Genomic DNA, 133,559 nt, shown 5'->3' on the forward strand with positions numbered 1-133,559 from the left:
GCAAAAGTGGCTCTGCCTGTATTCATAGCAAATCATTCCTTGCTTTTATTGGCAATGCTTCTGTTTTGGCAGCAACCTGTCAAGTTTAGAGCTGGCAACCACAGTTTTTTCGCATTCTCAGACGGAACGCAGGCAACATGTTTTCTATGAAAACACCCTTCCTTCTCTTCATTAGTGCTTCCAACATTATTGTTCTTGGTACAGAAAGCAAACATTAGTAGTTTCCCTCTCCCAAACACTGTAACTTGAATGGAACAGGGCTGAACTGACATGAAGTTTTTGACTGAGAAAAAAATGTTCAGTGAAGAAACAAAATCAAAGCCCTGCTTAGCAAGGCCAGAATGGCTGAGTCTGTTATGCAAGTGCATATCAAGCCTAAGAGTTGTAAGTTGCTTTGAATGAACTGCCAGGTCCACACTGTGCCACGCAGAGATACTCGATTCAGACTACTGGAAATGTTACAGTGTGTTAGCTTCACTGCACCATGTTCCATTCATCTCCCGTGCATCTCTTTCAGCTCCACAAACTCTTAGAAACATATTTCACAGGAAGCAAAGTCCAAAAAGTCGGGTTTCTTTTTCCACTTGGTATAAAAAACGTGGCACGCACCTGAAGCATCAACAAGATCAGGATATCAGGATACTCTTTGATTGAGAAATGAGCTTATCCCTATAGTCTTTGTTTAAAACCTATCTGGGTCCCTGTGCTTTTCACAAATTATTTAAAATCCAAATCCCTCTAGAGACTTTACTTTATTTTCCTAGATCTCTGTTGTCCTAATGTGTCTACCCTTACTGTGAGTTTTCTACCTTTGGTCCCCTCCTTGCAGGAGGGTTTCCAGCACAGTCTTTGCAAAAAGACCTGGGATAGTGGCAGTCCACTTCACAGATGTACCTGGAAAGATCTCATACATCTTCCAGCACTGCTGTTGGCTCCCTGTGCATCTCACAGAGCTTACAAAAATCAGCTTTGCTCATGGCCTCCATTTCCCTAAGACTACTAAAACTGACCTTTGAATTCTTGCTCCACTCTAGCCCTTAGGACATCTGGTAATTTAGGGTGGGATTCAGTTCCCCATACTCCTATGTGAGTATTAAAAAAATAAACTGGGAGGCCATGAGGAATTTAATCTCTGCTGAGAAGCTTGGAGCCCTTTCTCTTGCCCACCCTGGGGTTAGGATGGATATCCCAGCCCCAGTAAGAGTAACGCAGCTGTTCACACTTGTGCTTCCTTTATCCCTCCAAGTGGAGCCTTTGCCCCCTCGACACAATGCACTTCAGTGACTGCAATCATTAAAGGCGTTGGAAATAGGGTCTGAGACTTACGCAAACTCCTGCCTCAGGTGTCATAACCAACGAACCGATCAAAAATGGCAGTTCCTCTTAGAATGCCATCCCTGAATTCACACCCCATGGCAGATCTGTCACACCGTAGCCAAACATATTAATACAGCTGAAGCCTTTAGGTACACTTGTACCCTCAAAACTCAGTGGAGTTGCTGTCATTCTCCAACTGTTCAGTGGCCTAGATTAAATTAGTTAGAAGTCTAAATGCAGTTGCTAATAAAGACACTGTATTTCCACCTCAGAAAAAGCACCAGTTCCCTTTGCTACCAGATGTCCTCCTTGGCAGTTTGAGTCAATGAGGAGCTAAGTGATGGAGAATGAACCCGATCTCCAAGAGGATGCCTCTGGCCCTGAATGCCAATCGTGGAAACTGAAGAAGGGAAGTTCTCTATTGCTGCTCCCTACTGGGGCTTGGAGTTGATGTCAGTTCCTACTGATGTTGTTTGTCACCAGAATCTAATATAGTTACTTGTGTGAACTGTCCCCTGCTCAGGAAACTTCTTTCCTTAGCTCCACACAGGTCTCCTGGAGATCAGTCTGGGGGTGGATCTGCAGAGCAATCCCATCAAGAATTGCAGAGTCTGAGGCCAACTGACTAGTACAGCTTGTGGATAATCAGATTTTGGGGGAAAGAAATGCATATGCTACCTTCTCTGCCTGCTTGTTACTACCAGAAAGAATTAGACTGGGAGACCAAACTCAGCTGGATGGATGGTTCTTACAGTCCAGAGCTCCCACAGAAAGAGGAAATCAAGAAGGAACACTGCCTGCAACCTTTTCTGAGAAGTCTGTAGATATGAAGGCTCTGCATAGCTTGAATTCAGCACCACCGCCACCTTTGGCAGCAAAAGTGCTCTCCAGCTTTTACGTCATTTATATCAGCAATCCTAAATCAGATTGCTCCAAACCGCCAGCTCTGCACTGAAAGAAGTGCTTTGGGAGCTGGTTGCAGAAAATCACACATCTGAGAACCTTTTATGTACTTTCTTCCTGCATTTCCAGCTGAGGAGCTTTCCCAGCTAGTTCTTCCTCTGTGCACCATCCCAAAAGAACACCAGATGTAACAAAGCAGACAGTCTCAGAGAGTCGAGGCTGTTCAGCCGGGAGAGGAAAATGCTTTGGGGAGACCTTAGAACACCTCCCAGTACCTGATGAAGGGGGCCTAAAAGAGAGCTGGAGAGGGACTTTTCACAAGTGTATGTAGTGAAAAGCCAAGGGAGAATGGCTTTAGACTGAAAGAAGACAGATTTAGACTGGATATCAGGAAGAAATTCTTTACTCTCAGGGTGGTGAGGCACAGGAACAGCTTGCCCAGAGAAGTTGTGGAGGCCCCATCCCTGGAAGTTTTCATGGTCAGGTTGGTAGAAGCTCTGAGCACCCTGGTCTAGTGGAAGACCATGATGGGGGGGGTTGGAACTAAGTGATCTCTAAGGTTCTTTCCAACAGAAACGAGTCTATGATTCTGTGAAAGTTTACAGAACTACAAGTTACATGGAAGATGCAAAGTCTCCTCCAATTTCACCAAATGAAGAACAAGGCATTGCCAGGTGGCAGGGTAACAACAAGAGGTCCTCTTTCAAACAAGATTCAGTTGCACGGTGGAAATCCTTTCTACAAGACACAGTGAACAAAAGAATGGGCAGGACTTCCAAATGGGACCGGACAATGGAAGAGAACCTATCCAGACTGCTAGGCATGAAGGCATCAGCTGTGGATGAACCAGCCATGTATTGCAAGAAGACTGGGAAAGGGGCCTGGGAAATCTTCGGGTATACTTTCCACCTTCCCTTGATATCTGCAACTTGTTAGTGGTAGAGACAGGACTGATCTTTGTTGAGACACATTACAGCTACTTCTATATGAAGTGCATACTAATGATACTGGCAAGGGTCAATGGGAATTAGGTCTTAGACTGAGCTCATTTCAAAGTCAGACAGCCCACCCTGGCCAGCATAGATAGAGTGGGCTTTCCCTGTGGCCATAAGACTTAAAGGAACTCAAGTGCAGACATTCATGGCCTTTGACATTGGAGTGAGGAGGACTTCCAAACCCACCCCCACAGAGCTGTGTAACAACTTTTACTGAAATCCACCCAGGACAGCAACATGACATTTTGGAGAGGCATCCTCATTTCCAACAGACCTACAGAGTACAGAAGCTGTCCTGGAATGAATGCAGCAGAGTCACCAAGTTTGTTCAGGGAATCAGCCACAATTTTCCAGGATAGAAATACTAGTGGAAATAAGATCGCCCTTTCCTTTATCACACAAATCCAGAAAGACCAGAAATGTGGTTACCTGATGCTGAATGCATTTTGAATTCCTCTAGAGCACATTGATTCAGAAGATCATGTATTTTTACTGTGGAGAAATCCTACTCTACTTGGTGGATAAGGATGACTCAGATTTTAGCATCATCCAGATTTTCTAAAAAGTCTTTGAGTTTGCTGCATAAGACATGGATTCTACACTTCAGTTTTCTAAAAGGATTTCTCCCATCCAGCCTACAAAAACTCAAGACAAATTTGCTTCTGTGCATTAGCCCAGAGACTTAAAAATGTATAAAACCGACACACACATTTACCTCCAGAAATTCAGCTATGTGACTTTGTTGCAGTGTGTTTCTTGTTAATGGTATGTTCTGTTATCGCCCAAGTTAATGGTTTAGTCCAAAATTATACCCTCTCACCCACCTTGTCAATCAATCCTGAATTACCTGTCAATCCTGCTTTGTGCCAAACCCCTGCTTGGAATTCTCCTTTGGAAATCCCCTAAAACTCGACCTCTCAGTAGTCCCAGTTTTCCCCCCCACCTCCCTCACTGGATAATGCCTCTGTGAATCCTACCCTTTACCCCTCCTCAGAATTTCTCCAATTTGCTAATAAGTTGTACCTTCCCCTTAAATCTCCCCCATATTTAAGCTGTTGCACCTTCACCATTTTTGTCTTTTGCCCCCTGGATTCCCAAGAGTAATAAATCCTTTTTTTCCTATGCAAAAGACCTCCCCCTCCTCCTTGCCTCCTTCGAACACAATCTGACAGCCAAAAAGGCCATGGAGCCATAGCTCTAGCCACATCTAAGGCCTCCTGCTCCTGGGGTGGAACTCACTCTAGGCATGGGACTGTAGTGGCAAAGTAAGTGCAGCTCTGGCCGTTGCGTCATGACTTAGACTTGGGAAGGGTCTCATTCTGCCCTTCGCCTAGGTTTTGCCAACATAAATTTTGCAGCTACTCTGCACCTGTTATGGCATTCTAAAACACCCCAGCAGTCTGGGAAATGTGACTGTCATGGCCAAGAGACATTATATTGGTAAGACTGGTACTTACCACTGCCATTTTGAGGAAGTCAACCCTTTGTAGAACAGCTGCTGCTCTCACCTCTGGTAGAAAAATGTTCTCTGGCTTTTGTTGTGTATTACAGTTCCATGCTGGTAAAGTGTGATGTAGTGATGGGCACAGCGACTAATAGTCATAGCAATTAAGAACTAGATCTTTACAAGTCTGAATGGCAAATTTGCAAATCTTTTGCCAGAAACATCTGACGAGACTGTTTTCATATTCTGACAAAGATTAATCCAAGCTACAGCATCCAACCCCAGATTTCAGCCGTGCCTTATTTAAATAGCACATTTAAGCAGCAAGATGTGCAAGTTGCTGTCATGTCCTATGCTTCAGGAGACACGCTAAGAGGGCTGACGCCCCAGTGCCACCCTGCATAAGAGGCTTGCACGGAACTAATTAGCAGCGATCCAAAGCCCTGCTCTCGCCCCGCGCCCCTCCGCGGCCTTGCACGCGCGGCGGCGCTCGGCCGCCCCCTGCGGGCCCCCGCCGGCGCCGCGGCCGCCCTTTGTTCCCGGCGCGCAGGGAACCTCCGCCAGCTGTTCATCTATTGATGGGTTTTGTCCCGTCCTGAAAAGAGATGTAGGCATCTTCCTCGGCTCAAGCCTTCTGTTGGGTGGAAGGGTTCCACCCTCCCGTTTGTTTCACCAGCGTCGGGCCAGAGCTGGGGGCCTAGAGAGAGCCTCTGACCACAAAGGATCTGGCTTTTGCCTTCTTCCCACCCTGCTCTTTTTTCCTAAGTGCCAGTTGCTGAGGGTGCCAAGCAGAGACATGAGCAATGTGGCACCAAGGTAGGTTTAGATTGGATATTAGGAGAAATTTCTTTACTGAAAGGGTGGAACAGGCTGCCCAGAGACCTGGATGTGTTCAAAACCATCCAGAAGTGGCATTTGGCCTTGTGGTGAAGATGGTGGTGCTGGGCTAATGGTTGGACTCAATGATTTAGAGGTCTTTTCCAACCCTAACAATTCTATGATGCTACGAAACTGTGCCCCATGTTTCTTTTTTTTTTTTACTCACAAATGAACTGTGATGTCGGAACACAAGGATGATTTGAAACCCCCTTTTTCCTTGGGTAATGGTAAGCACCTGGGATTCTCTTTTTTCACTGCCCAGCTGCGTAAGTTTCAAACGTTCTTTGCCGTGAAACCCAGATCATGTCACTGTCCCTTCCTGGTATTATTGAGTGAGGGTCTTCCCTTGCAGACATCTTTTGTAGATGCTCTACAGGATAACTTTGAGAACTACAGTTCTTTGGAGAAACAAAGTCCACAAGACCTTTGTATCTTTGGAATTCTCCCAAGGTTTAAATCTGTTTGCTGAAGAATTGCCCTATTACCACCTATAAAAAAACCTCTTTGTGCAATTCTGGTTATTCACATAATGAGTATCCCCTATCTCCCATGCCTAGAGCTAAATATACAGAATCCCATCATCCATGGATGCTTCCTCTGTTTTGTGCATAAGCCTAAGGTAAATCTACACGGTTCCTCAGATCATGGTTTGGATAACCCTGAGCTGGTGCCAGCCAGAGACTGGCAGTCCATATAGCACAGTTTGTACCTGCCCACCAGGTCCAACAAGCAGGCCCTCATCAGACTTTCCATGGTGCTGCCACTAGTGCTCCTAGGTCTCCAAACTTGTGATAATATTGACTATGATTTTCTACCTTATACTCAACAGCACTTGCCTGATGTCTGGCTGTCTTTACACCTTCCTTTTTGAGAGGAGTTCCTAAATTATCACACTTCTTTTGCAAAAGCAGGACAGGAACAAAAGCCTTATTTTTCAGTTTGGAGTTGCTGTTGAAAGGTAAGTTACTCCTGTGATAACCTGCAGCAGTGGTGATTAAGAAATTTAATGGAGGGTCAAACATACTGAGCAGAATACCAGTACTGCACTACATGGCACACCTGGGATAGAAATAACTACTGAAATCCATGAGGTTATCCTTACTTTTTGCATTTTGAGGGAATTGTGAAAAGCTATCACTTGCTGAATGTCCTCTCTACCTCCAAATCCAGTGTGCTTGTGCCTTGGCCAGACAAACCACCTGTAAGTTCTTCTGCTTACTTCTGTAGGATCTTCATCAGTCTCCATAGAAAGAGACATGGTCCAAACAAGTCTTTTGCATGCTGGTGATATGGCAGATAATGAATGGTGTAAATGTCAAGATTATGAGGAGTATTGCAGCCAAATGATGACTGCTTGGAAAGAAAAGAGCCCACAGAGAACACATGGGTTCTCTCAAAGGCAGTATGGCTCAACTGTTCAAAAGAGCCATCTGGAAATACAAGCACACCTTTATGTTCCACATTGTTATTTCTGTTGCTGTCACTGCTGGAAGGCCACAGAGGCCAATCCTGCTTCTTAAGACTACCGTGTTTTTTTTTCTTTTTCATTAATGTCTAAGATCTTAGTATATTTAAGCACAGAGCTGTGCTTGATAAACTCCTTTGCTTAACCTGAAACCCCTCACAGTGTTTGTGATGAAAGCAGAGCTCCCATCCCAAGATAGACACTGCAGGCAATGTCTAAATGATGGGAAACTGAGCAGGATTGAGAGTTACAGTGGCTGCTGGCCAAGAAAGTGTTGGACACAGATGTACACTTTGGCGTGTGACCAGGGGAGACATCCTGAGAGCAACTATCCACTGCCAGAGATACATGATATATGAGCAAGCTCAGATTTCTCAGGAACCTGAACTGGATCTGCTTTGCAACAGACAACTGTCCATCTAGGAAGGGATAGGGAATCAGCTTTTAACATCATTCACAGTTCAGATAGAAATTCAGTATCCCCAAGCCTCATCTAAAATTAAAAAGTGCCTCCAAAGAATTGTTTGTTGCTTTGTTTGCAAAAAGTGCAAACAATACATCAGAGAAGCAAAAATGCCTTGGTGGATTGTTTGGCTGCACATTTAGGATATATTGTAATGAGCCATATGCTAGTTTTGCATAGTATTATGAGGTAAGACAGCTGCAATGAGCAGCTGATTAGTCTGACTGGAAAAAATCTTCATTTTCTATAACAGGGGCCAGCAAAGGCAAGAATTCTGGCAGATCCTGTCAACCCTCTGACTGCTCCTGTCATCATATTGTGTACCAGATAAAGCTAAGAGATAAAGAGAACTTTGCTTTATTTTCATCCTAAAGGAGGGACCCCTTCTTATCTCTGGGCTTGTTTAATAGTAACAGGTTTTAGGAACCACAAACCTTTTGTATTTTTGTGGAAGACATTTCCACCACTCTTCCCACAGCTGCCATTCTCATTGCCACAGTCGGACCTCAGTCTTTTGCCATTCAGTATTCAGCACTCAGTTCAGCTGATGAGGTGGAAATCTCCTGTGAGGTAAGGGAATGGAGGCTACGAGGGAATGGGAACCTTAATAAAGTGCAAGATCACAAAAGTGGCAACAGGATTGCAAATGTCCTTTCTGGCCCAAATGCCATCTCTTGCTGTGGCCAAAAGCTAAGGCCTACACAGGAATATCACAAGAGAGGGTAAATATTTCCTTCAGATATCAGCTTTGAACAATTTGTCTCCGGGGGACTTTTCCGAGTCAGAAGTGTTTCCTATTTTAGATAAACGTCAGAGGAATTTTGTACTTGTTAGCATTTGTTGATTCTTCACTTGAACCCACTTATCTTCTGTCATCTACAGCAGCTTGGCTACAGAGTTTCATATCTAACTCACAATAGCCACTCATGGATGACCTGAAACTTCCTCCATTAGGAACAGAACTTCTTTAGATCTCATCTGCACCAACTGCTGAATCAACAATTTGTGTGAATACCTTTGAATGGGTAAGAAATCCCCAGCCAGAATGTGGGAACATCAAAAGTTCTTTTAAGGTCTTTTTTAAAACTACTATTGCTTGTGTTTCCAAGGAAAAATTACCAGCTATTATCAGAATCTACTAGAAATGAATATAGCAAATCTCAAAACACAACATCAGTGAAGCAGAATGAGTTGGACGAGTTTTTAGCTCTAAAGGTCTAAGAGATCAAATTTCTTTATTTCTTTTTTTTTTTTTTTAACATAGCTTAGGGTTATCCTTTTGCATTTACATATATGTAGCACTTTGAATGCTCTAGGTCATCATTACATACAGACAGAAAGGGCAGAATGTATCTGGAACTATTATTTCAGAAAGGCTGAGTAAGAAGCCTGATTTGCTCTCATTAAAAGAAAAATTCCCCACAGATATGATTATTAAGAGTATTCTTATTTGACATGGTTATTAATGAGGAGGAGGACGGAGAAGATTGTACATTAATGAACTTCACAGACAATAATTCTCTGGGAAGATCTGAGGGCTCCAGCAAGGACAGATCATTGGCTAAGTGGAGTGTAGTGCTGTTGTTGACTGAAACCTCTAAACATTGCATCCAATTCTCTCCAAAACCACTGGCCTCAGGGGACAGTGGCCTTTTATTGCCAGTGAGTTTTTTTACCTTATTCCAATTGCCTCTTGTCCTGTTGGAAGGCAGCACTGAGAAGAGCCTGGGCTCCTCCTCTTCATTCCTTTCCATCAGGTTATTTCCACACATTGTGAAGTTCTTCCCTGAGTCTGCTTAGCTTTAGGCTAGACAGTTCCAGCTCTTAGCCCTTCCTCTCAGGACAGATGCTCCAGTCCCTTAATCACCTTCATGGTTCTCTGCTGGACTCAGTTTGGGAAGCAGCAGCATAAGAGGGGACAGCTCCCTGACAGCTGTTTTTCCCAGGCAAAGGGCGTTGTTGCACTGTGTTGATACGTGTAATGCCAATGCTGTAACTTCACTATGGTTGGGACTGGAAGTTGCGGGAGTCAGAGGTGTTATCCCAGCAGAGGCATGGTAGGAGCAGGGCAGAAGTATCATTTGGAAGGCAGCACTCCATGGAGGTGAGTACAGAAAGCTGACAGTTCTTCATTGCTGCCCATATAGCAGGCAGAGCCTGGAATAAGCAAGCAGGGAACATAGGGAGGAAAACCCTCCGGCAAGAGTGCTGGAGGTCCCAAGTGAGACAGAGATGAGAAGTGCCTGGGGAATGCAGGGTGCACACAGCAATTCAGGAGGCAGTACAATCCTGACAGGGAGCCATGTACCACCTCCTTCCCTAGGGTCTGTTCACCTTTGCTTAAGAGTCAAGGAGTAGCTGGGTATTGATGGTAAAGCTCCCTGTTGTTGGACAAGTTGGAATAAAGCTGTGGTTGTCACAGGGTGTGGCTGAACTGGCACAAGTGAAAGGGATGCAGGGGAGATGAGTGCAGAGCTCCCAAACACAAGGACATGTCCTCCACAACTTAGCCGAGCAATAAAATGAGACAAGTGCAGTTGGGTGAACAGCAGAAAGGTCCTGACATTTCAGATATCCTTTGCTGTTTTCCCGTCAATCAATCTGTACTGAGCCTCAAATATGAAAAGAAATGCTTAGGGCAAAGGTGAATTTCATTTAAGAGTAAATTGCTTTGATGATTGTCGATATGCCAAGATTTTTTCCGTTCAGAAATGGTATTATTTCCCAAGCTCCTGGCATGGTCCTAAAGGTCAGAGCTCACAACAACTCTCTTCCTTTTTATTGTTCATATAATAAAAGCTAAAAGCGTAAATATGTTCCTGCTGCTTGTGGGTACCACTAGATAAAAGGAGTCTCAACAATTTAAGCTGTTTCATGTTCCTGGAGCTTTATTGTAAAGGTGTCATGAAAATGTACCATGAAAAGCTCATTGCCATTTTGCAGGATGACTATTTTACCTGTATTTATCTCCCTTCCCTTCTCTATGCAGTAGAGTTCATGCTCCTTCCCAAACCAGTCCCATCACTTCTAAGTGAGAACTTCTACCCCATATTAACAATGAAGGCTCTCAAAATTCTTTTCATAAAATACAACTACAGTTTTGTGGAGACTGGTGTAATGGAGAGAGGCATGTCCTCACCAGGCATTAAATCAAGAACAGCAAGATATGTGTGGGTCCAGAACTGACCTCTAGTGGCACCTATGTAAAAGCCTTATGTCAGATTCGGTTTGGTTTTTTTTTTTTTTTTTTCCTACTGTCGGCAGGTAGGCTATAAAGTATTATTACAGAATATTCCACACTTGAGGTGCGTTAGCATTTTGGGGACCGCTGTGAGCTGACAGAACTTAAGCAGCGTGTGGGTACAGCTTCCCAGGCATAGAGCTAGCCCTATTCTGTAGGGTGCAAACCCGCTGAGCGCATAACACAGTGTGCTTTGCTGGATGAAACTGGGCGACGGGAGCCAGCTGATGCGCGGACAGTGCCATAAAGCCCGGAAGACTTCGCCAGAATGGACCCAGTGCAGCCTTCTCGCCCAGCCCGTAGGCCCAGCGTACTGCCCTGCTCTAACGGAGGGTCCAGAGGCAACACCTCTGTGCCCTTTCCCTTTCCCGAGAGCTGTCCTCAGGTGTGACCTCAGGAGGCACATCGCCCCTGCAGCCCGAGGCACCTCGGCACTGCCTCCCTGACAGTGCACCCACACAGCCCCTCAGCCCGCACCGCGCCCATCCCAATCCACGGAATCCCGGCCGTGCGCCTGCGCTGAGGCCGCGCGCGTTTCCGCTTCCCCCGGGAAGGAGGGCGGTGGCAGCATCCCGGCTTCTCTCCCCGGAGTCTGCGCCACATCGCGCTTCCCGCCCTTCTCCTTCAGCTTCGCGGGGGCCCGGCCGCTGCTCCGCCCCCCGGGGATGCGCTGCTCGGCGGCCGCTCGTCGGAGCTGCACGGCGGGCGGGGAGCGGGATGGAGGTGGAGGAGGCGTTCCCGCTGGTGGGGCAGATGGGCCCTTACCAGGTGTACCTGTGCATCCTGCTGGCTGTGCTCCTCCAGGTGAGAGGCCGCCCTTCCCGCCCGCTATTGTCCCGAGAGGGAAGCAGTGCCGGGAGGGGAGTGCTCTGGGTGCGGTGGACAGCTGTTCCCGAAGTGTTGGGTGCATGTCCCTTCGGTGAGTGCTGCCCGGTGCGAAGGCTGGTGTGGGAGGGCTTCTGCTGGGGGCTGCTGGTGGCACTAACAAGTCTTCCCCTCTGGGTGTTTCCTGTAGTCATGTGTTGCTGTCCTGGGGCACAGGTGACCTCTGCCCAAAGGCAGCGCTCAGTTCTGCAGAGTGAATATGGGACAAGCAGCTGATGCTCTCTGTGCCCTATTGCCTGAGCAGTTACACCTTGTGTCACTGGTGGAACACATTAGAAGCTGGTCAGGTGAAGGGCTGGCTGAGGTTAAACTGAGGTTTCTATGGCCTGGGCTGGAAGATGCGGACTTCTGTAAGAGGCTGTGCTGGAAATCCTGCACAACCTAGAGTTCATGAGTTAGGCTGGGAATATCTAGATTGCATGTGACTTGATTGTCACTTATAAAGCGACAAGTGGCCACTGATACCTCAGCGTGCAGCAGCTCTCATGTAACCAGCTGAATGGCGATGATTGCTTATGGTGCTTTGATTTCCCCTGACTTAACTCTTAAAATACGGGGCAGTGTCTCTCCATTAGGTATTTGGATGAGGCCCTGCATTTTGGTTGTCATTTGGGTTGTCAGGTTTGTGAGATACAAAGCTGAAACTCTCTTAAATTTTGTGATAGAACTGAAGTCAAAAATAACAGTAGGGTGCGAGAAGAGAACACCCTTCTAGTGCTCTGGAAGAGACAGACTCTGGAGAGTTTCAGAGACTGCATGAGCAAGTGATGTGCTCTGCAACCATGTTTTTCGCCTTTCAATGTTGCTTCATCTTTGTGCATATTCCTGTGAAGACAGGGAAGGAAGACAAGAATAATACGTGTATTGTCACAGTCAAGCGTAGGACTGAAGTATGGTTTGAATGTGACAGAAGTCTGGTTACCCCATGTTAGGATCAAAAACTTCTTTGTCATGAATTCAGCTAGGTTGGCAAGTGCTGGATTACTTCCACTGTGGAAATTTGATAATTGCAGGAAGAGACTCCCTCCTCTGCTGATCCATATTTTGTACTAAAAAACTTCCAGTAATGAGCTGCAAGACTGAAGATGTCTTCTCCTGGCAACCCCTGCTTCCTCTAGACCAGATGAAATATTAAGAAACTTTATGAGATGACCAAAGAAAATTCAGATGCCCAGTCCCATTGGATGGGAGCTCTACACTTGGTTGCAAAGTTATAATGATAAATAACAAAAGCCTTGTAGGTTTCTATTTCCTTGTACTTTTTTTTTTCTCTTTTTTTTTTTTTTTTTTTTTTTTTTTTTAATACTGATGTAGCTGTTTAATTCCTTAAAATTAGACATTGGTTGTTCTGCTGGTCAGCTGGCTAAAAAATGTATATGTTCACGGAAGATTAAGAATTAAGAAAGCAATAGTTAGTTCTCCTTCTAGTGCTGGTCATGTTCTGGAATGAACTGCAAACTATGACAAGTGCTCTATGTTTCCAGAGTTTTTTGTATGAGTCATCTGTTCTGTAACATTTGTATTCATTTGTTTTATTTTTAATGGATTGACTTGCATTTCTCATGAGAGAAGTAAACAGAGGGATCTTTACAAATCCTGGAACTAATTCAGAATAACTAAAGAAGAAACGACAGCTGGTTTGCAGGTCTACTTTTTTTCTTCTTGTGTTATCTTTAATTCTTGAACTTTACCAATGAGTATCATCCTCTGACTGGTACGTTTTCTTTACTTCAGATCATGTAGGCACAGGAGTCTGTAAGGAGTTTAGATGTGAACCTTTTTGTCTTTCAGTTTATGAGTAGATGTGGACTTATCTAACTGGTTCCTAATTGGGTGGCTGATTGCTTTTTGTGTGCCTTTATTGGTGCCAAGCTACCATAATGTGTCACTGGGATGTGTGAGAGACTGAAGGCAGGTTCCACGACTGGTGTTTAGTCTTTTGTCTGGTTTATCATCAACCTTTGGAGGATGGACCCAAAGGTAAGTAATGTATCTTGTGTGTGTGATGTAGATCTAGGTAATCATGGGCTTCTGTAGTGGATTAGATGGATCATATGGCAGCAGAATGAGAGCTCCTGGTAATCTGTATCACTGGCTGTGCCATGATTATTTCATTTTATTGCTAGTTTCCTTGTCCCTTTCCATGTGCTCCCTCACTTGGCCTATATTTTTATGTTGGCCTGTTGGTATAAAAAAATATTTATACATTCTTAAAGGGAATACCCAATGTGTGAAAAACATATTTCTTCTGTGTCAAGTCCCTTCAGCTTTGTTGCCAATATCTAGAGCTTAGACTCTGTGCTTTCCCTTCCTAATATGATTCCTAGGAGGTGCACTTGCTTTCCTTGTAGGCTTTTATATCTCTGCATGTTACTAATCTCTTTGAGTTTCTTACTTTATAAGTACTTTCCTTCATTTTAATGTTTTTTTTAAAGCATAAATTTCTACAGTAAGCTACTTCCACCATGCGGCCTTAATGATGCACCTGTGTATCTGGTCTCTGAATTCTAATTACAGATACAGTTTAGCTCACAGAACTTCTTTTAGTCAAGCTGTACCAAACACTTCTGTCTGTAGGGGTGAGACTTTCCACATGAGTCAGTTTTCAGTTGGGCTTGAGTGACCTGATACTTGATATGTAGAATTAGCTTACGGACATCCTGGCAAAAACCTCCAGGTTGCTTGTAATTAGAAAAATGTTTTTCTATGTTATCAGTGTAAAACCAGATTAAGTGTAAGTCTTGTGGGCTCCTTTCACCTTGTCTGATTTCTGTTATTCCTCTGCTGCCTGCTGCTGTTATTCATTAACCTGCTGAGCTGTTACTGTATCAAGGCATGCCTGGCTTATTCACTGCCAACTTAATAGGAATTTGGGAGATTTTTAGACCTATTCTGTAGCAATGGTTACTAACTTCATAATGGAATAACAACAGCTAATGTAGAGAAATGTTTTTTCCAAATGACATGGAATTACAGAAAGACCAGACTTACCTGAAGAATGTGAAGATTGACTAATGATGTGAAATTAAGACTGGATTAGTTTTGCATTTCTTTCTTTAAGAAAGTGAAGAAGAAACAAAGGGAGCTGATAACACTTAAAATACGTAGGACTTTATTTTGAGCTAAAAGTAAGTACTTGATACCTGTTGATTACTGGAAAGGTTGTTGCAACCTTTTGAAGAAATTATACAGAAGTATTATTAAAGAATAGTCTTCTGATGTTTGTTTAGTGTGTGTAGCAACATGAGACAAAATCCCACACCTTTATCAGATGCTTGAGAGCATACAAACATACTTAAGAAAGAAAAGTTTCTTTTTCTTTTATAGTTCAACATATAGTACATATCCGTGATGCAGAGAGCTCATTTCTAAGTGTAGTGCAAAGTGAGAACTACTGTGTGCTGTGCATGCTTTCTCCTTAGCGTTATGTACACTGCAGTGCTCGTCCCTATGCAGAGTTGAAAGAGTGCATTGTACGCTTACAAGGAGCAGGGCATTCTCGTATGGTACAGAGACTTTGACAGAAAAGTGCACACGCCAGGCGTGTTTTGTCAGTAGCAAAACCTACCAGCAGAGTGTTCTGTGTGAGCAGGAGACGACACTTCACCTCTGTTAGAGAGTGAATTTTTATTTTTTTATTATTTTATTTTTAGAGATCAATTAGATCAGTTTAGAATCAATTAGAGAGATTGAATGAATCTGACCTGTGCCAGTGACTCGGAGCTACAGGATTACCCAAACTGGGAATGAAAATGTGCTCTTACTGTATCTCTACTGAAAGGCTTTAAAGGACACATTAAAATTTAAAAAGGAGTTCTTTGCACAAATGAAAAGGGCTTTGCCTTAGGTTGAGTAATGTGAATTGCATGGTAATGTGGATAACTACTAAGGGTGGTTGTTCCCATCCATTTTAGGAGCTCTGTACTAACTGAGAGGAGGATGTAAAAATAGTTAAGGTAGTTACATCAAGTTGCTTGAGTTATACCTTTGCCTTAAACCATTTGTGATGCAGTGCAGTTGTAATGAGTGGTGTTGCAAACATCGCTTTACTGTGGACAACAATATCATGTATGACTTCTGTCATTACAATATCCCAGTGCAAAAAGATGGTCTTTAATCATCCCATCTGCACAAGTGTTTTGAGGGAAAGCATATTCTGGGACATGTGACTTAAGTAACACAGGCTCATTCCAAATCTCTAGAAATAATTCAGAAGAAATAGTGTCTATGTTCAGTCAGGATGCGGGTGTGATTCCCTATGTAGCCTTGCTTAACTGTTTTCTTGACATTTCTTATCGATGCCCTGCATATACTCTACCTCTTTTAATGGCATGAGACATCACTCTGTAGTTGCAATGACAGTAATGAAATACTTTGTCAGTGAATTTTCTTTTAATACTTACATTTGCTTGAATCTTTTAAACTTTTCTTTGAACCAGCCGGAATTGATCGTACAGTGAACAACTTATTCCCAGTCTTTTATGATGTGTACTATTGGGACTTTACGTGAATAGGAAGGGCAACACAAACTTGAAATGTAATGAACAATTTAAAATTAAGAAAGGAGACGGATATTTCACAAATTGCATTACAGCTCTGGTGTAGTGTGCTGCAGTTTTTCCAGGGGCATGATGACAGGTGTGAAGTTTACCCAAAGTTACTTGCACTGTAACTTAGACACAGTTCAAGTACAAGTGTCTGTAAGGTAAATGAGCAAGGTGGCAGATATAAAAAGGATTTTCAGAATTGCTGTGTAATCTTTTTGGAGTTTGATTACCTCAATGTTTGGGGTTTTTTTCCTGTATGTGAGAGAAATTTGAGCTTTAAGTCTCTCTGATTCTCAATAAAGCAGTGGCATAATGGGTGTCAGACATATGCAGCCACTTCCATGGAGGAGAGTTTTCAAATGTGGCGTGAATACAAACATAAAAAGTGAGGACCCAAATGTTTTTCTTGAGGAAAGCTTTCTATTCACACATCTTTTTGTGCATTGTATCTTACTCAGAACATGCTTATGCTGATGGATGGTGTTGCTTTCCGTGTAAATATGATGAAGGCTTTTAGAGTACTTGCATCACTGAACATAAATCCTTGTTCTGACATAGCATACTCCTGTTTGGGAGGACAAATAAATGAGGTGGGTATGTAAACTATTGATGCATAAAAATATGCTGCTGCTCATTTAGCTAAGAATAATTCCATCTGAAAGTTGATGGAACTTCTAAGTGAAGACAAATCCTACCATGTACTTCGATTGGGTGGGGGAAATCTTTCAAGAAAAAAAGATGGTTCTTTATTCACATGTAACATTTGATTTCAGTGGTGCTAACCAACAATCCTTGGTCTCTCCATCCTTCTTTTAGATCCATAACTAACTTCCTTAAGAGAGATAATCACCTGCCTTTAATGATATTACATTTATAACCTTAAAAACATGAATGCAGCTGATGCAGACATTGTGGTATTTTCTGCAGAAAACCTGAAATAACAGTGCTGGGCTGTGACATGCCTTATTAGCAGTGGGGTCTTTAACTCTCAGATATAGTGCAGAAGTCTGGATGCTAACAATTGCTTCCTTACTGATTAAAATAACATGCTTCTGTTTGTTTTTTCAAAAAGAATCCCTAGTGGAGGGAAGTTAGGAATAGGTAATCAGCTGTCTTCATCTTCATCTTCCCTTAAAGTTACGTTGTGTCTTAATCAAGACAGTGCATCATTCACATACATTTTTCTGCTTTACATTTATCTGCAAGAGTATGGTCAGAGCAAGCTTGAGGTAGAGAAGAAATGGGAGCTTTAATTTCAAGACCTTCCCTTCTTTACCTGTATCTGAACTGCAAACCACATGCAACTGAAGTCATATTTCAGTGTTTTTAAGTGCCATTTACAGTTGCTGGACTTTCTTGCTCTTCTAATGATCACAACATTCACTCTAAACCACACATTATGTGCATGTCTGTCTGTATAAACACCTCTACTCAGCTTCTGCAATTTAACTTTCAATGCTGCCGTCAGCTTCTGTGCACTTCAGTCCAAGAAGGTGCCTGTTCAATGTGCTATTGTAAAGACCTTAACAGAACTACTGCTGATAGCAAGAAGCAGGAGTTTGGGAGAGGCACAGAGCAGACATTCTGAAGGCTTACCAATAGAGGGAAGGTAGCAGAGTATTCTGCCTGTTAAAAAAAAAAAAAAAGTAGGCAACACCAAAAGCAAACTGAACCCAAACTTTTTAAAAAAAGAACAGAGAGGTAGCTACATGGTGTGTAGAGTGAAGTTGTCAGAAGGAGCTTGCTCTGGGGCTCTTTACTGGAGCTGTGACTGAATACCTTGATTTTTGCAAAGTCTTTTTAACAAGAAGGAATGGAAGGTGCTTGCAGGCACTGTCAATGGTGATTAATTGTCATCTTTGTATGGTCTGTGGGTAAAACATATGGGGAGATATTTTCAGATTATTAATAATAAAGTAGTTATTACATAGAATATTTGGTGCAGTGGGGTGGTATTTGGACTCAATGGGAGCTGAAGCAATCCCATCTTCTGCTATTTGCTTTTCAGCTTGGTAAACTGCAGTCCATCTAGCCAGTCTGTCCTCTGAGCATCCTTGCAAGAGCAGCCTGGGAGTTAACAGGCATAATTCTACCAGGTAGCAAACACTATGGGTTAAAAATATTTGTATTATGACACATTATCTCCCCTTCCTTCTTTCCTGCCCCTGTGTACACACAGTCTCTAACTTACCATGTTTTATAGGCAGTAAATTACCTGTGTTTTTCCACTAGCAATGTCAAGGCACTCCTCACTGACATTTCTCCATTTTAGAGACTCTAAATTCCTTTTCTCTTGGGTGAGAGAATTAGTAGGTAGGTAATTGAACTCAGAATAGTTGTTTCCCACTTGCATGAGATAGTTGCTCTTTGTTTCTGACATAGATAAAGTTTTGTGTTCTCAAATGTCTTTGTTATTTTAACTGGAGTAGTTAATATAAGTGCTTCTTTAAGACAGTGATTCTTACATATTGTTTGCATTAAGCAAAACCTGTTTGCTTTTTCCAAGTGTAAGCCAAATGGGACTGGAGTCCCTCTGGAGCAGTAACATTTGTTTTCTAGGTCTTGTCTGCTTACAGTACTATCTCTGACTAAGTTTTCAGTTTACCCTAGTTAAACATTGTGTTCACCTGATCATTTTCCTAGTCATGGTGGGCTCAAGGTGTAAGGGTGTTAAGAATTTGCCTTGGACGGCTCGATGAAATTTTGAGATCCTAGTATAAGGAAAGATGGAGAGACTTGTGTGTGTAGCTTATAAAACTTTGCAGTATGATGTTTAGTTACTGATGTCCTAAAAACATATAAATACCAGAGTTCTTTAGTATCTTTCAATTCTTAGGCCCCTGACAGACTTCCTCCTGAAGAGGTTATGCTCTTTTACAGTAAATTTAAGAGTGCTGAAACAGTTTTGTAATTCTTAATTATTTTTTGTGTACTTTTAAGAAATAATTCAGGGAATTCTGAGGCGTGTAGGCTGTAAGTTGAAAATCAGTGGTTTAGCAAGTTCCAGGATGAAACTGGAAATATTTTTTCAGTTCTGTAGCATCATGTTACTCTGAAGTATTAGTAGACAGAAGACATTTTTCAGTTAAAAAAACCCCATAAACAAAACACAAGTGGATCTAATTGCTTACCCTCAGACAAGTCCTTAAAATTAATAAATAAATGAAAGTAGCTTATACAAATGTCAGCATTGTCTTTTAGTCTGGATGCTTAAACAAAAACTTTTTAAGCAATCATTAAAATTATCAGGTTGAATGCTTTAGCCAAGAATATGCTTTTCTTATAGTCTTAGCAGAACTGCCTCTCTGAGACCAGGACACTTGGCAGTGTCTCAAAATGTCATGCAAAGATGAGGACTTTGATCTCTTAGAAAACTGCCTGTGACTCAGTTAAGTTTATAGCCAACACAGGCTGGAAAGTATGGAGAGAAAGAGAGGCAAACATGAAATGTAGACAAAAGAATAATCATGCTTGTGGAAGGAGGAGACTGCCTCATACTTGTCAGCCCACAGTTCTGCTTTTTTTTGCCAGCAGTTGCTGACTTTTTTCATGTTACTGTATAATACCGTTGGGATGGTCCACTCCTGGGCTGCTTTGCTTTATATTCATGAACTGGAATAGGAACTTACAGCACTTATTTGCTTTTTTCTTTTCTAAGTCCTTTTCCTCAGAAGAAGAGTGGAGTGGCACTTTGAATGTGATATGGGCGAAACTATGTAGCTGGTATTTGACTGAGGAGTTGTGGCACTTGATTGCACATTAATGTAGTTTGACTTCCTTGAATATTGCTGTTGAAGGAGAGGTAGTATAAATAGTGCTTTTTGTAATTTTAGTTCATGTATATTCCCTTGGTCTTTAACTTATCAGTCTGTGAGCTTTCTTTTTGCCTTGTGTTTTTAAAGGCAGAAAAAGAACACTTCCAACTTCATGTTCAGTGACCTGTGTGCTGTGAGTGACGGTACTGTGTTCTCATGGCTGTGTCAGACAAAGGTGTGTACACAGGAGTCTCTTGGACAGATGTTGCAGAAGGCTTGTACAGTGAAGGTATTTGCTTTTCAGATGCCAGTGTTTACCCGTGGAAAGTAAGGCAGCCCTTGTCTATGAATGGCAGCAGTCACCTGGCCCATGGGTGCCCAGGCTGAGCAGGAGCAACAAAGCCCTGCTGCTGCCACTGCCTACAAAATAACACTGAGCATGAAACAGAGGTGAGAGGTGTGTGTTTGGATATTTGGAACAGGAGGGGGAAGCTAGAGGGGTGTCTTCCACAAACCTGTAGGTGGCGAGGCTCTAAGAGTTGTGGACTGCTGTGCAGTGTTTGTCTTCAAACCTATGTAGATCTTAAAGATTTTCTAGAACGAAGTTATGTAAGGTTTTGGACACACTTTGGACATTTTTCTGGGTTCTGGAGGCCAGCAGTTTCAGGCTTAAAAACTCTTAAGCTGTGTAGGTTTTCTCTGTTTCTCTGCAGAAACCTTAAGTTCTTTCAAAATGTGTGTCTGCTCCGTAGTTGGTAAGTAACAGGCAATAACCAACAATGGTTACATTCTGCATGGGAAGTATTTCCTGTCTGGGTGGGTCTGAGCTTGGTAAGTAACTGAGATCTCATGTTCTTCTGCAGGTGGTAATTCTTGGCTTTGACTGCAACAGCTTTCCTTCTGTCTTATGGTATTCTCCCTCCTACCCTGCCACCGGGAAGGGAAGGATACTTTCATAGAGGAATATGTTGTCAGCAGTAAATAATAATTTTGCAGCAAATGACGTTCTAGGGCTTTTCTACATAGGAGTTATTGAGGAAAAAAAATAATGTGAATTTGAAGCCAAATCACCCTTTGGAGATGACTTGGAGCAGATGAGATCATCAGATTTTCAAAAATTAGGTTGCCCTCCAGCTTTTCAGCTGCTTGTCATGGGTTCAGAAGAAATTACTCTAATCCTGAACTGTGACCATCTCTTTATCAAAAGCTTCTACTACAGCAAGATCATTCATTGTTCTTCCTTAATTTCTGTCTTTCCTCAGGCTACAGTTTTAATGTTTCTGTATTCAAAAGATCAGAAGTTGCTGTCTTACTCATTATTTTGTTTTGCAGTGAATGCTTCAGCTGATACTTGTCTAGAATGACCAGACTAGTTGGGAATTGCTGATGAGATGACTAAAAAAGATTGAGAGCTCCTCTTCCTAGAATTGAAGTCTTGCTTTTGTTTTTACATTTGTGTTTCGTCATGGGTAAACTAAGAGGTCTGAAAGAGCTTCTTAAATTATTTTTGTGTTTATTTTCACTATACACAAATGAAACTTCAGATTCATTCTCCCACTTCCTTGCTAGTCTTATTGGAGATTCTACATCTTTCTTGGATGTAATTTATTATGAAAACAAACATCTGGAAAGCTGGTCAAGACATGGCAGGCACTTCTATTGATATTGTCTTGGTTTTAAGGACAGGTATCTGCCAATAAAGGCAGAAGCTTCTCTTTGAAATAGAGAATGTAAACCTTCTCCCTCCAAATTATAATAAATTTGAAATCAAGGGGCTCTCAGGTAAAGATATGGGAATTAGGAATAACAGTTTTTTACTGGGAAAATAGAAATACAGTATTACAAAAAAAAAACAATCCCAACCCTGACAGAGTCAGAATAGAACCTGACACCCCATCAGTTAGGGTGTTGGTAGCAGTCCGATCAAGTGGTGGCTACAGTCCCCCGGCAGTGGCAGGTGTGGTTCAGCTGAAGCAGTGCTCTTGTAGAAGGATGCAGCCTTCCTCCAGAAGTCCAGGTGGCCTTTGCTAAGTTTGTTTTTTAGTTCTTGAAGGTTCTCCCACTAAGTGCCTTCAGGGTAGCTTGAATAGGTTGTTGCACCATTCAGCTTTCCTGGCAGCTGATGCACGGTAAGGGATATGGTATATTCATTTAAAGCCATGTTCTCTGGCCCAGGCGCTGATAAAGCCGTTCTTGAAAAGAGTCCTGTTGTCTGACTAGATTTTCTCAGGGGTGCCATGCCTCCAGAGGACTTGCTTTTCCAGGCTCAGGATGGTGTTTCGAGCAGTGGCATGAGGCACAGGGTAGGTTGTCAACCATCCGGTGGTGGCTGCCACCATTGTTAACACGTAGCGCTTGCCTTGGCGGGTCTGAGGCAGTGTGATATAGTCAATCTGCCAGGCCTCTCCATACTTGTACTTGGCCCATCGCCCCCCATACCAGAGGGGCTTCACTCGCTTGGCTTGCTTGATGGCAGCACATGTTTCACAGTCATGGATAACCTGAGAGATATTGTTTATGATTAGATCCACTCTTTGGTCTTGTGCCCACTTATAGGTGGCGTTTTTGCCTTGATGACCTGAGGCACTGTGGGCCCATTGAGCCAAGAACAATTCTTCATTGTGTTCCTAATCTAAGTCTGTCTTTTGAACCTCTATCTGTTCAGCCTGATCTACCTGCTTGTTGTCTCGGTATTCTTTATTAGCCTGACTCTTGGGAACACGGGCATCCACATGACGGACTTTTACGGGTAGCTTCTCTACCCGAGTGGCAATGTCTTTTCACTCATCAGCAGCCCAGATTGGTTTTCCTCTACGTTGCCAGTTAGCCTTTTTCCACCTTTCCAGCCAGCCCTACAGAGTATTGGCTACCATCCATGAATCATTGTAAAGGTAGAGCTTTGGCCACTTCCCTCTTTCAGCAATATCCAAGACCAGCTGAACAGCTCTGAGTTCAGCAAGTTGGCTTGATCCACCTTCTCCTTCGGTAGCTTGTGCAACCTGTCATGTGGGGCTCCATACGGCTGCTTTCCACTTCTGGTTCATCCCCATGATGCGGCAGGAACCGTCAGTGAAAAGAGCGTAGCATTTTTCATCTGCTGGCAGTTGGTTGTATGGTGGAGCTTCTTTAGCCCAGGTCACTTGTTCCTGCTCCTCTTCATCGGTGAGGCCAAAATCTTCACCTTCTGGCCAGTTTGTAATTATCTCCAAAATCCCAGGGCGATTCCGCTTGCCAACATGAGCGCACTGTGTGATGAGGGCAATTTACTTGCTGTCAGTGGCATGATGGGTAGAGGAAACCTTTCCTTTGAACATCTACCCCAGCACTGGCAGTCGGGGTGCCAGGAGAAGCTGTGCTTTCGTGCCAATCACTTCTGAGGCAGCTTGAACTCTTTCATAGGCAGCCAAGATTTCCTTCTCTGTGGGAGTGTAATTGGCTTCAGACTTTCTGTAACTTCTGCTCCAGAATCCCAGAGGTCGGCCTTGGGTCTCATCAGGCACTTTCTGCCAAAGGCTCCAGGACAGACCATGGTTCTCGGCTGCAGAGCAGAGCACATTCTTTACCTCTGGTCCCGTCATGACTGGGCTAAGGGCTACTGCATGAGCGATCTCCTGTTTGATCTGGGTGAACGTTTGCTGTTGTTCAGGGCCCCAGTGGAAATCGTTCTTCTTGAGGGTGACCAGGTAGAGAGGGCTCACAATCTGGCTGTACTCAGGGATGTGCATTCTCCAAAAGCCCACGGCACCTATGAAATCTTGTGTTTCCTTCATTCTTATTGGTGGAGACATTGTTGTGATCTTATTGATGACCTCAGCTGGGATTTGGCACCATCCATCTTCTCACTTTACTCCCAGGAACTGGATCTCTCGGGCAGGTCCTTTGACTTTGTTCTTTTTAATGGCGAAGCCAGCTCCCAGCAAAATCTGGATGATCTTCTCTCCCTTCTCAAATACCTCCACTGCCGTGTTCCCCCACACAATGATGTCATCGATGTACTGCAAATGTTCTGGAGCCTCACCCTTTTCCAGTGCAGCCTGGATCAGTCCGTGGCAGATGGTGGGGCTGTGTTTCCACTCCTGAGGCAGTCGGTTCCAGGTGTACTGCACGTCCCTCCAGGTGAAAGCAAACTGAGGCCTTCACTCTGCTGCCAAAGGAATGGAGAAAAATGCATTGGCAATGTCAGTGGTAGCATACCACTTTGCTGCCTTGGACTCCAGCTCGTACTGGAGTTTTAGCATTTAGCGCTCAGCGGTGGAGTCACTTCATTCAAGGCACGATAGTCCACAGTCAATCTCCATTCTCCATCAGATTTTCGCACAGGTCAGATGGGGCTGTTGAAGGGTGAGTAGGTTTTGCTGACCACCCCTTGGCTCTCCAGCTCACGGATCATCTTGTGGATGGGGATCACAGCATCTCGATTTGTCCGGTACTGCCGGTGGTGCACTGTTACGGTGGCAATTGGTACCTGTTACTCTTTCACTTTCAGGAGTTTTACTGCAGGTGGATTTTTTGACAGTCCAGGCAAGGTATTTAACTGCTTAATGCTCTCTGATGCTACAGCAGCTATTCCAAAAGCCCTTTTCTGAACCCCCCCTGAACCCCTTTTCTGTCTTTGTAGTAGCCGTTCCTGAGGAAGTCTATGCCTAGCGTGCGCAGTGCCCCTGGGCCAGTTACAATTGGTGTTTCTGCCACTGCTTTCCTGTTAGGCTAACTTCAGTTTCTAGCAAAGTGAATTCCCGTGATCCCCCTGTCACCCCAACAATGGAAACAGGTTCTTTCTCCACATGTTCTGATGATATTAGTGTGCATTGTGAACCAATATCAACTAACAATCTATGTTTTTGTGGCTTTGATGTGCCGCACCATCGCACCCACAGTATCCAATCGATCCTGTTACCCCATGCCTCTCCCTGGCTAGAGGAAGGGACTCTCTAGCTCTGGTTATTATTCCCTTCCTGGGCATACATAGTAGAGGTTTCTTCAAGTGGATCTGACAGATTATTTTCTCTTTTGTAATATCCTGCACCTTGGTTATCGGAGGTCGAGGCTACCTTCACTTTAGTAGAACTTCTTTGGTTAATGCTTCCCTCCCTGAGTTGACGCACCCATGCTGCCAGGACAGAAGTGGGTTTTCCATCCCATTTTCCCATGTCTTCCCCATGGTCATGCAGAAAGAATCACAGGTCAGCTCATGGGGTGTACCCTCTCTCCCTAGCTGGGGGGCGTTGGGCTCTAACCCGGGGGCCTGTGACTCGCACTGGTGCTGCATTGAATTCCTTATTTTCTTCCTTACCTCCCTCATCTTTTCTTGGAGGCTCTTGACCACAGCAGAGACATGAGCCTGAATTGGGCCATTCATCATAGTCTCAAAATTTTTGAGCTTGTTAGCAACAGAACCCACTGTCTCTTGGTTGTTATCAGCAGTAATCATTGCAATAAAAGTGGTATATTGAGATGGCCCCAGGTTTGCCAGATTCCACAACATCTGCCCTGTGCATCTGACCTTGTCAGGGTCATTGTCATGCTGTCTGCCCCTCCTGAAGAGTACCTCTAATATCGCCACTTCTCTCAGCTGCTGGATCCCTTTCTCAAGGGTCTTCCAGCGCATTCTATGGTGGTGCTCCTGCATTCTCTCTCTGGGGACAAGCCTCTCTCTCACACTCATTAAAAGCCTTTCCCAGAGAGGAAACGGGCCTGGCTCCCTTACAAATACCTGATCCACACCAGAGTCCTGGGTCAAGGGTCCCAAATTCCTGGCCTCAGTACCATCCAGTTGTACACTTGTTCCTGTAAGGTCCCAGACCCAGAGTAACCAGATTGTAAAAGCCTCATGGCCCCGTCGTACAATGTCTTTTCATTATGGAGACTTTCGTACGAGAGGGACTCTGTGACAATCTCAACCTCTGGCTCACCTGCTGGTTGTGAGGGTCCTCCCTGCTGATCTTTATTATCTAGGTGCTTTGTTTTCATTTTAGATTTTCTAGTTTCCACAGGGGCATCTGCTGCTGGCTGTGACTGCCCCTGTGGTTCAGCTGGAACTTGGACAGTTGTAACATCTACGGGTTCCAGATGCAGCACCATCTGACTCTCCCTCTTTAGGGCAGGGGGAGGGAGTCTTACCAGCTATGGAAAAGTGCTTTTTCAACATTTGGCCCATGTCCCACATTTCTCTCAGAAGAACCCCCAGCTACTCTGGATGGTTCCTCTCTGCTGTGGGCTATGGGGCAGGATCAGGCTCTGGGGCCGCATTCCTAGTTCCTGGGGCAGGGGCAGGCTCTGGGGCAGCATTTCTAGTCTCTGAGGTAGGGTCAGGCTCTGGGGCAGCCCCTTTATTTACTGGGGTAGGTATCAGGGTTGTTATCCAAGCCAATATTCCCTTGTCTCTGAATGCTAAGTAGAACAGGCCTATTAGCAACACCAAAATCTGGCTTGGTTTTAAGGACAGGTATCTGCCAATAAAGGCAGAAGCTTCTCTTTGAAATAGAGAATGTAGACCTTCTCCATCCAAATTATAATAAATTTGAAATCAAGGGGCTCTCAGGTAAAGATATGGGAATTAGGAATAACAGTTTTTTACTGGGAAAATAGAAATACAGTATTACAAAAAAAAAACAATCCCAACCCTGACAGAGTCAGAATAGAACCTGACACCCCATCAGTTAGGGTGTTGGTAGCAGTCCGATCAAGTGGTGGCTACAGTCCCCCGGCAGTGGCAGGTGTGGTTCAGCTGAAGCAGTGCTCTTGTAGAAGGATGCAGCCTTCCTCCAGAAGTCCAGGTGTGGTGTAGAAAGGTCCGGCTTTTCCTCTGGAATCCAGTGGAAAAACGGATAACTTGCTGTTCAAAAGCTCTGTTTTTATCTAGGTAGGAAAGGCTTGCTTCCTCCCCCTGGCTGGAGCATCTCCCAATGGGATGATGTAATTTTATCCGTCATACAGTGGGACTTAATGGGCCATCAGAAGATGATATCTTCCTAGAGGGAGAATGAGTTGTCGAAAAGATAAATATAATTGCCCCATCTTGTCTCAAAGATTGCCCATTAGCAAACAATAGTGCCACTGAAATAAGAAATCACTGCCCCACCCGACTTTCAACAGATGGTGATAGAATACACATTTTTGGCCACATCAACCTAACACAGATATTAATTTCAAAATCTGTTAGTAAAATAGCTTTAACTGTCTAACTAAAATCCCTTCTACTTAACAGGGAGTGTGAAAGTTCACAGGTTTTTAAGGTGTTGCCTTCTAATAAATTTCCTTATATCACACGCTTCTAATTTAGACAGACTATAAAATTTTAGCCTAAAGACAATATTAACAAACAGGAGAAACCTCAGCTAACAGACCTCTGAGCATCTCATCATCAGTGACTAGGAGCTGGTTCCTTGTCCCCCTGTGCTTGGTATTCATCTTCATTAACACAGATCAGTGCAGGGAATTTGGTAGGGAACTGTTAATATGCAAATATTTTAGGAACAGGCACTATACCCTGATGACATATATTTGACTTCGGTTATAGACAAATGAAAAATGAAGGGCTTTGTTTGCAACAGTGCATGTAATGTAGCCATTTCATATTTTATATAGTTGTTTTATTACATTTCTCTTTGATATGTTGCTGTTTTATTGTTCACTAGTCTGCACAAGTGTGTTACTGTTAAGCGCAAGCATTTCGGATTCTTAAGGGAGGAATCTTCAGGTTCATTAACACAACTCTTACTTAAATGGAAACTTTATTTTGTAATCAAGTCTAGAGCTTTCTTCATGAAGTTTTTAAAATCACTTCTGGAAAATGTTTCTGACCTTCAGAATTGTCAGTGAATTTTAGGGGATGTTTTGTGGGCTTTTTGTTTCCACAATGAAATTAATGGTGTTTACTGTACCTCTTACCCAAAGTATGAGGCAGGTGCTCACTAAGAAGGAGAGTTTTGTGTCAGCAGTGACTCAGTGAACTTGAGTATGGAGCAACACTATTTGATAATATCAAAACACGTCTCCACCTTCATATGGTTTGCTGATTGCACAAATCAATTGAAAATGTTTGTATCTTTGTAATATGCATGGTTGCTGCACCCACTACGATGATGAAGGCTGATTGTTGGGGATTTTTTATTGAAAAAATCCTGTAGTGTTTCTCCATGCGCCTGCAATCGCATATTTTTCTATTCAGTTTTCTGTAGCTGATTTCACCTAGTGCAAAAATGAAAAGCCAAGTGCCTGGAGGATTTTGTTTTTGATCTACTTCAAAAATATGTCTATTTCACAAGGCAAAAGCAAGGATGTTATCACTTAGTGCTGACAGATAATTGTCTGAGTGAGTCAGAGTAGAGGGATGCACCACACATCGTAATTCACCTGCAGTTCTCATTTCTCAGTAATTTCAAGCTGTTCTCGAGAGTATTGTATCTACACATCCCTAGCAACATGGCCACTCAGCTTTTTAAAACCTCTTTTCCCATGTGATCTTAGTCATTGCCTTCTTTCCCAAATGAGTTCTTTTACTTTTCATTGTTGTTGATCTAGAAGTTCTTTAGCTAAAATAATAGCATTTAACTGTATTTTTCCAAATTTGTTCTAATATTTGATAATTTTAATGGAAAATAGAAGGAGAAGTATTTTTAAAAAGTATTTACCGCCTGCCACTAAAGTACAGTTTATCGTGTAGAATACAAAGAGGAGCTGATGGGAAAAATTGCTTTCAGTTCATAACTTGGGGCTCTGTTTTAGTTTAGTAATAATTCTTATTTAGATCTGGGTATAACTCCACCTGCTCAGCTGTTGTACAGAACAGAGAAGTATTATCTGGTTTTGCTTGCATCAGAATTCAGAGGTCCTCAGGCTGCTTTTTTTGTACCTTTGGTTCTCCCAGTTTTGTGAATTATTTGTCAAGTGGCCTTCCAAGAGAACTGGCTTCCTGTGGGTACATTCTTCCCAAGAACTTGGGGAGGAGATGCTGGGAGTAGAGCAAGGGCTGTTCAGGAGATGCCTAAGTAGGGTCCGAAGAATGGAGAGGCATGAACGAAAATTTTTTTATGGAGGAAGGGGTTGTTTTATTTTTTCAGGAACCACTGTGCCAAGTTACAGTTCCTCAGTGAAGGCTTGAGATGAAGCTGTTTTATTTGGAGACTGTAGGGTTGTAACTAGCAATGCCTTTTGTCTCTCTGAAGACTTTATGAGCCATCTTCTTCTGCAGGATTTGTGTCACTTCTATGTGTAAGAGTAAAACAGGTCCAACAGAAGGTAGAAAGCCAGCAAAGAATTAATTTTGTCAAAACTGGGAAAGATTAGATATGAAACTATGAGGAGGAAGTCTAGTCCAAATACCAGATTAGAGGCGTGAACAGCACGGGTGGAAGGAGAAGATAAAAGAGTAGTATATTTACATTAAAGAATAGGGGTTTTCTCCTCCTTAGTACATCTAATAACTCCTCCTCCATCCATCATCTGTGCCTGCTGTGGGTGTGAGTTTGGGGCCGTCTGACTGAGTGAAAGGTGTTAAGAGGGGAACTTCTTTTCTCTCAGATATCCGATGCATAAAAAGGGCAAGAACCCGTTCGTTAAAGCTGTGGTTCTTCTGTGTGTGCTGTTTAGTAGACAGGGGCTACCAAATGATAGTAGACATGTCGTGTAAACATCATATAGACATGACATCTCGTAGTGGTAGAAGGCAAATATAAAAATAGGGATATTTTTAATAGTGATTCGATCTGGCTGTGGAGGAGACATTGCTTGGATTCAAGCTGAGCATCTCTGATGTTTTTGTCTTTCATGTCAGCTCTATGTGGCCACTGAAGCCATCCTCATTGCATTGGTGGGTGCAATTCCTCCCTACCACTGGGATCTCCAAGGGCTCTCAGCTAATCAGAGCCATGGCAACCATTCAGTGAGCGAGCAGAGTGCTTTTGGGGAATGGCTTCTCACTGCCAATGGCAGCGAGGTGCATAAGCACATACACTTCAGCAGCAGCTTCACATCCATAGTCTCTGAGGTAAGTCTGAAATGTGTTTTGCAGCCTCATGTAACTAGTAAATCTTGCTGAGATGGTTTTGAGAGTCTCCTTGTACTGCTTTTTTTTGCATGCTAGTGTATGTTTTGATTAGTAAATAAATGCGCTGTCTTCAGTTACAGCACAGGTAATGTGCTCGTGTCTTTACTGAGCTAGCTTTATATTTCTGTGCAGATCTTGACCAATGTTCTGTTCTAGCCACCACTTCCATGTGGCGGTTACGTATTGCATCCTGCAGCCTGGTTCCACGTTTGAGCTGGAATCATGACATTCATTTTACTAACTTGCTCAAAATCCCTTATGGACTCTGAGCTGTTTCTAGCCATCCTATTGCTGAGTTTCAGTACATGTAGTGCATCCGTCATGCAATTAGCAAGCACTGGAGGAAGTGGCTCCTGTAGTCTTTGCAACTCCAGATACAAGAGTACGGACACTGGGGGGTCAGGTGGATAAAGCAGCTCCCTCACATTCTATTCCAAAACAAGCTTTGGCTTTGTTGGCATGGTTCTGTGTTTTTAATGTGATTTCTTTTGTGGTCTAGCCACAGTCCCTATAGGAATGATTCCAGATTCTGCACTGATGTGTGCAGCACCTGCCCTTCCTGGGCCTGTCAGTATCTGTTAGTGTCAAATTGTTCTTTACAAGAGCCCTGAGTGCATTGGTTACAAGACCTGAATGTAGAGCTGAACTGTGGAGTCAAGCGTAGTGGCACATTATAGTTCATGGCTATTGGCCAGAGGTATTAATGCTATCTAAATTACTCGTGTAAAGCAGTTTATTGGTTAGGAGCACATTAATAAAAATGGCCAGCTGTGGAGTAGTACCAAGCCATTATGTACAAAAGACATTACTTTTTATTCTAGCAATAAAGATACAAGTATTTCTGATATAATTTAAATTAAAATTTTAATGGATAGTGGATTTCTTAAGCATTATTTAAAACTCAGTATGGTTTCTGAATTTTCTCTGGGGTTTTTCTTTTTCTGTTTTTCTGGTTTTTTTTCGACTTGCCCAAAAATCTTTTACTCTCTTAAACTTGACGAGTCAGACATCCCTGTAGAGCCTAGCATATGACAGATTTTATACAGATCTTTATACATTTTGGTTTCATAAATCAGTAGTGCAGGTAAAAAACTAAACCTGCTTGAGCAGTAAAAACCATAAAAACACTCCCCAGCCAAAACAAACAAAAAAACCTAACCCCAAGGCAACTTGTGTATATTCTACTTTTTAATTCTTTAGCATATGTTTCAGTAGAGCCCCATTTTACCTCTTCTGTTTCCCTTTATTAAAATACAGTTTTTAAGAATTTGTTAGCTGAATATTTGGAGGTTATGTGCTAAGCACAAACATTTTGAGAGAGAACATACACATCTGGACAATATTTCACCACTAATTCATTATTAATCTAATTTCTTGATTGATGGTAAAGATATTTTTTCCTACATTTAAAGAGGCTGTGTCAGTGCTTAACTTTGTAGCATCACAGATAACATGACCATTACAAATTTACACTGAAAAATATTCTGATGTAAAAAGCTTGATTTGTGAATAAGTATATATGTAGCATGTTTTTATGTAGAAGATAAAAGCCTTGAGCTCTCTAAAGGGCTTAGACATTGAGATAAATTTTCAGAACAAATTTTGCTTTGCAGCCAAATTATCCCTTGATCACTGAATGATTCAGAAAGCATCTCATGTCAACAATTTTCATGCTGGCAGCTTTTAAAATTTCTATTCCAAAGGTTAGGGCATGATACTTGTAGTTATTATAAAACAAACTGACCATGTTATTTCAGGATAAAATTAATCTCATATTCAATTATTTTACAAATGTATTTTTCTGGGAATTGTTTTTAAAGTCTGCAAAAGCTTCAAAGCTGATTTATTTTATGGTCATGTGGTTAGTTTCAGTTGAGTTTTGTCAGTCTTGGCACTTTATGGGTGCACATCCTACTATTATCAGTAACCAGCTCCCTGTTAAAGTAACAATTCAAAATGAAGCAGATACAGAAAGTAAGCAAGTTATTTTCTTGGAGCTTATGAATGTTTTGTTAGCATCCTAATCTTTGTGAGGTTTAATTGCATGGCTCTATTATCATGCTAAGGTAGTTTATAACTGAGCTTTGAAATAATACAAGCTTTGCTAGAAAGGATATTTAATGAGATTTTGGTAGAGGAAGAGGAGATTATGAGTAGAAGATTAGAGAGTTATTGCAGGGATGATGACATAATCACTAGCTTACCAGCACAGGAAGAAAAGTTGGTTGTCACTAAAAGAAAACATTATCTCAAGGTACAAGAGGAATAGAAAAAGAAAAGAACAGAAGATGTGAAATGTTTAGAATACCAAAGGAAGTAACTTTTGAAGATTGAGAGTGTGGCATATTTTCATTCTTCTGCAGTTTTGTGGGGCAAAAATTTTGTCAAGTTCAACTTGAGACGTTAAGTCTCAAGTAAGAATCAAACATTTCAAGATGAGCTTTGTATTTGGAATTGAAAAGAAATGGAAATGACGAAGTACACTAAAAAAGATGTATGTGTGCAGAAAACCTTAATAACCTGTCTAATGCTACCGAAGTATTGCTCGGGGTCAAGACAGTTTATAAAGAGGAGCATGTGCAGGAGTATCTTCAGACATAAACCACAACTATTTTTTCACAATGTGTGTTCTACACACTGCAGTGGCACAAGTCAATAGGTAGAACTGAGTCTATTCAGGTTAACAGCTTCATGTGAAAGAAGGCAGAAAAAGGGAAAGTGGGAGAAAGCTGCAAAAATTAGAGTATTGTGGGGAATCTGTTTTTCATTTCAAAATCAAAGACTGCATTTTATTTGGGAGAACTGCAATTGTTTGTATCCTGCAGTGGGTTTGGGAGACAGCAGTGGGGACTGGTGACTTACTGAATATGATGCTGTGGAGATTTATAAAGAGTTTGTCTTTTTTAAAATATGTAACAACCCATCCAGCTATTAGGTGTTGACGAACTGTTTGGATTCTGATTAATTTACCTTTTTGCTGGTTTGTTGTTTCTGTTTTTGTCTTCGACCTCCATCCAGTGGTTTTTAATTGGCAATGCATCATACAAAGTCAGTGCTGCCAGTTCTTTCTACTTCAGTGGTGTGTTTGTTGGAGCCATCTCCTTTGGCCAGCTGTCCGATCGCTTTGGGAGGAAGAAGGTCTATCTCACAGGTAACCCCTCGACAAAATGAGTGATGTGAAGATGTCGTGTCCCTGAAGATCAGTGGCAACAGTCCAGTTTCTGCTGAGAACTTGATACACAGCTGTAAATCATGTGCTCTGCTTTTTTTTTGTTTGTTTTGGCATTCTAATACACTTGTGCTGTAGAAGTTGAGACAAGAAATTAGTATTTCACTGTTGAGTCGCCATTTAAATTTCTGCAAGGTGTTCTGAGTTTGTGAGTCATGCCATAAAGGCTTTCACTCGTGCAATGTTGTGCTCATGGGATCTCTGCAAATTGCAATTAGTATTTTTAGTAGTTTTGTAACAACGTTCTTACCTGTATAACCTGTTAGGAATTTGTGGCACCTTTTATCCTGTCTGCATGATTTAATTTTTATGTATTTGTGATCCTCATGCTGTTTTGAAGCTCGTAAGCTTTTTAACTGTCCCTGGATCCAAAAACATTTGAAATTGCATGTTTTGTGTATGTATAAAGTTGTGTGTCAATGGATGAGCATGTAGAGTTTAAAGAAATGTTTTATGCTTTTTGTTTTTCTTTTAAGGAACAGCACTTGTTGAAAGCACATAAAGGGGTTCTGCATGCAGACCCACCATATATTGTCCCCTGTGATGTTTCTCTTCTCTGGTTTCTATATACTGCTCTCTGAAAATGAGGAGAGATATTTGGTCATGTATTTAAACTGTGTCTCTGTAACAGGGATAAATGTAAAGCCATCTTTAACAGGAGTCAGACAATGATTCTGATTGTATAAAAAAAATTGTCTGCTATGAACTGAATTTAAAGGTTCAAACTACAAACTAAGTATCAAAAAACCACTCCTTCTGTGTTCCCTCCTTTTTGATACTGGCTCTAGGTATTTAAGTTTCTTTCCAAACTTTTGGTGGTGGTGTTGACTGTGATGGCTTAGGACAGATGCCAGTGGGCATCAAGTAAAGATACCAGTAAATGCTTCTTTTTCTTGAGGTACCCTTCTAAAATGAAACTTTTTGCCTTATTTTCCAGGTTTTGCACTTGACATCTTGTTTGCCATTGCAAATGGATTCTCACCCTCGTATGAAATCTTTGCCATTTCCCGATTCTTGGTAGGGATGATGAATGGTGGGATGTCACTGGTAGCCTTTGTTCTACTGAATGAGTGTGTGGGTACAGCCTACTGGGCATTAGCAGGTAAACTGCCTTTATTGCCAGAATTAATAGATTTCAATCTCACACACCACTTGAGACACACAAAGCAGTTGGAAATTTAACTCCACTTGAGCATATCTGTGATGACAGTGTTTGAACTGTGCTTGTTTAATATGGGCTTTAGAAAAGCAGGGTAGATTACTTGGGGGCATTCAGATCTCTGCATCACTCAAGTTGACAAAAATCCAGCTGAGACATCTCCCATGAATGTTACCTGCTAAATACTCATCCAAGGTTTGTCACAACTGAGCTTTATTAATCAGAATGTTCGACTCTGCTAAACAGAGCCAAGTGTTCAAATGCTAAATATAAATTCTTTTCTTCCTGGAAAGAAGGAAACTTCCTGGCAGTTCTTAAAAAGAAATCAAAAGTGTTTTTATATCATAGGAGGATTACAAAACTGCTGCTTATATGTTATTTAAAAAGTTGTCCCATGTAGTAATTATCCTTAGAATTGAGAAGATACAGACCCCCTTAACTCTCCTGATTGCTAGTGTTGGATCTGTCCTTCACAAATGTGTGTAAACTGTACTGCTATAGCTCCAGGGCCTGATTTACAAAGCCCAAGAAATGCTATACTGAGGTTATTTTAAAATAGAGTGTCTCACAAATCAATACATACAAATGAATACTACATATTCCTAAAACCAGTTTTTCAATGTTTTGTAGTATTTTTTTACACATGGAAAGGCGTGTACTTATGCTGCATATATACACATATCTGGAATTAGAAGACTTCATTGTTCACAAAGCTTTGTTGGGTGTAGAGAATGTAGAAGAGCGCTTTTGGGGCTTATATTGATCTTTGCAATTAGATGTAATATTTCTGCTCTGTATGAATGAAGGACAGGGTGTTCTTTGTTTGAAGAGTTGTGATTCTGTCTGAATTGCTGATTGAATTTTTGCTTATGAAAAGTTAGTTCTTGTCTTGATCCCATTTGTTGAGATTTACTAATGTTTCTTACAGAAGTTATAATGTTTTGTTATGTTTTTAATTGTATGTTAGGTTCTATTGGTGGCTTGTTCTTTGCTGTGGGAATTGCCCAGTTTGCTTTATTAGGGTATTTCATTCGTTCCTGGAGGACTCTGGCTGTTGTGGTTAATCTGGAAGGAGCAGTCGTCTTTCTCCTCTCTCTGTAAGTTGTTTTTCAAGCCAAGTTCCATAAAGACAAAAAAAAAAAAAAAAAAAAAAAAAAAAAAAAAAAAAAAATCAAACAAACCAAGTGCCAAACTACTAAGGCAAGTTGCCTTTTTAGGATGGCATGAAATGGTGTAAATAAGGTATTTCTCTCAACTTGTACACACCCTCCCCCCTTGATCTGTGGTTTCTTCACATAGGAGTGCTGCAATATTTGAGCCTGTAAGTAATACTGTACTGTGTGTGCAGTATTACTGTAGATGGGAACATCTCCAGATGTCTCTAGGGTGGTAGAGTGGTAGAGAAGCATATCCTGTTCTTTAGGTGTATGTAGATGATTTAACTGATCTGCTATGAGGCACTATAAATGCATGTTAAAAGATACAGGAATGGTTTTGTATTTATGTGCTATCATGATGCTTCTCTTATGTTTATGGAGAAAGAACAGCATCAAAATTGCTTGCCTGTCCAAAGTGACATGCAAAAGAAAAAATGGGCTCCTCTCTTGATTTTTTCAAATGTGATCTTTTTGGAGGTAATAGGGTCTTTGTGAATTTCAGCACTGAAAGTTCTGTGATGCAGTGTGGTCTTCTTTTCTTACATGTTTTCTGATATCTAAATCTCAGTAACTAAAAGAGCGAAATTACTTTAGCTGCTGTTTAAATTAGATGTCTTTTCCTTTCTAACCTCTATTTCACTTCAGTAACTCTATGAATAAAGCTTTTGCTCCTTGAAAAATCCACACACCCTTAGAAAGGAAGTATCAGAACGCAGGGAGGAGTTTTTGAGGCTATTCATGAGGTGAAAGGCAGAGATGACAACTTTGGGTATTTCAAAACCTTGTGGTGATAGGGAGCCTTGGAAAAAAAAGTTAACTTTCAGATTTTTAGGTAAAACTTTTTAAAGTGAGTTATGCTTGTGACTTCAGAGCTGTGCTCAGAAGGTTATCTTTCTTGTAAGAAAAGGGGTTTTTCTAAATTCCAAATTTAACACTGCTTCCCTGCCACATTGCTTAAAAATTACTCAATGTAGAAGATACTATCAGTTTTTTATCCTGGGGAAGAAAATATGTTCCTTTCTAAGCTCTTTTTTTGGTGAAAACAGAATCACATTCTTTTAAACTTAGAGGGAAAATACATATTTTAATCTGAGGCAAAAATCTTATAAAGCTTCTAGAAAAAGACTAAATTTTAAATTAGTTCTGGAAGCCTGAAAATAATAAAATATTTGTGTAGTAGACAATGTTGGAATTGCAGACCTGTCAAGTGAACAGTGCATGTGAGGACCAGGACCTTTGCACGGTTTCTGCCTTCTTGTCTACAGGAGAGAATTTGGCAAAAAGCTGAAAAATGGAAAGTGGAAGTTGGTCTTGTGGAAAATTAGAAATGGATCTAGTGGGCCATACAAAAGCATTCTGTGTTACTTGTGTGCTTCCTTAATTCTGAATTCTCCAAAGATGGGATCCTAATCATACTGTAACTTCTAATGTTCTTTCTGTATGTGTATATATGTATACACTCAGTGTTATTTCTTGGTATCTAAATTATGTATGGCTTACATTTCCTTTCAACATGCTTTGTTTCTGTCTCAGTAAGTGAATTTTCTCCTGAAGGGTTGTTTGAAAACTCCTTATTATACTGAAGTGCATTTCAGCCTTATTCCTTTAGAAAAGTCCAGCTTCATAGAGAAGAAAATCCCTAAAGGGGTGTGTGTGTATGTTTCAGATTCATTCCCGAGTCTCCCCGCTGGCTCTATTCCCAGGGCCGTCTGAACGAGGCAGAAGATGCTCTCTACGTCATTGCAAAGAGGAACCGCAAGCAGAAATGCACTTTTTCATTAAAACTCCCAGCCGAAAGGAGCTCCAGAGAGGCTGGCAGCTTTCTTGACCTGTTCCAATACAGGATTCTCCTGGGACGCACCTTGATCATGATGTTCACCTGGTACTGGAAATACTTTGTAGGCCCAGCTGTACTACTATGACCTTTTTAAGTCTTTCAGAGAATATGGTGCTGAGACTTGCCTCGTCCTACAGATTGTTAGGGACACTGTACCTAAAAAGGATCCTTTATGGTATTTAAGTATCTATTACAGTATTTCCTTAGTTCCTTTCTAGCAAAAAGTCATTTTTGCAGTCCAGTTCTGAAGTGTTTAATCTCTGCATTGCTGTCTTCTGTTTTGAGTCTCAAAACAGTTGAGAACTACCCCTTCGGTTCTGACCCACAAGGCTGCTGAGATTAGTCACAGTGTCCTCCTCTTAGGCCCAGAGCTGTCAGTATCTCTTCACATGGATTATTCCTTGTTTTTTGTTTCTGGAGCCCATTACCAGGTGGATGGCTTACCTTGTCTAATGAGTAGGCATTGTAGGCAACAGCTCTTAAGAGGAAGTTCTGGCTGTTGCTGTAGTGAGGAGCAGGAGCCTGTGATGCTCCACTAGCAGAAATTCAACTCCAAAAGTGCCTGTTTTTTTTCCAGATACCTCGCTAGTCCTGAGGTCTTTTTGCTGCTATTTAAAAAAACCTTATGTTGCACATGGTATGCAGGTCCTTGGGCATTACTGCTCATATAGTTGCTTTTATAATGTGCATATTTGGGAAATATGTATTAGTTAAGAAGAAAACAAATGTTTTTGTCAGCATACAGCATTGAGCTGTTTTTGTATTGCTTTTCCAAGTGCTTACTGCAGAGTGAATCGTTGTTTGTTCTGTTCTTAAATGAGAATTACTGATTTGCTGCAGAATGAGTTAGTGACCAGTTTCTTTCCTCTCTGTAAAGGTAATTCCCTTTGCAGGGGTTAACATAAGGTTACAAAAAAAAAGTTGAACAGAGTTGGAGAAAGAATGAATAAAACTGGACCAGGGTGTAGAAATTAAAAGCAGGTTGAAGTGTTGTTTGAACTGCTTGAGAAATTTGGTTTATATGCAATTGGAAAAACTGTGGATGAAAGTGTAACCTGCTAAAAACAAAAGGGACAAAGACATTTCTGAAGTTAAATACTATAGTCATGATGGTATTCTAATTTTATACTTTTATGCACAGTGTTTGTAAGTTTTAAGTTTTACTCAGTAGTAAGTCAGGAATTGGGTCTTTGCTGAGACAAAGTAATTCATTTGCCTAGAAGGCATCATATACTTACAGAGAAACATCTTAGACCTATCTGCTGAAATTCTGAGTATAGTTTATAGTGTATTGTGCTAGACCAGTGCTTCAATTTGGCAGGCAAAGTGTCAGCTCTGATACCGCTTTTTTTCCCCTCCTGTCTTTTGCAGGTTTGTGTGCAGCTTGGTTTACTACGGTCTTACCCTTAATGTGGGTGACTTAGGCGGAAGTATTTATGCTAATTTAGCCCTGTCAGGCTTGATAGAAATTCCAGCGTACCCAATCTGTATTTACTTGATTAACCGAAAATGGTAAGTATGGAATTTATTAACCTGTTCAGCATTTCCTTATACCTTTTGTCAAATATAGGTTTTCTGTCTATCACATCTCCTAACTTGTATCTGTTGTGTGGGACTTCCTACTTCAATGAGAAAGTGTCATTGATTTATCTCTATTTCAAATAGCAGTTTAGCTTGTTTTCAGTCACTCACCTAGTGGTGAGCCATCTCTCTGGCTTAGGTGGAGTGGATGTAGCTTGGAGGAACATGTGCTGCCTCCAGGCTAACACTAGATAGCATCCTTCCCACTGCTGCTCTGTGATCCCATCCTCGCTGCTGGGACAGAGCTAGCCTGGATCCACTCTGCTGGAGCTGTCGTGTGGTCTCCTGCAATAACAGTACCTGTGTGAGCAGAGCAGACATTCAGCCTTTGCCTGAACCATGATACTCCAGACAGAGTCTCTCAGTTCTTGTAGAATTTCCTCCTAGACTCTCCTCTGTGTCTCCTGAGGAGGTTAAAAATGTTACACTCAATGGGAAGCAACCCCAAATCCTGGAAATTGTCAGTCGTTGTATAAAGTTGGCACTCATTTTGTTAGGTGTGTAGCAGAAGCTTGTTTAAAAATGGTTTGAGAGGAAGTGTTGGTGTAAGATGGTATTCAGAATTCCCAACTGCAAATAAAGAGTGTGAATTCAGAGGATTCATTGCTTTGCAACCCACCAACCTAATGCAGAATATAAACCTTTGTTATCTTTGCATATCAGGTTTGGTCGGAAGCGAACGTTGAGTGCATTTCTGTTCCTGGGAGGATTGGCTTGTCTTACTGCCCTGTTTCTGCCTAAGAAGAGAGGTAAGTATTTTTTTGTTTTTGGAGTATATGGTAAGAATTGGTAAAAGCAGCATCTTACAGCGTAACAATTTAATGGCTGATGGAAGATTAGGCTCATACCATGTACGAGTCTCAATTTTTGAAGGCAGAGAAGCCAACTCAATAAAAGAATAAGTAGTAACCTCCCTAAGACCTTAGAGAAAACTTGTTAGTAAGGTTTGGATTTGAATTTTTGCCTTTGGGTTCTGTCCTTTACTTCTGTTCACATCAGTTGCTCCTTTCCAGTGTTTTGGACATAATCCCAATGAATGGTGTTTCTTGAGGAATCTCCAGTGCCTAGATCGTAGGTTAGTGTAAGTAGCACCCATGCAATTTCGATGTATCTCTCCAAGTAGAAGATCAGAATGTCAGAAGATCTAAAGAACTGATGTGATGGAGCAAATTTCCATCTTTCCCATACTACTTTGTAATGTTCAAGAGTAGTGTGGTTGTGATAATTGTAATGTGGCCACATTACTTACAGCTCAGAGAGCATTCTGATAAACTTCTGAACTGGAGGGTCTTAAAGAAATGTGAAATTAAACATATTTTGTGTAAAGATGCACTCACGTTAATTTTCAGATCACATAGCAATTTTTCTTTTTAAAACCAGGTAAATTAACCTTTACATTTTTAAAACCAGACAGATAAATTCACCTGGATGTATACTTTCTTTCATAAAGTGAGAGAACGTTTCAAATGCTTGAAGAGTGATTCAAGAAATTAAACATCTACGACACAGTACAGAATGTTCTGTAGATGACAATGGGTCTAATAGATAAAGCTTTTTTTAAAGGGGTGCAACTCAAGTTTTCAGAATTATTCCAAGTGCTAGAGCATGGACACTTGGAAATATTCTGGTTTGGCTGGTACCATTCATCAAGTATTTTTTGCGTATCATTCCAATTGTAAGATGTAAAAAGAGAGGACAGAACTGTGAGACCCAAGGAAATCAGCTATGTGCTGAACTGCCCAAGTCAGGCAAGGGTGAAGTGCCTTGAGAAGTGAAAGGGCTCACTGGCCAGAAGGAAGCACCTGTCTTCAATGCACATAAGCTCTGATTTGCCTGTTATAAGCAAATAAGCACTGGCTGTTCTGACAAACTAAGCTGGATGGGAAATTTGGTATGATTCTTTACAGTATCTTACTTTCAAAGTAATAATGTTGGAGAAATACTATTGTACTATAGGAATGACAATGAATAGGACTCTTGTTTAAAAAAAAAGTGCTCGCTTTTGGAAAATGTATCTGTTATACTCTTCTTCAACTTTCTGATAGAAACTAATTTAGTATTCAGTTATTGGTAGACTGAAAATACTGAGTTGTAGCTTCAACTTTTAGATTCTTTACTAGATTCCTTTTCACACCATACTATTGTGTGATTGAAATCATCAAAGGTGTATTGGAGTGCTCAAAAGCCTTACAAAGGTCACATTTTCTCTCTCAGATACCGGCGTGTTTGCAGTGGTGAATAGTCGCTCTCTGTCTTTGCTGGGAAAACTGGCAATCAGTGCTGCTTTTAACATTGTCTACATATACACATCAGAACTTTACCCCACGGTCATAAGGTAACACAAGTTAATTTTAAGTCTTCATTTTTCTTTTTCTCTTACATGATCATCTTTTATTTCTCCTAATTTTTTTCTATTCACTGTAGTTTTTAATTTGAGTTTTTCAGTTACACATAATGATTAGATGTAGTTTTACATCTGAAATTTCTTCCCTTATCATCTTCTTCCCTCTTCCATCAAATTTGCAGTGTTCTCTTCAGACTAACCATATTTTTATATAACAGTAAAATAGACCTTTAGCTACTTGGCCTGCTTTCAACTCCCCTTCTACTAATGAGGATAACTATAGCACTGCTGCTATTTCTTTTAATGAGTGCTTTATAAAACCAGACAACTCCATCATCATACATGCTTAACCAGGAACATTGAAGATGACTGATCAGTAATCTTTTTAAAAGTAGCTTGATGCTTCACAGGCTGTGTGTGAGCAACTGTAAGGTTTCACTCACTAGGGGCAAAAATACCCTCTGCTTGTGTTGACAGAGCAGAAGGAAGCTTCTGTCATGAGGGTACATATGATGGTCAGTCACCAGTGAAACTATACTGTGGTTTTTTTTCATAAGTGGGTAAATCTGATGATAAGTAGGATTTGAATAAATGAATTTGGCCAAAGTTGCAGACGGAGGCAAGATGCATGAACTGGAAACACACTTGTTTTGCCCATGTGTGTATGTAAAAATTCTGAATGTAAAGGGATTTTTGCTTCATTTTAATCACAAAGATATATTTCATTCCTGTCTTGGGATGCTTTTAGTTACATTTGACTTTTTTTTGCTAGTTAATGTACTCAGGGTCATGACTGATGGATGAGTCTTTTTTCTTGCTCAGTGACACTTTTCAAAAGAATTAATAATTTTTGGTTTTTTTCGTAGGAATGTTGGAATGGGTGCCTGCTCCATGTTTTCTCGTGTCGGTGGAATCATTGCACCTTTTGTCCCTTCATTGGTTTGTCTGAACTTCCGTTACATATATTTTTGTTTTGTGGCTCTGGTGTATCAGAGGCTTACAGAGATGGGAATGTTTGGTATAAATTTTTGGTATAAATTTCATATATAAATTAAAATACATAAATTGCCTATCTTAAGAGTATCATGGTAGGCCAAAGGCGTTGCAGTATCATCTGTGTGATTAGACAAAACCTCAGCATTATTTAATTTAGAAGGTATTTTAGCTCTGTAGGAATTTAGGGACCTAGTTAGTGGACCTTAAGATACAATAATTTCAAATCACCAAGATGGTGATACCAAATTTTAAACCATGCACAAGCAATAGCAAAAGATCTGTGTATTTAAAAGAATTACTGCATCAAAATTAAGCATATGGGTTCAATAACTCATTTTTGAGAAAAAGTTTGTTTTACTGTCAGTGCACTTCATTAAATATCCATGGGTTATAAATTTCAGCAAAGCAGTTCGTCTTTCAGTAAATGAAGGTGATGAGGAGATCTGATACACCAGCAAGGGAAGGCAAGATTCTGAAGAACAAAACATGGGGATGATACTGTTACTTTCTTGTGTTAGAGTGTTACCTGTGTGCAGGCAAAAAGTGTGCCAGTTTTTCCCAGCTGTTTGCTGAGGCCCAGTGTCAATTCCTTTAATGTGACATATTTCATCTCAGGTGATTTTCCTCTCTGCCATTTGCTATTTACATGTGATTCAGAAAATTAGCAACACAGCAGGTGAGCACAGGGAGCATTTTAATCTGCAGGATGCAGTGCTGGGCAGGTGAGAGCGTGAGCACCTCTGGGAAAAGCCAGCAAAGCCAAGACTGCTGCCAGTCAACCAGATGGATTTAATAGGCGGCTTTTATGTAGCTGTAGGGGCATCCATTGTATTGTGTCTGCCCGACATTTGATACTGCATAAGACACAAATCTTTGATCATAATGTTTGAAGGGGTTCCGTGGAAATGAAAGTAGTTCTGGTTAAATAACAAATGAACCCTGATTTAAGAAAACAATGAATTATTTTTTGTATTTCATAATTTCTGCCAGTATTACAATGCATTTTCAGTGTCTTTTGTCTGGAGATCTCATAATAGTAAAAATAAGAGTAGTTAACTGCTGAGATAAGAGATGAAATATTGGTCTTTTATTTGATCACACCCTGTTATTTTCCTCAATTTAGATTTGCTCTCTACAATGTGAGTTTTTGAAACAAACAGCTAAACTCTTTCCCATTTTTAAAATAAGCTTTCTTTACTGTGAAAACAGGGACAGGGATCAGAAGAGTATAAGCATTGCTGTCACAGGTGATGCCAGGAATGTCAAAGCTCAGTTGAAGTTAAAACTAGCAAGGAGCATAAACAGGGATTGTCAGCTAGAGGAAATTCAGTTAAAACACCTGTTGATGAATGTGATGGGCATCCCATTGGTGGGTAACATAGAATAAGCTGAAATACTTTTGCTTCAGTCTTGAGAGACAAAACTTGACTCCAATACTCTGTCTATCAGCACAGCTGATGAAGTGGAAGGCCAGCAAACAGTAGGAGGAGCAATAGGTTCAGGAACACTTAGAGCTGAAAGCTTTCCATTCTGTGGGGTAAGAGTCCATAAGAATGGTTGTGATAGTGAAGCAAGTGTTCATCATCTGTCATGAACTGCTATTGTAGTGAAGGATAACTGGTAGCTGAGGGAGGAAAAGACCTAATCCTGTGTATGTCTTCAGTATCAGAAAGTAGAACCTGGGTATTACAGGCTGAGCACCTCTAACTCGGTCTGTGGGAGGACTGAGACATGACTTCCCGGAGTCTGTTTATAAGCATGTGAAGGCAAGAAAGATAATTTGGATCAGTGAGCATGGATTTATTAAGGACAATTCCTTCTCAGCCAACTTGACTTGATGACTATCAAATTGATCACAATACCCATTGATCGCAGAAGGCAATATGGATGAGGAAAGCTAGGAGAGCAGGGAAGGCTTCTGTAAGGCTTTTGACACTATCCCACATTATTTTTATCACAAATTTTGGCTTGGGGGTTAGAAAATTTAGAAAGTAATGTTTTTGAGAGGCATAATGCAACCTGGAATAGTCTCCTTGGAGGGGATATTACCAACCTTTGATACTTGATTATGTGAAGCAGTGATTGATCTGGTCTAATTGAGGCTGTAATTATGCTTAGAGTAGGTGGTTGGCCTAGATGATCTCAAGAGATCTCCAAGCAGCAGGTCTGTGTTTCTGAGTTATCTTTTCCCTACTACAAAGGTATGTTGCCTTTGTTAAAAAGTACTTATGTTAGAGGCAAGAATGGAGTTCAAATTCAGCAAGTGTTTCTTTTAATGTTCATGACAAAGTCTGTGGGGTTCTAATAGTATTGACAAGATACAATTGACAATACTGGTAGAAAACCCAACTAACCAAACAAAAAAACCCACATCAGAAAGGTTTGTGACTTTTATACTAAATAGGAACACAAACACTGCCAGAGGGAAAGGTTGTAAAGGCTAGGTCCTTTAATATGTACCATGAAATACAAGGAACCAATCTCAATGTAACTCTGTTATTTTTTCCAGAAATCTGTACAGTGGTCTCTGCCTTACATTGTGTTTGGAGCAACTGGTCTGTTGTCTGGGCTCTTAAGCTTATTGTTGCCAGAGACCTTAAACAGCCCTTTATTAGAAACTATTTCAGACCTCCAGGTGTGCTCCTACTGGAGGCTGGGTGATGAAGCTATGGCACTGCAAGCCCTAGATGGCTCACAGGTATACTAATTTTTTTTCCTAGTACTTTTCTGTTGTGTTTATTTCAGCTGTCAGCTTGAATGTGCCACTATAAATAGATTAGGAGAATGATTCTTGGCCTGTGGAGGATAGACCCGAAGGAGAAGATAATGTAGCAACCCTACCATCATATCTGAAATGTTTTCTGGAAATGCAGGCTGAAATATAGCTGGATTAATTCATCCCTTCAAGGCCACAAGCTTAAAGCATTGCGCTTTGGGATGAAGTGATGTCTGTGCATATCTAATCTCCAAGACTGACTGCTGCAGTGTGCTTCAGCCAAAGCTGGACACTGAAGCTCGAGAAGCCTTAGATGTTAACAAAACCAGAAGCCTGTTTGTGAAGGGATGCTCTCAAAGGCAGCACATTGCTTCTGACACTGCTGTTCTGCAGTGCCAGTTACCAGGTCTGTCCTAGACAGGCCCTGAATGGGTTAACCAGACGAAACTCTGAGATCTCTCCCACTATGGACTCTGAGAAATCAGATTCATTGGAAACATTGGAACTACAAAACTCCCAGGTATAAGCATAAATAAATGTGGCAGCAGGATGTTTTTCAATGAGGTTTCCATGAATTGTGTTTTTCACATCCCTTTATTTTGTTAAACTCCTGGACACCTCTTTAGTTGTCTGTATCTTCCAGTCATGTGGAGGTTTTTTTGACATGGTTACTTCTTTGTGAATGAAGCGGTATTAGAAAGAAGTAGCTAGAGAGCTGGAAGTGGGTGTTTGAATTTGGATAAGTTTTAAAGTTTAAATCTGGTCCAAAACCTTTAAGTATCAAGGGTTTACAGAAATAGAATAACTGGTCCGAAGACTTGAAGGGAAACATGTAACAAAAAATGTTAGTTGCCCCATTAGGCTGAGAGAAGAGACAGGATCCTTTTAACACCTTTACTTTCATTTAATAGTAGTTGGTTGAGCACTCTGAGAATCGCAGGTAGTCATACCTGTTTTCACAGAAATCATGTACTTCTAGAATAGGGACATTTGCTTTCTAACAGAAGCTCCAATATGTTGCCTTGTTTACCAAGTTTAGCTGTAATAGTTCTTGATAGGACAGCACTGTTTAGTGACAAAAGCACCCTTGAAGAAAGGTTAAAAAAGGCAGCCCTGTAACTGTTAATTTTATACTTTAGCTAGTTTACACGCTTATTTTATAAACGTTTTCAACCATACTGGATAATGTGTTATGGCACCACATTCTTGCTGACTACACAAATCCATCATATACGTTTCCATCAGATGTTATTTTGGTAATTACATGATTATTACGTCTTAATTGTTCAGATGGTTTACCAACGAAAGCAGTTTTTGCAAGCAGTGCAGGTGTTACCGATTAGATGTGGGAAGTCACATTTTAATTTTCTTCTTTAACCAAGTAAACTACAGTCGATATTACCCTTTGAGATGACAAGTATTTTCTGTTAGTATTCCCACAAATTGATTCGCTTATGTCAGTCAGTCCTCTCAGGTTTAAATCTTTGTTTGTGCTTCTGTAGGCTCCTTAAAAATCCCAACCTGAACAGGACTCATGAAAGGGAATGTTGTTCCGAATGTTCTTCAGGAATGTTTTGCCCAGATGGATTAAAATTATGGAATCTGAATGAAAAAGTCATTGGTTCAGGTGTTAACGAGGCCATGACAGGTCTTATGAAGCTGTTGTAAAAAAGATTTAGAATTTATTTGGCATACCCTGAATTCCTCCTGTGGAATCCATTGTCCTTTTGTAAAATTTTCAAGATATCATGTTCTGATTGCCCAGAATAGATGTTTTGTTCCTGTTAACATAGATGAATGTGATATTCAAGTTGGACAGCATCCAGTGATAGCCTGACTTTCCTCAAATAGTTTTAGAAGTCTGGGGAAAAAAAAGCCTAACATGATTCCCTTTACATCTTCTGACAGGTCATAGTGCTCAAATTGCTTGAAATTCCTTTGCAGTTAACACACATTGCTGTAGCAAAGCTCCTCTGGAGAGAGATCTAAAACTACAGATTTTGCTTGCATGGTGCTGTCAGTCAGGAGCACTATTTCCATTTCTCTGTTTTTCACCCTCTGTCCCACTCTTCTTAGCATATGACTAAGCAAGCATAAGTCTTAGGATGAATGCAGGCAAACTGGGGAAAAATCCTAAATAATGAAACTAGATGGAATTTATACTAGCAGGAGAACCTTTTTAACTGGAATAATTTGTGTCAGTTCCATGGAAAAATGCTACACTGGCCAAATAAAAATCAGTTAACTGTAACAACGCACTTTATTTTGGGTATGTGGTATAAATTATGTTGTGAAAAGGACTCTTGACTGGAATAGATGTGCTATAATAGGGATTTTGCCTTCTGAATATACAGCGTGGTAGTTTTTCCCTTTTCTATAACACTTTGATTTAGTATTTCAGGGGTATCGTTTTAATTCAACTTGCACAGTAAAATGTCTGTGCTACCCAAGGAAAAGTATTAATTCTGGATGGAGAAGCTTTACCTAAACAAGTAATACGTATGTTCTGAGCTGTGGTGGGCTACTATATTTCCAGTAATTCTCCACAGAGCAGGCGCCTTAGACTAAATATAAGAAAGTTTAGTAGATTGCCGCTTCAGAACCACTCTAGCCAGTCTCTCCTGCATATATTCTCTAGTGTACTGGTGGAGCAGAAAAAATCCATCCACTACAACTCAATGTCTCTTAAGGATACTTTGAGGAGCCAAGGATTTAAATCTGAATTCACATAATCACATAATGTCTTTTGCAAAGTTTTAATGCAGTGATTTCACCTGTGTTTTCTTACTTTTTCTATGCCAGCATTCTATAGAAGTGTAATGGTTCATGCTCATGTATGTTGAGATTGATTTAGTGGCTTCAGTCTAACTTCCTTTTTCCTTCTAGTCTGAATACAAAGACAGCTCTACAGGGAGTGGAAGTGAAAATGAGGAGTTCTATGATGCTGATGAAGAGACTCATATGATCAAGTAATGAAAAGAAGAAACACTGATCTATTTTATGCCTCTTCTTGCCCAGTCAGTCCAGCTGTATGACATGTACCGGGGACCTTGCTTGCCAGGCAATGTAATTGGGCAAGTGCCTGTGTTTTTCTTTACGAGGAGAGGGACTTGAGTACTGTTCAGACTGATGACATCACTGATGGTCTCCATACTAGGCAGCCATTTCAATTCTTGTAGTTCAGAATGACAGTGCATGGACTGCATTTGAAGCCAGGTGAGAAAGCAAGAGTGGGATGATATATTTCAGAAGCCCAGGAAGTAACCTAGGCTTAGACAGATTTGGACATCAATGCACATGTGTTAGTATTTTATTGTCAAGGTGGTGGATTTTGTTTTAGTACAAATTGGTAAACTTGGAAACAACCACTGTATTTTTCCTTAAGGGTGAAAGTAGTCAGAGAATGTGTTGCGTGCTACTCCAGTGGGAACAAATTGCTGAAGTTGTATGTTAAAATGGCTTTTGCATATTTGGGAGAGGAGAGGCAGCTGTGAACAAAAGGTTTCTCTGTGTGCGCACCTGTGCAGAGTTACAGGTGCAGCTGGTTAGTCATGAGCTGGGCTTTAACTTAGTGATAATGGAAGGCTGGGAGGAAGGACTACACAAAAGAGCAGCTACATAGTCTGTGAACGTAAGGAACATTACTGTTCTTTTTCCTTCTTTTCATACACAAAGCTTTTTCTTGGTCCGTCTTGTGCATATGTTTGCCACATGTTCCCACATCTCAGCATGGTTGTTTATAACTTTGCTACTTTTACCTTGTCCTCACTTTGCCATAGCTATTGAAGCTCAGCAACTTCTCTGTGGAGTGAAATAATTCTGTGATGGATATAATTTCCTGGGTGTGACAAAGGTGAGGTATTTATCATATACTCTGTGTGTGTGGTGTGTTAGAATGTATAACTCACTTTTCTGGACCTTTCTAAGTCCTTATTTCTGTAAAGGCGTAACTCTGAGTGGTAAGAGGAACTGTGGGGTGCTGTTATATTTTGGGTGGTGTTGTCAGAAAGCTGCTAGTGTTTATTTTAAAATCTTATATCTAGCTGTGGTTTTCCTTTAAAAAGGAAGCAAATCTCTTTGGATCTTTTTGGTTACTTGATGTTTTTCAATGTGCTTGCTCAAGCACTTGGTTACTTGACCTTGTTAAGGAAAACAGCTTCACTTTCCTGTTTTCGCTGAACTTTCTGTAAGTGCTTCATTGGAGGGATATGGAATCCTTAAATATGAAACATGAATATGTGAAATGTTCAAACTACAAAAATGAGGCCTTACAAAGATTCAGTTTTCTTGATTATATTATCATCTTCGTCTTCTAAGCTGTGGCTTTCTCTTTGTTAAGATTGGTTTCCATAAAATGTTAGTCTTCCTATTTTGAGTTCTAGAAAAGTGCCACACAATGGTAGCAAATAAATTTTTCAGGCTCATGAGCCATTTTCTGCAGATCTTCGAATTCAAAAAAGGTGGGTCTAAAAATATCAAAAAGCTTTCTGCTGAAATATTTCCTGATTAAACTGAGAAGTTCTTTTACTCAGCAAGGAAGTGAAAGTAAACAGCATCTGAAGTTTGCAGCTAGCTGCTTGAACTTTGTTCACTGGGAGTGTAATGCTAAGCAAGGTGCAGCTGTCCTGGTTGGTGCAGAGGGCAGCCCAGAGTCTGCAGTTTCACACATGCAGTAATCCAGTTGGATCTGAACTTGATCCAGGTGTTGATTGTGAGGAAAACTGGGAACTTCAGTCCTTATGGACATTCTATCAGCATGGTTGTGTTTTTTGCCTGTATTATGAATGTCACTGGAAGAATTCTCATTCATAGTCTTTGTCTTTTTCCGCCCCGCCCCCCCCGCCCCCAGACTGCAGAGTAGTTGTTGTAGATGTGGCTCTTTTTAACCCAACTGGGTAGTCTTTCTGCCTTATTTAGCCCTTTTGTGTGTAAGAAAATTTCACTGAATAGGGTACTCAGAAATAGTTGGAAAAGTTGAATCTATTCAAATACATTTAAATTTTTTACTCACTTTTTAATTTATGGACAGCTGGGAAAATAACTTTTTATTGCTAATGGCAAACAGCAGTACACCTGACATTATTAACATGTTTCCAAGAGCCAACAGTTGTTTATAGGTGTTTGTTGCCTCTGTCCTTCTTCAGGTGTTGGGTGGAATATGTCAGGAACTGTCATTATCTTCACGGGGTGGCAACCCTGTGTAATGCCCCAAGACCCTCAGTAGATTTTTAATTAACAGTAGAATCTGCAGTGGTTCAGGTGGAGAAGATTACTCTTTACAGGACCTGAGCTAGATTTTGTTAGTCTTCAACTAAAAATTAAATTTACCTCTTGCCTCATGCACTTTTATATCATTAGTATACATATATAAAATTGTAAAAACATAATTAGCGAATTTTTGGCATAGGAATTGCTGCTCTTTTTTTAACCTTAAATCTGTCCTCTGCTTTCACCTTTGGAATTTTGAAGGGCACATTTAAAAAGGAATTTTGAATCTTTCATTGTAACTTTTCCATATCAGTTAATTCAGAAAGTTTAGAGCAGAGAATCCCTGCAGGAGGAGCTCAACAATGTAACGTAAGACTTTGCTCTCCAGCTTTGTGTTCTGAAGTTCAAATCCATTAGGTGCATAAAGTTTCTTTTCTGAGGCTGTTCATTTATAGTATGAGCTGACCTTTTGGTACAGAAATGTGTAGGATCAATTTTCTTCTCACCCATGGTACGTAATGCTTTACAATATGGAGGTAGTTGTATCTCGGTGTCTGGGTAGTAAGTTTGCCATGAAGAGTTATTGGAAAGCAGAGGATGATGCAGCTGGATAGTCAGTTTAGTGCATGTTGTAGTGCTAGGAGTCTGAGACCAAGGTTCTTGCTATAGTTTAGTGCAGTATAATAATCTTCTGCCATGTTTTTGCTGGAGTAGCCAGTACTGTCAGCTATTTTCATGTTATGCAGACGCTAAGATACCACTTTTCCCAAGATAGAATTTCTTCTCTGGATTCCTTTGGCTGTGGTTTTTTGGTTTTGGTTGGTTTTTTTCAGGTAGCTCACTTTGTGGGATTATGCTAGGGAGAAGAGACCTTTTCCCATGGTGCTGATTAGTCAGGTCTCAGCAGAATCCCAAACATACCTCACCTACCTGGGGAGCTCACAAGTGATAGGTAAGTACAGCTAAGAGTGAAGGAGAGTGACAGGTCATGTGAGGCAGCATGGAGGAGAATGAACTGGAAGAAGTTTAAAAAAAAAAATAAATGGAGGATTCAACTGAAACGCTTGAGGGCTAGGGTAAGTTAAGCACAAAATAGCAGCTGTTGGGTAGAAATACCCTTCTTGAAGCTTTTGCTTTCAGAGCTAGTATTGGTTCCAGGATGTCATATTGGGGACAACAGTTTCATAATTTCCTTTTTAATGTCCTCTGTCCAGCACTGCCTCTTCAGTGCCCCTTCTTTTTGATCCAAACATTTATTTAGATCAAAATAAAATGTGGCCTGCCCCTTTTCTTTTGGACTCAGCTTCTTTATGAAATGGCATTGCACCCAAAATAATTAAAATTGGTAAGCCCTGTTTGGAGATTTTTGTATAACTGGTCATTATGGCTTAATTTGTCAGCTTTCCTTTAGGATAGGAATGGTAGAATTATTTGTTGTGTTTGTCATACAACCTCTTGTGAAATTATGCTTCAGCATTCTAAAAGGATTTTACTACCTGGCTTCTTTTGGTAGGCTGAAGAGAATACAATACAAAAGTGATTAGACAAGTTTATTTTTTTTTAATTTCTCCTGACAACAAAGCTAGTGCTCTCTGTTTAGGACTGCTGTTCAGAGACCCCTGACATATCAGGAATTTAGAAGCCATGTGTTAAAGGAGAGCCAAGGATGACTCTGTGTTGAGTGAAGAACCTCTCCAGAGACACCTAACTAACATGGAGCAGGTTGTAGCTTGTTTCCAGCATAGTTACAGTGAAGGCTTTAAGGATGGGAGCCACATGCTCATCAGCTCGAATTGTGCAATCAATGCCAGTGTTTCCAGACTCTGTGGATGTTCTGAGGATAGTAGGATATCATTTACAAAACCAGGGGGAATGCAGTTGAGCCATACATTTTACAGTGTGTTTCACCTAGGCGTATAAAAGCAGTTTGCAAGAGAATGTTTTTCTTGCACTGAGGAAAAGGGAAAAGTGAGGAGTTTTTTTCATTGAGTGTGTTAAAATGAGCATTTGAGCCAAAACTCTTGTTCCTGAGTCTTCTGAATGCAGATAATAATCACTGAATGCAGATTGGGTTAGTAGTATTTTGTTTTAGCTGAAGGTTGGTGTGCTATTTATTGCTGTTCCCACCCTTTGAGTTTCTCTGGTCATGCTCTTTGACGCAGCTGAATCTGTGACAGCAAACTGTGAACTTTGCAGTAAAGATGTCAGAAAAGCCCAAGAGCGGTGCTGTCATTTGATGGTGGAAAGTAGTCTGGCCTGACACAATGCTTGTTTCAGAAATGTCTATATTCAGCTGTTTACCAGACAGGAGACTTAGAGTATAGCTATATTTGAGTTTCATTCATTGTATCTTACTGCAAGATGGGTAGAAAGACACCTATGTAAGAAAACCTCTCTGGCAGATCTAAATGTAGAATTGGAGGGTGAATAAATTTATACATGATTTTTCATGCTGTGTACTTTAATGTATTTTAATTTTGTCTAGTCTGTTGTAGCCTTCAGATTTTCCAGGTGCTACTGTTACTTAAGGCTAGTAGAGCTGCGTAAGACTTTTACCCAGATAGTCTGAATTTACTGAATCTTCTTGTTTTGATTTTGGTACTATTCACTGTTTCTGTCATTCTGAAAAATGCTCCTGTATTGCTTAATAGGGAATAGATTTTTTTGTTCTAATTTGAAGTGCCTGTTTTATAAAAGTAGTCTTTAATTTCCTCAGTCAGTTTTATATGGGACTATGTGTAAAGTAGCATCATAGAATTGGATTATGTAAGTGCCAAAGACAGATTTTGCTGGAAAGCAATACTTCAAAACTAGTTCTAGCTGCCTACATTTAGAATTTATCCATGCAGCCTGCCAGAACTGGTATTTTCAAGCATCCCTGAGACTACAGGGGCAGAGAGTTACCTTTGTTTGCTTGTCTTTCATTGCTCAGTTCACTGAAGTAGCCTTTGTTTCTGTAACCAAAGAAATTAAATAAAGGATTAAAGGGTTTGTTTTGTAGAACATTCAGAATTTGTACCATGTAGCTGTAACAAAGAAATCTGCAGAACCTGTTTAATTCTGAGTTACAAATGTCAAAGTTTACACTAAGACTGATAAGACCTGGTTAAAAAGTGCACACTGTAATTTGTTAGTTCATTCATCAGTCTTACAAATTAGTACTGCTAGTAAACAGTTTGCCTGGAGCTTCATGGGATATAGCAGATTTTTATAAAATGCACACTCTGTTTAAAGCATAGCTTAATAATACTGTATTTAAATCTCTATTACAACTGATATTCACTGTAAATCAGCCTTGTCATGGCTGCATGTTTGTCAGCAGAAAAGCAGGCGGGTAAAACTTTGTGCAGCAAGGGCTGATTAGGCCCAGAAGAAAGATTATTTCTTTCAAGCCATTCTCCACTATGTGTACAGAATAAAGGAGGAGCACAGAGTGTATACAGCAAGACTGTCGGATAGAGTATATTAAAATTCTTGCCAACCCTCATTCACTAAAGGTTTCTAGAGGAAATCTGTCTTTATCATGCATGTTACTGCTTCTCACCAACACACCTGAGGTGCTCATATTATACCTGCTTTGTCAGGAGCCAGGCAAAAGTACAGCGGTAAGAAAACCTTTGCCAGTATTGAAACTTGTATTTACTTCCTGGGAGAGGTATCTGGTACATCTGTTTTCAAATAAAATGTTTTTAAATTACGAAAGCCTGACTGGGAGACATGCATTTTTGATGTTAGTCTGTAGGAAAAATCAGTTTTGCAGATGCTGATGAAAATTGTTACCAAGCAAACAACTGCTAGGTGATTTGTGATGAGAGTGGTGTATGCTTTGATTTCAAGTATGCCTCTAAAATACTGGTTTCTAGTATTTGATCCCTTTCACTCCTCAAAATCCAACCCAAATTTTCTTTTGTTCTTGTTAAAATTTGGGTCATGTGGAAATGGGAAGTATATTTTTCATATGGATAGTTTTATTGCATTGCCTTTGCTTCCTTAATCAAATAGTATTTTGATTTTGTAACCTACCTCTTTATGTTGAGCTTTTTTTTCTTTTTACTTTTGTATGTAATTGATTTTGGGGAAACTACAAAATAATTCCTTTTTCTATTTGTGTGGGAATCCATGACTTAAAGTACTCAAGTCATCCTTCTCTTTTAAAGGTTTTGTCAAAGGCCTCTTAAATTTAGTTAAAAGACTTAAAACTTATAAAGAGCATCATAATTGCACACTTAGAACATGGTTTTTCTGTATATATTATTTGCCTATGAAAGGGACAGAAAGCCCTTAATTTTATACTAATGTCAGCTGAAGACATGACTTTTCAGGGGCAGTAAGTTTTGAGTTGGGAAATTTTAATCAATTTAATTTATTGCCAGTTAGAGTTTTTTATTACTGCTTTGGTATTGGAATTAAAAATAATGAAAACACTTTGGGAAAATACTGCTGCTTTTCTCCAGACACTTGTCTTCCTTCTCTTTCCCCGTGCCATCCTCCAATTCCCTGGCTGCTTGTCATGCTCAGTCCCTTCAGCAAGGCAATAGGCAGTGCAGGAGACTGAGATCAGTCTGTTCTGCTTCTGTTTATTCATTTCTCTTTGTTTCTTGTTTCGCTGCTCTCTTCTGGGTTTCATCACCAGCCTCAGTCCCTTTAGAGTTGTAGCTCCTTTTGAGTCTATTCTCAGCCTCTGCTCAGGCTGATTTTTCTTTGATGTTTCTCCAGCTCAGCTGTGTCTCAGTTTCTCTTGTGCTGGCATGGGCTTACCCTTTTTCCTCGTCCTGTTGTAGCACTGTAATCTCTTTTTACTGGCATTTACAGTCCTTTCTTAAACATGTTTTTGTCCATGTGCCAGCAGCTCCTCTGGTGCTGCTGGAGTGCAGTGTGTCGGTGCTCACTGGGCCTGAGAGGCAATGGACTCTACCTGAAACACAGAAGTATCCATCTGAACATAGGGAAGCACCTTTTTAGCGTCAGGGAGATGGAGCACTGGCACAGGTTTCCTGGAGAGGTTGTGGAGTCTCCATGTGTGCAGATAGTCAGGAGTCATGGGGACATGGTCCTAGGCAGTCTGCTTTAGTAGTTGGCTCTGCTTGAGCAGGGAGGTTGGGCCAGGTGAGCTCCAGAGGTGCCTTCCATCCTCAGCCATTTTGTGATTCCTGTACTGGCTGCTACTGAGCTGTCTCGGACCAGCACTGGCAGTCCCTGGCATCTCCCCTCACAAGACACCCTGTAGCCCCTTCACTGCCAAAGCCCTGACAGCCATGCTTATACACCACTCTGCAGGGTTTTCTTGCAAATCAACTCCTGGGCTTGGGCTGACAGGTGGTTGGTATTGTGTTGCCTTTCTGTGTTGCTGTTGTCTTAGGTCTAGTAACTGAAACTCCTAAGGACATAAATGGACATTTATAGCCAAGCTCTGTCTCTGTGTGCATTTGCATTCTTGCTGACTTCAGAAGACAGAACTTAGACCTCCTCTTGACCAGAGGACCAGCCAAAGGGGTAAACTATCTTTTTTCTGCTCCACATTTCATCATCATGAAAACAAATCTTTGTCTAGTCTCTATATCCTGTAAACTTTTGCATTGTTTTCTTGTTCCTGTTTAATTTGAACTAACAATCAAAAGTCCTTGCCAGTTGAGAGCTGAGTAACAGGAAATTGGCATGGGGACAGTTTAAAAATGAGGTTGTATAAAGTTGATGTGTGTACTGTTAAATATTTAGTTTGGAATAAAGCAGTGCTGAGTGTTATGAGCCTTCCCATGTTAAAATGAGAACTGGTATCTTTCAGAAGTGTTTTCTCTAACTGTATTAGCGTTCTCTTGTTAACTCAGATGTATACTGTTGGAAAGTCTGTTTGTAAAATACTGCATCTGAGAAGTCACAACTGAGACAGCATAAGCTTTTCACAGTGATCTGTTCGTAAGTTCTGTGAATCTGTTGGATCCATCGTTTTAAGATTCCCTTTGCCATAGATGAGGGGCCATAACAAATGTTGAAATATTCAGAATAATTGCACTTATCTATTCTGTTTTCTTAATGTATTTCCTATGCATACTGCCTTATCTGTATGTTTTGTACTTCACTGGAGGTATGAAAAGTAAATGTCAGGTTCTTAATTTACAACATGTTAATGAGTTTTTAAAATAATTCTGTAATACTAAATATTTTTCATATTCGCTAATACTAAATATTATTCTCTGTCTACTAAGAGAGGGTGATAATGGATAAGCCCAGGCGAATTTAGTAAAAAGTTAATATTGGTGGTCTTTGTCTTTTAATTTCGAAATTATTTCAATAATTTTAAATACATCTTTTAAGAATTTTGTAGAGACTAACCTATGTTAGTAAGCCAACTTTCAGGTGATTTGTAACAGCTCTGATACTGCCTCTGACTCGTATAGTTCATCCAATGTCTTTGTAACTTACTTTGTGCCTTTTCTTCCCGTGACACGAAATGTCTCAATAAAAACAAGTTATTTTGCAACTTGTACTGATTTTTTTTTTTTTACTTGCCTGACCCTTTAGTTTTGTTTTCTGGGGGAACATGAAGCTCTCAGAGTAGAATAGATATTTCTAATGGACTCTGCAGAAGAAAATTGACAAGGTGGAAAGCAGGTCATTTTTGGAAAGGCAGTGCTTGCTACAAAGTGCCTGGGAAACTGGGACTGTCAGTACTAATCAATATATTCCACCATATCTATCACAAATCATTTCTAACAAAACCTGGCACCAGTGGAATGTGAGAATCAATTTACAACTGGCTTCAGTTGTGCTGATTGATATTGAAAGACTGGAAGCACTTTGGGGGTTTTAGCATAGTGAAATGTCTGTGGTGGTGTTACTAACATGTACTGGGGCAGTTCCTATGAGCTGTAGTTGTCTCTTATACACCCTTTTAAAGTGGGATGCAAATGCTCAAGAACATAATCCCTGTCCTCAGTGCTCCTGCCAAAGCATCTTGTCAGGGAATGGCAGAATTTGAACATTTGTCCTCATTACCTGGCAATGAGGTGATAAATAGCTTGACTGCATTTCCTGTCCCCTGATCAGTGGCAAAGAAAATACTGTCAGAATCTGGAAAAAGTGACTGTGGGGAATAGGGATCAGTGCTCTCTTCTAAACTGCCATCTGATTGTTTCTCTGCCACCCTTTGCTTTGTTAGAGGGCAGTTCATGGAGTCCCTGGTAGCATAAACTGAATAACATTTGCTCTTGTGAATGCTGTTCTTCCCTCCTGACCCAAACTGTCCCTCTCCCACCAGACAGCTGGTAGCATTATTCACCTCATTTTCCATTTGAAGCACATCTGCCCTTTTCCCTCCTTCCATGAAAACTCAAAGGAACAGAGAGATGGCTTTCTCCTTCATGCACTAGCCTGGCCAAGCAACTTGCTCTGCATATTCCCAGTGGTTTTATTCCACTGTTGTTTCTCCTCCCCCACTCCTGTTTTCTGTGCCCTTAATCTGAATTTAACTAGTTCTAGCCCTGAATATCTGTCCTGTGGCCTGTCACTGCCTGGAGCAGATGCAGCACAAACGATTGACCCTCTCCCTTTGGCGGTTTGGCTTTGACTGCACAAAACAGCCAATAAAGTGGAAAGGGCTGGGCAGCTGATTATGGGAATTAGCTTGATGCTGCATAGTTTTATGGGTCTGAAATGAAGGAGGTAGTGTTTGCAAGAATGGAATTGCTTGCTTGCTGTCTCCTGCTGCCTGCTCTTGAGGACGGCAAAATTTCAGAAGTTATGGACTAAAAGAATGGCATATATATTAGCCAGACATAGGTTGAACTGGAGGCTTTTAGCTCATCTTCCAGTGACTGAAGCGTGTAGCTATGGAGGTCATTATCTAATCTGTCCAGAAATTCTCTGAAAATACTTGACTGAAGTCTCTGTAGAGATTCTGACAGAGCTTATTCTCACTAGTTTGCTGATTATCTTGGTCTGCATTGTGGTACGTACATCATACTTCTGATAAAAAGCACATTATTTCTCATCTTTGCTGGTGTTCTCATTGTACAGTAATTGTTCCCTTGTGGTAATTGCTTCACTCTGGGCCCATGCATTGCAGAGTCCCAATGACTCTCCTCCCCTGCTTTCTTCCTACACAAAGTGTATAGTTGTCTGGGCCTTCTCCTGTGCTTTTCTTGAGACACTTCTACAGGTATATTGGCAAAATCTTCCTTTAATCCTGGTTGCCTCTTCAGCTTCTCCTTTCCATCCTCTCCACAGTGAATGTTAGCCCTGGGACACAACACAATGTCCAAGTTGTCATATCCTAAGGATCAGCTGGGAAGTTTGGTACCAGACCTGATCCAATGCTGTGCTTAGTTTGGAAAGGATATAAACCTTAAACTTGCATGACATGAAGCACAAGCCCAAGGCTAGGGTGAGAACGTGTGGCAGTAAGAACAAGCAGCATAGGCATTTGGAGCATTTTTGAGCTTGCCGAGTATTGATTGGTAACGGAAGGGAATGAGTGGAGAAGCATTTCAGTTTGGCATCCATATGTGATTCTGTTGCTGTCACAGTGAATTAGCAGGACTTTCTTTTCCCTGTAGTCAATCCCAGGCTTTTGTCATTGAAGTACCCCTTTGCTCATATCAACTTGTTAAAAGACAAAGTGGAGAAAAACCCAAATGAATTCCCAGAACTTTTGCTCCCCCAAAAGCCTGATTATGTTATGCTGCTGTCCTCTGAGTGGAGCCTGAATGGTACTTAACAACTGTTGCAGCATAAATGTTGCAGGGGATTCAAGCTACAGTTACTCATTTTGCACAGTCACTTAATCCACTAATGGGGAGAAATGGGACAACAGTTTAAGAAGGCAAGAGAACTGTCAGAGATTATTAAATCTGTTTGGAACTCTTGGTTTAGTAGTTTATCTTGACCTAAGTACATGCTTCAGCTAATACAACAGACTTAATGCTTCTGGTAATTAGAGCAAGAAGAGATGGGTCATCATTAGCAACTAGAAATTTAGAGTTGTATTTTATCTGGAAGGCAGCATCTTCAGCAGGGCTTATTTGTTGCCACTGCAGGGTCATCTGTGAGTCACAAGTGGTACATTGGACTGACTCATTTGTGTGATTTAGCAGAGGCTTTTTAATACATGCTCACTGTTCTGTATGAATAGTTTTTCTAAATAGTTGCCCAACTGAAAAAGGCACAATATTGGACAACCTTGTGCAGTTAATACTACTGCTCTTATTTACAAGATGTTGGTAATTTCTTTATTGTTGTGCAGTTCACAGTTCAGATTACTTTTGATTGTAGATTTGAAATATCTTTGTCATATCTGTGAAAGTGAAGAAAGGAAAGCCAAGCAAGCATGGAAAGCATCAGTAATTGGCATCTTCAGAAGATACAAGAGCCAGTCTCATACTGTTCAAGGCATATATTTACAGAATACTTTTACAAGGGTTTTGCAGATCCAAAATCATATTCAGTCCTGCATGTTGCCAATAGCATGAATGAAAATGATACACCACAGATTCAATGTTTTTGAAAATACTAGGAAATTTCTAAATCCTCTTCAAAGAGTACTGATAAGTAAATGAAGATGCAGTTTCAAAGGAAATTAACCACAATCTGAACTCCCATTACAAGGTACTATGAAGTGGGAACTGAAATAATATAAATGAAGTGATGTAATATAGCTGAGTCATTTCCTATGATTTTATGAAGATCAGCAGGCAGGGAACTGTGACTTGAGAAGACCAAAGTATTTGAATTGTGGCTTGAAAATGCTTGAGAGAAACCGTGTAAATCAATGGATGCTCATCAAGCAGAATTTGGGTGCCTGTGGTTGGCTAGTTAGGTATGTGATGCTGAAAATCTCCTTAGGGACACCGCCAAAGAGGGAAGGAAGGTTCCAGTGCTTCAGCAAGAACTGTCTGGAGAAACTGTCTCTCAGAAATATGCCCAGACCCCAGCAGAGGCTTAAGGCACTTCTAACAATCACTAGAAAAGAAAGAGATTCAGAGGTGTCAAAAAGATAGCTATTCTCAGTGTGGATGGGAATGTCCTTAAACAAGTATACTTGGGAGTTTAATTTGCCAAATTAATCAAGTTAAAAAGCTCTCAACAGTGCTCATGTCTGTGATATCTGATGGATTGGGAGCTAACTAGAACTGGAGACCTTTTGTGGTTTTTTTCTTCACATGGTTGCCTGGCTTCAGCAGAGTGCTTTTTATCTCCATTAAGCTGTTGTGCGCTTTTTGCAAAAGGTTCAAGCAGGGTCATCCCAGAGCACATAGCACACGATTGCATACACACAGTTGTGGAATATTTCCAGTGAGGGAGACTCCACAGCCTATCTGGGCAACCTGTTCCAGTGCTCAATCAGCCCCAGTTTTAAAAAGTTCTTTCTCATATTCAGGTGGAACTTTCTGTGCATTCATTTGTGCCCATTGCCTCTTGTCCTGATGCTTGAAACCACTGAGAAGAGCCTGGCTTCATCCTCTTGATGCTCTCCTTCTGTGCTTCTTATAGAGAGGAAAAGGAAGTAGCCATTCTTCACTCACTCTTGCTAGTGTGCCTGGGCAATTAAGTTGTTGTAGGCTCAGAGGAAATATTTTCTCAGGAGATTGTGTTTATCAGCCTTTCAGATTTTTTCAGCCATCTCAGATTTTTCTCCAACTTGGTCTTACTTTATACAAGCAGTGTCATGGTAGAAGGTTCCTGAGAAGGACCAATCTGATGGTGGTTTCTCTGCAGCAACACTACATCAGCTCAGTAGACCTCACTGGAGAAGCCTGGATTCTTCCCACTTTGTGTCTACATCCTCTCTTATCTATGCAGATGTTCCAATTTCTGCACTGTCCTTTCACTTTACTCCTAACTTCTGATGCACGTTCTTCCCACAGTAACATTCTCTCTTCACACATGGCCATCTGCCTCTACTTTTCTGCTGTGTTCTGTGCTATCTGGTCCTCATGTGTCAAACACAAGTCAGGTTAAGACTGGCTGCTGCCTCCCATACCACTCTAATCTTTATTTTGCTGGTGGTGTAAAGGCCTTTATTAGTTGTAGTATTTACTGTCAGCCAAATAGCACTCTTCCCATCCTGTAAGTAGCATAATGTGTGGTACTTATAGGATGGAAATAGTGGATGGATTATAATAATAAGGATTATGAACATAAGGTATGTTATTATATAAAATTAAAATGACCAAAACCACTTCATCTCTCTGCCAGCACCATGTCTCTGGATAGCTATCATGAGGAGAGATCTTATAGGTGCAAGAAAGAGAGGCCCTAAATCTCTCCTTGCTACATAATACATGTCTGGGGTTCTGAGTATTGAAATAACATGTGGTGGTGTCAAGAGTGTTAAGGAAATTGTCTGCTGTATGTGCAGCTGACAGTCTGAAGGGGCAAAAGAGACTTAATGTTTTAGGGGCGTGCTTTTATGGAATCTGACTATTTAAAAGGCTAAATCTCCTCTCCTGTACACTCTGCTTGGATATAAGCCTATCCAACCTACTACATGTTCCATTCCAACCTATTGTTCCGCTTGCCTTCTTTCAGACCCTGCCTTTTTTTCTGGCTTCCCTGGCAGAGCTCACATAAACTGCTGGCCCTTCAGGGGAAAGATAGCCAGTAAGTCTTGAAGTGAGCAAGAATATGGTATGAGCCCCTGAACACGGGGGAACTAAGAAAATCTTTTTTAGTGACCACCTCTAGTGGAAGCTGGTTTGGGAAGTAAAAGCCTATACTGTCTTGGGGAAGGAGTCCTCAAGTCCTTCAGCAAAAAGACAAAGGTAACTGTCTGGCAGAGAAAGGTTTGCTTTGTAGGTACTGGAGAAGCAGATGTCCTGCAGGTATTTGTGCTCCAGTTAATTACTTAAATTAATGTACTTTGTATTTGACTTAGTGAAGGACAACTAGCAACAACACAGCCTGTCCTGAGGTAGCATCCAGTGCCCACAGAAGTACTGCCTTTTGCCAGCTGCTACAGAGGCAGTAAATTGGTCAAGGGATGTCAAAGTTCAGTTTCCAGGGGGAAATAGTGATTTTAGTCAAAAGCTGAGTGTGCCTTCATTAATAAGGAATGCTTAGCAGCATGGAATCATATATCTGTACTCTGTCAGTCCCTTCCATATGCTGATGTACCCTTCTTTCTAAAAGCCACCAAGCTTCACTGGATCAATGAGGCCTGATCAATTGTTTTTGCCTCTGAATCATCCATATGGGGTTGTTAGCTGAGCTGCTGGCAGGAAACGAGAGGCAGCTTTCTGTCTGTTTACTGTAAAGAAAGCGAAGCAAGCTACAGGAAGGTACAGGCTGCACAATATTTACTGTCAATACAGCCAGAGAGAGAGAGGAGATATGAGGAGAGAGGAGCAGGGGCTGAAGACTGCAACCCTAGTGAATAACCTGAGTGTAAAAATACCCATGCGTTTTCAGATGGAACAAGAGTGGGTTAGTCAGCAAGGAATAACTGAGAGCATTTAAGAAAGGGTGTAGTGAAGGTCTGGCGAGGCAGAGACGTACTGTAGCGTGCAGAGAATAATGCTGTGTATTATGAATGTACTGAAGCTGCACTGCAAAAAAAAAATCTGAAAAGCACTTCCAGATCTGCCCTGAGACAAAGCAGTTGCTGGGATATTTTTGTGTATGCCTGGATGCACAATCCACCATTTAAAAGTAATAAGATGAATAACAACAATTGAACTTAGAGAGTAATATTTAGAACTAGTTTTCTGTGTGAGCTGGATGTCACCATTGTACCTCAGACCAGAAAAAGAAAATTATTAAAAATAGGCATACTTCCTTGCTTCTCTCTGCTCTTATTCATCCACAGAGGTATTAGGTGACCTGAGCTTCACAGGGCAAGAAGGCTCTGAACAGCTCTCTCTGAGTGTTCCTCTACTTCCAGAGGCAGGTGAACGAGTGAAGAGTTAATTCACACTTTAAAGAGCAGCAAAGACCATCTTGCCATGAAACCATTCACAGATGAAGATGTAGAAATCTACATCCAGAGCAAGGTAAGACTTTATCTGACCAGATTTTCTGTCTCCCACACTATGTGTTGATTCTGAAGGGTGCCAAATTTGACAGTTAGTTGCTTGCCTGCTGTCCTCATTTCTGAGACAAGATTGGATGAAGCTTCATGAGAACTGTATTTCTAAAGAGATTTCTAGGTTTCTGTTGCAGAACCTTATCTGCTGGTAGCCTAATTTTTCAAGGTGCTTATCCTCTTCTTCTAGGTATCCTGAATTTTCGTTCCTGATCTGGAATCCCAAATATGAAACTAGCTGTAATTGCCAGCATTTAAATCTAAGGAAAGGTCCTTGCCTCTCTCTCTGTTTGGTGGTCTTTGCTTGACTGGAACAAGACCGACACCAGGCGTTACCTCTTAAGAAAGATTCGTGTAGGAACTTGCCAAGACAGACTGATATTGTTAGAATTCAGTCATCAGTCTGTCACCTCAGCTTAGGATACTTCTCTATATACCATGATTAAAATAACTTGTCTCATTAGCACATGCAGACTGGAATCTCATTTTCTAAGATATTCCAGCACTCAATTTTTCCCCCATTATGAAATGAAATAAAACAGAATAAAATCCTCTATGGAACAATACTGTTTAATAAAAGCTCTAAGTGAGCCATAATATTTTTTAAAGCTGACATGTTTCATGGTGGTACTTGGCTAGATATTGTTTTATAGTCTGCTTTCCCCAACAAAAAGCAAGATACCAAAGTGATAAATAATTTCAAAGTCAGAAAGTGTAAGGCTTTATTTTCTGTAAAAGATCACATATTCTAGTACAATGAAGAGACTGGTAAGAAAAGTTTGTTTTCTCTTTGGAAATGTTTTGGTGGCAAGTATGAAAGTTCTCACAGAAATATACTTTCTTCAGGCTTGCAGTGTTGTGCACAGGAAAATGATTCCATGAGAATCATTCAGAGAGCTATAACAGCGAATGCTTGTCTGAAGATTTAAAAAGCAGAGTTACAAAGGAGGGGAACAGAGGGAAGCCATGCGCAGGGAGGTGCTCATATAACAGCCATAGGTACAAGGAACAGAAGCAGATTGTAGTTAAGTGAGGCTCATAGTTGCCAATATTTTTGGTTATACTGAAAGTCTGTTCTAGCAACCCTATAGCTCTGGTGGATTCTTAGTTTCTGCCTGCTCCAGAGTCTCTAGTCCAAGTGATGCTGCCTAACCTTCCGGCAGTTCAGCTTGTCAAATGCTGCCTGTTTTTGGAAATAGGTCAACCACCTGGTGCAATGAATCTCAATAATACCAGAGATTTCATCCTTAAGCCTCTCATCAAAGGAAAAATTAGAATCCATATGGAGTGGATATGGCTGGGTAAATAAGAGAAAACCCAAATGTTCTTAAGAGTTCCTAATAAATTTCAATCCTGCTTCCTTCCCCCTTAATAAAATCTTGACTGACATTGTTATTCAGATTTTGTGCATTTGTTTTGGCACAGTTCCCCAAGTTAAGATCTGGTAAGGGAAATGCCAGACAGAAGTGACTGTTGAGCAAAACCTTGCAATGTCTCTTCTCCCAATGTATCCATGCTGGTACTAGAAGTATCTGATGCCTTGGCTCTTCAGACTCATGTTCTGTTTTCTGATATTTTTTTGCCCTCTCTTCTGTAGGAAGGTTATATTTTCCAATGATTAAGGAACTAATTATGGTTAGCTAATTATAGTGAGCACCCTCTATCAGTCACATGTCCATTATTCTTTTATCCCTGCTCCAGTGATGGTGAGTACACATTGAAAGAGGTGTTTAGTCGTACTTCCTCGACTGTTTTTTTTGAGTGTGTACTCTTATAAAGAATTCGTGACAACTGCTGTAGCCTAGCCAATAGGTGGTGAAGGCAGAATTAAATGAGGTGAGGCTGGGTTGAATTATTCTCCCTGGATACTGGAGGTGGCAAAAAATGTTTCCAGCAGGTGCCCCTTAGAGAGAGCAGAGCATGAGCAATGCATACAGAGGGCACTCTAGGTCTCTGTTTGAGCTGACCCATTGTGAGATTTTATACTTTTTTATACTTTTCCATTTTAAAAAGTCTATATTTTGTCTAAATCTCTTAGAGATGGACAGCTTTCTTTGCCACTCACCATTCGCTTGCTGGAGAAACTATTAGGTATCTTGTTGAGCAAGACAAGCTTATTGGACTGTTCTAAAGGGTTGTTCTGGATAAACAAAAATAAGGTGGAGAAAATAGATACAGTATAGTACAGATAAAATCTTTCAGTGATTTTGGTTTTTTTAAAGCACATGTAAGTAGCTAAAACTGCTCTTAGAGAAAAGGATGAATTGGAATGAGGAGGACGGTGAATTATTAGAGAAACTAAAGGGCATTATATAAACATAAAGAACTAGCTGGTGTTAAGATAGCAAAGAAACAAGATGTCAAGGGTGGATGAGAGCCCAGTGAAGGGAATATGATGCTGCTATCTGACGTATTTCCCACTTCCAAATGCTATTCAGGCTTAGTAAAAGTACTGTTAACTTTGTTGTCTGAGGGAGGAAGGTATTCAAACTCTGCTCATCTTCAAGTTCAGTACTAGTCAATTGCTGTTCACTGGTCAGTGGATGTGAGGCAAGCACTTTAGTCCATTGAATGGTTCCTTGTTGTGAAGAAGTGAACCTATTTGACCCCTTCCAGGACCTGGGGACACATTTCACATACTTGAGTGTTTTTGGCTGATAGTTCATTTCACATAAAGATATCCAAAAAGACTTTTAAAGAAGTACTTGTCAATGATATTTTTTAAAAGAAAAAAGAGCATTGTTTAGATGCTGAAGAAGATGCTGAGTAAACAGGACACAGGAATTTTAGAAAGCCATAGGCTGCTTTGGGTTGGAACCCACCTTTAAAGATCATATAGTGCAATTTCCATGCCACGGACTGTGACACCTTCCACTAGACTAGTGCTCAAAGCCCCATCTGCCTGGCCTTGAAAACTTGCTGGGGCATCCACAGCTTCTCTGGGCAACCTGTGGTAGGGCCTCACCACCCTCACAGTACAGAATTTTTGACTTGCTGTTTCTTCCATTTGGTGTTTGATAATAACAAATGACTGTAGCAATTATGTTTGACTGTGGTGATTATGCTTTATCATTTACTTTAGCCAAGTGATTAACTCTGTTTCTAGTTTCTTTTTTTCTTGCCTGCAAACAATAAGATTTAGTAGAATACGGTGAGGAAAAAGAAGAATCAAGAAGAAAGCAAAAGCTGCAACCAAATGAGATGAAGCATAGGATCCAAAAAAGAACAGTAGACAGTCTTAATATTTAACTCTGCATAAGTAATTCTGGTTGTATAAATAATGACAAATATGTTCATGAACTTCATTAACAGTAGCTGAATCTCCTCACTTCGGTAAATGTGTAAGGATATTTGGGAAATATTAAATGTCCTTTACATGGTTCCTTCATGTTCCTCCTGTTGAATCTCCTTGTTCAGATTGTGACAGTCCCCTTATGCTCCCTTCATTTTTAGTGATAAGTGAATGTTCAGGTTCATCTTATATTTTTCTGAGTTGTCCACCCTGCACCTCAGTCTTTCCAAGACTCAGACATTTCACTGAAATAATTTTCAATAATTAATTATGCTACTACTTCTTGAATTGAAGAAAAACCCTTTTATCTAGTTCCCAATGGGACCAGCTTTGGAAGATGCTTTCTCACTATCTAGGAGTAGAGTCTCATCTGTACTTCAGCCGTAAATAGAGTGTGGATACATTCAGTGTATAAGGTAGGCATCTAAATGATGCCACATACATCTACCACCTGACTAATGGACAGATTTTTAACTCTTGATGTCCTGTCTATTCTTGGAATGAAATATATCCTGGCTTTGAGAATGGCTACCACGTGCAGGGAAGTAACTGGTATACTGCATCAAATGGATAAAGAATTGAGACTGTAGTTGTAGTTGATAACAAATTTATCTGTGTAATGAATTCCTTTCCTTCCATCCAAAGTGTTGACATGGAAATATCAATTAATGCTCAGTAGTCATGAATATTGACCCTTTGGTATTCACAGCTCTGTCTCATAGTAAATTAGTTGCAATACACAGGGAACAATTTTTATTCCCAGTGCAGCACAGACACAAATGTTTCAGGATGCTTTAAGCTGATTTGTCTGCTTCCCACTGGAGACAAAGACTGCAGTTGCCTGTAACATGAAGTATCTTTCCTGGAACTGACAGGTGGAACGGCGACATTACCTAGTTTCCAAAGCAGTGGAGGAGGTGCAGAAAGTTATCCAGCAGCTGACTGCAGAAATCAGCTACAAGGCTGTGCGATTCCAGGCTATCTCCAATTCTGGCATTCACAATGAGAACATTAAGGTATGAACAAGAGCTCTAATGTATTCTCTGGCAGCCTGTAGGCAACCAGAAAGTGATTTCTCCATTATGTAAGTGTTTGTATGGGGAAGTATCTCACCCAAAACAAATGTGTTGACACTTCACTGTGGAGTTCTAGTGACTGGGTCATTGGCATTCACTCACGGACATCTCACAGTCAGGAGCATCAAAGAGAGATGGGCAAATCAGGCAGAGCTTCTTCTTACAGCTGCTGTGTTTACAAAGAGCATCTATTGCCAGAGCTGTCAATCCACAAGCAGAAGGCAGAGTTCTTTGGGAGACAGAAAAAAAAACTTACGCAGCAGTAACGTAAGAAAAAAATGCTCATGCCTTCATGAGCTATGACTCATATTTTTCATAGGTGGAAAAGCTGTCAACTCACTAAAGAGATAGAAAAATTAGAAGTCCTTCTTCTACTATGAACATTAGAAAGCTCCTTGTGAAAGAGCTTTTATTTTGTTTTTACTTTGTCATGGATCGAAATTTCTTTTTTATTGGGAAGAAACATGCTTATTAGTGGGAGAAGTGAAATACCTCCCCATTTTAGACCTTCAGGTGTGAAAATAATAATGCCCTGTCCCAGCTGTGACAGAAGAAGACTGAATATTTCTTGTGACTCCATTAAACAAAAGTAACTAGTAAAGACACAAGAAACAATCACAGCAATGACAACTTCAGATGCAAACAGTCTTTTTCCTCTGAACTAGTTGAAATACTAATGTCAACCATTAGCCTAAATCACAGCCATTTACAGATCAAAACACAGCAAATATGTAAAAAACATGAGGCAACTTTTGCAGCTCTCTGGGACTGAAAGGGAAGAAGTTTTTTGTATGAAGCTGCTGGAAGGGCATGGGGGTGGAGGCAAAATATAATCACCCAGTCTGAAATGTGACTATTGTCCTGTGGACAAAGACATTCAGATTCATAGCTTTTCTGGAATTTTGTTTATCCCAGAGCATGTGGTCTTGTCAATAAGTATGACCACAGTGATGTAAAACAGTGCCACATTCTGGTCCACAAGCTTTTTAGTGCCAGAGTCTGCCAGCTACCTCTTGTGCTGGAACAAACCTGCTTGGCTAATGAGGTCTGACAGGACCAGAGTCAGGGTAAAATTGTTGCTCTGGAAAGCAAAGCAGAACAAAACCACCAAGGCAATATATTATGAGCAGGAACTTGGTGTTATAGTATGTAGATCAGAACAAATTCTGCTTGAAAGAAATCCTCAAAATCTATTTCCTTAAACGTGGCAGATCTGTTGTTCATGCTTAACTGAACTCAGTGTTACAAATCTGTGGAAGTAACACTAGGAGGACTTGACTAATTGTTCTGTATGTATGGGACAGCAAAGAATGGGTTGATGAGAAATTATTTTGGTTTGGGCTGTCTACTTCCAAACATTGGAAACTTTAATACCATTACTGACATGCTTCAACGTAGAGGAGACTTGTGTCCAAGGAAAGTCAATTATTCTGTGTTTAATTTTGAAACATCTTTTTTTCTGATAAATCTACAGTGATTTTTCAGCTTCTGGCTAAAAGGAATCCATTTAACATGGTGAGAGATCTAGATTTGTTGAGAAGCCTCAAGCTGCCTTCTAAATATGAAGGGCTGAGTGGAGAATAGTTAAGAAAAGTCTTTAGATATTCAGTGTTATTCCTGTGGCCCCTGCAACAAAAAGTCATGCTATAATAAAAAACCTGAATTAAAATTCAGATTAACAAAACAGATTATTTGATTTTTAGAAGTTCTAAGTGGGTTTTTTTTTGTTGTGGCCCACCATTTTTGGAGCTGTCAATGGTGCAGGGATGATGCAAAAGCTGTGGAGGCTTCAGTAAAGTTATAATGAAGAGGTCTAGACTAATCACTGGTACTACACTGTCCAATGGCATTGCCAAGTGTTTAATCAAGGCAATGGGGGAATTTTCCTTTAACAAAGTCTGAGCATCCAAAGAGGCTTGCAGCTTTGCTCTGTGAATGAATGACCTAGCACATGCTTTCTCTCTGTTCTGTGTCCTTCTTGTTTTCTTTACTGCTTCTCTCAGGATCAACCAACTTTACTGGCCAAGTGGTCAGCTATGCTTCGGAGGAAGCGCCCATTCCACCCATCCATCCAGGTACAAAGCCTTCCTGGTGCCTGAGAATTCCTGTGCTTGCTTCCTCCTCACATACTCTCTTCTCCAGATAACTTTGCCCACCAGACTGGTCCTTCCATGACTGTTTTGTTCTCTGCACAAGACACCTACTTTTTTTTTCTCTCAAAGCATAATTATTTTCTTTCTAACCTAATGTTGCTGCCTCCCTGGAACATCCTGGCCAGGCTCACAAGAATGAGGTTGTATTTAATTTGCCCAGCATACTCTAGACAGGATTTTAATACAGCTGAACTGGCCAAAAGTTTGACATCCCAGAATTGGAGACTCTTGCTCAAGCCTGTGACTTTCTGGGGCCCATGGCCTGCACATAGTGTGTGAGACCGTCATGTGAAAAAGCATGGGTGTGGGACTGGGATTTGTTTAGGCCAAGAAGACACCAACTGCCCAGCTTTACAGTGCTATTCCCAGCCTTGTGCGTTCTGTTGTTTTCTGGTAAGCCCCAGGTGCAGGACCCTTGTGACTTGCATTTGCAGGCACTCGCACAACTTATGCAGCTCATCCCTTTATAATCAATTGGATGCCAGTGTGCGCAATTTTGGTGGGGGGGCGGGAATGGTTGTTTATCTGAAAATGTGGCTGAGGCAGTGACAGGAGCAGTAACTGCGTGACAGCCGTTGTATTTTTTCCTTATGGAGCCTATTACTCTATTTCTGAACTGCCCACAAGATTTCTCAGCCCCACCAAACCTGATGTGTGCAGGTCAGCTTGATCTGCAATGTCATCCTTTCAGCATCCTCCTGCCTTTATGGTTTATATTTGACAAAAGAGCAACTTACTGGTGTTTTCTTTGCTATTTTTGTGCTTCTGTCTGGCCATCTTTTGTTTTCCAAATCAGAGAAGACCAGCTGATCCCTGTGAGAGAGAGAGAGAGAGAGAGAGACAGGAGGTAAGCGTAGCAAGGCAGCCCCTGCCCTAGGGTTCCTGAGTGAGATAAGACAGAAGGAGGGTATCTGGGTCAGCCAAGAGTCTGGATCCTCAGGAAAGTCTGCTGCTAAGCCAGTTCTGAGGTCAAGGCGCTCCCCCATTCACTGGAGCCCAGGGCTAACCTGAAATTGGTGTCCCAGACCCATGGACAGAAGGTGTGGGTAGAAATCTCAGAAAGGCAGCTTAGGGACAATAAAGCCTATTAGTGCCCTCCGGGCCCTGCCACCTCTGTGGTAAATACTTTACATCAGCTGAGCTGAGCGGAAGAAGGCTAACAGAGTGTTTTGGATTATTACAGGAGAGTGACAAGTGTGTTTTGTTCATCGTGGGTGTAAACACCTCACATCCTGCTCATGCAGCAGCTTCACCTTACTTATGTCAGTGTAAGTTAGGCTTGGTAGCAAGTGGACTTGAAAAGCTCCTAAGCCAACATGGTAAATATCTGAAGGAATTTGAACACCTCTTCTGGAGCCACAACTGCCAGATGCTTCCAAAGTAGCACTTTGTCATGTCTGACTATGCCCAGGACCAAACAGATGATGTTTTGTGGTATTTGAGTGACCTTATTCTTTCCTTGCAAATACTGTCTCAGAACTCGTTTTTATTGGAAAATGTTTGTTCCCCAAGTGAGACAAATTAACTGGCTTGCAAACAAGCCTGTTTAAGGCTTCCTTGTCCATTAATTGCTGTCTCCATCCTTACACTGTTTCTGTCATGCTTATCAGTTCCCTGCATTACAGCTGGCCAAGACCTGGATTTATTTCTGAGAGTGACACTGCCTCTGTAGGCTCAGGCAGGTCACTTGCCTTATGTCTCTGTCACTTTAAAGGCCAGTCAAGCAGAGTGGAACACTTGTGAAATTAATGGGCCATAGCTTTATTTTGCTAATGTCTCTAGCGGACTTTGAAAGAGATGAGGAAGGTGCACTTTTTGCCATAGTTATTGCTAGTATTGGACTCTGGGCTTATCTCAAGTAACAGTTCTGGGATAACAACCAGCACTATTTGGGTTTCCCTTGTCTGGATCTCAAAACATATTCTTTCATGTCTTCCTGCTCCTTGGAAGCTGCTGGTTTTTACATCTCATACAATTGCAGACTGGAAATAACAAGAAAAGGGGGAAAATATGACAGGTGTGGTAGCAAATCAGCCAGTGAGCTCTTATCTTCTAAGAGCTTCTCATCAGACGCCTTCTAAGACAATTTCCTTGTAGTCTGCATGCCTCAAAGGTAACCCTTAGACAGGTCCTGGCTGTGTTCAGTTAGTCCCATCATACCATGGTTTTTCCTCCTTTTCAAAGCCCCCCAGTTTTACCTAGTACTTCCTCAACCCTGTTTTCCTTATTTTGGCTCATGGATCTGCCCTTGTCTCCTCTCTCAATCTCTGTGAACTCTCCTAGGTCTTAGCACCCAGCCATTTCCTCATCACAGTTCCTCTGCGTGGCCTGACCGGTTACAGGGAATCCCAGGTGCGGCACTGGCGCTATTATACTGTGAATGGAGCCAAGCTCCTTTCCTCCGTGCGGGACCCTGAGGAATTGCATCAGTGGCTGGAGGTGGAGCAGTTTTCAAAAAGCCTTCAGCAGTGGCATGAAGAGGATGTGAACATTGAAGGTGATCTGGTTCCAGCCAAAGTCCTTGTTGTCTTCCGGGAGCTGGTGGAGAAGTCGATTGTCTCCTGTAACCTTTCCAGTGAGTTTGGTGGGGACAGGTGTAAGGGAAACCATCACACACACAAAGTATTTGGCTTGCATGGTCAGAAGCTGAGCAAAACCCTCCAAAACCAGGAAGCCTTCAAGTGACTGCAATGATGTACATAGACCTGCATTGAAGATAGAATTCAGTAGTTCTTGGGCTCTTTGTACTCAAGATGTTACTCTTCTCTTAGGAATTTGGGTAGGGTCTCTAGCAACATCACCCTTGCAGTTCAACTAAGAGGCAGCCCATAGTTTTAGAACATTTAGGAGTTTCTTTGGGAAAAAAAAAAAAATCTTTCTCTACTACAAGATTATCAAGGAAGGTAGTACAGAAAAATTGGATACCGGAAAGATGCGTAAGTCTGAGGAGAATGTGTTTGAAGATATTTATAGGGCAGATAATGCTCTGGGGAAACCTTGGCGCCCACAGCTTTCCACATGGGATAGTGGGAACTAAGTAGAAGAACTTCCACTGAAGAAAAGTATGTTGGACAAGTGCTCTTTCCCCAATGTCCAGGCTACTCCTGTGGTGCTTCTTCCCATAGCATGTTTCCAGGATTACTTTATTCATCAGTAGCCTAATGAGTCTTCTGTATTTCTGAGCAATAGAAGCTATTTCCACTCAACTGATTGCACATGTTAAAGTTAAGCTCTGCTAGATAATGGCATTTTTTTCAGGAAATACTTGTTATCATAGGAACAGAAAGGTGGATAGGAATGAAATTTCACCATTGAGGCTCACAAGAAGGACCAGCTGAAACAGGCTTGCTTCTGAGGCTTTATTTATGTGAAAGTTATTGTGTTGGGCAGTAGTCACATCAAGTTATTGAGTCAAAGTTGAGTATTGCAGGAAAGGTACTTGCAAGGCCCCCAGACAGTGATGTTTGTGTTGGTGATTCTGATGCCTTTTTTGTAAGGTGTACTGGAAGGAGATGAGCTAAGATGAAGTCAGGAGAAGCAGTTGCCATTTTTGTTTGTTTCTGTGAAGAATGGATTTCCTTCATGCCACAGTATGGCTAAAGTTACAGAAAAACTTCACTGATTTCTTTGCTTTCCTGTTTTTTTTAATTCTTTCAGCACCAGCAAAATCAGTTTTTGAGGTGTCTCACTTTTCATTAGTGGAAAAATAGGCATAAGCATTGTAATGCTTTTGGAAATGCCATGAACATATTTCCATGCTGACACAGTGGTTGCTCTAATATTTTTCAGCTGCTAGGGATCCTTGTAGGGAACTTGGAAACAGAATAGTTTCTGTTTTGATGCCAGGCTTGCCTCAGCAGGGGAATAGCACATAGATTTTCTGAGATTTATGAAGTTCTTCTTAGGATGGACTCTACTCTTTGCAAGATAATTTACCCAATTAATTACTGCTTAGCCCATGCCAAGCAAAATGAGGTGGAATAACACACTGCTCTTTAAACTGCTTATGTTCGTCTGCTCAGGCTTTCACTTCAGTGGGTTAGAGGATGAACACACAATTGGCTCAGATGTCAGAGCTGAAGGGACAGTGATCCTGCCAGAGTGACTGGGACAGAAACTTCTTCCATGAACTCAGGTGGACCAACAGGAAACATCCCACAAAGTCCATTAGTTGCAGCTTTCTCTTCTTTCTTTACTCTAAGATTGTGTTGTTTCTGGAGACGAGCCACTCTTCTTTCACGCTGAGGAAACTTCTTTCCTCCGAATCATCTTGGAACTAACTCTTCTTAACACTCAGCACTTGCAGTAATTAGCCTTTTCTGTGTGACTACTCTGCACAACAGACCATAAATTCTGGTATGGTCTTCTGTGCAAGTCCAGAAGCAAACCTTAGAGATACCCCACAAACACATTCTGAATGACTGGCAGTGGTAAGTGTAATCTGGCAAGGGTCTGATCTCAGGTTCTCTGAAGGAAGAACATCTTTAGATGGGAAGTGTTCATCTGGTCCTCTCCAATCTGCAGTGATCTCCTTGTAATGTACCTTTAGAAATGTTAGGTTGAACCACTTGTCTAGCTTAATTTTTAAGAAGCTGATCCTAGGGTTTAAGAGGACCAACAAAGTGGGGAAGAAAGCATGATAACTGAGTGTAAAGTTAAGAACTTTGTTCTTTCATCTTCCTATTCTCATTCCCCAGGATAGATTTACATAGATTTAGGTTTCTCTTATATTCTTCATGTGTTATTGAAGAGAAAGTGTTAAGACAGACCAATAGAACTCCAGGGTCCTAGACACCCTCTTGCTTGGCCTATGGAAAAGGGCCTTTTATTTATATTTTCTTCTCTTGTTCTTTCACAGGTAAAGTGGCAGTTCTGGAGAGCTTCAGCTCAGTGGTCCGGGTGGCTGTGGAGACATCAGAATCCCAGGTAGAGGTAGAGCTGGTCCCTGCTGTGGAGATTCCAACTTGCTGGCCTGAGAAAGCCCGGTGGCCTCGTTGCCTTAAGCGTTGGCCTTCTCAGGAAAAAGTGCAATGCATCAAGGTAAACAGTGTAAAAAACACCCTTAGCTCTGGGATGGAATTTACCTCTCAGGTGTCTGACAGTGTTTTCCCAAAGGAAAAACTGCATGGTGATGGCAGCAGGGTTAGAAGATGTATTCTCTAAAGAGTGAAGCAATGTTTCAAAATATTCTGTCAGATCTTATTTGGATTTTGTTTCCCCCCCCCTTACAGTGGTGAATTCTATAGAAAAAATCTGAGTTAATATTTTATTGTGTGATGCTGATGTGCATTATTCTTGCTCTGCCTCATGTAAGACTTCAGCAAATGGGCTTCTGTTTGCAGTTTTCCCTCCAGCTCAGTCCCATCTTTCCCTACATCACCCATGGCTGGATTCTGGCACTTCAGCTCAGCCCCAGCTGCCATGTTCCTGCAGGTCCCATTCCACCTCTTATGCACAACCTCCCGCTCCACAGGAAAGTGCCTGCAGAGCTGCACCTCTGCTTTAGTGGCACTGCTGGTACTGTGCTTTATGGCTCTAGAGCTGTGCCTTATGGCTCCCTGCAGTAACTGATACCAGCACACAAGGAAACAATGCAAAATGCATTGTTTCAACTAAGAATTAAGATGGGAGCATACCTCATGTGTCCTGCCTTTGCTAAACCTTTTTAGAATAGGCTTCAAGAGATGTCATGCATGCTTTTATAACCTCTCTGTGCATTACTGGGAGAAGTTTGCCTCTGATTTGTTGTCACACTTCCTCTGTTGTTCACAGTCGCTGGGTTTTGACCTCCTGGCCCGCTCTAATTATCACTGGCAGCTGTGCTTCTCCCGTGCTGAGCACATCCTCATGGAGGGACTTGATGAAGATGGTGGTTGTCGCATGAAGTGCTTCAGGGTCATGAGGCAGATGAAGGAAGATGTCTGGTGTGCTGGAAATAAGCCTGTCATCACAGCTTATCACCTTCAGGTAGGCATTACCCTGATACCAACATACAGTCATGGGGTCTGTTGTAGTGGCTTCCATCCAGTAATGTCAGAATGTTGCAGTGTTAAATCAGTGTATCATCTGTGTAACTTCTAAGGTAAGTGTCAAAACTGCTGTACCTTTTCATTGTGTTATGGTGCCAAGGAGTTCACTAAATTTGTGTTCCAAACTTCAGTAAGAAACTAAGGCCCATAGGAACATTATGATTGCAGCAACATAAATTGAGTCAAGGCCCGTGCTCTGTTTTGACTTCACATTGTACTGATGTCTGTAATTGCACACTTACTTCCTGTTTCTTGAATATCCCAGCCGTCTATATCCATCTGTCTCTCTCGTGGAAGATGGTGCTTTTTTCTTTGTGGATATGCACCAAACAAAACTGTCTTAAGTGAGCATTATTAATGAATCAGGTGCAAACTACAGTTGTGGTAGTATTCCACCTGGGGTAGGAAGGGAAGGAAGAGTTAAAGGGGTGGTGGCGTCCTCCCTGCACCTATTTCAGGGTTCAAGATGGTTTCAAACAAGATTTGTGAAGAAGAGAGAGGAGACTCTGCTATGACTGTGTCCTTACCTCTAACAGCTGCAGACATAGATGAGCCACAGCACCATTTGTTAGATTATAGGTGAAAAATCCTGCTTTCTTGAACTCCATCCTCCTGGAGTTGCAAAGAGAGGTTGTACTTTTCTCACCTTGAAGCCTCAAGCCATTAGGTTCCTACAGTAGTTACTGATCTTTTGGTGTCCAAAACCAGATGCAATGCTAAGATTTCTCCTAAAGAAAACGGTGACCATCAAATGCTGTTACAGTCATGGCAATACTGTAAATAAAGATGGAATTGAAAAAAAAAAATGGTGAGGCTGAATATACCTTAGCTGAGTGCAAAACTCCTCAGTGTCTATAAGAACAACCTGGTGGAAAATTCATATGTAAGACAAAGTGGAAAACCATTTAACCATTAGGAACAATGCTTTTCCCCCGGCTGAAGGAGCAGATGTGCAAGAAGTGCTGTTGCGTGGACTCTTGATCAAATTAAGAAACTATTTAGAATCTCTTCAGTTCTTTACTGTAACTGTACTTCCAGCTTTTCTGACAAGAGAGGATTGGTTTACCACACAAAAAGAATTTTTCAAAATTACTCACATTAAAAAGAAAAACAGGAAAAAAAGAAAAATTAGGGAAGTAGTCAGTGGATAAACCAGCAGTCAAACAGAGGCTTAGTGTTAGGTTTCTTCACATTCTCAGGTTCCCCCTGTCAGAGGTACCCAAAAATTAGGATTAGACAAGATCCTTTATAACAGAGAAAATCTGCATCCCAGAAGCTCTGAAAGCCAGAGAGGACCACATAACTGCTCTTCTTTTGCTTACCTGCATAGGAATGAAATTTGAGACCTTGAGAATTTCAAAATATCTAGGCACATTCTGAAAGCCAACTCTACGCTTTTGGTAGAGAGCTGGCAGTTAGGGACATAAATGCTGGGGATAAATCAGCTGTTTGGGCACCTGACTGAAGAAGCAGTGCTGTTTTCTTTGCCTCCAGAAACTTCATTGCAACTGCTGCCTGCTGAAGTAGTTCTGGTGTGTCAGAAGGTAACTGCTTTGCAAGTCTTCAAGGAGCAGCTCTGAGAGAGTTATAGCTTGAATTCCTCACTATGTCTGTGGTTACTGCAGCTGTGAATAATAAATTTTTCACATTTGTAAAACTGTTTGAGAAGAAATTTGTCAGCAGTACAACCATAGATGAAATTCTACCTCTGTAGAAACAGACAAGTTGAAGGCTGTGGTTCTGCCACCTCTCACAATGTCTGAGAGTCTCTTTTTGGGTAGCTGAATTTGCAAAATAAAATTGGAATTCAGAGGACAGTTAAGGGACTTAGCAGAATTATTTAACACAGGATAGGTGATTTTGTATTTTAAAAAGTCATTTCAGGCTGACCAAGGCAACCAATATGATTTTTTTGGTACAGCAAGTCTCATTTCTTCGAGAAAATTATTCTCAGTCATGGGAAAGTCTGAGAAAATGCAGCATGAGCAGTGTAAAAATAATACTGTAAGAGCAATAGTCATATGCATTTTGTTATTTTAATAATGTATTTCTCAAATGTTAAATTACATAAAATAATTTTGGAGGAATAGAACATAAGACATGTCAGAAAAAAACAGGCAGCATTTGACCAGAAAGCAAGCCTTGCACCTGCAGTAGCTTCTTGGAATTTCAGTCTGTTTATGATGCAGATCATTGTGTATCTTCAGCATAAATACAGCTGAAGCTTACAAATAATTATGTTGATCTCATTATGCTCTGTCCCTCCTTGCATCTACTGACTCCTACCCTTGCAAAATAGGCCATTTTCTACAGCCTAAAATGCCTGGTACAGAGGCTCCTATTGGAGGATGGCAAATAAGCCAAGATTATTTTAGCAAGATCATTTTCCTTGGGTTCCTGGCTCAGTCAGTGGAGAGTGGCTCCTCTGGGGAGAGATCCTAACCTCTGAGCTGCTCTCCCTGGTCCCCAGGGGAGACTTTAGTTGGGATCCCTCCATTGCAGAAACGTTAATACAGGGAGATAGCGCAAGTCTCTGTGATTTCCAAGGCTGTCAGCCGTTTACCAGCACTAAAAGTGCCTTAGTAAGCTGTGTGAGCCCTCTACAGAACCTCTAACACATCTTCTCTCCCATCTGCTTCTTGCAGACAGTGCTATTCTGGACGTGTGAAAAATACCCACGCACCAAAGATTGGCGCTGCTTCCCTGAAGCTTTTCTGAGGCTGGTACAGAAGCTGCACAAGTGTGTAAGCCAGCACTTCCTCAAGCATTACTTTCTCAAGAACACCAATCTGCTCAAATATGCCAACACCAGTGACCTGGACCTGGTGGCCAGCAAGCTCGCAGACTTCTTGGAGAAACCTGTTTTCTGCCTGGACTAAGGCAGGCAAAGGTCTTGCCCCAACCCCGAGTTGATCCCCCAGCTTCTCTCCCCACCTGTGGTTGCTGTCTGTGTCCTTCCAGTAGATGTTGCAGCTGGCTGTGTGAGACAGTTGGCACATATAGTGCGAAAGATAAGTGTCGAGCTGGCAGCAGTGGGCGGTGAAAACTGATAGGAGGCATCACTTGATGCCCGGCTGATCTAATTTGCTTTCAACAGTGACAGGCTGCCTGGAAGCTACAGCTAGTGAAATGCAACTTTGTGTCAGTCAGAGCAGGCAACTGCCTTGTTCTGTGTCTCCAGTCTTGTGGCACCTAAGCTGAAAGACAGCGCAAAGGAGTTTCACTCTGCTGCCTCTGTAACCTAGCACATGTATTGCTGCTGCAGTTGCCTTTCTCACAAGGATGGTGGGTTTAATTGCCTTGCTTATCTCACAGGCCAGCTCTGCAGAGGGGCAGAGGAGCAATTATGAGGTGTTCTGAAGCTGGAAGCTTCTCAGAGGAAATTCAATTCAGTGAGATCCTGCTCCAGTCGGATCCAGTAGGATCCAGTCGAAATTTAACCATGCTGCTAGTGTTGAAGAGCTCAGTGGAAGCAAGAAGAACAATGGGTTTTGCCTCTTCATTTTTCTCTCCTCCACTTATGTTTTTCTTCCAATTGCTTCAAATATGCCTTTTTCATGTTTACCTTTGCAAGCTGTGTTAGTGCCATACAATCAGGGGGCTTTGGCAGGGCAGATTTCACTCCCATCCCTGGCTCTATCCGGCAGGCTGGATGAGGAACAGGTCTTTCTCTAGTTGTCAGCACCCACATATTTTTGGGTGCTGTGCAGAAGGAGAATATTTTTCAAAGGCTCTTAGCTCAAAGACCCCCCATGAGGTTGTTTCAAAAGAAAATGGATTTTAGTATTTCAAAAGAACAGAGCTTCAGAATTAATATAAAGAACACTGGGCTTGATGTTATTAAATTGCTGAAATCAAACCAAGATAGGGGGGATTTTGGGTCTGGTTTGGTTTGGGGGGATTTTTTGTCAGGTCTGTGCAGGAAAGTAAGTCCTTTGCCAAGGCGCTTGGCAGAGGTGGGGTTTGCATTCTGCACTCCAGAGAGCTGCACGAGGCGCATTCGCAGCGCAGCATCTCCCCGTTGTGGCAGACTGTGGTACAGCCACACATCTCCAACACAGCCTCTGCCTCTGGAGCAGGCTGTCTTCTACAGTTTTTGAGCAGAGTAGATACGAGTCAGGAAAGATCCCAGCTGTGTTGTCCTGGTCTTGTCGTGGTTCCGTGTCTCCCGCATCAGATCTCACCACATACAGACCTGATCCAACCATGTAAACTGGCTCCCTCTTTGCTCAGATCCTTAGAATGCTCTCCAAGTTGCCTTTCCACATGTGTAACTGAGTTGTGTACCGGTTTTAACAGTTAACTTCTCTTACTAAACCTTCATTCTCCAGGCTCCCTAAATGGGACACAAGTGTCAATTTCATGATGACACCTCTCAATTGTGGCTTTCCTGTTTCCTGTGAGCTGAGCTGTTTCAGCAAAATGCAGAGTCAGGCAGCTGTGGCAATGAAGTAATGTCTCCGGTTTAATCTTGATTTTGTCTTGTGGTTGGCGGGCTGAAGTTAGAGGAGGGCAAAAACAGTTCAAACTGTTAGAGGACAGTGCAAAACATCCAGAGCTGTTAATCCCAAATTTGATATTTACTGCTCTGATGTATCGTCTTTTTGGGATTTAGTTGTGGCTGTTAAAGAATTTATCTCCCTTTATAGCTATAGAGTAAAAAAAATGTTTCAGTGCTGATCCTTAACTTGGATGCTGCTGTGTATCAATCCTCAGCTGCTGGGGTTCACAGCAAAACCATGGGTATGCGCCCTGTGCTGCACAGCCATGACATGGAATGTTTCGCTGCTCTGCCAGAGTGGCAGCCTCTTACAGCCAGGAATGACTCAGCAAAGCCAGTAAATAAACACAGAATGATGGACCCCTACTTTGAGCCAAGAATGATCCGTTTTGCTGTATTTTCTTCTTGTTTGCACAAGCAAATCCACCAGCTAGCTTATGCTGCTGCAGAAAGTATCCTTGTCACCAATGAAACATAGAAAGTACAGTTTTATTGACCACAAAGACACAGACACAATCCCACAGCTTTTTCTCTGGAAGAGCACGATGTGGCACAGCTGGCCACTGGCAACGGGAAAAGGCTTTGGGAAAAGTACTAACGTGTTCATGGAAGTCGTTGAATACAAGAATTAATTCCTTTCAGAGACATCTTTGAGATACTATTTTATATCATCTTGTGCAGGTCTGCTTGGGTGTGTAGGGTTTTGTTGTGAGGCAATTTTTTGTGGTTGTGGGAGAGTTGTGCAGGATGTTTCTTATTAAAAAAACCAAACTTGCCAAATATATTTATCGCATTTCTTACCGCACTAAACTTTCTGCAAATAGCTTTTCACTTATACACCAAGACTAATCACAAAATCATGGCCTCATCCCAAGATTTTCCTTCAAAAAAGGAGGAAAATTGTGTTTTGGCTACAGAATAAGTTTTATGTTTCATATTTATATTTCTTCTTTTTTAAAAGTGAGCATCTGGACAAATACAGACTTTCTTGAAATAGGTTTAATCAAAAGTTCTTTGTTCAGAACATCTGGAAGGAATGTCATGACCATTTTCCCTCCCTCTTTTTCCTTGCTTTCATGAATATTTGCTGCATTCTCACCCTCACCACAGTCAGCATCGCTTCATCTGTCAAATTTGAATTGAATGTGTTGCTGTGCTATATAAAACTGTAAAAAAGTCATGGTTTTAGTCTTTTTACTCAGCCTGCCTTCTAGTCACTAGAGGGCGATATCTCTCTGAAGCACAAACACTGATCCAGGATCTTGCTCTTAAAATCAGCATCTTGTTACTATCATCGAGCTGAGACAAATGAGCTCAATTAATTTAATGCTGAATTCTGTTGCCAAAAACGAGAGAAGAGACCATGGGAGAGCTTTCTAATAAATAGCAAGACTTGGATAAAACATCTCTAAACTCTGGAAGCCACTCTTAAGAGCCAGGATATGGATTTATTGTTTCTGATGGTCTTGCAGTAATTCCCAATAGCCTTTGGTTGGGAAAGCACCAACAAGCAAAGTGCAGGCAGGGTTCTGGGAAGGAGGGAACTTGCAGGTAGAGCCACTGTCCGGCTCCATTAGGGTCCTGCTCTCTCTCTGTGCAGCTAGGCCATGACTCCCATTTGTGCCTACCCTTCAGGCTTCTCTGTCTCCCTCTTTTTTTCTCTCTCCTCCAGAAAAAAAAATAAATTCTCAGAACAAGTTTTCTGATATGGCCCTTGGCCACTCCCTTTGGTGGAAATGGTCATTTTTCAATGCACATCAAATCTCTTTTAGTTAATGTGTATGCAGAGGCCGTTACAGACCATCTATTCCCCCTCACTTACACTCCATCTTTAGTTTGAAATGGTGCCCAGCAATGTAGTTAGATCACCTTGCAAACTGTGTTCCCAGTGGGAGCAGCCTGGCCTCTCTGAGCAAAGCTGGGACATGGACAGTGATAGGCAGGATAATTCTGCCTTCACATTAAATATTTTTCTGCTTACCATGCTAGGATTTCTGGTTTTGAGGAGAAACATATTTTTTTTTATTATACCCCCACCCCCAACAGTCATCTGAGGGCCTTGCAATGTCATGTGAGATAGTGACACAGCAGCCAGTGCTCAAATCATGGTAAGAGATCCCCCTCACCCTATCAGGCCAGCCTCTGCCATTACTGTAGGAGGCTGTGATGCCCTTGACCTCCTTGGGATCTGACTTCTCTGGCTGGAATAATACGCACAATTTCAAAGGAAACTAAACAGCTCCAGGTAGCAAGTGTGTTTGAGTCTGTTCTGACCCAAACCATTGCAGCACAAAGAAACGGACAACAATTTCATCATGCTACAGGTACTTGTCAGTTCTCCTCCAAGCAACATCTTTGAATTGAAGGAAAGGACAGGATCAGCACCTGGCTTTGAAAGCATCTCCTGGATGGGTGATGAAGAATGCACAGATGCTACCAGAGACCAAGCTATGGAAAGTACAGAATGTATTTTTCACAGGAAAGATTGTCTCATTTACCATTAGCATCTTTACAAATACAAATAACAAGGAAATGCATTAAGGAAAGAATTAATCAGATTGAAAGGCTTTGTAGTAATCAGAAAAAAAGAATGACATCTTCCTAGGCTCCCCTGGGTGGTAATAATTACCAGCTGCACAACTGTGGCTTGTGCCACTTAAAGATTTCTGGACTAAAAATCTTGGTATGTTTTTGTTTCCATTCTTAGAGAAGCCACTCTTGGAATCAGGCAGCAACACAGGCCAGCTGCTCTGAGAAGCATGAACTGAGCCTGCTTCAGCCTGAGAGGGCACCAGTTTACATGCAGAGTAGCCCAGAGCCTGATCCCAAGCGTGGGTCAGTTGCATCTGGCCCAGCACATTTTTCCTGTTGCCTTGGAAGAGATGGTTACCATTTGTTATCCAGCAGCTTGGATAGCCAAACCTCTTCTGCCACAAGTGCAGGCAGCCTTACACCCATCTGCTTCTGCAGCAAATCCCAGCAGCAGAGGGCAGGCCATAACCCCTTCTTGTGACAGTATTGTCACCAACACAGCTGGGGGACCTGAAGGGCAAGGCTGCATGCACTGCAAGTCCAGGGGGCTAGCTAATGCATTCCAGGGAAAAAGTTTGATTAATTCAGGAGAGCTTAAGAAAGTCCAGTTTCAAGCTAGTAGTGAACCAAAACAAAAATACAGCTCAGAGGAAATTTTTAAAAATCCATGGTAAAAATTACTAAGGAGATGAACATCAGTGTTGAATACCTGGGATCTCATTTTAAAAGGGTGAGGACATGTAGCTGGGAGGAATGTCATCAGCCACTGAATCCATCTGCTGTTCTTCCTGTCCCTTCCCCTAAAAGAGCAGTTTCAAAGATAGGTAAATACTTTGCTGGCTCCTGAGGCAGGCAAATAATTTCAGACCCACACATCATTAGGAGCTTTCTTTGAACTTTCAGCCCAGATGTGTTCACATTGCAGTCTGGTTTGTACCAGTACAGATCAAGCTGCTGCTCACCCTCCATGGGGTTTGCTGTCCATGCAACCATCACAAGGGTAATCACAAGATGCCTTACCTTTGGCTGAGCGTGATGAGATATGCCAAACCGTGGTCTCTTTTTCTCTGATAAAACCTCTGTTCCAGTCCTGCACTACACTGAATATAATTCATCTCTGAACAGATAACCAAGCTGGTTTTCAGCCTTCCAGATGGAATCTCGTCGGTATATGCTATAATGGTGTGTCACATTGATAATACTAATCCACGCAGTATATCCCCCGTGCCGAAGGGGAAAGAACACACAGAGGTCAAGTTCCCTTAAAAACAACTGCAACTTCAAAGGAAGAGTGACTATCATCAGTGATTTCCTTGGCAAACCAGGTTAGGCTGGTTGAAAGGCTTGCCATGGTCGAGTTGTCTTGGAAGTGAACCAAGGCCATGGGCCAACAGCTTCATCATCTCCCTAAGATCTGAGCTCAGGCAAGAATCAATGAGTCTTCTCCAACCTGTTCCTCTCTGCCTTCCCCAGGCAACAACCAGCTCTGGCCTGTAATTCTACCACACTTCTTCCCGTTGAGTTAGTGGTAGACACCATTCCTCCTTGTAACACATATCCAGCTTTTATCACTAAGCTGAAGGGTTTGGCTGTTTTCTAGCTGTGTCATTAAAATGTCATAGACTGGAGAGGCAACAGATCAGTGACCAGAGTTAATGCCAGCAAAAAGGATTAAATGAACAATGGATCTTAAGCGTAATTTATTAATGCCATTAGCTACTGAGAGGGAATTATGTTTTGGCTGCAGTTCTGAGGGGGAAGGGTAGGTCTTATCTAGGCAGGAAGAAAAAAAGTGTCTGATTTCATTTGGATTAACAAACAACTATATTGATTTGCCATGTGATACATCTTGGGCTTTTATGTTTAGCTCAGATGTAATAACATCTGACCAAAGACAAACTGTATTTTCTCTGTTTGATATTCAGACCCTTGTGGCCAGACAATGTTGTGGTCACATCTCACAGCTGCCAGTCACAGAGCATCTGCCACTCTGCCTGATAGAGCACAGTTCTCCATCAAAACTCTTGCAGAAAGGCAGGTCCTCTCCTCTTAGAGGAGAGATATAACATTAGTTTCATGAGTGGTTCCTTGTAGTCCTTGCCTTATATCCCAGGGATGGGACTGAGCAACCAATGCCTTTGTTTGCAGTGTTTCTTCTGCCTTTCGTTTGATAACTGACACAGTATCCCATTAAACCTCTTAGCTTGGCAGCTGAGGCCATTTGTTAGAGTGTGGTACGGAGGATCATATTGTGAAGACAGAGATTAGACTGGAGAATAAAGAGAAAGTTTAATTTTGTGTGACAGTGCAGAGTTGCCTCTGCTTGGGGTGATAAGGAGGGCTAAAAGTGATTGTGGAGGCTCGAGCCTGAGGGGATTTGTTTCATGTCTCCCTGCTCAGTTTTGAGCAGAAGGGTTTTAGCAACCACTTTGAAATAGGGAGTAGCTCTGCAGCCACCTCACTGCTTTCTGTATCTAAATGAGGGCCTGAAGAGGGGGCTTGCATGGGAAAGTAAAGCTCAGCAGGTGTAAATGATGCCAGAAGCCAAAGCTGCTTGTGCACTGAAGCATGGTACTTCTGGGAGGGGATTGCCCTTGGCAATAGCCACTTAGTTATCATTATCTCTGTGCTGGAGGCCCACGTCCTTGACTTGAACTGCTGTTCCCTGGGTCCTTCCTGTTCCAGTGCGTTTAGCACAGCATCCTGTGAGTCCTCCAGCAATCTGGGGACAGGAGGCACCCTCCAAAAGTCAGCAGGAGCCCCACAGTGACAATATATATTTAGGATGTCTTGTGATCTCCTCTGAGCTGGTTTGGCTAGTATTAGAAGTAGCAGTAAGAGAAAAGTTGGCAGGTTGGGAAAGGCAGCATAGAGATGGATTTCTGGCATCTGTGCCACCAGAAAGAAATGACCGAAGGTCAGAGCGGCTCGGTCTCTTTTGTGAGCCTATTTAATAGACAAATCTCAGGAAAGACCCCAGCTACCATCAACTTTAGAATCAAACTCAGACCTCTGCAGCTCTCTCCATGGACATTATCTACTCACATGATCACATGTACATCCCATCATGAACAGTGAAAACTGTGGGAACATATACACACATTTTCAAAAATGGTGGCTAGGCCTAGTCTTTTCCCAAATGAAGTAAACAGATGTCAAAAAAGAGGAGGTTAAAATGGGTATATAAATTTTTTACAACTGTACCTTAAGACCATTTTAAGTTCTGTTCCCGCAGTCCCTGTTACTTGTTCTGGAGATATACTTAATGAATAATGTATTCTCCCACTGGCTTGATTTTTTGTTCAGCTATTGTACCCGCTTTCTTTTCTTTTGTCTGCCCTCTATTCCCTGGAGACTGAGTACTTTAAGGCAGGAGCCTGGCATACAAAGATCTTCCATTTCTTTGTGCTTCCTGAAACTTAACACAATGCAAACCCTTAGCAAAACCTCAGAGTAACAAAGGAGATGCTGATCTGAACAGCTGGAAAGACAACAGAGCCTTTCCAGCCACCCAAGTTAGGTCCTGGCTGATAAGGGCTTTGGACCCGTGAGGAGCCAGGGAAGCTGCTCAGGAGGCAGAGCATTTTGGCAAGACTCAGAGAATTTCTGCTCAGCCTACAGCCATGGTGGGAGTGGGGCAGGAGCAGAAATCCTGCTCTGGCTGGCCAAGCCCACCTTGGGTATAGTGGCAGCTTGGGACAGTGTTGTACAGGATGGCAGCAACTTTGTGCCCCCCAGGAGCTGCTCCACACACTCCCAAAAGCATCTCTGATTGCTTCCAGCAATGGCATTTCGAGTCTGATGAAGATTTTAATAAGTGATGATGATCATATGCAGTATGCATACAACAGATATTCTATAATGTATGCCCCAATCTAGCCAGACCTGGGCTGCATTTTCCTGCATCACTCTCTAGGGCACCAACGGTTTGGGGCAAAGCCCAAGCTCTCTCTGGCTATGCTTCCAGCTGGAATTGAAGGCAGCTGCCACTGTAAGTACAGTGCAAAATGAGCTAACCAGAGGAGCAGACTGGTCAAAAGTTGTCATCCTGTCGCCCTGGTGACTCTGTCAGCTAAGGTAATCTGTGCTCAGGTGCTGTCCTTGTGTTAAAGGCTCCTAAATGCAGCAATCCTGCTCGAGCCCCCTTGCAGGGAGGCCTTATTGTGCCTCTTGGAGCCTCAGTAACTTAAGAACTGATTTGGAAGTGTTTTCAGTTAGGTTCCTCCAGGCACTGAGAGAGGGGAATCTGAAGCATAGTGGTGAGACATCAGAGTTGACAAAGGCAAACCACATGATACACATGGATTTGGGACCTATAGCAAGGGAACATCTGAAAACATGGGCACCAACCCTCTGGCAAATTAAAATACTTCAAGAGCTGTTAAAGAAACCTCAAAACATAATCAAAGATCTAAGATAATCACTGCTCTTCCTGCTGTATGTGAAACAGCCACTTGGCAAACTGGACTGATGGAGGCTGGGATGTGACGGAGTTCAGGATGTGAGGATGGCTGAGATTCGGAGGTGGCAGCAGCCTCATCATGCAGCCTGGGCAAAGCCCCTTAATGTGATCCCAGCACAGAGAGGCTGCAGCAACTGCTTGCTTTCATTTGCTAGGATTTAACAAGAGGAAAGTTTTTCCGTTTAAAGTGGAGGACCAATTCCATGTTTGTGTTCCAGTACTTAACATTCCCTTTTTGCTTAGGAAACCCAGCAAAGGTTACTTTTGGTGTTCTAAAATTTAATCTCTTTGAACCTTCAACCTACAGCCAAAACAAGAAAATAGAAAACGACATTTCAACAAATAGCCACTGTTTATATCCAAAATATATGTAATTTATTTAAAAAATGCTAGCATGCAAACCCAATGTTTGTTTCCTGAGCTCTGTGTAGCACCTGGTTTGTGAATAAGAGGGCACTGGGGGCTTGGGGTGTTTTTCTAAATAGGAAACATATTAGAAAACAAATAGAACTTTTGGCAATACTCGGTAGTTGTTAAAATACAGCCTAAGGCAGTCTGGGAGAGCCCTAATAGTAATTTCTGTTTTACCCAGAGCACTTCAGGCATAGCTCCTTGAGAGGCTGGTCAGGTACCCACAAACTTGCTGTGCTAAACCTGCACTGAAATTTCATACAAAACTCCTGGGTGTGAACAGGAGCATCCCTTAGTTCACACAGAGACTGATCTGGTCTGTGACCAATAAAAAAGGAAAACAGTAATATGTCCCCAAGTCTAGGGCTTAGCAGGGAGAAGCACAAATGTCAGCCCAGCAAGCATCTTGTAATGCTGACAGCAAGGCTATGTGGGAACAATACAAAGGTTCTTACCTACATATGCTGGACAACAGCTCAATCTAAACCTTTTTCTATTAGATACTGCAGTTCAAGCTTAGCTTTTATTGATTTTTTTTCCAGTGGTCTGCTCTTACAAGCTGGAAAAACCTGGTCAAATGAAATGCAGGTGCTGGTTTGAAACACTTGTAAGACAAACACATGGTAGTGCTTTGAAAGATGTCCATTAAAATCAACTTCCGCTTTTTCTTCCTTCAGTTATCCCTACAATATCCTCAAAAGTATCTTCAGACCTCTCCCTGGCTTGGGAAGACATGAATCAAACTCACATCAGCCCATCTTGAGAACCTGCATGAACCAGGTAAAACTTCAGCTGGATTTAGCAGGATTTTTAAGGTGAGGGATTTGAAGTTTTTCCTTCAAGTATGACATTTGGCACAGGTAGAACTGTGCACCATTTTGGGAAGAGGGAGGGAGGTGTGATTGTGGTGGTGCATATTTCAGGCTTCTCCTTACCTGTATTGGTGCACAGGGCAAAAGGATGGCCTGTGACTTATTCAAGGTGATGCAGCAGAGGGTGGTACACAGACCTAGACCCAACTCTCCCAGCCTTCTGGCCTGAGTCCTTAATGTGTGCTGAGCTGTGAAAATCATCTGTGACTGCCTGGCTGCTCTGTAGGCGGAAAAGCTGCTGCTACTGCTGCTGTTGCTGCTAGTGAGGCGGTGTTGTTTTTCTCTCTGTTGATATTTGATATCATTAATGGTATAGTTTTCTTTCTGTTTGTTTGCTTGTTTAAATCCTTCTTGGTGATTATAGAGCCATCTCTTGCCAAATTTCAGTGCTCTCTCTGCACATATTTTGTGCCTTTGAAGTAGATATTATTTACAGTAGTTTCTGGCTGTAAATGCAGGATTTATCATAAGAATAGCATTTCTTATGCCACTGCCTTGGCCTCTGTTTCAAAAATGGTTACTGCAACAGGGCAGGACTGACTCGCCTATCACACTATCCTGCTGCAGGGAGGCAATACCTCTCTGCCCTCTTTTTGCTGCCTGATCCAGCCAGCTCAGGTGGGAGCCCTGCCATGGGTTGTCTGTGTCACAGCTCCACAAAAATGCCAGCTGTATTTGAGAACAGTGTCTGCACTGCAACCGCACCTCCAGTTGAAGGGGATATCACTCCAGCTCTGCTGCTGGCAGCTGGGTGCTCTGGTGCCCATCAGGGTGACGGTGGATGCATAGCTTCAAGCTCTATGCACAGCCTTCCAGGAAGAGCCCTTCTTGCTCTCGTCCCATGCTCCTGAGCTTGTAGGATCTGTTGTGTGCAATCTGGCGAGGGTACAACTCATGCCCTACATTCAATGCATGCCAGCTGGTCCCCTCTAGAATGTCACAGTGCCATCCCCGTTTCTTCCCCTGGAAGAGCTGTGAGCACTGGGGAGAAGGGGCTGGGAGGCTCCAGGTTGCCTTGGTTGTGTCCTCTCTTGTGCTCTTTGGTGTGTTAGAGAAGAAGGTGTTGCCAAGAGCCCTGCTCTGTTTGCTTATTTTACTCGTGTGTTACTGTATCTGCTGCAAACAGCACCCAGCTCCCCAAACCTTGTGCCACAGTCCTTCTGCAAGCTTTTCCTCTAGCTGCAGTGTTGCTAGGGGAATACTGGGACACAGGTGAAGCAGGGTAACAGGAGGCACTAAAGTGGCTGTAATACTTGTCTTTGTTGACAGAGAAGTGCTGAGGAGGGCTAGGAGCTGTCACAGTGGGAAGGCTGAAGGTGGTCTGAGGGATGTGGAGGGAGCCCGAACCTTTTCCCGCCCCGAATTCCACTTGCGGGAGCTCAGCGGCCGCTGGAGTGCTGTGCAGCCCCGCCATCTGCCCCTGGCTGGGCTCTGGCACCCACCTGGGTCCCCACTCGGTCCCAGCTCAGGCCCCCACTCTGAAGCCATCAAGGTGGCCAAGGGCTGCAGTCTGGGCACGTATACGCCTCCTCCTTTCCCCCCAAAACCTGATGTGGGGAGCATGGTCCTCTGTGAAGCATGCCTTGAGAACAAGCCCCACTCATGGGGAGTGGCAGAAGGAGCTGAGGCAGATAGAGCTAATTCTCCAACCCATTTTAAGCAAGGGGTTCCTGGATTTGGGACAGTCCAGCACCAGAGCTGGTAGGTACTTGCCTTTCCTGGGCAGAAGCCAGGGGTGATCATGTCCGCACCCCTGGCAGATTTTGTTCTCACAGTTTGGTAATGCAGAGCATTGCTTCAGACATGGGCACCTCCTTATAAATGTTCCTAAGAGGTTTCTCATGCAATTTAATTTCATGTGAAGGTGCACAGGTTTGGGATTTTTGTTCTCACCTGCTCTGATCCAAGCCTAAATTTTTCTCGGTATTATCTATGCCGGCATGATTGAGTAGGCCCTCTCCTGGGCAGCAGATGTGCCCATTGCTCCATTGCCTGCCACGTGTTCCTCCTTGGCCCTAGCCCAGAGAACATTATGTACCTGCTGGTGGGATGTTGGAGTCAGTGAGTTAGGGGTCTCTCTGAATTATTCAGAGAGAAATCAGAGTGTAGGGATTGAATAAGTCTTAGAGTGAGTTCTGATGTTTTTAGTGAGTAAAAAGTCTGGATTCCACAGTAATAGCTTGTGTTCTACTGAAGGTTGCAAACACAGTGATATCTTCAGTAGAGGCTCTAAGCCCACAGTTGTAGACAGGACTTAGACATAATAGAGCTATAGTAAGAATATTGCTTACATTTCTTAGATAGAACACGATAGAGTGTATGCGTTCTATACGTAACCTGGTGAGCTAAGAAACTAGAATTCTGAGAGGTTGAAGAGTAGTGGTCCGAGCTTGCATCTTAGCTTGTTGGAAAAATGCTATATAACAGTACGTATTCAGAAGACTTGTTGCTTTTAGCCACAGGCTTCTAGCCATTCAGCTTTTAGCCATTCGGCTTTTAGCCACTTGCTTTAGCCATTCGCTTATTGCTGGCTGTTTTGCCACTGCTTTTTGCTATTGCTTGTCTGTGTACCATTGAGACTGATGTGCTTTGTAATAAGATGTGCTTTGTAATAAATAACCTTTTAACTATTAGCTGCTTTGCTTATTTTAAGATTACCCGACAAGTAAGAGCTCAGAGTTAGGTGCCTATAGAGCACCTGAGAGTAGGTGCCTAAGAGCACCTGGGGGTCAGAAAGAACACCCTCATCTAATACCACATGCTTGTCTGTGACTGCTGCACTGTTATGTTCCTCAAGCCAACACCAAAAGCTGTCCATTTTCTTTTATTTTTTCTTTTTATTTTTTTCCCCTTTTAAATGAATGTACTTTCTGTTCCAAATTACTCAAATTACACTGGAAACTGAAATATTTAAATATTTCTCATCAGGCCTTTACACAGCTCCCTCATGTTCCTTCTCTCTGGAAGGGCTTTCAAACCCACAGATGAACTGAGATCACTCACTGCTTCACCAGACCATGGTGCAGACTCCAGGCTGCTGAGCACAACAGCCCCCTTTGCTGGGATTGAGGTGCCCTCAGGCAGCAGGGCCATCAGGGGTCCAGATGTAGCCAAGCACTTTGGATGCAGTCACTAGTCCTAAAGCCAGACTTTCAGCCTGTGATGACTGCATGTTCCTCCTGAACAATGCTGGCAATCAAATCCACTGAGTCCAAATTCCTTCCCACCCGCCCAGATACCAGCCCAGGAAGGCAGTGGGTAGTGTGCCAGCCCAAAGGAAAGTCCAGGCATGTGGGTTGCTGGTGTAGGGGGTTGAGAATGTCCTTTTATTTGCTTATCATGGTGCTTCTACCCTCCTGCTCTGATTTAGGGCACCTTCTCTGGCTCACACACATCAGTCCAAGAAAGTCAGGATGATGCTGTATAGAAACTGTAGGCAATACCTTGCATCTGCTTTAAGCTTCATGCATCTCAAAAAGCTTGTCTCTAAATCGAGTTATTTCAAGGTAGAGGAAAAGCATTCACACTTCATACCACACATGGTGTTATTTAGGCAGAGTAGTTATCATGCAAATATTACTTGCACCTCAGCAAATTAATTACTGGGCAAGGGCATGCTCTGTGTCAGCAAGTCAGCCCTGCCCTGGGTTATGCGATTTTTGAAGAGAGAGCTTCCTGGGACAGGCAGCCAGGGCACAAAGAGCATTGGGCTGTTGGTGTGACTCCCTGCTGGCACTCAGTGCAGCTTGGCTCAGCCAAGCACTTGTGCCCTGTCAGCACTCTCCTTCCCTGCCACCATCCCCAAAACTGCAGCAGCCCCTGGGTGCAGCTGGAAAGGGGTGGCCCCAGCAGGGATACCTCTCCTCCTGTGCACCCTTGCAGCACAGCAGCCAGCCCTGCCCAGTAAGGGGATGGGATGTGGGAAATAGGATGTCTAGGGGGCCTGGCCCCTACAAGTACCTCCCAGACAAAAAACTCCCACTAAAAATCATGCTCCCCTGCTTTGGAGAGGACTCTTGTCAGCATGTTGGTGTGCCCCTGGTACACACATCTTCTGTCCCAAAGGCAGATTTCCAGTACCTAAAGAGGGCCCGAGGGCCCGCAGGTAAGAGGAAGAGAACTATTTGCAAGGGCAAGTAGTGACAGGACAAGGGGAAATGGCTTCAAACTGAAACAGGACAGGTTGAGATTAGATATTAGGAAGAAATTCTTTACTCAGATAGTGGTGGGGCACTGGAACAGCTTGCCCAGAGAAATTGTGGATGACCCATCTCTGGAAATGTTCAAGGCCAGGCTGGACAACGTTTTGAGCAAACTGGTATAGTGGAAGGTGTCCCTGGCCATAGCAGGGTCTTGGAACAAGATGACTTTTAAGGTGCCTTCCAACCCAAACCATTCTGTGATTCTATGTGTCCCCATGTCATGGGCAGCTGCTTTTGGCTGAGCCCTGAGGACCACAGAGGATAAACATGGCCCCATCACAGGCCAGAGTGCTGAGTATGATCCGTGCAGCTGAGCCAGCTGTGAAGAGGCCAAAGTGGCCTTGTCCTGGTGTGACCAGATGACTCATGTCACCCTGGTTTTCTGAGGAATAACAGGCAGCATTGGGCAGCCAGGGTGAGGCTGAATCATTGTGGGCAGAGCAGCTGTATGCGAAGTGCAGCAGGCCACCTCGGGTCTGTTCACAGCAGAAGCGCTGCTGTAGTTAAATCCGTAGGGCTGTGGGCTGGGTGGGAGCAGGAGCGGGGGCTGGAGCTGTGCCGCAGCAGGAACAGCATTGGAGCGGAGTGCTGCCTTGTTGCAGCGCGGCTGGAGACTTGGCTCTGCCCAAGAGGTTAAAACAATCCCTCCCTGTCCTTAGGGGCGGTTGGATTTCCACTGTGAGAAACATCGGCTTGGACACTTGGACAGGAGATTTCTGACCCAAGTGCTGCTTTGCATAGGCGATGGAGAGAGTGAATCATGGTGATTTGTTTCCTAGCCCGCCCTTCTGAGCCAGGGTCTGTGTATGCCAGTTGCTGACTTCCCCTTACTCTGCACCCAGACTTTCTTCTGCATCCTGCAGAAGGGTTTTATTTGCATTACATACAGGACAGCATTTAAATCTGGTAGTTTCCTTCTTGATAGTAGTAGTTTAAAAAGACAAAACAACCCAAAACTGTTCAATTTCAGCTGTTTAGAACACCAAACCTGTATCAATCATCACAGTTATTTGTAAACCACTTCTAGGGTTTTTTAATAAATATTACCTCTCAAAGCCTGAAAAAGAGGATGAGAGACCCTGCTCTTCATCCTAAATGTAATAGAAACCTTGAGTTTTCTGTGCGAGTGGCTGCACTGGGCAGCACTGAAGAACACCCACAGTTACTAGTTACTGCAGTAAAGTTCCATATTTTCTTTTTAAAATAATAAAGTAACTTTCCAGGCCTGGGCTGTGTGTGGAGGAAAGTGTGAAAAATGAACCTACAAGACTCACATTTTTAATGCTAAGAAGCAAAAAAAACCCCTACAGATTATTTTTAAAATAAAATCTCAACTTTTTTAAAATCCACCTTCATGACACTTCAAAACTTCACATTTGGGGGATTTTTATTAGTTACTTTTCTCCTTCCCGCCTCCACCCCACCCTGAAAGCTGAGGACCTGGCAATAAAAAGGCAGCCATTAATCCACCCATCAAGTGGTTCTGAAAATGTGACCTGTGGCCATGTGGCTGAGATGGATGGTGGTGCCGGGCTGGCTGTGTACATAGCAAGGGAGGAGCCTTCTCTATTTAAAAGGCTCATATGGTGGTCAGAGCAGAAAATAAGACAAGTGAGTCTGTTAATTAGGGATAGAAAGCCTCAGTCCCTGCAGCTCTGGTATACATCACACTTTGCTCTAGCCCTTGACTTCCTCTCCATCCTGGTTGTTCCACCTTTCTTGTTTGTCTTGATTTTGAGGTCTTGGTGCAAAGGCTTCCTTGTGGCAGAAGCAAGAAGCCTTATCAACTGGTCAGGCACCTGGAGCAGACCCCATCCACAAGCTGTCCTTTGGTGGTCCCATCCTCGATTTTCATGTACAAGGTCTCAACCTGTCTATGGCTCTTTTTCAGAGGCAATTCTCCACAATCCATTCCTTAACCTACAGCACAACAAATCCTCTCTCCTTACCAGCCTGTCTCTTCTAGAAAGCTTGTAGCCCTCAGTTGTAGTGTTCCAGTTGTGCTACTCATCCCATCATGTTTCTGGGATAGCAACCAGCTCCCTATTTCCAGCTCCTCATGCTTGTTTCCCATTCTGTGTGCATTGATATACTCTTCAGCTGGATTGTCACCCTCCTTACCTTTGGGGAAGAATCCTCTCTAACTCCTTTGGGATGATTGACAGGCATTTCCCTGCTGCTTCCTAAAGTGTTGGTGTTTCATGGTTCTTCTCTGACACTCTGATAAATTAATTTTGTAATTTGTGGCTCCATATGAGACTTTTTAAAAGAATCTTTTTAAAATTTGGGACAGCAAGCATTGCTGTGTTGTGTTTGGCCTGGTATTCAAAGTGGGAAGTGCCCAAGGTCTCAGGAACCCAGTTTCCACAAATCCAGCCCAATTTTGGCAAATTTATGACACTTGGAAACAACAGCCAGCTCTTATATGACCTTAATTACATGTAAGTGTGCACTGATGAGAGGGAAAGGCTGACTTGGGCTCATCTAGAAAAAACAAAGGCTGGATTGTGAATATTCTCAGAGAACAGGGTGGGAGGGAGTATCTCTCCATCATAGGCTCATTTTAATACTCCAAAATCCTGCAAAGGACTACCAAACCCAGTCATTCCCTGTGGCAATAATTGTTCACTGCAGCTGCTTGAGTTTGCTCCACAGCTGAGAAACCATTCTGTGGCAATCAGGTGATTTTCCATTAGAGGTCCATTACATTTAATATAATCCATCCATAAAGCTCTCTGCTTCACCTGTAGCCTTAAGAGACCTCTTTAATAATTCAGTGCCTTTAGATACACACATTTAGATACACAATTTGGCTCTTTTCTATGGGGATTTTACCTCCCAAGCAGCAAGCCAAGGTGTGGTACCAAGTGTGATAACGCTGCCCTTTTCCCTCCGGGATTGGCTTCCCTCAGCAGATACTGGCAGCAGAAATGCAGCTTTTCCTTGGCACTGGAGAGCTGCCATGCCCATCTGCCTTCCTGGAAAAGCCAATTTTAGCAAAGCTGTAGCCCTCCAAAATTGCTGTCTTGCTGTGATTGCTGGACACCCGAGGGTTTCCCAACAACAGCTGATGTGGGGCTGTGCCATTAGCCTAGGCCTGCTATGGCTGGTGGTGCTGAGCTGATTTGTTAGCTGTTGTTCTCTCTGTCTCACATCTGCTCCTGGCTGTGCCAGGGCCTGGAGTGAAAGAGCCTGTTGTTCCCCAGAAGTGTTACAGTATTGCCAGGTATACAGGTCCTCATTAAGGGAGGGCTGCTTATCTCCTAACCTGAAGTAGCGATTTGCAGTGCTCCCTTTGTAATGTCTCCATTACAAAGCAACCAGGGACAGAGCCTGGACACAGTGTGCACCCACCCCCCATTCCTTCCTGGCGGCTGGCCAAGGACTGGGAGACCTGCACACCCCCCACACCAGCTTTCTGCCCTGAAGCACGGTCATCTGAGGAAATTTAATTAGATAGCAAGTAACAGTGGAAGGCATGAGGAGTTAAATGGGTAGTTGAGGGAAGGAAAAGTAATGAGATTTTTTTTTTTTTTTTTAGCCTTCTTCCATGGGCAGTGAAGATGTCCCCTACTGCTGCTGTACCTGAGAGCACTGGCAGCTGCAGGCATTCCTGTCTAGATACTTAGCTGTGGCTGCACTGGTATTTATAAAATTTCTCTTAAATTAATTGCTATCCATATGCTGTGCCCCAGCAGAAGGAAGGCAAGAGGGTGAAAAGGAGTAGAGTTGTCTCTGCCCAAGGGCTGATCGCACTTCTTTGCAAAGTAACTTGGAGTCAGACCACCTGGCCCAGAAAACATCACACCCTAATGTCAGGAACATTCACCTGCAGTCCCCATTTTCATTTCAATTACGGTTTTGGAGGGGAGTCTCTTTGTCAAGAGCGTTCCTGGGAGCTCACTTCTGCAGGTGGGGCTTACTCTTGGTCTGGCGGCCAGGCCTCACTGAGCTGGGTGGTGGGGACGAAGCCTGAGGTTGCTGGCTGGGTGATGTGGCTCTGGTGGCTGTGACATCATGGAGGATGGGAGAAGTCACCAGGGGCATCAGTAGGCAGACCCAGCTCCACCACAGCTGCACTCATGTAGGACTTAGGTGTTGGTGAGTGCTCATGCAGGGAGAAGGCTGGGCTGGATGGAGGACAGGGCAGATGCCGGGGGTTCTGAAACAGAGCTGAGTCCCTCAGCCCTACTGCCCTTGGGTCTGGGGGCAGAGAGGCTCGGGGCTCCCAGAGATGACAGGTGCCTAGAGAGACTTTGAGAATGTGCTGGGTACCCCCAGCTCCCTACTTTCTCCCACAGACCTGATGAGCCCTCTTTCCTCCCATCTTCTCCAGGCCATGGCTGCAGCAAATGCTCTCCTCCTAGCTGCAGTGGCCAGAGAGATCATCCAGCCTGGCCAGAAGAAGCATCACCACATCAGCAGAGCCATGGCCAAACAGATGCTGGAGCGTGAGGTGTATCTGCACCAGGAGTTGATTAACTTGCTGCAGGAGATTGAGAGGAACAAGAATGCAGAGGAAACCTGGCTCTTTTCTGGATGGCTGTTTTGGACTGCTGCAGTTGCCTTGGTCCTGCTTGCTGTCATCTGCTGGCTGGCCAGGCGAAGAAGAAAGCGTCAGGTGTCTCCTCAATCACTTAGAGTCTTCTGTCCTGATCTCCCAGAAGACATTGCTGAGATTGAAATTGGATTAAGTGTTAATGACCACAATCGCACAAGGCGCAACAACTTGACCTTGGATTTGCCCAATTCTTAAGTCTGCCCAGGTTGTCTGGATGGCATCCCTTGCTTCCATTGTGTCAATTGCTTCATTAGGGTTTCTTTGGTTCCATATAGTACTAAAAGAGTCATATTAAAATTTGGGAAAGCAAGCACTGCTGTGTTGGTTTTGGCCCTGTATTCAAAGCAGGACTTGTGTTGGTAACTTCTGCTGCAGTAGTTTTCCATTGAGGCTGGGTATTTTCCAGAAAGTGAGACAGAAATGTTGACAGCTTCCAGGACCCCCCCTAGTCATCAGCTGGTACAGCTGACTCATCCTGTGCCTGCCTCTGTGCTCTTCCTGTCTCCCTACCCTTGCATCTCCCTGCACATGTGTACACTGCTAGCACTGCTGGTGCTCCAGGGTGGCTGTGACCACTTGTGTGGCTTGTGCCATGCAAGAAGCAAGAGCCAACCTGTTCCATCCCTCCTCCCAGCTATATCTCCAGAAACCTTGCCAGTCCCTCCTCTTCTAGGTTTCCACCTGACCTTTCTGCTTCTTGTAATTTGGTCTATCAGGGTCCTCTGCACTCTTCAAAGCCCACAGTTCCCCTGCACTTTGCAAACTCTTTTGGAAAGTCTCAACATGCCCTTGCTGCAGCATCCTCTCTCCCTGCACCACTACACCTGTGGGCACAGCACAGAAGCTCCTCATGCAGATGGCAGTTCTTCTGGTGTGTGGTGGCCAAAATGTAGGGGTCTAATTTTTAAGCAAGGCTCTGAGCAGGTATTTCCAAACTATGTCATGCAGGGTCAGCTGCCCTTTCTCTGAGGGAGGGATGTAATGTTACTCCTATTTTGAGCAGCCTTAGTTGCACAATCTGCATTTTTCTGAAATTGAAGGATTTTTGCCTTGAGTCTGCCTTTTCCAACTGCTATGCAGCCCTCCCCTTTTGCCTGAACTCTTAACATGCATCTGTGCCCCCTATCCTTGACCCCCAATAGCCCAAGAGGCAGCTTCCTTGGTTCATACTCATCCTTTCTTATCTTGGAGGATGAAGGAGAGCTTCTCTTCCACCTTCAGCTTGGTGGCATGCAGGTACTTGGTCATTCTCATAGTGAGCAGGCTTATCTGAGGATCTTTTCCATGAGAGCAATGCAAAGGCAATGAGAAGCTGGGTTGTCCCCTAGGCGTTTTCTAATAGCCTTTTCACTCCCCCCACTTCCCCTGTCCCTCCTCCTCTTCCCTGTCCATTGTCTTGGCTCTCAGCCAGTGTAATTCCAGCCAACTTGGGTGCACGGGACTTGGATGCACGTGCTTGTCCTGTTTACCAGGATAAAAAGGGCCAGTGGAGGGAGATGCAAGCTGAGACGCAGGCAGGCGCTGGAAGGCAGGCACAGGGAGGGGCACACAAGCGTAACTGAGCAGAAAAACACAGATGGATGTGGATGTGCAGGCAGCCCCAGGCAACCTGAGACTTTACTGAGAGCAAGATACGCAGACAGAGGTGCATGTGCACTGGCACAAGCCAAGGAGGAGATGGATAAGCAGACGAGCAGATAACTACAAGGCAAGTAATGAAGGACCAGGACAGGAGGAGTTGCAGAGGCCTGTGGTGAAGGGAAACAGCAGGAGCTTCTGTGCAGGGCACAGGAGAAGGGGTGAGCAGATGGATGAGTTTGGCCTGCTCTCTTCTCTCTCCTCTCTGACTGGATCCAGATCATAGACAGCAGTTGCCTTCAGTGCTGGGACCCCACCTGGAGCAGTTGCCCTCATTTATAGAGTTTCCTGTCTCACAGACTTGTAGGGAAAATTACAGTGAAGGAAGTTTCTTGAATGTTGAATGCACAAGGCCAAACCCAACAGCCCAGAAATGTGGGCTCATTAATACTACCATGCATAATGAACAGAGAAAGTAAAATCCTTTCTTAGTCAAGAAATTTTGAGACTGTTTCCTGGCTGGAATATGAGCTTGGCAGCTCCAGCCTCTTGCTATAGACTTGACATGAATAATCCTTTTTCTCTTGCCTCCTTGATCTCCCTGACCTGTATCCCCTCCCTCCACCAAGGAGAACAAAAAAGTCCCAGATTCCAACAAGACTTGCAGTCTCCTTGCAGCAGGAGCTCCAGACCATGTGAGAGGTGAAAGGGGGGCTGCCCAGAGGTGTCCTGCCCAGAGCCTGCCTCACCTCCTCCTTCCTCCTCTTGCTGCTCACTTGCTCTTGCTGCTTCTCTTGCTTCCCTGTGCAGATGGGAAACAAAATCCCTGTCACTCACTCTGAGCCACCAGTCTGTTGCAGGTCACTTCCTGAAGACAATGGCTTTATTCCTTGGACCACTGGATGGCTTTTGGCATGGGAGCTAAATCAGTGAATGGAAATCTCCTCCCTGCAAGCTGCAGTGACATCCTGCTATTGTTGGCACCCCTTGGCAGGTTTGTTCAGCTGCTTTGTACCAGTTGACATCTCCGGGCTTTCATCAGTGCGTCAGCATCACCCATCACATGGGCTTCCTGACCTAGTGCCCAAGGAAAGCCCTCTTCTCCTGTTTACAGTCAGGATGCAAAAGTGAAGGAAGCTGAAATGCTACTCAGGAATCCACTCCAGGCTTTAATCACCGCTGTCACTGCTAGAAGACGTGGGGAATGTTGAAAAATAATAACCATGCTGTGTAATAGGATGCAGATGTTCCGGTTGTGATCTGTGCAGACACTGTGACCTCTTGGCTACTGGAAGACAAGCCCTAATCAAAACTGAAAAAAAAAATTTCCTGCAGGCTTCCAAGAAATCTGGAAGACCTCTGTGTGTGATCAGTAAATGTATAATGGCTCTGAACCCAACTTTGGTTAGGCTAGGACAGATCTCTCTGTTGACAGCACAAGAGAGCAGTATAGGGCACATAGGGTTATCTGTGTCTGGAGCTGGTTTGGAAAGGCCCTTGCCAGACAGGAAAATTAAAATGATGAGTGTCTTGTAAGCTGTAGGCTATTAAGGTACATACACACATGTATGCATACAATATGCATGCACTCATACCTCCCTGGGGAGGACTGTGAGCTGATGAAGTCCTTTCCTTTCTGTTCCTGGCTGGCCTTGTTTGGCCCATGCTGCTCTTTCCCACACAGGAAGTTGTGGACACCATTGAAGCCTCAGAATGAAAATTGCAAGGCTCGGAACCTTTTTCTCTTTTTCATGCTAGGGAAGCCTTTCCCCGGCTGAGACAGTTTTCTCAGTTCCAGCCTGAGCCTTTCCCAGGATGATAACATTTGGGAAAAACAGAAAGGAATTAATAACAAGATTAACACCTAGGCTTCACTGAAAAACAGTTCTCACGGTCTGTGAGAAAGTTTTGTTTTCTTCTATTGTCCAATGGGCTGCTGTCCTGTTTGTAGTTTGTGAACTACACTATAAATGTGGTTCGGTCATTTAATAAACCCCTTCTTTAGCCATCAAGCTGGAGAAGTCTTTGTCGTTATTATACGCAACTCCTAGCGCGATAGCGGCAGGAACTGGCTGTCTGGGAGTTGCCAGGGTAGTTTTGGGAAGAGCAGAGCAAGAAAATTGCCTTTTCTTATGGAGCATCACAGTCCCACCAAGCCCCTGGGAGGCAAAATTGTGCAGACCTCCTTCAGCTGTCATGATGAATTTTCCTGTAGCTGCAAGAGTGCTGGCATGGCAGAAGAGGTCCAACTGCAGCCAGTTATGCCATCCATCCATCCATCCATCCATCCATCCATCCATCCATCCATCCATCCATCCATCCCAGTCTCCTTCTCCCCTCTCCTCCATCCCTCAGCACTCCCAGAGGCATCTATGCTGGGGACTGCTGAGCCACTCTGGGCATCAGTTCTCTCAGAAGAGGAAGAGGAGGCAGAGAGATGAGGGAATCAGAACTGCATCTTCCTGCAGTACCCAGATTCCCAGAAATTAGCTCTGCACTGGCCAAAAATATCAGCCAAGCAGCACAGATGCTCTCTCTTCCACATACACCTCATTGGCGCAGACAGTTATAGCAAATCCCAAAATAGCAGAGTTAGATAAATAAAGAGAAAACGGTTTACAAATTTCCAAGAGGGTGACAAACAGTAGTGCTCGCTAAGAAGAGGAGCTCTTTCTAACTCAAGGACTTTTTCTTTCTTAAGATCCTTTCCCCACATAAAATAAAAGATAAGGTACTTTTCAAGCAAAGTGCCCAGTAACTTTAAGACTGACTGATAGGAAGTGATGGTGGGTGCTGCACTGAAGCAGAGAGGAAGTTTTTGGCAAATACATGCCTGCAAGATAGAGAATAGCCTGAGCCTCTAGTTTCCTTTTTCACAGCTCCAATGCTTTCTGCCTGCTTAAAGTCTGAGAGAGCAGCTATTTAAGAAGCATGTAGGAAGGTAATTATGTGATGTAACTGGATCTGGGAACCAAGTTGCCTGCTTTTTCACTCAGCTCTTCTGAATGCTTCCTGCATTGCCTAGTTTCAATATACTTGCATGGATACAGATCATGGTACCAATTTCACTGAAATCAGTGAAGGATGTTCACTTGCCATTTAAAGGCGACAGCTCATGGAAAACCTTCCCACACTGCAAATGACCTATTTTAAAATCAGAATTTTTTGTCATATCTGCTCCTCATGCCATACATGATGAAGATGAGGAGAACCTACAGTTGTACATTGCCGGCTGGGGATGCACCAACCTCAGAAGGCACAGGGGTGCTGCTGAGGTTGGGGTGAGGGGTGAAAGGGACTGGACACCATCCTCATTTTACTGATAAAATAGGCACTGGGTGCTTGTGAACACCCCAGCAGAGAAACCAACACTTCTTCCTGAGCTCCTGCACTTCCCATGGTGGGGGCACTGGGACAGCAGCTGCTGCAACATGTAGAGGGCAACCCAGGGGAATGCTCACCCAGCTGAGCTGGGCTTTCAAACTGGCTGGGAGCACTGGTAGTAACGGAGACCCTGCCGGTGCCCCTTTCTGAAAGGAGCATTGTTATTCCACAGAAATGACCTTTGGAGTCCAAATGTCTTTATTTAAAATGAAACAAAACCAACCCTGACTGCTCTTTAGGCAAAAACAAATTAGGTGTTATTGCTGCACAGCTTTAAATACACTATGGTGATCTTACACACTTCTCTATGTCTGCCTGGTCAGTGAATACACTGTGCTGCCTTAACTCCCAGCTCCTGCCACTCCCACACAGGTGAGAACGGCAGGAAAACTGTCAGGTCTACTCCCGTGCCTGGTATTTAGTTTCACCTCGCTGAAAAGATCTTAAAATGACCAGAAAAAGAGGAAAGCAATTGGGTTGGCTTAAAACTGTTGATCAGGAAGCAAAAACCACTGCAAGTCTGGAGTATATTATTTTGTATTATTATATTTTTAAAAAAACACTGTTGATTCACCAGGGCCCTCCTCTTTCTTCTGTCCCTGCCAGGAGTTGATGACTTTTTTCAAGCATCTCCCTTTGCTGTCACTTTAGCAAAAGCTTGCAGAAGCTCTGCTTCATCTGTCTCTTGGCTGGGTGATGAAAATGAGCCATAAAAAGCAAATTTGGAAATCAGTTCCTCTGGTTGCATGACTCGTTTGTTTTCTTGTAAAAGCACCAAACTTTTCTTAGACCTTCATGTCCAGAGGGAGTGAAGTGCAAAGAGTTTCTCAGCCAAGTTTGCAGTAGTAAAAATGGCATGTGCTCATATTCCTCCTCTACCTCCCTCCTCTTTTACAGCCCCAGCCAAACATGGCTTTTGCTAAAAGTTTGTGACCCTTGCATGGTATTTTCTGAGCCTTTTCAAGCCAAACCCAGAGATTGTTTCTAAACAAACCTGACTTTCCATTGGGAGTTAGATAATAGCAGTGCAGAGGAGGACACTAAAACCAGAGCTTGTGCCCTAGAGTTGCCTATTTCCATATTATCCTTCATCCAGGAAAATTCCAGAAGCCTACGGAAGGGTGCTTTCACCCTTGTAAGAAGTGAGCAGTCAAGCAACCTGCATGCCTGGGGGACATTGGTATTTGATCAGCTGGTTTAGGAGGCCGGAGGGGGCTGCCCAGGGCAGCCAGGGGTGGAGGGCTTACCCAGGGAAGGGGGCCTGGTATGACCATGCCATTGCAGTGCAAGCACCAAGCAACCCAGACAACTTGTGCCAGTGCTGGGGAGCAAAGCCCCTGCACCTTGAGCCACAGGTACTGCTAGTGTCTGCCCTTGGGGCTTCTGCCCCGCTTGGGGTGCAGTCAAAGGGGAGTTGTGTGCAGGGGCACAGAGTAGGCAGAGTTTCTGCCCCAGCCCCTGCACGACCTTGTGTCCATAGCAGGAGACTTCCTAGCCTGGGCAGACACGCTGTCTCCTCTCTCTAATTGCAGCCTTGTGCTTGTCCCAGAGTGGGAGCTGGCTCCTTCCCCTCCATCGCATTGTCTCTTCCCACAGCCCAGCTCCCACGGGGCTCACGGCTTTTCCTCTCCGGCTCGCAGCCCAGCTCTGCTGCACTGGCTCTGTCTTATCCCTCACATCTCAGAGTCATTTGCTCTCCCTTCCCCATCCTGTTCAATCAGATTTTCCTTTTTTAAGCCACCACCTTACTGTGCTCTCTTATATAATCTTTTGCACAAAAATCCAAAAAGCAGTGGGACTGCACCGTGGAGATATAAAGATGGGCTGCCTGCTCCAGAGGCTTCCATCCATCCCCTTCACCTTGTTGTCTATGTTGCTGGGCTGCAGAGGTCCTGGCTGTGCCTGCCTAGTGGGGATGAGAGGGCCCAGAGCCCAGCTGGACAATGGCAGCCCTGTGCTGGAGAAAGCAGCTCTGTCTGGCTGTCACTGTGGTCTGTATCTGCTGAGCACAGAGGAGGGGAATGGTGTCCCTCCACATCCCTGCATGCCCCTCACTGGGCATAATCAGGGAGAAGATGGAGGGATTGATGTCTGAGAGCAGCATTACCCCACTCCCCCATGCACTGTGCAGGCTGATGCAGGGACTGGGGTGGCTCTGCTTTCAGGCACTGGCTGGGTTACCCAGAGGTTGGAGGTTTGCTCTGCTGCAAACTCCCAGGGCAACCTTGGGCAGGTCCTTTGGGCCACGCTGGTGCTTTGTGATCCCTGCAAAGAATGGAGCCAGCTGCACAGCTGCGTCCCTGCACCTCCACACTGGAGGTGTGGACTGGGAGCCCAGGCATGGAGCCATACCAGCATGTCCCCAGTTCTGGACCAGCCCTGCACACAGGGCCATGAGATGCAACAGCTCAGATGTCTCTGAGGCAGCCCCTCAGAGACACCCAATGCCACCCACACCTAATGCCGTGTGGATTGGGAAGACCCCCTGACTCTCCCTGTGTCCCTTGCCCAGGTAGCACTGGGGGTAACAGTAGCACAGCTCTGCTTATGGAGGCCATCAGACAGACCTTCTTCAGATCCTGGATGCATTTCTGGCATTACTGTTGGGCTGCTGTTAAAAATGACTTTCTCATTCCTGTCCTAATCCATCAGCAGCACTTCTCAAAGCACTGAGTTACCAAAAAAGGAGTGATTGCACCATCAAAATATTATTGCTGCCACTGGCAAAGCTATGGTGGAACACAACAGCCCTGAAGAGGGCAGGAAGAGGGAGCTACAGCTGCAAGTCAGAGAGGAAAGCTTCTAGTCACAATGTGGTGGCAGTAGGGGCTGGCTGCTTTGCTCTGGGGCCTCCCTGAAGCCCTGCAAGGAACAAGAGTGGGGAGCAATGCCCACATGAAGGCACTGGTATATGCCTCTCCTAGAGAAAGAAAAGGCAGCTCTTTCCAAGCTTACCAGTGAACTGCCTGCCAGCATCAGTGGGGAAGAAATCACAGCTTGCTTCTTCCTGAGCTGTCTCTAAAGTGTAGTTTGTGCTGAGACAGATGCAACCTTGAACAGAGACTTTCCCATCAGAACTATAAACCCCCTTTGAAGCCTGGCTTGGAAAACACATATTTCTGCTTCTTCCTCTTAGGTTGTCACCATAAAAAGAACCACAAAGGGATCTGCAAGCCCATGGCAAGAATGAAGAGCCTCTTTGGGTTTCCTTCCATGCCACAATTCCTTCCATGCACATTAGTGTACATACATGCCATGGGCAACATCCCTATTAGAAAACCTTCCTGCAAGACTTTTAGCTCTTGGAGAATGTTTCCTTTGCTCCAGTTCATGCACTGAATTGAAACTGGGCCTTCATGCTTCTGCCCTGCAGGGATTAGAAGATCAGACTGGGAGTTAGGGACCAGGTGGAAGTTTAGAGTACTGAGCGTTTCATCCTATCCATGGGAGCTATGGTGGAGTCATCCCCTTGCAGCTGCAGGGATGCAGGGAAGCTCCCTCATGTAGGGTGAGCACAGCTCATACTGGGACATGCCAGGACCACTCCTTCCTTTGGCCTCATCTAAATGGGTCCAAATCCAGCTGGCTTCCCAGCAGCAGAGCTAGGAAAGACCTGAGCAAGTGCCAGGCAAGTCACTTTGTGATGGGGAGGGACACCTAAAGAGCCTGGTTCCTCAGTTTCTCTGTCTGGGACAAAAGCCCTAAAACAATAGGCTGGCTTCCTAGCAGCCAGTGACCTAAAGGATGCCGTGTGCTGAGGTCGCCAAGCCCACAAGGATTAATGACAGCTACAGGAAACTGCTCTCCATACGCCTTGATGTAGGATTTGGCAATACAATAGTCCAAAGGAGCATGCAGGCTCCTCTACTTTTTCTCAGGGCCTAGGTAAATAATCCCCTTCCATGGGAGCTGTATGGATTCCCATAAAGCTGAATAATAGAAGCAGTTCCCAGGCTTATTGTTAACAATTCTTTTTTCCAGGCCACATAATTATTATTACTTTGAGAGTCAGGAATCTGGGAGAGAATGCACAGACAGTATTTTCCCAATCAGCTCACAGTGAGCAATTTGATCTCACTTAGAAAGAGTAAGTACCCCTAGACCCTCAGGAAAGGAGCATAGTGGGTGCCCTCATGCTTGTGTACCCACCATCCCTGCCCTAGCCAGGACTCAGAGCTGAGAGCACATGACAGAAACCACATCTCCACAGCTCATGAATTTGTCTCCGGGAATTGGATGCCACAAAAATGCTTTGGAAATTGCTGCAGGGTAGAGCAAAGAAGGGAGAGGAAGGAATGTGCTTAATCAGATAGGGGAAAGCAAGGCAGCTTCTTGCAAGGGTTAGAAAGGAGCAACGTGCAAAACCTTCTGCAGCCAAAATCCAGATATTTTGCATGGCTCATGCAGAAGAATGCAGCAAGTAACTGGTAGACATTTGTTCACAGGTGAATTGGCAGCACTGGAAGCCAGGTTTCTCCAGCTGAGGGTGGGAGGGCAGATCCATAGACCTGGCAACTTGGGGGCTTTCAGCAGGGAGAAAAGGAGGACAGGACCAGCAATGCCAACACAGGTAGTGGTGCAGAGCACTGGTTAGATCCCACTTCTTGCTTATATCCAAATTAATTTGCATGGCTGAAGAAAAACATGTTGTGGATCAAATCCTGCCTTTACAAGTTGGAGCAGCTGCCCTGGCAGCTGCCCTGGGTGGGATCAGCCTCAGACTTCACCTGAGGAGACAGGACGGCTCGAACTTGTACAGTCTCACCAGACAGGGCAGCACATGCCAGTGCAAGGAAACAGGATACAAGCCCTGCTGCTCACATGTGCCAGAGGCAGTCTGCCTCAGCCAAACCCTGCCCTTGGGAGCAGCGGGGCCCAGCTGGCAGCGGAGCCAGACATGGCATGGCATGGCATGGCATGGCACACTTACCAGGGCAACAGGTGGTGGGCTGCACCCTGTGGGGATGCCCAGCACTTTCCCAGCTCTGCCTCAGCAGCCTCCTGTGTTTGCATGCTCCAGGGTAGCATTGGAAGAGGGAAGACAAGATACAATTCAGTGAACATGTGGCTGACTTAACAGCTTTGAAGACAAAAAGGTGATACTTGAAACATGTTCACAAGGGTGAACAGCATCTGTACAAGCCTCCTGTCTATTGGCTTTTCAGATTCAGACTGCTGTTTTGTCCAGCAGTGTCTTCCCCTCATAGTCCAGATCTGTCCACTCTTCATGGCAGAGATGGTCTGGGAGAAAAACAGCAAGGAGAGAGACAGTCACTGGAGTGGGGATTGGAACTAGATGACCTTTAAGGCCCCTTCCAAACCAAACCATTCTATGATTCTATGACATATATATCTCCTCTCTCCCAGTCTTCTTGTGGGACATGGTGTTCACTTCAGCAACTGGAACCTCTCACTTGTATCTCCTTTCACGTGCCCCTGCCAGGAGGGTTTTACCTCTTGCATATTGCATAACTGTTTTCCAGCGCCAGCACCAATTTTATCCGCTCAAGTTACAGGAGGTTTGCAAGAGCCATATGAAATACAGGAGCAGCAATTAAAGGGCCCAGGCCACAGCTCCAGAGGGTCTACTTGGCCAGCTAAATGTGGAGACTGGTGTGTGTTGGGTTTGCAGAGGGATTCATGTTCTTGGAGAGTAAAAGCAAGAGCAGAAAAGGTTACTTTTAGCAGGTTTGATGTGCAGGAAACCAAGGTAGTGCCTTGCCTGTTGCTACACTCAGAGGCAGGGCATATACACAGCCTCCTCCCTGGCATTAGGAAGAGTGTTCTAACTTCAGGAGCCTGCTTTTGGCTGCTATCTGGTCTCAAGGCAGCTCATGGTATCTAAGCTTCTCAGAGACATGCTATGAAGTGAAGAAATGTTGGCTTTTCTGTTTCCATGTCTGAGTAAAGGGTCCTCCAGCTTCAAAACTTTTCTTGCAAGCAAGCACATGATTGCTCTGTGGCTTTGGGAGCTGCGATTCCCTTAGCCACTGCAGCTCTGCTAGTGAAGGGGGAGCAAAGTTCAGGGGTCGACCTTGTGCCCATTGTCAGTCAAATGCATAAAAATAAGTACCTTTTCCCTGTATTCGGTTCTAGGACAGAATAATTGTCATGGGTCCTGTGGGTGAGATTGTGGTTTAAAAGGGAATCTTCTCTACGTAGACCTTCTCCAGGGACTTTCCTGGCATTTTGCCCTCTGCAAACCTTTCTCTGCAGCCCGTGACGCTGTCATGGAAATGGGCAATTGAAGTTGCCAGACTGTTTGTGTGGAGCATGGATAACCTTTGTCCTCTGGCTCTCCTGGTGCCCAGGGATGGATAGAGGCAGGTGGTGCAGGAGACATGCCACTAGGGAAGGGTGAAGCAGATTTCCTGAGGGACACATGGTATCCCTGAGCCCAACACTGTATTTTTTGACTTGGAGAGGTAGGACACAGCCCAGAGGGTGGCAGAACAACTCTTCCCCATGCTAGTTCCTTTGCAGGACAGGACCTCCCTGGACTACTCGCTCCTTAGACATTCAGCCGAGCCAGCCAGAAGATGGGGTATGCTGGACCAGGTGGCTAGGGCAGAGTTTCTCTCGGGGAGGGAGATGCCAATCCGATTGATCTTCTGCCAGAGGTGGCTTTTAGGTGGTGCTGCAGGAGGCCACCCTCTATACAGTTTGAGCTTTGAGGTCAATACTTCACCAGAACACTCGGGCCCTCTGAGCAGCCAGAGGCTGCTTCCAGCAACTTGGATGACAATGATATTCTTGTCACCTTCAATTGCTGTCATATTTTAGCCATTGTATCTGTTGAGAATATGCTGTGGGGAGAGCTGAGGTGCTTACAAAAATGTCTCTTCAGAGCCAGTCAGTGAGTGATATAATTCCTTGGTACCGTGTCAAAGCACCAGCACAAGCATCAGCTTAGCACCCTGAGAGGGAGTGGTGGTGGGAGGAAGAGAAAGCAAGACAGGGAGGGAAAAGACAGAGCAGGATGTGAGTGTAAGGCTGGAGACTATAATCCAGACCTTTTTGTTTTCATCTCTTCAACAATGCTCCCCTGCTGTAGCACTTACAGTGAGAGAACCCATTTATATTTTGTTTCTGTTCTATTTCTCTCTTTGGGGTTGATGGGGAAAAAAAAAAAAAAAAACCAGCAGATGCAATGGAAAAATGAAATGAGAACAGCAATCCTCCCAGGTCACCCTCTTTTTCCTTTCCACTGTGCTTGCCAAGCACCACCCATTTCAGTCTCTGCTGACAATGCTCCGTGCTGCAATATGGCATGTTCCAGCCCTCTGGGGCATGAACTGAAAGACAAATGCCTGGCAGTCCCCAGGAAGTGCAGCAGTGAGGAACTCACATAACCTCCACAAGGCTCCTACCCTGCTACAAAAGTTGTGCAGTGTCACTGTCCTGAGATGTGTGTGTCAGGGACTTCATGAGGGGTGCAAATTGCCTAGGAAGACATCATGTCCCATGTCTGAGCAAAGGCCCAGTGACTGCCCTGAGTGCGTGAGAAATGGCAGAGCAGCTTGTGATGAGGTTGCTGACAAGCCCCAGGGGGGTTACAGAGCAGTCTGTCACTGTTAATCAAAAAGACCTTTTTTCCCTACGCCTATGCACAGCCCCTTTGACTCTGAACTGCTTGTTTTTAGGTCTGTCTGAAAGAAGAGCTCCAAAATATAAAATGCTCCCTGGGAGCATAATCCAAGGCAGAGCTCCAGGCAATACCATGTTTAGATGCCTGATCCCTTGCACTTGGTTTTGAAGATCCTAACTCTGCATTCTCTTCAGCAAAGTGCCCTTTGACCCGTGGCCTGCAGACCCTCTATTATGAAAGGTAGTTAAGGAGAGCAAGCCTTTTGCTGGCCACTTTAAATTCACTGTATGGGGCCTGCATCTTCAAAGGGAGAAAATCATGTGACAATCTATAATCAGAGAAGTTGAAAGTCACCAGTCCAAGAAACTGGAGCCACTTACAGGAGAGATTGCTGTGCTGGCTGTGGTTTATCTTTCTGTTCCCACATGACAAGTTTTGCCTGCATTTAGAAAGCACTGCAGGACCTGGTTTCTCTCACAGTTCTCCCTTAAGCATTGACTATGGAATAAATAGAGGATGTTTTCCTTTCCTGAAAATCTATTTCCTTCCTAAATAAACCATGGGTGAGTCTGAGTTTTTTGAGTTCTTATTTTGTTGGGTTTTTTAATGGACCAATAAGGACTGTACAAAGCTTTTAATAGCTGTATTTGATTCCTCAGTACCATGAGGAATGGGGAAATCACTGAACATGGAATAAGACCTTGGGATCAGCTAACTCATTCCCCTCTTCAAGGCAGGATTAACTAAACCTAGCCCATGCCTGACAGATGCTTTTTGACATGTATTTAACAGCCCTACAACACTCCAGCCTACTCAGGAAGTGATACACTCACCTTATTATTTAGAGAATGTTAATGAAATTGATGTGGGTCTTCTTAGCGTGTTTAAGGCACACTAAGAGTTTGGTTTTTCCCCAGTGGGAAAAGAGAACAGGTTCTCTTTTTTCCCCCTGCCTTTTGCAGTGCAGACCTTTCACCTGACGCCTATTGCAGTGGCTCCTCAGAGTCTCCTTCAGGTTGGATGAAAACACAGCCCATGCTTTCTCACAGTCAGAGTGGGGGAGGTAGCTGAGCAACCTTTTGTGCAATTATTTCACTGTCTGTGATGGTGGGAGGGAGGGAGTGGATAAAATCAGAATTGGTCAAATGCCATTCATGCTCCCTACTCAGAGCTCAGCTGAGAGCAGTTCACATGCATCAGCACTGAGGTGCCTTCTTCAAACCACCCAAAGGCCTGAAACTGTGATTCTGCAAAACTGCCCTCATCCTTATGAGTCACCGGACAAAGGAACTGCTGGATTTGGACTCTGTTACCTGGTCTGAACCCTCTTCTGATATGAGCCCTGGGATCTTTTCTGCTTTGATTCTTAACCTCTTAACTTAAGCTTTCAGGAAAAGCTAGGACTGAGACCCAAACACCCATTTTGCATGGGCAAGTTCAGAGACAGGTTTTCGCAAGCCAGTCTTTACTTTGCCCATGGACAATTTTCATTTGGATGGTTTTCCTCCAGCCCCATCTGTTGTTGTGGCCTCACAGACACAGTTCATGGCTTGTTCTTGGCTCCTACTCCTTGGCCTGCCACAGTCCCATCCCTGTTGCAAATACCACAGCCCTGAAGCAGCCACATACAGTATTCCCCTTGTGGTACTGGAAAATTAATAATTTTCATCCAGAGAGAACTAGAACTGCATTTAACTATTTTCTGAGTTAGTACCTCTCTTGAAGATAGTGAAATGTCAGGATTTGGTCCATGATTTCTGCAAGGCTGTGATATGGTAAACTTAGGCTGATCCCTTCTGTGTAAATGTGGCCAAACTCTGTTTATGACAGGATATGGTTCCATATCTAACCTATTGCATGGGCACATTTCCTATCTTAGTGTTATTGTCTAACCCTCTTACAGTAAAACCCCAGGTCAGTCACCCCAACAATATTGCAGTGGAGTGCAATATTGTCTTGCTGTATTCAGCAAGACAAAATCATGTTTGAGGTAACATTTCAACAGCTCTCCTTAGAGCTGAAGCCCAGGGCATTTTTAGGTGGTGGGGAGGTTCCACCTGTGGAAGGCTCTACAAAGCCAGTACAAAGCCCCTGCACTGGGGCTTTTGCTGAGATGCAGCTGTCATTGCACAGAAGAACTTTGTGATTCGCTCCGGTGAATGTACTCAGAGGCTTTTGAGAGCAGGTGAGTACTTTTCACAGCCACAGGAAGTGTATGCTGCAGACCAGAGTGCACTTCATATTGGTGGCTGGTTGCCATCTCCCAGTGGCAGTTTTTGGTTGTCCACTGATGTGGGGGCCACACTATGTCCTCACCAACTAACATAGCAGTGCCTCTGCCAGCTTGGCACTAATGTGCTCAGCACTGAACAGTTTCACCTCCATCCCCAGAGCACTCTGTCACTGACCTTGGAGATGTGGTCCAGTCAAGCTCACAGGTCCCCATTCAGGCTGCATAAAAAGGAAACATCCTCAAAATCATAAATGCTCATATATCCCTTTTGTTGAGGGCACAGCTCAGAATTCCTGTCCTGAGATGGGAGTTTACCAGCGAAGATCTGTGCAAAGAGATAGAGTCTGTGGAAACTCCTGTGATGGGCTTGCTTTCTACATGGGGTGGGAAAAGCCACATCTTACGAGTCACTCTCTATTGCAGAAATGCAGATGCTGCTACAAACTCTCCTGATGTACACAGACAAAACACTGCCTGTCTTGTTATGTTCCTGTTGGAACCCTGAAGCCTCGGAGTTTTGAACTTTCTGTGCTTTCTGACACTGACCCCCAAAAGAACACTGCTTTTGACTTTAGGCCTTGGAGAAGGCTCCCAAATTTGAGTGATGGAGTTAGAATCACTGGTGTGTAGTTTGAATAGAAGTGTGTAATATCACATAGTGAAGAGTTTGGAATTTAGGGTTTTAGAATATAGTAGTAGGTATGGGACAAGATGGAGTTTCCTCAGACTGCAATCGATTCCCAAGATTGCACAAAGGTTATGGATTGCCTCCAAACTTCTGGTTTGAGACCACTGCTGTGTGCAGGGGTATAGTAATAGCTAAACTATGTAATTACATCTGATCGCATTCACATCAGGGACCTCAGGGCCTTTGCTACATCTGCTACCAGTTAGGGCTGTGCAAAAGCAGGATCTTTGACTTACTGAGCTGTGTCAGCAAGCCCCTGCTGTGTTGTACATGGAGGAGCAGAAATAAACTACAACTGTAGTTGCTGTAAAGCCCCTCATGTTTTGGTGTACAATGTAGCAGTGAGCTACATAGAGGAGTTTCTTAATACACACTTTGTGAGAGAGTGGCCAGCCAAGAGAATTTTTAAGCTGGCAGCTTGTAATCAGTCTGCATTAAGAAAGGGCTTGGGGATCTGAAGCACAGTAAGGCCCAAAGCAACTGCATCCCACAAATCCAAGCAGTGCTCAGATCCATGCAGCGATGATAGCAAAGCCTAACAACTCTTTGTAACCTGCCTGGTCCTCCCTACCTATGGACACCTTGCTAGCTTCACTACCTGCTGGGGGAAGCAGGGTCCGAGCAAAGACAATCAAGATAGTACTCTTCCACCCTGACCAGTCCCACATAACTTAGCCTGACCAGCCCCATGAGGATCCCAATAGCTGTAGAGATGGGCAAGACAGAAACAATAAAATTCTACTGAAGTAGAAATGTCAGACATCTCTTTTTTTCCCACAGCAAACAAGTAGAATCCAGTCTTTATAATTTGCAAATGAAAGAGGGATGATTAGGACAGGGCAAAGCTGGGAAGCTGAGTGGACCAGGTCTAATGGAGATGCATGTTATGCTAACACAGAGCCCTACGCACACGGTGCCATTTGTTGTGCTGCTGTTTGGCTGGGCTCCTGCAGCTCAGCCGGTCACACAACAGCCTCTCATTAATGCTAGATTGGGTTCCTGCCTTCACTCCCCTGCTGCTTTTAATTATGTGGCCATCAGCCAAGGACTGCTGGGGAAAACCCTACCCCTCAGTTTGAGTGTCAGCTGATCCTAACTAAAACATAAAGCTCTTGGAGAGGGGAGAGGGCATAAAGGAAAATAACAGAAATGGGAACAATTCACAGGAGAAAAAGGATGAAGGTCAGAGGTTAAAAGTGCAAGAATAGGGAGCCAGAGCAGGGGACACAAAGCAGAATCCCATCATTTTTGCCCACCTCTCCCTACAAGTATACAAAGTGCATGGAGAGAAACAGCCACTGTGGTCCCCTCTCTTCATCCTCCATTTCCTGGGGCTGCAGGTGGTCAGTCTGACCAAGGCAAAGAGGAGGCTCCCAAGGTCTTGTGGCATAGTGGGCCTGGAGGTGGAGAAGGTGCTGGTACAAAGGCAGTGAGAAAAATACACAGCCCTTGGGAAAGATGGGAGAGGCACTGAGGCATGCCAGGTGCATGTGTGCCAGGTTCTCTCTCATGCTATAGAAGAGATTTGTTTCCAGGAACCCCATAAACCGTGCTGTGACCATGCCTGTGCCTGCTGCTTCTGCAGGGTGTGGAGCTGGCCCATGGAACTATCAGTCCTGCTGGTGTCCTTCAACATCTTCTGTGAGGGTAAGGGTTTACTCCATTTAGAGGATGGATAAAGGAAGTGAGTAGAGACTAATCACTTGTAGTTCAGAAAAGCTTCAATTTTGGTGACAGCTGTTAGGATTGTTCTCTGGAGAACTTAGGTCTCTCTGCCACTTGCACAGAAGATGTGGAAGATATACAATGGGGACTGATCAAGGGCATCTCCCCTCTGCCCCTTGGTGGTTGCAGGAGACCTGGCTGCTCTGAGCTGGAACAAAATCAGTAGCAGATGGTGTCCTGGGATAGCACAGAGCATAGGCAAAGGGACACACGTGGCTGGTGCTCTGAGCTGCACTGATGTGGGCAAGGGAGGCTGCCGTGGAGGTCTCCACATGCCCCAGGTTTGCTCTTCAGCACATGCTGGGATCAGCACCTCCAAGCCCCCCTCTCAGCAGCCCCCTCACCTTGCTGCACAGAGAGGCAGGAGTCCCTGACAATTCAGAAATGCCAGTCTGGCAAGGCCAGCCCAGAGCACTTGCTGCACCAATACTGGGAGATATTTTCAGGGGCAATTACAGCTGTGTTCCCAGGCATTCAGACACAAGGTCAGTCTGACCCTGGTACTCCTTCCTGTTGCTCAACCCCAGGCAGTTCCCCACACAGGCCCTCTGAATTGCTTACCAACCTCCCAAGAATCTAAAAAATCCTTAGAAAGTCCTGAAAATATCTACTGTCTGCACACAGGATCTTGGGAAGGAGGCAGGCCACCTGAATGACAGGACAGTGATGGGCTGACCATGACCAGCTGCCAGATGCCCACTCAGCCATTCTCATTCCCCCATCTCAATAGGTCAGGGGGAGAAAAAAATCCCCTTGTGGTCAAGATTAATTGCAGTTTAAGAAGAAAAGCAAAAGCTGCACATAGAAGCAAAGCAAAACAAGGAATTCATTCACCACTTTCCTTTGGGAGGCAGATGTACTACACAGGCTGCTGTGAAAAAAGTTAACTGCCTAACTCCATTCCTGACAGACCCAGCACAGACAGTAGACATGTCTTGTGTACTTAATGTATACATTTGCAAGTGCTCCCCTTTTTTTGTTTTCATTTTTCCCACTCTGCCATCTCACTTTGGACCTGAGTCTTTCTCCCAGGTACCCAATTCTTAAATGCCATCATGTCAGCTCCATCATCTATACAACAAATTAACCATCCTCAGATATCCTCAACAATCTCAGGAGTGCTCACACCCACAAATGCCCATTTCCCCTGTGCACATTACCACAAACACCTACAAATGAGCCATTACACAGTTCTGTGCTCATACACACCACAAATACAGCTCTGACATGAAGCTGAACCTCTGTGCTGGCAAGCTACTTAGCAACATGAACTCTTAACATAAATTAGGCTGACTGCACTGGTGAGCAGCTCCTACAATAAAAATCACATTACCTTGCTTTCTGGCTTCCCATCCAGACAATGTGGCAGCCTGGGAGTCATGTTAAGTCAGGAGATGTAGAAGTCTGAACTAGCTGCAGCTGCCTCAAACAGCTCTGGAAAGATCTTTTCCTCTTTGTTCGTTTTTGATCCTGTTTTAATAGGCAGGAGTAACTGGTTTAAAGCAGCACACGGAGTCCCTGGTAAACCCACGGCTAGAACAGACACTTGGCTTTGTCCGGTGCCTGGGCACCTCATGCAGAATAGGGACTTTGTATTTGCTTTTAGAAGATAACCTATTCATATATGAGGTTCATGAATATTTAGCTTGTGCTTAGGGTTGAGGAGAACAATCCCTAAAACAAAGAAGCAAATTCTTTTACCCTTCATTTGGGGGAATGTGTTTTTCAGCCTAAGGGCTCCAAGTAGCCTGCGATCATTTTCTGTGCAGGATCCATTAATGACCAGTGTTTTTCCAAGCCTGAGCATGCATCGCTGCTGAAAAATAGATGAAGTCAGCGAGGGCTTGGGGTTAATGTTTCTGGATGAAGGAGAATTTGGAGGTGAGACCAAGAGCATAAAGAGCCTGGCTGAAGTCAGTCAGTCATGCTGTTGTAGCCTCTCTGGCTTCGTCCCCTTTCTGTGGCTGTACCTGCCCTAGGAATCTCTAGCAGAGAAGTCTCCCAGCAGTGGGAAGACATATGGACATGTCTTTTGCTGCATAGCTACTGCAGTTATTCCTCTAAGCAATGAAAAACAACCAGTGAAGATTCTGTCTTCCCCAAAGAGATTTGTCTGTTGCATGCTATTCCCAAAGCTGCATTTAGCCTCCTCCCTCATCTTCCTTGCACATCACACATTTTAGTGCTTAGAGACACTGCCTAGGTGTGGTAACAAACTACCAGTAAATAATGATTTTAGCTTGTTTGCCTATCTGCAATGACCCTGCATGTGTTGTGGACTCAGATGTTCCATCCCAGGCAACATACAGCTGATGAGCAGAAGTTTGCCATACCACAGTGACCTGGGTGCATTTCTAGGCTCTTATATAGATACTTCTCCACACAAAACACTTGTTGGTCTTGTTTACAGGAATTTCCAAGTAAAATAGGCTTTTCTTGAAAAAGTGAAATAAGCTTTCCTATTAAAAGTGCTCCTTTGCAGTATAACTGTACCTATACTTGGGCTGTTGCTGCTCTGAGTGCTGTCTTCCCTCCCCTTCCCAACCCTCTTCCAAAGTGATGACACTGGCAACAGTTTAAAATACAGCCTTGTCTTCCTTGTCTTCATCCTCATGGGAACTCTCCTGTAACTATTCTGTGTTGTCCAACCAAAGCAGCAGAACAAGTTGGGTGACCACTGAGTGACTGATCACCACCCTGCCATGGGGAAACAAACAGTCAGGGCTGGAGCTGGGCAAAGTGGGTCTCTGGCCTGGTCCCAAAACTGTTTCAGTGGTGCCAGGTGACTGGTTGCTAACTGAGTGCATCACTGCTACCAGGCACGTGCCTGGAGCTGTGTGTGCTGGGAAAGAGCCTCTGTGTGACCTCTCATCTTTTCCCACTTGCCAGGAAATGTGTACAACACCAGCTCCTATTGACCGGCCCTCCTCCATGCTTCCATTTGCTGCCTTTCTTTTGCAAGCATGTCTGTGAACTCCTTTCTCCCCTTCCAGCTTTTACCTTGGGACCTCCATTTTTTCCTTCTGTTCAGCTCCAGATTTTCCATCCCACCCCCTACTGCAATCAACCATTTCCCCTGCCTCCTTCCCACCTTGTCCTTTCTTCTATCACCATTCCTCTTCTGTTTTTCCCAGGTGAGAGGCTGCTCAAGCTGTCCACCTGCTGACCAAGGCTGAGGCACTGGGATTAAGGAGAGACACAACACAGCCCATGGGCAGCAGGACTTGGTGCAGCAGAGCTCCTTTGGTGATGGAGAGGGCTGTCAACCTTACTGTTGTGTTGGCATGGCAAAGGTAGGAGGAAGGAGGCAGGGGATGGGGTGGGGGGTAATGGATTTGAAACTTCAGCTGCCCCTTTGTGTTTTCACCTCCTTCAGTTTATCTTGTGCCCTGTGGAATTTGTGATCCTCCCCCCCTGCAAAGAGCTGTTGTGTTTCAAGTCACAGAGTGCCTTCTAGCCAGGTGATAGACCAGCTAGCCTGCTCTTTAACCACCTCAAAGGGCATAATGAGCAAAGCCAAACTTTCTCCTAGCAACGATTTTAGGAAGATAGCCCATGACTTATATGCTATTCTAAGGCTGCTGACAGTCTCTTTTCCTTTCTTCCTCCCCAAGCTCACTGGACATTTGCCCAGCTTAGGGAGAATAAGGAGACTGACCCTCACCATTTGAAGAGGTAGAGAACAGGTAAAGCAGCAGAGAAAGGGAGCAAATATAGAAGTCAGACAGAAAACTCCCATCTCAGCAGCAGGAGTTGCCATCTAGATACTGCTTTTCAGGTACACCAGATGAGGGACTTTAGGAGTCTCTGCCTTATCTGTTTCTCACCTCATTGCTTTGGTGTGTCGCGCAAAGGGGACAGGAGGCAGGATGAGGGGATGCAGCCCATGTGACAGGCAATTGGAGAACCACAGCTCCCAGAGCAGCTCTGCCAGTGATGGATTGAGCTGTGAATTATACAGAGTAGCCCCTCAGTGAAGCCCCAGTGCTAGCAAGCATGAGAGGCAGCTCTTCACTCCATCACTCTCTGTCAGGTCACTGTTCAGGGTCCACCTTTCCCTCTCCTCCAGCAAGTTCACAGCGGCGTGGGCCCCAGGTTAGCCCTGGCAGCAGATTCCTTCTGAGCACCTGTGGCTTCTTCTGATTAAAAGACACACAGCTAAGAGGCACTGGGAATTAGAGATAAGCTCCAGCACTGGGAGCACTTCTGACAGCCCTGTAGCACGGCTGGAGAGACAGATGAGTGCAGAGATGTGGATTTCACAAGTCCTGTTCAAGGCTTGAGGCAATTCAAGCTCTGGACAATGGAATGGAGCCCTGAGCACCTGGGGATGTGGCAGGCTGGCCAGAAGTCCTCTGAGGAAGGTGCTGAGGCAGACACCTGCACACTGAGTGAAGTACTAAGTACCCCAGCTCCTGGAACAGTTGCACAGTTGCAAGGTATCACATGTTCCTGATGGCTCCATGTCCTTTGCAGTTCAGCCAGGGGTGGAAGCATACAGACCTCAGACAAGCAGGATGCCTGGCAGGTTTCCAAACATCACCAGCCCAGTCTGCTTTGCCTGCACACCTGGGGTGACTTTTACTGCATTAGTACAAAACGCAGCTGCACCAGTGCTGCTGTGTGCAGTCTGAAAACCGTTTGCTTCCACAGGTCACCCCAGACACCCTGCAATCCTCCCTTCTGTATGCAGCCTGAGGGCCCATCAATCCACCCCTCCTCTCTGCCTGGGCATGTCCTGTGCCTTCAGGCTGGAATAGGAAGCTACAAGACTGTTAACGTCCTCCTCCCTGTCCCAAGAGATAAATGTACAGATACATTCCAGCCAACTTCTGGCAGTTGAGATCCACATTGGCTGCTTGACAGGAGTGGCCTCCTCTGTATTACCTGTGTATTCAGATGTGTGAGTCTTCCTAGTGGATGCTCAACTTCAGAGGTCAAGCTGCTACCTGTGAGATTCAGCTCTTGCTGTCACTTTCTTACACATGCCTCTCAGGTACTCAGTTTCTATGACAGGGACACATAATATGAAAATTTACTTAATTTGCATTTATTTTTGTATTTATAATTATAAAACATGAAAGGCCTGTTCTTCCATAATCTCTGATACAGAAGTGCTGACATCCTCTCAGTGGGATTTGCAACAGGATAGGCTGGTGGACTGCATGTTTATTGGATCAATTTCAGCTTGCCTACTTCATGGCTCTGCCACAGCTTCTCTGGTTACTACAGGTAGATGTCCTGAAACCCAGAGCAAGTAATGCACACCATACATTCTGCTGTCCTTGCTGGTGGGACAGGGAGAAAGAATGCCACCTGGAAAGGCTCCTCCACCTCTGCTGACATAGAAAAGTCATGCAGGCCTTGGTGCTGAGACCTGCAACTCAACCTGTAGACATGATCTTTTGGTAAATCAAGCTGAGTGTCCCAAGTTTCTAATTCTTGTGCATTATTAATGTCTTGCTCAGGAATTAATGTGGGCCAGGTTCTGCTTATGAGCCCAGATATGCATTTCAAGTGTAAGCTTTCCAGAGTTCAGAGATGGCTAAAGGCAGGATTTTGGCTCAGTCTTCTTACAAAAAAGACTCTATGAAGTAATGACTCAGTGACAAGTATCCTCTTTGATTTTGTTTCTATTCCCTCACCAGGGAAATTGTTCACTTAGGGTCACAGTGAGTTATATATAGGGGCCAGGATTCAGACTTATGTTTGCACTATATCAGGATAAAAGCTTGGAGAGGTGAGCAAAAATTTTAAGAGAAAGCAGCAAGCTGGGCAGAGGGCTCAGAAAACATGACCTCCGAGGAAGATGTGGTGGACTCGGTCATGTTTTCCTCTAGGCACAACTGTAAAAGTTGTGATGCATTATTCTCCATGTCCATGCATGCAAGGCTGGCCTGACTTGATTTACAATAAAGGTGATTTATGGTAGAAATAGGGGCAATATTTTCAAGTTTTTAAGGATTGCTAGTCTTCCACTAAGTACCCACAGACATTGCTGCTGGGCTATCACCCATCGATCTTTAAAAACCTGTCTTAACAGCTGGGGGAGGTGAAGCATCCTGCATCCTGTCTCAGAGCAACGGGAGGCTTAGATCACCATGAGCTAATCAGGGAGGCAACTGGGCATGGCCCATGGCCTTTTTGAAAGAAGGCTTTTAGGAATGCATTCAGTCAACATCCCCTTCATTCAGCTGGGTGGGGCTGGGTGACAAGAGCCAGAGATCTCACAGCTAAAGAAAGAAAGAGAAAGGAGAAAATGTGAAGGGCACCTTGTATAGGAGTGCATGGTGCAGTGAGGAACTACAGTTTTCCTCTAAGGATATAGCTAGAGTTTCCTAGCCTCAGTGATGAATCCTCATCAATTAGTACATGGTGCTTGAGACTTAAGTATGGCTAGAAGCAGGGCAATGCCTGTGAAGGAAAATTTACAGCTTGACCTCCTTCACAGTTCAGGCCTAAATCCTACCCTTTGGATCAAACTTTTCTTTCTCTTTCAGACTTTGCGTAGAAATCTTGTCTTGCAATCTGAGTGTTATAAAGGTCTAGAAAGTATGAGTAACATTGCAGCTACACAGTGCTAAGCAAAATAATTAGATGCATACTTGGATTACCTTTTTTTATTACACTACAATGTTCCTTCAAGGCATTCCCTTTTATAGAGGCAAACCCAGTTCATACTCATTAATTCAGATGGACTGACAGCAAGGAGCTTGGCTTCCCTGTCCTAACCACATCAGACAAACAAAATCCTGCATCAACAGAGACACAAGCACTGCATGCCAACAGGAACCAGAGGTGTAACTTGCATCCACTTGCATGGTTGATTTTCACTCTGTCCTTCCCTGACCACTACATTCACTAATGGCATTGCATCTGCAAGAGACATTTTGCTATCTACTGCCCTGTTCCTGAGAAGAGAAATGAGGCTCCACATTGCATAACAGGACAGTGGAAATTTAAAGAGTTAACAGCACAAGATTGAATACCAATCATGGCCAGGTCCCTCTGCAGTCCTGAAGACCTTCAGATGAAGAAAGGGAGCTGACACCTGTTAACTGTATTCTAGCTTGCCACACTTGCCTCATAGCACCCTGCCCATATCTGACCACATGCCCTTCTTTGTCCTGTGATTTTTTTTTTTCCCTTTGCCATATTATAGGCTGATTTCAGAATTGCTAGATGTCCACAGAGCATGAAGGCACCTGTGTTTTGCTGTCAAGGACTCTGGAAGTACTGCTAGAATCTAGCTGACCCCCCACTGCTGCCTGTGTTGGCAATATTAACAAAAAGTTATTTCCAAAACTGAAGTGAAGAGCCAACTCCCTGATTGGAAGAACAATAAAAAAATCTCACTCCTCTTTTACCCACACAATTTTTTGTTTTCTTTCTTTTCCCCCCTTCTACTTTTCAGGGGATTATACTCTTTTATCACCATGTCTGTTCTATGTCTCCTGGGAGAGGTAAAAACCCATGAAAAATCCATCTTTCTTAGGGTGGAAGCTCTCCCAAAAGCCTCAGCACACTGGCGAAATCCTATACCTCAGAGAACCACCCACCTCACTCATGCTAAAACCATTTCTTGAAAGATCACATAAAACAATCTGTTGTGCAATTCTCAGAACACCAAATAACCCCTTATTTATGGTATATACACATGCAGCAATAAACCTCCCTCATGAACTGCATTGGTCAATATAGATTTAAAAGGCTTTTCCTATTTCAGTCAACATCTCAATTTATTGCTTAAGCATTCAGTGCTTTGACTGGAGAGGAGCTGGTTGTATGACTTCCTTTAGGACTATGTGATTAGGTTTGCAAAAACTTCTCTAATGTGGTTCTCTGGGAGGTGGTACTGCTCCAATTTTTTTAATGCCAGCTTATTGCTCTATATGTTCAGACTACATCAGGAAGCCTGTTTTGAGTTTGGAAGTTGTCCTAGGTGACAATGTAAAGATGTGCCCAAAAACTTGCAAGCATTCCCTTCCATGCCATCATAGCTTATTTGGTCAGTAAGCAGAAATAATGGTTTCTGGGCACTACATGAGCCCCCAGAAGCCACAGATTTCTCTAAGCTCCCTCACTGATGGCCAAGAGAGCCAGACAAGCTCAAGCTGGGTACCTGCAGTGCCCAAGCCATCCCAGTCCTGTCAGTCAGCAGCAGCCTGAGCTCCTTCAAGGACCACCACAGCTGCTCAGTTCGGGGTGGACTGAGCCACGAGGGGAACCCTCTGCCCCATTCTCTGGTCCTGCCGACCAGTGTGGAGGTTTTGGCTTTTCCTTTCCATCTCTTTATTGCTGTTGACTTCTGCATGCCAAGGAAATACTTTCTTATTGCCTTGGTACAACACTTGGCAAATGATTTGCATACTTTTATGAGCTGTGCGAGCCCTTGCCTGGAGATGTGGGAAAAGAGGATTGCACGGGTGTGACATGCATTAGCTTTTCAGAACATACCTTCGGGAGGCTGTCTGGTGAGTTAGGCAATACCCTTGGAGAGGTTTGTGTGCACACTCTAAGGCTAATAAGCTACAAAGAATGAAGGCAAGGCTGGCAGAGTTTGTTACTGTTGTCTTCCTACTCATTGGGGCATAAATAAGAGGCAGGAAGCTCCCTCTGTTTATGTAGGAACTGGTGGCTTTGTCATCTGTCCATTGGGATAGACTGGAGATTACTCAGCCTGTTTTCTTCACCACCTCTTTCCTATATATATATGTAGAGCTATCCATGCAAACCTTCCTTGTGAGAGTACTGCTTTTGCTGTCATAAGAGAGTTCTCTTGGTTTAGCTGATTTCAATAAGTGAAACAAAAATGTTTACATATTGGCAAAAAGACTTTTAAGTGGATTCAGCTGCATTGCACTAAGGTTCTTGTCATTATGGAAATTTCGACTTATCTGCCAAAGGAAAAAGCTGTTCCTTAACAATATTGTTATTCTGGCACGAAGAAGCCTGTCACAGACATGCCTTAAAATTAATTTCCCCAGATATTCACTGAACTCATGATTATCCTCTCCCACTAAAGATTTCCAATTTAAGTGGAAACCAGGCTTGAAACAATATAATGCACCCAGCAGTCCATCTGATCATTTATATATATATGAGAAAAAAATCTGAACTCTGACACAGCCCTCAAACCAAAACAAATTCCTCAGGTTTTTTAGAAGTGAGAAAATTCAACTTTGAAAATGTTGGTTTGGTTGGGGTTTTGGGTTGTTTGATTGTTTTTTTTCCTTTTATCTGCAAGACAGAAACCTGCTGGATTTGAGCACTAGATCAGAAGGTCTTGAGACTTAAGGGTGGATCTCAATTATCCAGCCCAGCTCTATCACTAACCATAATGGGCTTTTTGCATCATTTCTTGGGGACATGTCCATGCAGACAATAGCTATGTGCTGGCAAGCCAAGGTCTAAATGTATCTAAATATCACATAATCATTAAAAAAAAAACCACACTAGAGGATGAGGAACTGGGCTGCTGTACTGCATGTACAGGCAAATACCTGTGCACTGTGCAGAGCAGTGTCATGAGGGGGAGCACAGCACGTCTTCCTGGGACATGCTATTCCTCAGAGCTGCTCCCCCTCCACTGTCTCCACTGTAATTGCCTCTTTGAGTGTTAGATCTTAACGCTATGGCCCCAGGGAATGCTGCTTTTTCAGCAGGCTGTGGGAAAGAACAAAGCGGACATCAAGAGAGCGCCTGGAGCAAAGAGCAGGGGTAGACATCTCGAACTTCACCAGGGGAAAACCCAAGCTCCAAGTCAGCAGATTTACGCAATTTCAGGTGCTGTTAACGCAACGTTAAGGTCCTGCTACACATATGTGAATCATGGAAGTAAATCTGCACTTGCCCAAAAGCAGCCAGTGCCAGAACGACATAGAAAAGAAGCATCAGCATTCTGGTGAAGAGCTGATGATATCCCACTAAACAAAGACTGGTTTTCAGGTTTGCCTGGAATTGAGTGATCCTAATCAGAATATGGGCAGATCTTCCTCATGAAGTTTCCAAAGAGCTGAGCCAAGACAAGTATTTGTGCAATTCACTGCCCCTAACTTTAGCTTATTGAAAAGTTTAGGTCTTTGAACAGGGCCAAAGTTAGTGGGGAAACATGGAGTCTTCCAGAGTGACACCTCACTCTAGGATCAGTGGTGGATATCAATAGAATGAGTTGCTCTTTGGAGAGGTGCTCTGGAGTGAGTTCGAAAATAGCACACATTCAACCCTGGCCCCTTTGTGCTGTGTTTCTCTCTCCCTCCTGTACTATGTAGACAATGGCATGATGAGGCTTTTAGTATGGCATTACAACTGGACAGTCAGCTTGCAAGCTGAGTAAATCCATGAGTGGCAAATGCAGTGCATCAGAGCAGCTAGGAGAGCACAAGCAAGCTCTCAGAAGGGTGTACTGCATGCACTTCTTCTTACTCATGGCAAATGGGCAGTATCCTGTCCTCAGCCTTGAGCAGCCACAGAAATGGATGCATTATAATCCACATGATCTTCCCTGGCAATAATTTGTTCCCATGTGCATGGTACATGCCTCCATCAGCTGTACTTTTTCTTGTACTTTTGCTAATATGATCAAACACAGGACCAATTTTTCCTAATCTGGGTGTAATCCCTCAGACAGAGCTATCATTGCCTCTGGTCTATGTGCAACTCTTATCTAGGGCAGCCAGAAGAGTGTGACATCTGCCTGGTACAATTGGTGGCCCCAGGAAGAAAGGACTTGCCATCCTGTTCCCCTCAGATGCATAGAGGGACCGCCGAGGTGCCTTGATGAGGCAGGAAAGTGCCTGGAGCAGCCTGAAAAATTATAACTCACCAGCGTATCAGGGTATGTCCTACAAGTGGCCTTGTAGCCATCTCAGCACTGTAAATCCACTTGGCAAAGCTCCCCAAGGCCAGAGAGGGTGTAGGAAATGATGGAGCAGCATCCTCCCCAGAGCTTGCCCTTGGCAACTGGCTCTGCCCTGCCAACACAGACTATGTGACCTAACACAGGTCCTTATCTGGTTTTAGCCTGAGCCTTCACTGCTCTGCAGTAACTTTTGGAATGGCAGTGAGCTCCCTACTGCTCAGCTCTGCAGCTGGGCCATAGCTGTGCTCAGCACACGGCCACAAAGGGATGCTGGGCTGGCAGTGTCCAGCCATGGTCCTGGGAGGGTGTCATACACTGGTGTCCATGATCCAAACCCTCTCTTTGCAACACACACTGAAGCTGATTAAAGTGTGAGAGCCTCTGTGTCCTCTGGTCTTTATGCAGAGACAACAATAGAGACAACACTGGCTAGGACTTTGCTCTAATTTTTACAGATCTAGTGAACTTCATCCACAGTGCAGGTGAAACTGCAGGAGGCTACTTTTTAAGGTATCTTGTTTGGATTCTGAACATGGTGGCACAAAATTTTTAAAATGACACTTTTGTAAAAGCCTTGTCAACTATGCCTGTCATCTGAGTTTTCTGTCTCACTCAGCAATTCTCTTCTTCTAATTAATTTTCTTACTTTTTCCATGGGGTAATATTAAATTGTGTTGATAAGCAGCTCTTTTCTTTTGCCCCAGAACAGTGATTAGTGCGAACAGGGAAGTTTTAAAAACCTTGAGGAGAAAGATTTTCTGCAAACAGAACTTGTTACAGAATTAAATTGTTACAGAATTAAAATTCTGTTCCATGTAAGAAAGACTTGAAGCAAAAATGTACAGCTGGTCAGTGTTTTGCTTGCTCATGCCTATTTGAGTTTCTCTGGGCAGTAAGTACTGGGAATATACATCCTTGGGCTACAGCCCATCTTCACAGAACAATTTTGCTGCTGAATATGCACTTCTTAATAAGGGTAACTGCTCATGTCAAAATTATAATGATACCAATGCACTCATGCAATGGACTGCAACCTACTGTTCTGGCAGTTCTGTTGTTTATTTTCCCACTGCAAGAGCTAGAATGAAATGTATTTGTTGGTGAAGCTTATTTTTGCAGGCTTTCCATCTCAGGTAGTGGAAGATTTTATGGAGCTATCTTGTCCATTTCAAAACCTTTTTCAAATCATCCTTTTCCCCAAGTTACATTATCCTGAAATAGCCCTGTATTTAAACATCAATCATGCAAATGTGCTTCGTGTTTTCCAGGGTACAAAACTGTACAAACACAGTGTAGGAGAACTACTGTGAACAGGCACTTTCTAACTAACTTTACTGGTTCTGGCAAATGTAGCTGACAGTCTTGCTCTTTCCTACATCTTGTGCATCTCAGCTAAGATGACAATCAATTTATCTGCACATAAATTCCAGGAGTACTTCTGAGTGTCAGGGATTAGGACCATACTCAGAATGTCCCAAACCCAAACTGGTGTGAGACTTGTGTGTTTCACAGCCCCTTCCCCAACTCTCTCATGTTGGAGTCAGTGAGTTGTGGGATTCTCTGAATTCTTCAGGGAGGAATCAGAGTGCAGGGATTGAATTAAAGCCTTTGGATGGATTGAAGTATATTAAGACACTCACACATAAAGTATAAGTTTAAGTTAAATGTAAGTCTTAGTGTAAGTTTAAGTTTTAGGGTAAGTAAGTAAGTCAGTAAGTTTTAGCATGAGCTCTAATGCTTTTAGTAAGTAAAAGCTTTAGATACCAAAGTAAAAATGCGAGTTCTAGTGAAGGCTGAAAAACATATTAATGTTTTCAGTAGAGGCTCCAGGACCGTGGTTGTAGACAGCACTTGGACATAATAGAGATATAGTAAGAATATTGCTTACATTTTTTAGATAGAACAAGATAGGTCATATGCATAGTCTATAGGTAACCTAGCATGTTAAGAAACTAGAATTCTAACAGGTTAAGAAGTGGTGATCCAAGTTTGCATCTTAGCTTGTTGGAAAGATTCTATATAATTGGTATGGGGGAGAGAGTGCCTTTTCTGCTTTTCTGCCATTACTTTTTGCTTTTGTTTGCCATCAACACCCGAGAAGAAGATAGGAGCTGCTGCAGCAACATTGGCCCCACCAGGACCTCCGGGAACAGCTTCTGCTTCTATTTGGGACTCTACACTAAACCTTAGCATAGACTTTGATGTCTGTGACTGTGCCTTTTGAGTCTGATGTGCTTCTGCAATAAATAACCTTTTTGCAACTATTAGCTGCTTCACTCATTTTAGAAAATAACCCGACGAAGTTGGTGCCTAGAGCACCAGAGAGTTGTAACCTCACACTGTCACTTCTGCAGGACCCCAGGAGGATCCTACTTGAGGCTCTGCCTGTGTTCCTCAAGAAGACAAGAGCATTTCCTTAGCAATTCCAGATGGGCAGGATGCTTTTCCTAACAGTGAAAGATTTGGCCATTATAAGCTATAGGAACTATAGCTGATTGCCAGCAAACCTGGGGGTTCTTGTCTCCCACACTGTGGTAGTAATACTAGTCTATGACAATGCTGCCTTGTGCTGGCAGTGCTGTTTATGTGGATCTGGTATAAGAGCAGATCTCCAAATAAAAGACTCCATGGGGAAAAAAATGGGTGATGCTTTCTGCATGTTTGTTTCGAGTGGGACCGGTTCTCCAACCTGTTTCAGTGTTTGTCCATAGCACCTAAGCCCACATAGCTGCTGGGAAAGATGGGAAGTGCCAGGGCAGCAAAAGGAAGGGCCAGGGGTTTGTGGTGGTGACACAAAGATTTTGCCCTGCGAATGCTGATGGATGTTTTGGAGACATCCAGTCAATCTCAGACTCCTGAGCAGTGAGATTAACCTCCCTCTTTCTTATTGAGGCATGTACCTGAGGGATACACGTTTTATCACTTTCATTTCTTCTTACCACATGGTGCTTTTTAGGCCATTGCACTTCAGGCACTGCTAAAATAACTGCTCTATAATATTTGCCTTATCACAATACTTTGCAAAAATTTTAATGGCGGCTGGATTCTTATAAAAGTGAACCTGCATAACGAGTGACTCCATTTCAGAGCCCAATACTATCAAGCTTTTCTCTCTTATACTGAGGCTGTACAGAACTTCCCTGGTTTGAGGAAAGAGAACCTGCAAAAAATCAGTGTTCAACAACCAGTGCCTTCCCAAAGCTCGAGTACTGCCATGACAGTTTGATAACCAGCTGAAAAATGTGTCTGGTGAAAGACCCAGAGTGAGAGTCTGGGCCTTAAAAACAGGGTCCTAATCCATAAGGAATTATGGTCTTCAACACTTGTCCAGAGAGCCCACACAGTGAGGTAAGGTTGCACCATGCTTCCTTCCTTGAAAAAGAAGTGCCTGCTCTAATGAGAGGCAAGTCCCTGATTCAGCAAAGCACTTAAGTGTTTTGATGAACTGGGGCCAAACTGAACATCTTGTGCAGAACTCAGCTATCTAGAGAACAATATCAAATATTTTATTCATGGATGCAGACTTAAATGAAAATTAAAGACCTATTTAAGGCCTTAGGTGCCCAAACTCATATTGTTCATTTTTTTTTATTATCTTAAAGTAATCATTTGTACAGGAAAAGAAGCAGCCACCTCCAGAAAATCCATCCCTGTTATGCTAGGAAGAATATTCTCAGTTCTCCCCCAGCACCCTGTCAATTTGATGGCTTATGTAGCTTGCTTAGAAACTTGTCACATTCAGGCTATTTCAGATCAACAAGTTCCAGTCAGTATCCTCTCTTTTCCTACCAGGAACACTGAGCTTTAGTACCCTTATCAGCTGCAAAAGGTGTGGGCAAGCGAGGCACAGCCTCCAGTAGGCCAGGTATTAGAAGGGTCTTCATATTGTGCCATCACCCTTACTTGGCCATCAATCCCCAGACAATGCAATCATGTCACATCAGCCACTGAGGCTGCAGCCAGCAAGGCCTGTAAGGCTGCTCTCCTCACTCCAACACCTCGGGCTGTCCTGCTGAAAGGGTCTCTCCAACTCAGAGAGCACCAGCCTTGGAAAATGAAGCATTATGGGCAGGTGAACACAAACCTGTCTATGAAAGTTTCCACTGAGCAGTGTTTCAACTGAAATGCTGAATGAAGCAATATGCTGTGGCTGAAGGCTGCACCACAGGTAGGTGGAGAGAGCAGAGTTTGGACTTTGGCACATCCTGACTACAGGGTGTTTTCTCCTTAGAAACATAATCTTTTTTTAATAAAAATTTTCAGTTGAACATTATCTATGCCTTTCATATATTTGAAAATATTTCCATAGATAGTAAAATGCCCAAGAGAGCTGTTTCTAGTATGGCAACACATGCTTTATTTTTTTCTCCTTGTCCACCCTACAGCAACAATCTTCAACACCCTTCTACTTATCAATACACCCACTTGTCCTCTCAGTTAGGCAGAAAACAGTCACAGTACAGATTAAAAAAAAAAAACAGCATTTTTCACCAGCTTATCTATACTTAGATGCAACTACCTCCCCGCCATGGAATATAGGCAGATGCAAATGGGAAGAAAACAAGAACATAATAAATTAAATAGAGCAGACACTTTTGGTTAAACGTTATGCTCTCTTAGATTTATTCCCATAAAGCTACTAGTGCTCAAATGATTTCCAAAGCAGGCATAATTTACATGGCGCTCAGTTTATCTGCTCTGGAATGGCAAAGTGCAAAAAGATATACACTGTGGTTCCAGGGAGTCTAGGGATTTCAAAAGTGCTTTATCTCCCAGATAACTCACTGGCAAAGAAGGGTGAATTAAAAACAGTGTTGGTAACTAAAACTGGAATGACAGGATATGAATATGGGCTACAAAAAAGAAGTGTCGCTTAAATGCATGTTATAGATTTATTTAGAGTAAGATATTAATCCTTTATTTTCTTTTTTTGATTTGTGGATTCCTAAGCATTTTTCCAGGAGAAGCACAATTCTTTGAATTGTGTATTTCAGTCTACTGGCAATGGCCTTTTTTCCTGTGCTCTCACAGCACCACCTCCTCCAAGTAGTCTTTGGAGATCTGTGAACCAGAATTAAAACTTATCTCCTAGGAGTCAGACAGGAACCACGCTCTCCTAAATCCCACACATTGATCTGATTCACTGCATGACTCTTGTTAGCCTCCATCCACCTCCTCTTTGGGAAAACACAAAAGATCCACAGTTTTTAAGTTCTAGGGCTGAGACACTTTGAGCTTAGTACAAAGAAAGGCTGAGCGGCCAGAGTTCCCACTTACTAAAGTGCCAAGTGTATAGCACTGAGGCACTTGAAATTACAGGAATGCTGTGCATTTGTGCCCTTTGCCTCTGCAGCCCATAACACCATTGTTCTAAAGGAAGGTAAATCTATTTATATGCAGTGGTAGAGGCTGGAGCCCTCATTTTAAACCGAGCATTTGAGGAGCCTTTTTCATGTTTTTGCAACACTTACTGAATGACTTGGAAGGCTTCAGAAAAATAGTAAATATTGCAAAAAAATGCAAAATGTTTGTATCCCTCAACCAGGGGAGGGGAAAAACGTGCCGGAAGCTTAGCCAAGCCTCACAGGTTATAGTGGATTTTGATCTTTGCCTCACCCCACATTTAGATATTGGTTTCCCCCACCTCCCTTTTAATGGAGTCACTGCCTTATCTCTTAAAGTGATCTCATTAAAGGCAGGGGACAAGACAGCAGAGGCTATGAGGCCTGTAATTACAGATAGAAGGTTGATAGAAATACCGTTTTGTAGACCTTGTCTTCTCTGTTTCCCCTTTGAAGAGGGGTGGTCTGCAAAAAAGCATGAATCCCTTTTGACCACTTCTCTGAATCACACTGACAGAGAACTTGTGGTGGAGATGTCACAGAAAGAAAAAACAGATGAGAAATGGCATTCTTTCCTATTCTGGGGGCTATCCACTGCTGGGATCCTAGTTTTCCCAGCAAATGCAGCCCTAGGTTGCAGCAGTTGTGCAGGTGCAAAGCAGATTTGCTTCTCTATGTCAAGCTACATGTAGTCTATTACTGGAAGCAGGAATATGTTTGAGAGAAAGCTGGAATATCTAGCAGCAGGAGCAAAGGGCTTTCAGACCCTTGGACTCTTAACTGGAACCTGCTAAAGCTTTTCTACATGCCAGCCTTCCCTCACTGTGACTGTTCTCCCATTCTGAAAATGGCCAAAATAAAACTCCCTGCTGTGGAACAATCCCTGCTTCTCAAAGTAGAAAATGTGGCAGGAGGACCTTGTGATGTCCACAGCAGAAAGCATTCACATAATGCCCTGCACTGCTTAGCTAAGGCTCATCCTTTTCTTTTCAATGCATCCCACGCTACCTACCCTTGGAATTCGACTGCTGTGCAGCAGCCCACAACCACATGACAGCTGCTGTCTGAGGGCAAAACGATGTATGGTTTCAGATCTGAAAAGTAATGGGTCCAGATCACTCCTGGTATGACCTGGAGTGGGACTAAAAAGCCAAAAAAACAAGGAATTTTCCAGTATCAAAGCCTGACTGGGATTTCACTTGCTGGCAGGAGTGAAGTTCCCTGTATGTTATCTCTGCTTCTCTCAGTCACTCTGCCAAGGTCTCTAAGAGTTTGTAACTGCTTGTAGATACTGAAAACAGAGCTCTCCTGATTTTTCTTAAACTAATCTCACTGATACCTATTATGTAAAGAGAACACAAGCATTTCCAATACAGAACATTACAATCCCTGCCTGGTTTGATGTAATAAAATTTCTCATGATCTCCATTTAAATTACTGACAATGACACTGAGACTCTAATCCAGGTTTACAGCACCACAGCTGCATGCTACAGTTTCATATTATGCAGAAATGACAATGCATCAACTACCCCAAGGAAAAGATGGGTCAAACTGATAGTGTGCCACATCAACTACACTGGTTAGGTAGTACTTCAAGGGGCAATATATTGCAGAAGTGGTCGGAAGGTCTTTTTTTAGTGTCTTCTTGATGATGCTTTTTCACTGCCACAAAGAAAGAAAGAAAGCCAAGTTTGGTACTGTCTATTGCTGTTCAGGAGTAAAATGCTGTTAAAGGAGTGAAAATGAAATGAACGGGTGATTTCAGGCACTGGAATTTTGACCCAGTTCCTAATGCCTATCACCTTCTCCCCACCCACAGGCAAGAGCCAAGCCTTTCTTGCGAAATTTCAGAAGAAAATCTCAAGGGTAAGTAATGAGAGCTATCTGAGTGTCGCCTCAGGGTCAGGTTGGTGCAGCTTGGTAGGGAGACAGCTGTCTAGGTATTTTCTAGGTAAACCAAAAGCTTCAGCCTCCCAGTCTGTCAACACAGTGCAAGATCTAGTAACGATCATGAGAGGCTCCACAATGGAGCTTATGCAGACAACTAAAAAGTGTGCGGAAATGCTGGCCTGCTGTCTAAAAAAGCATCTGATCTCATTGCTGTTTTTTGCTTTCACGTTCAGTATGTTCTATTGCAGAAGCACCTCAGAATTGAGTGATCAATAAGTTTCTAAGTCCAGATGGAGACACTGTGATGGAGCAGGTCCCACATCTGCAATCAGCAAATCCATCAGAAGCTCTAAAAGCAGGCCTAGGGAGCAGTGACAGGGCCAAGCCCTCCCACTGGTCTGGTGCCTCTACACGATTGTTTAAATAAACATGTTTGCAGTGGCAAATCTTCCCTTAAAAGACCGTGGTTCCATGGGCAGTTTGATGAGCAAGCTTTTTGTGCAGGATATTTAAGGCTTGAATTCAGTTCTCCTATGGAATGGTTTTAAGCCATGCTAAGCAGGGAAATGCTGTAACTATGTTCCTCCTTCCCAAGAAAGTTCACAGCTGATTTTGGAACCCTCAGCAGGTAACCCCTCCTGAAACACTTTCTCGTTTCCAAGTTTATACAGGGTTCTAGGGCTTCTACTAAGCTTTTGAGAATAAAAAAAGACCATCAGCTCATTTTCTTTGCCAGAAAATCTACACAGAAGAGCAAAGTCAACAAACTTCTGCAAAAAAACTTCAAAACCAAACAAAGTAAACAAACACAGTAATAATTTCTGCATCTGTCTTTCCCAGAATTTGAAGCCTAAGGGAAGGATGACCCTAGCCAAACTTGGTCCCCTAACTAGGCTCCCTCAGCAGCAGAGGGCACAGAAAGCTGCCCCCTAATTCTTCCCGAGTCATCAGAAGTAGTTTCCGGCAAGAGCACGCACATCTCCCCCGGAATTG

The 133,559-nt window shown here is 43.2% G+C and overlaps 2 protein-coding genes across 3 annotated transcripts; both read left to right on the top strand.

The window, feature by feature from the left end:
- Positions 1–11,244: 11,244 nt before the first annotated feature.
- On the top strand, positions 11,245–56,647 carry SLC22A15 (solute carrier family 22 member 15). 2 transcript variants are annotated; one of them, XM_056501526.1, is made up of 13 exons: positions 18,165–18,235; positions 20,042–20,129; positions 29,670–29,882; positions 32,961–33,093; positions 34,109–34,273; positions 35,298–35,427; positions 37,154–37,369; positions 38,696–38,836; positions 39,569–39,654; positions 41,120–41,240; positions 42,116–42,188; positions 44,755–44,943; positions 47,848–56,647. In XM_056501526.1, the coding sequence occupies exons 2-13, from the start codon at positions 20,067–20,069 to the stop codon at positions 47,932–47,934; spliced, it is 1,617 nt and encodes a 538-aa protein (XP_056357501.1). In that variant the 5' UTR covers positions 18,165–18,235; positions 20,042–20,066; the 3' UTR covers positions 47,935–56,647. The 2 variants fall into 2 exon arrangements, with proteins under 2 accessions (XP_056357426.1, XP_056357501.1); XM_056501451.1 differs by lacking the exons at positions 18,165–18,235; positions 20,042–20,129 and adding an exon at positions 11,245–11,511.
- On the top strand, positions 51,035–100,970 carry MAB21L3 (mab-21 like 3). Its single transcript, XM_056501649.1, has 10 exons — positions 51,035–51,121; positions 63,044–63,152; positions 67,352–67,492; positions 71,989–72,280; positions 74,564–74,745; positions 75,478–75,672; positions 78,380–79,019; positions 88,318–88,455; positions 96,256–96,357; positions 97,051–100,970. The coding sequence occupies exons 2-7, from the start codon at positions 63,105–63,107 to the stop codon at positions 78,611–78,613; spliced, it is 1,092 nt and encodes a 363-aa protein (XP_056357624.1). The 5' UTR covers positions 51,035–51,121; positions 63,044–63,104; the 3' UTR covers positions 78,614–79,019; positions 88,318–88,455; positions 96,256–96,357; positions 97,051–100,970.
- The last annotated feature ends 32,589 nt before the right edge of the window (positions 100,971–133,559 follow it).

This window comes from Oenanthe melanoleuca, chromosome 1 (genome assembly GCF_029582105.1).
Source record: "Oenanthe melanoleuca isolate GR-GAL-2019-014 chromosome 1, OMel1.0, whole genome shotgun sequence".
NCBI classification, from domain to species: Eukaryota; Metazoa; Chordata; class Aves; order Passeriformes; family Muscicapidae; genus Oenanthe; species Oenanthe melanoleuca.

Bases quoted from the DNA above. Each gene is read 5' to 3' on its own strand.
- SLC22A15 (XM_056501451.1), top strand. From the start codon at position 11,425: ATGGAGGTGGAGGAGGCGTTCCCGCTGGTGGGGCAGATGGGCCCTTAC. The intron at 37,370-38,695 runs GTACTGGAAATA...TGTCTTTTGCAG, and splicing joins TTGATCATGATGTTCACCTG to GTTTGTGTGCAGCTTGGTTT. The intron at 44,944-47,847 runs GTATACTAATTT...TTTTCCTTCTAG, and splicing joins AAGCCCTAGATGGCTCACAG to TCTGAATACAAAGACAGCTC.
- MAB21L3 (XM_056501649.1), top strand. From the start codon at position 63,105: ATGAAACCATTCACAGATGAAGATGTAGAAATCTACATCCAGAGCAAG. The intron at 67,493-71,988 runs GTATGAACAAGA...GAACTCTCCTAG, and splicing joins TTCACAATGAGAACATTAAG to GTCTTAGCACCCAGCCATTT. The intron at 75,673-78,379 runs GTAGGCATTACC...TGCTTCTTGCAG, and splicing joins TCACAGCTTATCACCTTCAG to ACAGTGCTATTCTGGACGTG.